The following is a 144,179-nucleotide window of genomic DNA, read 5'->3' as shown; positions in this document are numbered from 1 at the left end:
AAGGTTAAATAGTAAAGTAGGAAAAAATGTAGAACTGAATTTTCGCCTCAAGCTATTGAACAAAATGTATAAATCCCTGACATGAATGAACAGAGAGAAATTTATATTATGAATGAAAAATAGATATAATTATGTAAATATAATATTACCAGTATTATATGAAAATATTTATATGCCTATATCAATAAATTAGAACAGAACAATAACTGTGGAAGAAATTTAAAATGTGGTCAAAGATGTAACACTAAATAAAGTTGCAGTCCAAGATAATATTGTGTGTACGTTATATTTAACCTCTAAGGAACCAGTATATCCCGTGTTGTTTTAACTATTTCTCAGCATAGAAAAAGATGGAGACTTCCCAATTCATTTTATTTTTTAAGATTTTTTTAAAAATATTTATTTATTTTGGCTGCACTGGTCTTAGTTGCAGCATGCAGGGCCTTCACTGCCGTATGCAGAATCTTCTTAGTTGTGGTGTGCGGAATCTTTAGTTGCGGTGTGCAGAATCTTTAGTTGCAGCATGCGAACTCTTAGTTGCGGCATTGCAGGTGAGATCTAGTTCCCTGACCAGGGCTCAAACCCGGGCCCCCTGCATTGGGAGCATGGAGTCTTAGCCACTGGACCACCAGGGGTAGTCCCCCAATTCATTTTAGAAAAAGTAAAGTATCAATAATAATAAAATCTCATACATTTACTTTCCATACAAAACTCTGTAGACCAATCTCATTTGTTCATGTAGAATTAACAATGTAAATTATACAATTGTAATCTGTACTATATTAAAAGTTATTTTAGTAATAATACATAATGATAAGATATCATTTATTCCAGGAATCCAAGGATTGTAAAATTCTAGGAAATAGATCAACATGAGAAAAGAATAATTTATAGTGGTTATGAGTATGGGCTCTGCATCTAGACTGCTGGGTGTGAATCCTGATTATTCCACTCAAAGCTGTGTGACCACTTTATATATCAGCTTCTTCATTTTAAAATTGGGGTAATGATATGACATAATGAGTTCATGATATGACATAATGAGTTCATCAGTATAAAATATTTAATTATGTATGGCATATAGTGAGAACTACATAAGCATTAGCTATTATCATTATTAATAAAATGATGGCAAAAAAAACACATGATTATGTAAAATGATCCTGAAAAGTACTTGACGAAATTCAGTCATTTCCGATAAATTCCATATAGGCCAAATAGAAATAATAGATACACTCTAAATGTTATAAAATATTTATCAGAAACATCAAGCATGTGGAATCATATTAAATGCTGAAATACTAAATACTTTCCTTCCTAAATCTATATCAAGACAGGATATTCACTATTATTTAGCATTCCTGAAGGTTCCAACTAATGCAATGTGAGTAAAACAAAAAAAGTAGAGTAATTGCCAGCAGAAAATAAAATATACTTTTTTTTTCAGTTGACAGAAAGTTACAAAATTTACTTAGAACATGTGACAGACTCTACAAAAGCAAGTTTTATAAAGTCAAAGGATACAAAATATACAAAACTCAATAGCTTTTTTATTCATGCCAGTGAAAACTAGCTAGAAAATAAAGTGTAAGCAAAGGTTCCAATCACACTTGTGTTAAAAACTATAAAATACATAGGAATGAGTTTTGTAAAAATGATATAATACATAAGTATATGTATGCATACACATAATATGTATGTGTGTGTATGTGTAACTCAAAAACCTCACTGAAAGATGTATGAATCTGTCCACTTAAATTAACAGGTAAGTAGGGCTTCAAATATATAGGGAAAGTAAGGCTTTTTCACTAATGGTTTGGGAAAAATTAACAGCCACTTGGAAGAAAATGAATATAGACCCCTGCTTCACTACAAATTTGAATAAAAATTCTGGATGGATTAAATGCTTAAATATGTTTTGTGTATAGTATTTGAAATAACTATACCATTTTTGTTTAAATTACGGAGGCTCAAGGGGAGATTTCAAATTTTTTTCAAGGTGGAGTTTGTTTAATAAATTTATAGGAAGAAGTTCAAAAAAGAAAAGAGGCTTTGGAGTATGGGCATGTAAGAGAATAATAAAAGGAATGAAGTCCCTGAGGAGGCATGCTGGGAGGTGATACTGATCACACCAGTGATGTGTATGGGAGAAAGGATGGTTCTTTGTTAGCAGCCATCGCTGAGCTACCTCATGTGTAGTTGTGTTTTAGGTTGTCGATAAAACAAAAAAGAACCCAATATATATTTTTCTCCATGAAAGCTAGAGATGGGGGATGAGAAATTATTTCTTGTGAGAAGTGGGGAGAATTCCTCCAGAAAGGCATTTGAGAGAATGGTCTTTATCCAGAGGAGGAGTGAGAGATGTCAGAAAAGTCAGAACATCTATGTCTGGGCACTCTGGTTTCAGTGGCCTAAGGTTCTAAGTGCTTTCTTCAGTGGCAGGGTGTGTGTGGGGATGTGGTTCCAGAAAGCAACTAACCAGATGCAACTATAGGGTCTTCTGTTCCTATCTCTCTCTCATCACCCTTTTGAGATTTCTCTAACCATTTATGAAACACTTTCTTCGTTCTCCACTGTAGCCCCGGCGTATATGGACCAAAGAAAACTTGCTAGGCCAGCAGTTACTTTGGAAGGGAATAATTATTGTCCCCCAAATATTTTAGGAGCCTCTCATGGAAACGGGGCTATAGGGGTAAAACTCTCTTAGCACCAATGAGGTTAGATAAAATTCTTGCTGAATTAACTATTAATTTGAAATTTATTTCCTATTATTTATAGCATAAATTCTTTTTCTTCTTTTCTTTACAAACCAAAGAGATGGCCAGCTGACTTCTTTTGGGACAAAATAGCTGGAAGAAAAATAGGAGCTGTTAAGCTGAAACCTGCTATGCCAAGTTGTAAAACTACAGCAAATTTTCATGGTTGAGTGGAAAAAAAATCCTGAAAGACCGGGCTTATAATGGAAGTGCTGACAAAACCAGCTCTAGCAGCACAAACGCAGAACTATTACCAGGCCCTTAGGGTGGACTAGTTGATATCATTTGCACTTTAAGCAGTTTAGGTGTTAAATTGCATGCAATTGCACAGTGTGATAAAACACCCTTCAAAGATATGAAATAATCCCTCTTTTTTTCCTGCGCTATTTTCTTACAGGAAATCTTAACTCATAAATGGTAGTATTGGGTAATTTGTTTCTAGTAAAATGCAGCATAATCCATTTAGTTACAATGCTTATCCCGTTCCAGTGGCAAAATGTAACAGGTGTAGGGTGTATTCAGTAGACAGTGAGCCTAATTTCACAGGTCTGAGTTTAGATTCAGATTTTCCTTCTTATTTTTTCTTTACTGATTTCTAATGGCTATTTAAAACCATTTGACCAAAACAAAACAGGAAAGTAGCCAGAAGTAGATTTTTTAATGTGAAAATTTTAATGTAACGGCTCTTCTCTCACTTCTTTTTCTAAGATTGAGAACACAATGAAAATAATTTCTGTTCCGTTCTGGGATATATATGGTTTGCTTGCTCAGTTTTGTTCACTAGTGTCATTTTGGTTTAATTCAGTGAGCAACAGCTGTCATAGGATGATTAACCTGCAGCTGGGCTGATAATACAGAAAGTAAAAATGTTTTTCGGGTTTTGGCAAAGGCTTCTTGAGAGTGACAGCCTCTAGAGGAGGATTTTCTCTATCACTTTATGGAGGTTGTCAATCCTGAATTGGTCAAATAAAGACACATTATGGCAGGCTCTACCTCTTAATGGAAATATTGGTTAGAGGAGTTTAAAAACATATTTTAGAACACTTTTTTGAAATAAAATCTTAGTATTATTTGATGACCCTTGTTAGAAAAGATTGAGAAATAATCTTTTGGAGAATTGAGAAAAGGGAAATTGTAAGAACCAATGAAAATGTTGACCAGAAAATGGAAATATACTGTATTTTTCATAAATGAAGTTACTTGTTAATCACTTAGATTAACCTTTTGGGAGGGGCAAGAGTTAAAAATTGTGTTCTTATTATAACATATCAACACAGTAAAGTCAGGACAATGCCTAAAGTTTAGTAAGGGCTGTTTACTAACTACCACACTAGAAATCCTTTACACAAAGTTCTTTCTGATGAAATAGAGCTGAAAGTTGTAAGTGAATATAGCCATCCATCCATCCATCCATCCATCCACCCATCCACCTATCCATCCACCCATCCATCCACCCATCCATCATTTCATCCACCCATAGAATATTTATTTTCTATTTCTCTATGCCAGATGTAGGTAGGTAAATGTTAGGTACTGAGGACAGAGCAATGAAAAAAATTTGATCCTTATCGTCAAGGAATTTATAGAACAGTGAGTGAGACATTCAAAAGCAGTAAATGCATTGACAACAAAACTGAAAAACAAAATTGTAAAAGTAGACTTTGTAGCAGGCAAATGCTGTTTTTTTAATGAATGGGTTCAAAGGGAATAAGATGTGAGTGTGAGTGTTTACATGTATTACTTTCTAGGTAGCTATGTGACCTGCAGGAACTCAGAAATAACAACTCTCTCAACTCAGTAGGCTCTCTTAAGGAACCACAGGAAATCACAACAGTTGCTACTGCTGATTGAACCACAAATGTATGGACATGGCAAAAATGTCACAACAAAAGGTTTCAAATTTTAAAGAGGTATTTGTGTATCACTGAAGCTACAACAGTGAACTTCAACTATGAAACTTGGCTGGAGAATGCGGTGATTTTTTAAATAATATTTTCCACTTAATTGGTCTATGCAGTGAAACAGCCTCAGAGACACTTTCCCTGGCTTGAATACAGGTGCTTGTGTATTTGGACTTTTTTTCACTTATGCATAATTATGTTGGCTGATTGCTGAGGATGGGGGACCTGTACCTATTACCCTAGATGAGGCTGGGAATTTTCTTCAGCTCAATAGTTTAGATCTTCACAAAGTTTTGAATATCCTTCAGGTAACTACACTTCACTGTATGTTTGTGTCATTCCAGTGTCATTCTGTTTCTTTACACACACACATAAGCATATGTTTCTTTTCAACATAAACAGAATCATTGTTCAGTAATTTGCTTCCAAAGATAAAATTTCAAAAGAATATCCAAGTCATCAATTGCAGTATCAATGCATTTTGAAAGATACCTAATAAAAATACAGAGGGGGATTGTAATAGACCTCAGATGATTCTGCCTATAGCCCTTGACAGCTGTGTTTGAAAGGGGACCTCAAAAAAGCCACGATCTCAATGCATGGATGGGTTTGCCCAGAAGAGAAAGTACCCAGAAGATGGGTAGAAGGGAACTTTTAAGTTTTCTTTTCAGTTGAAATCTTTCCCATATGTTTAAATATTCAACATATTTATAATTATTATTAGGTTTTCATAGCTTCAAACTTGTGATTAATAAGGTTAGCAACCTTTGAAATAGAAAGAAAACTTCACAAGATGTGTTTAGTCATATTTGTCCTTTCATTTTGCATGGTACCAAGTGGGCTCTTTCAATTTGAACAATCGAATCTTTAGTTTAAAGAAATTTCTTTTCTATTTGGTTCTTCCTGTTTCATTTTTCTGGAAATGTATATACATCTCCACACATATGCATATATATACGTAAATATATATGCATATATAATCTGTATATATTATATGTATATTCTGCTGCTTTTTCCTCCTCATTATCTTTATCACTTCATTCTGCTGTAAGAATATATATAGCTGATACTTGAATGTATTTACTATCTCCACAGTATTTTAAAATTTAGTATGGTTTTCCTTCAGTTTTAGAATTTGTTTTTGAAATGAAGATAATAACATCTCCCTTATAGTAGTATGTGAATTAAATTAGAATGCAAAATTAGTGCTTAGTGAATTTCAGTTATTATTGGATTGTGGTAAGAGAATGTGTTCTATAAATGTATTCTTTTGGAAATTACTGAGGCTTATTTTGTATCTTAGTGGATGATTATTTTTGTGTGTGTGTCTTTAGAAAATGATGTTCTCAGTTAGGTACAAAACTCTCTGTATATGTTTGTTTACTAAGCACGTTTGTCAATCATTCATTCAGTTCTGGTCATGTCAAATTTTAAGATATGTCACTCCACAATCAGAGTTTCATCAGATTATTCTTATATTGTTGATGTTTTTTACCGTATATATTTCAGTGATACGTTTACTGGTGCATAAAAGCTCCTGACTGGGTATCTTTGAAATTTTTAACCTTGTAAAATATCCACCTCCACTTTTCTTCATTTAATGATTTTAAGTTGAATTCTACTTATCTTTTATGACTCTCTGTGCTGGAAATCTTATACTTTCCTCCCAGATCCACTCTCCACCCTTTTCTATTCTGCTCTGCCTCTAGATGCTGACTTGTATGGACCATACACAAGGGCACCACACATCAAGAGGTGCCTTTGCCCCCTGGCTTCTTGTTGGGTTAGGCTAACAGGGACCACTGGCAAGACATCTCAGGGAAGGAGGAGAATGAAGTTGGGATACGTCTTCCACAGGCTCCTTCCTTGTGGAGTTGCCATGTGACTCTAGGTTTTGACCAAAGGTCACAGCTCCTGTCAGATGGCCCTCTCCTTATAGCCCATGAGTTCCTGTCATAGCTCCCTCCCTCTACCCATGCAGACTTAGGTGTGGTAAGAATTTCCTGCTATAAATAGTGCTGGTTTTCCTAAACCCTGCCCATCCTTTGTTTTTATTAAACTCTCTTTAAATTATCCAAGCTGAATGTGCTAAATATTTTCTGCCAGGACACTTACTGATAAATTATTTTCAAACTTGCTTATTTTCATTTCTGATATATTTTTACTTTTCTTTTCTTTTTTTCAATCCTTCTGTGTCATTTTAACTATGTCTCCAAAAAACAGCATTTATAGATTTTCTTTTTTGTTTATTCAAACTGAATGTTTAAAAGGGGCTTTTTTAGTCCGTTCATATTTATTATGACCTCTTCTATATCTTATTTCTAACATCTTATTTTTTGTTTTCTTTTCTTCCTGTTATTTGTATCCACTTAATTTTTGACTTATATGAAATGATCATGTAGACTTTGTTCCTTGAAAAAAATCTGTCTAGTGTTTTGGAAATTTTTACATCCTACTTCTTTTTCCCCCCTGTATCTATAAAATATTTGACCTCATGTTTTAGTATTATCATAAAGAATATTGATAACCTAATCTTCAAACAAGATTTGACTTTGGCATTCTTTTTTTCTCCACCACCCCAGACTCCAAATTTTTCTAAAAATCAGAAATTTCACTTCTAAATTGTCATAAAAGTTTATTTTACAACGAGCAGCAAAGGTGAGAAGAATGTACAGGATAATTATAGTCTTGGAGGTGCTGGGAAAGATGTCCATTCCTCTGGATAAAAAGCTAAATATAATTAATGTTAAACTTACTTGGTGATATTTATTATTGGATTTTTTTCCTGGAAAAAAATAAATTTGTTATTGCTAGTTTGAAATTCTATAGTCCTAGTTCCATTATTTTCTTCATGAAAGTTAGTATTGTCAAGTAATTTTTGACAGTAGCTACTTTCTCATTGATTCCACCATAGTATTACAATATAGACTATTTTAAAAATTATGGACCTGGTTTGAGAACTATTTATTCCTTAATTCACCATATATTATTGAATGCCTACTATGTACATACATCAATGAATAAATTAGACAAAATCCTTGCCCTGGGGAAACTTATATTCATGGGGTAGAAAATAGACAATAATAGTATATATAATGAATAAAACCATTCTTTGGCTTCTCTCCCTATTTGAGCTATTTGTTTCAGGTCATAATTGAGTCTTCTTGCTTTTCTTAGACCTTTGATGTCTTCTGAGGTCTTCCATAGGGCTGACCCCCTCTTCTTTTTTTTTTATAAATTCTTATTCTCTTCCCTCTGAGACTAGATAGCCTGTTTGATTCTTCTTTTCTATTTCTTTTTCTTCTTTTCCTTCATGAGTTTCTCCACCTTTTTCTACCCTTTAGCTGAGATTACTTTTTAAAGGCTGAGATCTTGGCTCGCTTCTTTTTCCACAGTCTCAGAGATTTTATTTATTCTCATATTTAAATGATCATGTCTATGAAAAGTTTTCTAATCTCATGTTGCCAAATCTCTACTAGATATTTCTTTCTTAGCTGATCATTCTTCTTCTTCAAAATTACTGTTTTTTTCCTGTTCCCTCTCCCCCCATTTTGTCAATACCATTGTTATTCTTTTCTTCAGCAAGGCTCAATATAATAATAATGCAATGATAAAAATGATGATAGTAATAAATAATACTTATTGGACTCTTTCTAAATGTCAAGCACTGTTCTAAGAACTTTACATTTAATAACTCACTTATTCCTCACAAAAACCCTATGAGGTAGGTAAACTTAGGTTCAGCATTTTACAGATGTAGAAACAAAGGTACAGAGAGATGAAAATTTTTCTTAAGGGTCTCCCAGAATCTACAGCCTCTATTGCCTTATCCAAAGCCACCTACCACATAGGCACTAAATCAATTTTTCTAAAACTTTCTTTTTATCAGGTACAACTCTTACTTAAACTCTTAAATGTTTGTACATTGTGCATTTACTCATAATAATAATTATAATTTATTGAAGAGTTACTACATGTAAGAACTGATCTAAACATATAGGCTGAAATTTTAAACTTGCATGTACTAACAAGTGCTTTTTTACTTTTTTTTTTTTTTTTTTTGGTTTTAAGGAAACATTTTATTTTAGAATAGTTTTAGATTTACAGAAAAGTTTCAAAGAGAGTACAGAGAGTTCCCATATACTACTCTATTGCTAACACCTTACATCATTATGGTCGGTTTGTCACAGCTAATGAACCAACTTTGATACATTACTATGAGCTAAGCTTCCTATTTTATTATTGTTATTATTAACTAAACTCCATCAGATTTCATTAGTTTTTCTCTAAAGCCCTTTTTCAGTTCCAAATGTCCCATACGGAAAAAATAAATATGGAGAATATACTTTGCTCTAATGTCCAATAACCCACACAAATTTACTGTAGGAAACCCAGTTTTTTTATCAGATTCCCCCCCCCCATATTTTTTGTAATCCCAAGGGAATTTAAAGGCTGCACATTTGTCATCTTGTCACATCTGCCTTCCCTGAACCACCTCATCATGAGCCCTTCTCTAGCTGCCCCATTGTCATCTGAAAGCACAAGCCAAGACTTCCAGAATATCCTCCTCGATTCTGGTTTACCTCCCATTGTAGAAGCCAGCTCATCTGCCCTACTTTGAAATAAAAGAATCCTAGAAACTGCTCCTTGTAAATATCTTGTTTCTCCTTGTGTCTGTGACGAGTAAAACAACTGTTAAATTAATGGAATAAAACTTAAATGATTTTCAGGTCTTCAATATACTTCTGAGATCTTCCTCTTTTTACTTACCCATTTTCCAGATCACCAAATCTTGTTTATTCTTCCTTTGGAATTACTCATACTTTTCTTTTCATTCTGTTGTAACTGTAGACCAAAATTCGTTCTTACTTTTTAAAGCTTGGTGTGGTTCTGCTGTGTGAACAACTCACTGTGAGTCTGTGTATATCTGAATGGTGTTTTGTGTTCTAATCAGATACAACCTTCACATTTAAAGGTGTGCATGCTCACTATTGAGCAGCATTGTTGTTTAGGCATAGATTGTGAGTAGTAGACATAAATGACTGGAATTGGTATTACCTTTTTTTTCTTTTAACAGCTTTCAAGATATAGTCCATTGATTTAGTGAGGACCCTAAATCCCACATTTTCAGGATTTAGCATGGTATTATTTTCTTCATTTATACAATAACTTGTACATATTTGTACATACTTAAAGTATTTATTATCATGGGGTAAGCTGGACGGTACCAGGAAAGTGATGGAACTTCAACTATGAGCAGCATTGCCAATTGTTACACTTGTGGATTTGAGGGAAATAGATACAAAAGACTAGAACAAGTTTAAGTTCACAGTTGAGGAGTAACAGCCGCTAAGAAAGTGGTATGACATAGAGAAATCATCTTTCTATTTAGGTATTATATTTCAGGCCTCTTTCAGTGTATATGAAGCGAGCTTAGAGTAAAATTCTTTGAACATGGTAGTACCCTTCATTTTTTCTTTGCAGCAATATGTCTTGTGTGTCACCCTGAGTAGATCTATGTTGACCTAGATGGAAAAGAATTCCTTAGAAATATATATTTATTATAAGTAGACATGCTAGTAAGAGTGTAAAGTCCTGTCAGTCATCTCTCTGCCCTCCTAGCCTTTAATAAACAAGTTTATTTCCAGTTTAACCAAAATGAAAGGAGTCAGCTTTGGTGTGTTTGTGTGGTTTCAGGGGTCAAGTTGTAGATCTGTCCTAGAGTGTATCTGAGTGCCAGGTTCTGTCCCACAGACATCTGTTGTATTCGTAGTATTTTTCAGAGGGGATGACCTAAGGTCTGGTTAGACATCCCTGGTTATTTTAAAACACAGTGGTTTGGTGGGGAAGAGAGGACAAAAACATCTTCTCTGACCAAATCTGTGTCCGTTTCTTTCTTTATTTCCCCTCTCAGGGGGAAGCATTGCTATGGTTTCTGCCAGCCTGTAGGATTTTGATTGAGACATATTTGCCAGTGAGTGCGGTCACTGAGGGTTAAGAAACATTCCCCCTTTCCTTTCCTTCTTTTCACTTCCCTTCCCTTCTCGTTTCTCTTTTTTTCCTTTCTCTTTCCCCTGTTCTGCTCCCCACTCATGCCAATTTTGTGCACTCACTAAACTGGTTTAGGGCTTTCCCTGGGGCCAGATTGTTCTCCTATCTCTCTCTCTCTTTACCTTAGTTTACTGGTCACTGCTTTGAGTTCTTATAACATTGGGCAAAATGATCCTCCCAAGATTTAGGTGGAGAATGGATAGAGCTGGTTGGAAGTTGGAGGGCTCTTCTTACATGTATTCCTGCCCAAATTTTCCAGAGTTCTGTTCATTGAAGAACTGGGTGCTGGTCCAACTATTACAAACGTGTCCTTTGATTCCCAATTTGAAATTATTTCTTGTTTGTAGCACCACAGGTGGCACACTGTGGGGACAAGAAATGGGTACTTCTGGGTTCTAACTTCCTAAACATAATCTCATCAAATTCCTGCAAAATTTCACCTCAGTTCTGAACAGTGGGATGGTTCAACTTGCTTCCAAGACTCCCAGAGGGAGAATGGGGGTGGGCCAGTCTGAAGGTTTTGAGAGAAGCACTTCACTGTATTCTGATTCCATGTTATCCCTCAAACTTATGCTTAGTATCTTTGCCTTGTGGGGAAAGCCCAGGTGGAGACTCTGAGAACAGACTTGTCATGGCACTTCCCTCCCTTATTTTGTTACCCTGAGAATGCCATTCCTCCCACCAAGGAGAAGTGTGATTGCTTGCATATGCCATCTGCTTACAAACCCCTGTGAGCTGAAATTCTCCCCCAAAAGGTTTATGTAAGCCCCCTGTGAACTCAAACGACTATGTTTTGCTCAGCTCAAATAAACATTGAAAAAGTATCTAAGCATTTGAACTTATAATAAGATATTTATCCCAACACATGAGGCTACTCATCATTGGTATATGTGTAATATATAATTGCAGCGTGTAGAAAACAAACAGCTTTCGATCAAAGAAGTCTCTAGATCCCACGGGGCACTAATCATCTACCAAAAATAGAGATGGTTGGGGAAAATAACTTATAATTGCGATGGCAATCCACTATTAAAGTATAATTTCATGTTGTTTTCATTTCTAGCAAATAAATAATAAAAAACTGATTTGATAAAATTGCTTATTGCATTTACTAGCAGACTCCAACATGAAATCTAGAAATTGAGTTTGTATACATATTTCCTTAAGTGTGCATTTTAAAAATCTAGGAAAAAATATGCACACACATATATATGAACTTGTACTCTTTTAATTTATAAATAAAATTTAGTTTATATTCATAAAATTTAAATTATACCCTTTAAAATATAAATGTATACTCAAGTTATGAATAAAAGTATGAATACATATTTCTCTTTAATGGTTTTAAAATATTTATATTTATAAAGACCTAGTTTTGCTATATCTTCTCAAAATAGGGGAATTGCATTTTAACTATATTTGCACATATGAAGCGTGAAGTTGCCGATCAACCAACAAGCAGAGCCTGAAATTACATGACAGCAATTGAACCTGGAATTATTTGAACCAGAATTTATGTTAATGAAAATCCTATAGGCTTAATTATGGAAGAATAAAAATGATATTATAAGGCAGATAACGTAAAAGAAGCTAAAGATAATGGGTGACCAATGCCCATCAGCAAATGTTTTGCCCGTGTTTCCTTTGTTGCTATTTCACTGAAATTTATACATGAAATGGGTCAGGTCTGTAGCACGGTAGGGGATTACCTCTCATCTCTAAAATATTACCCATGTAAATCTTATTTAAAGCTACCTACTTAATGGCTGGTTGTAAATATGAACAAAAAATATAAAGTAACCCATTTGTTACCACAATAGAATGAAAGGCATCATGCAAAATTAAAATAGTAGCTATAATAATAGATAATTAGGAATAAAACCTTATTTTCCAAGTTATAGGTCAGCGGCAAGAGTGCCCTCCAAGGGCTTTCCCAGAGGTAGGACATTTGGTCTAGACCAAATGGCCAGTAATGTCTCCCCGGTCCAGTAAGTCACCGCAAAGAGTACATTTTGGCGTTAGAATATACTCAGAGTCTTCAAAAATATATAAGGCAGACTTTCCAGTTGCTGAGAAGAACTAGTAGGAAAACACATTTTGCTGAAGCATCCTCCTGTAGCAGGAGGTTGAATACAGTTGACCCATAGGTCAAGGCAGAGATGCACAGGTGACCCTGAGAGTTTCCTATCAGAAAAAAAGCTACATTTTAGGCATAAGCTGCACAGTATATTGGTTTGATTTACTAGTCTATAAAATGTCACCTCTTGAAATTATAGTTTGCTTGTCGACTGGCAGAGGAAGTGACTACTAAGCTGTAGGTTTTTTGATGAACTGAGCAGAAATTCCAATGGTGGTACCTTTGGAAGGTGGGGTATTAAAATGAACATTGCTTTATGGGTGACAATAAATCAGTCAGTCTATAGCTAAAGACGGAAAATATGGAGGAAACCCCTCAGAAGTCCAAGTAGGGGTAGAGAAAAATCTAAGGCAGCTAGTAGTGTGGGTTTTACATAACATATAACCTTTTTAAATAAAGTGATCTGCATTGGCTCATGTAGACTGTGGGAAGGCTTGGCGAGGAACGCTTTGGGGTATATTCAAGTCTGTATAAATGACTCCCAATGTGTCATCTGAAAGCTGTTAGGATTGAAAAAGGCACTGGAACCAATTCTTTCTTTTGTCTCCAGGAGGATTTGAACAGCCCACTCTCCTGGACTCAGAGAGAAGTTTTTTCACACCTCTTCTGAAGACACTGGTGCCGGAAGCATGCTTTGGGCCATATGTAAGAAGCAGCTAGTGCAAAGATAGCCTTGCCCATGTATTCCCAACGGCCTTTAAAGGGCAGAGGTAAGTTGATGCAACACCCTCATACCCGCTCACGCTTTGTAGCCTTTCTGCCGTGTATTGTGCCACCTTTTGGGATTTTGCTCACAGTGGATAAGGAAATCTTATTATTACATAGGGGATGCAGTCTCTGAATCTGAGTTTCTCAACACCTTAAATGGGTATAACATTACTCTAAAGCTCAAATGAAATAATAAAAACATTTCAAACCTTGTCAAGTACTAAAATAAGATATTATGGGCTGGTGTAAAAACTCAGTTTCGAGAAGAAAATATAATGGCACTGCCTTGTGAAATGAGTCCTATCTCTAGGCAGTGAAAGTCTGAATAGTCTAGTTTTATAGGATCAGCAGTGATCCCCATCATGTCAGAATCATCTCATTCCAAGACACTGGACTGGTTTTGTTGTCCTTTGAGGAATTCCACCTTTCACTTAGTGTGCCAGCTATATTCCAGGGCCACCAAATTTTATACAAAGCAAAGTTATTTGGTATGGCTCTCTGAGCCCCACTCAAGTAGCCCAGATTTGAACCGTACTGTTCTAAGAATGCGGTTGCTAAAAGGGAGCCAGGGACTATTGGGGAAAACAGATCCCTAACCATTAAATACTCTGATGAATATGACTATTAACCTGGCACTGATTCCAGAAAATAGGGAAAACAAGCAAAATCAACCCAGAGACTGGCTTTCAGGTATTTGCGCTCTTAGAAGCTCACCCCACTAAGAAGGTGAACATTCTGCCTTCCTGCAGAAAACTCTGGGTGGTCTTGAAGGCTGACATTAAGTATAGAACTTTACAATAATTAGCCTTGAGGTTAAAAAAAAAAAAACTCTGAATGGATGGGTATTTCAGCAAATTTATGCAAACAGTCCCACATCAGATGCTACTTACAGAAAGTGTATATTTTGAGTTTCTTTTTTTTAAATATCTGACTTCTGTGTTTCTTTAACTTTATAATTTCTCTTCCATTAAATATACTCTAATGAGATTCATGGAAAAAACAAACAAAACTAAAAGCAAGCACATTTTAAAGGCTTTTAATACATATGAATTTTCAGAAAGGTTGTATCCCTGTAAATTCAGTTTAAGATTCACTTCCTTGCACTTTTACCAACATTGAATATTATACTTTAAAAAATTGCCAATTTAATAGAAGAAAAATGCTACCTATCTATCTTTATTGCTAATTTGTACTTAATCATTTGTGAATTCAGTCTCTCTGTAATCTGAACTAATTTTAAGACTTACAGTGGAAAATCCATAACTCTCAGGTTTGGTGACAACCTCTTGTCAGTAAACTATTTTTTAATGCAAACTATTGAATTTAAAAATCATTTATCATCAACAATAATGTATAGTGTTTATTGAATGTTAACTATGTGTCATACACTCTGGTAAGGGCTTGCAGACATCACACATAAATCTAACTATTTGTCCTCCTGCCACTTGCCTACTTCTTAACTTCCCTTGACAGTAAAACTTACCAAAGTCCACACTTATTGTCTCCAGTTTGTTACCCTCCCCTCAATTTTTGCCTCAGTCCGCTTAAATACAGAAGCCATCTTCCATTTCACTGAGTCTTAAGGACACAAACAATCTCCTTATCACCTAATTTAAAAATCATTTTCTCTTTCTAATCTTTCTCCACACCTCAGCAGGCATTTACAAAGTTGTACAGTTGTTAACAAAGAATTCAAATGGGTGAGTCACTTTTTCTCTTGGCTTCTGTGACACCACAGTCCTCTGGTTTATCTTCTCCAGGCAGCTTTTCCACTCTATTCTCTGTGGGCTTCTCCTTGTCCTGTCATCCAATCAAGGTGGGATGCCCCAGAGATCAGTCCTGGATTCTCTTCTTGCCTTCTACATTTTCTTTTTAGGGGATCTCTGCATATAGAATGTTAGCCCTGTAAAGGCAAGGATTTTTATCTGAATTTTTTCAGTGTTGTATTCCTAACACTTAGAACAGTACCTGGTTCATCTGAGGTGCTCAGTAAATATTTGTTGGATAGATGAATAAATGAATGACTCTAGGCTCAAAGTGTAAGTATCATCTGTACGTTGATGACTTTCAAATGATAACCTCCTGCTGGGCTTCCTCAGCTTGTGAACTCCAGATCTGCTATTCTGATTGCCTCCTGTGTCTCCACAGGGATGGGTAACAGGTGCCTCTAACTTGTCATGTCTAAAGCGCAACTCTCGGTAAAACCGACCCGTTTGTCCTCAGTCTTCCTTATCTCGTGACATAGTTACTTAAGAGAAAAAACCTAGTATTCATTCTTGATTCCTTAGCTCCACTTTTAATCCATCAAAACGTCCTTTAAAAGTATTTCCAATATGTTCTAACTGTGTCCATCCTGCACCACCTTTGCTGCCACCACCTTTGGTGAAGCCACCCTCATCTCTCACCTGGGCTGCTAACACAGATTCCTCATGCCCCATCCTCACATCTATCTCTCCACACTAATCCATATAGACCCCCGACACAGTGTTTTTAAACTGTCATTTCACTGTCTTCTGCTTAGTACTTTCTAATGATTTTCACTGCCTTGATTACACAATCTAAACTCCTTACTAAGACCTATGAGATCTGAATCATCCTTAGAGTCAAATCAGGATGTGAACTGTATCATAGAGAATGCCAGTGTCTGCAAGATTTGGAAGTTTGCTATGTTTTTAGGTGGAATGTAGTAACCCCCCTCCCCAATAGCCAAAGACTAGCTAATCAGATTTTTAAGTTCCAGATTTTATTTCCTAAAAGGTGGTGCTTTGTGGGGATGAGGATATGAATAGAGGGCATTTCACAGCTATTAGGACAGGTAAACAGAATATTTATTGTAAATGAATACTGCAATACTGTAAGTAATACTTAAAGCAAGTGCTTAAATATTATATTTATACTTAAAGTAAATAAATAGTAAAAGTGCAACATCAGAAATGACCACAGGCTGTTGCTATTTACCCACAATTTGGGGAATAGCATTTCTTATTGTACAGGAATTTTTAAAAAATTTATCATACATAGTATACATTGTATGTACATATATGAATATTGAATGTATGTATAAACACACGATCTCAACACTTTGGTTCTATTTGTTTACCCATGGAAATGAAAATTCTTTATTTTAACGTACAAGTACACTAGAAGAAAATAATGTAGAATATATGATTTTTACTTTTTCCATTGTTTTTAGACTATTTTAAAATATCTAATATTGTCTTCTAAGCTTTCATAATTTGGTATAAAGGTTTTTTATATCTGCAACTATTTTTGAAAAAACATAGGCCTATTGTTTTCACAGGTGTATTTGTTCACAATCATACATATGTCTATGGTAGATTCTTAAAGATATCTGAAATCCTGGCATTTTTAGTTGCATTTCTTCCTGTCATTTGCCTTGTTATTGAGTGATAGACCCTTATTCACATTTAAATTGTCAGTCTCTTCAAACAAGTCTAGCTTATTGTCTCCAGCCTTCTTTTATAACTTTAACATATTTGTGGGAAAGAACTAAAGATTTAGAAAAATTAATCATTTCACTAATCAAGCCTGTCCACTTCACATTTTATAAAGATAAATTAGCACACTATTTTAGAACTCAGTATCATCTGTTTTTTGACCTCTAATATTAGTATTTAAAAAAACTTCCTTTTGTGTTTGTTATTTTTCATTCAGTAGCACCCAGCTATTAACATGGTTTTAAAAGAAAACCTTCTATTTGTTGTTGTTGTTGTTTTAATTTTGATTTTATTGAAGTATAGTTGATTTACAATGTTGTGTTTCACGTGTACAGCAAAGTGATTCAGTTATACATACACATATATTTATTCTTTTTTAGATTCTTTTCTCATATAGGTTATTAGAAAATATTGAGTAGAGTTCCCTGTGCTATACAGTAGATCCTTGTTGGATATCTATCTTATATATAGTAGTGTGTGTATGTTCATCCCAAGCTCCCAATTTATCCCTCCCCACCATATTTCCCCTTTGGTAACCGTAAGCTTGTTGTTGATATCTGTAAGTTTGTTTCTGTTTTGTGAGTAAACTCATTTGTACCATTTTTTAAAATTAGATTCCACATATGAGTGATATTATATGATATTTGTCTTTCTCTGACTTACTTTGCTTAGTATGATAATATCTAGGTCCATTCATATTGCTGCAAATGGTATTATTTCATTCTTTTTTATGGCTGAGTAATATTCCAATGTATATATGTGCCACATCTTTATCCACTCCTCTGTTGATGGTTGCTTCCATGTGTTGGCGATTGTAAATAGTGCTGCAGTGAACATTGGGGTACATGTGTCTTTTCAGATTATGGTTTTCTGTGGATATATGCCCAGGAGTGGGATTGCTGGATCATATGGTAGTTCTATTTTTAGTTTTTTAAGGAACCTCCATACTGTTATCCGTAGTGGTTGTACCAATTTACATTCCCACCAACAGTGTAGGAGGGTTCCCTTTTCTCACATGCTCTCCAGCCTTTATTGTTTGTAGACTTTTTGATGATGGCCATTCTGACTGGTGTGAGGTGATACCTCATTGTAGTTTTCATTTGCATTTCTCTAATAACTAGTGATGTTGAGCATCTTTTCATGTGACTGTTAGCCATCAGTATATATTATTTGGAGAAATGTCTTTTTAGGTCTTCTGCCCATTTTTTGATTGGGTTGTTTGTTTTTTTGATATTGAGCTGCATGAGCTATTTGTATATTTTGGAAACTAATCCTTTGTCTGTTGCTTCATTTGCAAATATTTTCTCCTATTCTGTGGGTTGTCTTTTCATTTTGTTTATGATTTCCTTTGCTGTGCAGAAGCTTTTAAGTTTAATTAAGTCCCATTTCTTTATTTTTATTACTCTGGGTGGTGGATCAAAAAAGATATTGCTGTGATTATGCCAAAGAGTGTTCTGTCTATGTTTGTGTGATTTATGTCAGAGTGATTTATGCTGTGATTTATGTCAAAGAGTGTTCTGCCTATGTTTTCCTCTAAGAATTTTATAGTGTCTGGCCTTACATTTAAGTCTTTGATCCATTTTGAGTTTATTTTTGTGTATGGTGTGAGGGAGTTTCTAACTTCATTGATTTACATGTGGCTGTCAACACCCAACCACTTGCTGAAGAGACTGTCTTTTCTCCATTGTATATTCCTGCCTCCTTTGTTGAAGGTTAATTAACCATAGATGTGTGGGTTTATTTCTGGGCTTTCTCTCCTGTTCCCTTAATCTATGTTTCTGTTTTTGTGCCAGTACCATACTGTTTTGATTACTGTAGCTTTGTAGTATAGTCTGAAGTCAGGGAGTCTGATTCCTCCAGCTGTTTTAACTTCTCAGGATTACTTTGGCTATTTGGGGTCTTTCTATTTGTTGTTAATTTAAGTGACTTTCAAAATCAATCTCTTAAATTCCCTTGATATCTGTTAATCTTCTAGTCCTTTAAAATCCTCAGTTAAAAAGTGCACATGAAGATAGCCTGTCATTAATTCCATACCAACTCACAAAGTAACAATCACTAAGAGAAACTAAAAGAAATCACAACTTTATTCCTGTTATTTTAAAATATGGGAACATCTACTGCCAATGTGTAATGTACAGTCCAAATTTCAAATGCAGACTTGACTGTTGGGATAATGACTGGAGCTCCATATTAAATGTAATAAAATCTGACTGAAGGTTCTATGCAAGGCTCATAAGGTGGTACATTGTGAATGCCAAGGCTTAAACTCCCTAGTATGAAGTAAAACATTATAAGACAAATCTGTCATGGATATGAGTTTTTAAATTGTCATGAGGTTATTTCCCTTTCTGACCATTTCATTTTTAGTGAACAAATATAATGAATAATAATGACATATGCTAAATAAAAAAACCTTACTATATTTAATTGTGTGAGAATTAACTTGCATAGTTTACTATGTTTAAGAATTTCTTAATTATAGTATTAAATTGGCTTTCCCCCAAATTAAAAATTTTAGGTTATGAATAAATATATAGGTTATGAATATATAAGTTATGAAAATATATATATATATACCTTTTGACTGTCTTTATCCAATTCCTCCTCTCCCCACCCCCTGCCTCTGGTAACCACACATCTTATCTCCTTTTTCTATTAGTTTGTTTTTTTATTTTTGAAGTATAATTGACCTATAATACTATGTTAGTTCCTGTTATACAACAATATGATTTGATATTTCTACACATTTCAAAATGATCACCACGATAAGTCTACTTACAGTATGTCAGCACACAAAGGTATTACATAGTTATTGACTATATTCCCCACACTGTACATTTCATACCCACTGCTCATTTACTTTACAACTGGAAGTTTGTACCTCTTAATCTCCATCACCTATTTCTGTCCTCCCCTGCCCCACTTCTGGCAACCACCTGTTTGTTCTCTGTATCTATAACTCTATTTCTGTTTTGTTATGTTTGCTTATTTGTTTTGTTTTATAGATTCCACATATGAGTGAAGTCGTACAATATTTGTTTTTTTCTGTCTGACTTATTTCACTTAGCATAATACTCTCTAGGTCCATTCACATTATCTCAAATGGCAAGATTTCATCTTTTTTTATAGCTCAGTGATATTTCATTGTATGTATATACACCACATCTTCTTTATCCATTCAACCATTGGTGGGCACTTGGGTTGCTTCCATATCTTGGCATATCGAATGTTTTTAAGAAGCACAAAAGTATAAAGGATCGTAAAGCGTTAATTCATGTTTCCACTACCAAGATTTATATTGACTTCTTCAGTTCTTAGAATGAGTAGGTATGGGAGAAAGTAAACATAGAAATTCTTTTTTCATGATAATGGACAATTATTTTTCTTTTACAAAGACTATATTACAAAATCAAAGACACAAAAATGACTTTTTAATTAATATTTATTTAATAATAAAAGTTTGGGTGATTAATAAAGTACAGAATTTATAAATAAGAATCCAAGGAATATTTTGGAGAAGGAATTTTGATAATAAATATTTGCTTATTTGTTCCCAATAAAATTTTGATTTAGGTTTACTTTAAGCTTGAAAATATAAGGATCCAAATACAGATATGAAGACAGAGAGTTACAAGCTTGAATTTTAAGTTATGAGTGCTCTTGACATAGAGTAAAACTTTATTGGTTACAACTTCTAAAGCACCTTGTTCTTCCTTTATGGGAATTATCAGAACACGTACTAGACAGGTGAATGAATGAGTGCTTGTTACGTATGCAACGACTCATTCTTAGCAGTTTCATTTCGTAAATGTGTGTTTCATTTTGTTTTACAAAAGAGAGACAAATATGTTATTCAGTCCTGGACTCTGAAGGCTTAGTGATCTGTTTTAAGATAGTTGATTACCCCAGAATCTAAGTTTTTGCCCAAGTTATGAGAATGAAGTTTTTCTAAAAGGTGTTCTAGAATAAATCTCATAGGAGAGACAAAAATGATGCAAAAGTTATTTTTTCTATATTAGTTACAACACAGTATTTTCCAAAATTGTATAATTAGTAAAATAAGAATAATTCTTCTGACAAAATTATTAGACAAGATTTTTTCAATATTGGTAATGTCTTATATAAGAAAAGTGTTTCTGAAAAGTTATAATATCCGTGTTGATGTATCACAGCAGCTCACTGACCTATAAAGTACTAATGAAATTCCGGATACCAAATTCTAACTTAAAAATTACTTACCCTTTTAACCATGACTTTCTTGATTCCCCAGTCAGAATTTCTAGGTTTTCCTGTTTATTTGCATTGCTAAAGTTTAATTTGTATAAGCACTAATTACTCTGCAATGTATTAACTAATTTATAGTCTTGACACCCTGTGAGGTATGTCCAATTATTATCACCTTTTACAGATGAGGATATTGAGAAGAGGTGAATAGCCAGGATTTCAGATCCACACAATCTAGCTCTAGAGCTGACACTCTTAATTGCTATACTATATGACTGCTAGTACCTTATTTCCTAGTATAAGGATGAGACCAGCCTCACCATTTATATTAAGTAAAGGAAAATTATATTGCATAATCCACTCCACAAAATCCTTCTGCCAGTAGTCCTAATCCAGCAAAAGCTATCTGTATTTACTTAAGAATTACTGTGTACAAGGCTTAGAGTCAGATTGTGGAAAAATACAAAGGTACAAATTTTGGTCTTAAAGAAATCTAGAAACCTAGGTGGGAAAATGGATATGTTCACAAATAGACATACAAGTAAAATATTGTGATAGCATCTAGAGAATCATGAAAATTCCAATCTGAGCTAAGTAAAGGGAATGAGAAAGGAAAGAGAGCAATCAATATTAAGAGCATCTGGCATAGAAATTAAGATAACATGCATGTTTGACACCAATCAGAGTATTTTCTTAAAATAAGAATAAGTACAAGAAGTACAAAGAATTTAAGTTAATTAACTTCTCATTTATTTTCCAAAAGAGAAGAGACCATTAAACAGAAGATAGTTTATATCCCTATCCTTTAATACACCCATATAAATGCACATATTTTATATATATATATATATATAACAAAGAGAAATATAAGTTACCGTTTTCTAGGATAAGCCATGGCCTACACCTTTTTAACTTAATTTATGAGACAGGGACCATCTCCATACCATCGATAGAGTGGTGAGGTATTTCTGGTACAGTTCTGGCATTGGACCCGTTAGCGTGTAACACTCAAATCTGAAACTGTATGGGAGAACATTACCTGAGGTCCAGTGGAAGATGAATATGAAGACGAGGGCATAGCTACTTCTTGCTTTGTGTGCTTGAGGGAAGTGGTTTGCAGAAGTAATAAGTCTAGAATTCATCAGTCCCATTTCCTTCAGCTTTGTTGATATGATGATATTAAATGAGATTTTAAAATTACTGCTAATGATCCTCTTTGAATTAGTGTTTGTGGCTTTTAAAGAACTTCAGAATTAGCTCACAGGGAAACAATGATAACCTTAATTTTGAGAAAGACATTTTCTCAATAAGGTATTAAAAAGAATCACCTGCTTGCTCCTAGGATGGGGTTGGAGAAACTTACAAAAACATGTGTATACAAAAATGCTTTTAGAATAGAGAAAGATTTTTCAAAAGGTAGAAAATATACTATTTCAAGAGCAAATACATTAACTGTGATTAAGTCTTATACTTAGCTCAGAGATCCCTGGCAGCCAATAACAAGGAAAGGAGGATGGATTTCATAAATCTTAATATCTTGTAAAAGATATAGATTGCTTCTTCAAAGGAAGACATTTTTTGTTACTAAATTCTAAAAAAAATTTATAATGGACATTGAACAAAATATGTAGAAGGTATTTCCAATGATAGTTTTATATGGTTTTTCCTCTTAGACTCTTGGTAAAAATCAAGGGCATCACATCAAAATCTTAGTAATATATAAATTATTTTAAATAATTTTATTTGTATTTTTAATAAATAATTTATAAATTACTTAATAAATCTATTATGGTGGGGAGCTTAGATAATGTGGTCTAAGCTTACTGCTTTCTGATTTAATTTGCTATGAGGTGGTTCTCAGTCTATTAGACATATGATCCACACATTCCTTTAAACATTCTCTTTTCTTTGTATATGTACTACTTCTTTGACCTTTTGAATGAAAACTAGATATGGAAATGTGTCCTCTCTACTGAGAATTATGTCATTAACAAAGCACATTTTAAATACAGATTCTGTATTAGGAGTAAGCATGTTTATCTCTCAGATGTTTAATGTAGCAGTATAAAGTACAGATGTAGAAACAAAATGTTAAGGTCCAAATGCAAAATCCACTCTCTTTTTAGTTGCTGCCTTAGCATCTTCTATAAAATGGGATTAACAATAGGGAGTACCTTAGGGTTTAAGGAAGGATTTAATACATATATGACACATAATTAGCACCATGTAATTGAGGGACTCCTATTGTCTCAGATGAGTGCCTGTGAGTTTCACATGTTGTTACACCTTCAGGAAGTCAGACTGATTTCTGTTTGTAGCGAAGAGCTTCCTCCTGCACAGAGGAGTTGAGAGATGCCAACCCTCAGGGCTAGTCTTTTTCTTTAAGAAGCTGCTTGTGAGCTACTCAAATTCCTGAAAAAGTATTAAATGAAAGCTTACAGTTATACATCAAAGTGCATGGCAGAAATCATTTTACCCTGAAACTTTGAGTAAGCCATCTACCTCAGCCATGATGGGGCTACAGTGTTATACCTTTGAAATGTTTGACTTTGAATTATGCCAAAATCATCAACTAAACTAGCAAAAGTTAGTAGTTAAACTCATTTCTAAGAAATTAAATACTTGATTGGATTGTTTAATACTGGCAACACAAATTTCAATTTTAGTAGAGTTGAATGTAGCAGAGTTGAATATCAGGAATGTTATGAGTTAGCAATAACAAGGCAAGAACTTGTAAAATGTAAAGATTTGAAGAGACAGGCAAAGGGTAATTCAGCCTATACCATGACATTTCTGTAGTGCTACTTAAAATATTTCATAATATGACTATGGTTTCATTGTAAACATAGTTTAGGGAAGAAAAGATACCATACTGTTGAACACAAAGTACTCTGCAAGTTTCCTAGCATGTCCACTGGAGAATCCCAGTGACTCAGGTCTTTCTCTTCCTTCTCTCTGACTGAACTGCCCCTAAAGCTCAGGGTCACAATAATTAATTAAGAAGTGCTATCTCTGATGCATTTTTAATTTACCCGATGTAATCTCCTCCCTGAAGTCACCACTGCAACACCTATAGTGACCAGTGCTAATATTAATAATAAAACAAAAGATCATTATTTCTCTGGATCAAATATGCTTCTTTATTAGTCATAGATTATTAATAATTATATTGTTTTATCTCTCTTTAATTTGAGTCAGTCCACTGGACCTAGAGCATATTGCAAAGCTACTCACAAGCCCTAGGACTCAAAGGGCTTCAACAACAATTACTTGAGTTGGTTTAAAAGGAATTAAAGAGGTAAACATTCCAAATCATCTATTGAAATTTTCTTTAAAGGTCATAAGTAGCTTTTTGTTTAAATATCAAGGACTTTGGCTGGACATCAATAGGAATGGCAGAATAGCAACTTCAAAATTTTACTCCTATGTAACTGAATGGGAATATCTGCAAAATAGTCAAAATAACTTTTTCAGGACTCTGGAAAATATCTCAAACCTGCAATCATTCAAGGAGCATTTATTCAAGAAAAATGGTTGAATCTCACTAAGAACAGCAAGGTTTGTGGTATTTTAACATGCCCTGATTCCACCACCTTCTCCCCAGATCTGGCGTAGCCTTGCAAAACAACAGCCCCAAAATCATGAAAGTAAGCAGCTTAGCAGCCACTGGAAGGATCACAATGAGTTGGAGACTTTTTAAAGCCTCATTTTCAGAGAATTGTCGTCAGTTGACTTGTTCAGTAGTTCTCTGGAAATCTCCAGTTGTAGAGCATGCTTTTACTTGACCCAACTCAGAGATCACTCAATGAAAACAGCGTTTTTACCTGAGGGAAAACTATCAATTGAAATTGTTTAACATCACCCCTGTCTAAGGCAGCAATAACAGTTGGAGCAAACAAGAAGATGACCCCAGAATGCTAGGGAATGAGATGTCCATGGGGACTTTGAAAGGCTCCTACATATTCCTGAGAATCTAGAAGGCCATGCATGTTCAGAGGTGTGCACATCCCCAGTATTCTGTGAATACCCAGGAAAGCTCTGAGAAGGCCCTAAGTGCTCACCTGTGGTTGACCTTGATGCCTGTGAAGGCAGGAGATGAAGGCTAAAGCAGAGATGTAAACTGACCACCTGGACATTGAAGGGATGCCTCAATATGTGCATAGAGAACCTCAGCAAAGGCTAAAAACTTAATGTTTTCAAGAATTTAAGAAAATCTCTTTCTAATCATTAGGTAACTACTAAGTTAAGCTGACTAAGCAATAACTTCAGTGATCACACACAACAAAGAATACAGACTTTCCAAAATTACAATTAGTTCAGAAAAGTCACTAAATGAAGAAATATTACCAGCAGCAGCCACAATGAACCCTGGGGTTGGGAACCTGATTTCTAGAGTTGTCACATTATTTTCTTTTAAATGTCTAGTTTTGAACAACAACAACAACAAAAATTTGAGACATGTGAAGAAACAAGAAAATATGGCCTATCACAGGAATAAAAGCAATCCATAAAACTGCCCCTGAAGTAGTTCAGATGGTAGACTTACTATACAAAGCCTTTAAGTCAGTGACTTAAAATATGTCCAAAAGACTAAAGGAAACTATAAAGAACTAAAAAAAAGTGTTATAATGTGTCTCACCAAATAGAGAATGTCAATAAAAATATAGAAATTATATAAAAAAGACACAATTAGAAATTCTGGAATTGAAAAGTATAATAACTGAAATGAAAAATTCACTAAAGGGCTCAGTAGTAGATTTGAGCTAGCAGAAATGAAAGCAAGTGAACTTGAAGATAGGTCAATTGAGGTTATTCAGTCTGAAGAACAGAAAAAAATGAATGAAAGAAATGAACAGAGCCTCAGAGACCTGTGGGACCAACATACACATAATGGGAGTCCCAGAAGGAGAGGAGAGAAAGAAAGAAACAAAAAGACTACTTGAAAATAAACTTTGCCAAAAACTTCCCAAACATCTGCATATCAAAGAAGCTCAATAAATTCCAAGTAAGATAAACTCAGAGGTCCACACCCAGACGCATTATAATCAAACTATCAAAAGCCTAAAACAAAAAATGAATCTTTTTTTTTAATATCTTTATTGGAGTATAATTGCTTTACAATGGTGTGTTAGTTTCTGCTTTATAACAAAGTGAATCAGTTATACATATACATATATCCCCATATCTCTTCCCTCTTGTGTCTCGCTCCCTCCCACCCTCCCTACCCCACCCCTCTGGTTGGTTACAAAACACAGAGCTGATCTCCCTGTGCTATGTGGCTACTTCCCACCAGCTATCTATTTTACATTTGGTAGTGTATATATGTCCATGCCACTCTCTCACTTTGTCCCAGCTTACCCTTCCCCCTCCCCATGTCCCCAAGTCCATTCTCTAGTAGGTCTGCATCTTTATTCCCGTCTTGCCCCTAGGTTCTTCATGACCATTTTTTTTGTTTGTTTTTTAGATTCCATATATATGTGTTAGCATATGGTATTTGTTTTTCTCTTTCTGACTTATTTCACTCTGTATGACAGACTCCAAGTCCATCCACCTCACTACAAATAACTCAATTTCATTTCTTTTTATGGCTGAGTAATATTCCATTGTATATATGTGCCACAACACCATACACAAAAATAAACTCAAAATGGACTAAAGACCTAAATGTAAGGCCAGACACTATCAAAGTCTTAGAGGAAAACATAGGCAGATCACTCTATGACATAAATCACAGCAAGATCCTTTTTGACCCACCTCCTAGAGAAATGGAAATAAAAACAAAAATAAACAAATGGGACCTAATGAAACTTAAAAGCTTTTGCACAGCAAAGGAAACCATAAACAAGATGAAAAGACAACCCTCAGAATGGGAGAAAATATTTGCCAATGAAGAACCTGACAAAGGATTAATCTTCAAAATTTACAAGCAGCTCATACATCTCAATATCAAAAAACAAACAACCCAATCCAAAAATGGGCAGAAGACCTAAATAGACATTTCTCCAAAGAAGATATACAGATTGCCAACAAACACATGAAAGAATGCTCAACATCATTAATCATTAGAGAAATGCAAATCAAAACTACAATGAGGTATCATCTCACGCTGGTCAGAATGGCCATCATCAAAAAATCTACAAACAATAAATTCTGGAGAGGGTGTGGAGAAAAGGAAACCCTCTTACACTGTTGGTGGGAATGTAAATTGATACAGCCACTATGGAGAACAGTATGGAGGTTCCTTAAAAAACTACAAATAGAACTACCATATGACCCAGCAATACAACTACTGGGCATATACCCTGAGAAAAACATAATTCAAAAAGAGTCATGTACCAAAATGTTCATTGCAGCTCTATTTACAATAGCCAGGACATGGAAGCAACCTAAGTGTCCATCAACAGATGAATGGATAAAGAAGATGTGACACAAAGAATGAATCTTGGAAGAAGCAAAGAGAAGTGATTCTTTATGTACAAGGGATCCTCAGTAAGATTAACAGATAAGTTCTCAATAGAGACTACACAGGCCAGAAAGAAGAGGAATGTCCTATTCAAGGTGCTGAAGGGAAAGGACTGTCAACCAAGAAGTTTATATCCACCAAGCTATCCTTAAAAAATTTAGGAGAAATTAACCAAGAGAATTTATTGCTAGCAGACCTGCCCTAAAGGAATACCAAAGAGAGACCTTTAGGCAGAAATGAATGGACACTAGACAGTAACTTAAATCCACAGGAAGAAATAAAGAGCACAAGTAAAGATAGCTACAAAGGTAAATACAAAAGACAATACTATATTAAGGCATTTTTTGTTTGTAGATTTTTTCCCCTCCTACTTGGTTGCATAAAGACAACAGTATATTGCTTAAAGCTTTTGTTTTTATCTTTAAATTTGGGAAAAATGATTTTATTGTAACTACCTTTTTCACTGCCAAAATTTTTTTCCAGGTAAGGGCATATTCAGGGCTACTATAAACTGAATAACAAAAAATAAATATATGTCCATATAAAACAATATTCACCTCATTAAAAAACTCTTAGTTAAATTCAAATGTAGTCTTTCTGATGCCTTAAGTTCATATATTGATAATAATGACACATTGTCTTTTATAGCAATGGATGGGTAGCTATGGACTATTTCATGTCATTAGGGAACTGAACTATTGTAGCCATTTATTTGCCCAGTGTCAGTGACTCTTTTGGATGTATACATTAGGAAGTATCATGATGTCTTTGGAATTGAAATGCCTTTTGCTAGTCAGATGCTAGTACATTGGAGTAAGCATTTATAGACTGCTTTTGTAGATTAATGTGGAATATAGCAATGTAAGATATCTATACGGTAGCACATTTCTAGGTGAGACAAGCCCTTCAGTTGATTTGTGTCAGTGGTAATTTAGAGCTGGTGAATCAAATGAAATGTTCTCTCAATCTAGATAATTTCTAACAATGCTAAATCAAACCAATTGAAATGAATTTTCTAATTGAGTCAAAGCCTTTGATCGACAAACCTGGAGATTCCTTTTGTATGAATTTATGTTTATCTTTGTTTACTTACACAGTGATCCATTAGTAGGTATAGTAGATATTCACAACCATAGTAAACATTAATGTTAATGAATCAGAAAGCACACATTTATTCTTTTGGTTGAAATATATATGTTTAAATACAATTTAAAATAATAATAAAAATAAAAAACATTTGTTGAAGTCCTACTCAGAGTGCTTTACATGTATTGACCTCTTAAAGGTGAAGTAACTAAGTCACAGAGAGGATAAGTAAGTAGCCTGAGGTCATTCAGACCACCCAGCTAGCAAGCTGAACTGAAATGAAAATCTAGGCAGTTTGTTTCCAGAGGCCATTCTTTTAACTACTTTGTAATTCTGCTTCTCAATAAAAAATAATGAAATTAGGACATATTAATAATTACTAGTTAAGCTGGTAAACAAAAAAAGGGGAGGTATTAGGCCAAAAGGATTAGCAAAAGCATAGTTCTGAGATTATTTATTCACAGTTATCAGCAATTAGTATGCCAGCCATTACCAACCTCCAGTAAAAAGACTGAAAGTCATATCAGGTGTGTCACACATTTGGTCAACCATAGACTCAAGTATTAGCTGACATTAACTGCTATGAGTATTAGAACAGATTTTCCACTGCTTCACAAACTCTTCTCCCCAGTCACCTCAACTAAGAAGAGTGAACTGGCACTCCATGGAGACCTAGGGAGGGACCATAATTGGACAGAAATATCATGCTGACACTTTACCTTACAGATATATATGAGAAATTCTTATGCAGAATATATTCATTTTCCCAAAAATCTATTTGTTTTAATAGAAAAATATGTTTTATCCAACACTTTGCAATAATTCGACATTCTGGGAAAATACACTATGTTGAATCTGGAAATGCAAATTGAGTTTTAAAAAACACAGGATTCCACCTCACATCCATCAGGATGGCTACTATCAGAAAATCCCAGAAAACAAGTGTTGTGAATGATGTGAAGAAATTAGAACACTTGTACACTGTTGGTGGAAACAGAATAGTGCAGACTCTGTGGAAAGCAGTATGGTGTTTTCTCAAAATATTAAAAATAAAGTTACTATATGATTCAGCAATTCTATTTCTGCATATATACCCAAAAGAATATTGAAGAAATACTTGTACACCCATATTCATAGCAGCATTATTCACAATAGCCAAAAGGTGGATGCAACCCAAGTGTTCATCAATGGATGAACGGATAAACAAAACGTGGTATATACATACAATGGGATATTATTCAGCCTTAAGAAGGAAGGAAATTCTGACACGTGCTACAACACAAATGAACCTTGAGGGTATTATGCTCAGTGAAATAAGCCAGTCACAAAAAGACAAATACTGTACGATTCCATTTGTATGAGGTACCTAGTGTAGTCAAATTCATAGAACAGAAAGTAGAATGGTGGTTGCCAGGGGCTTGAGGGGAGGGAGAATGGGGAGCTATTGTTTAATGGACACAAAGTTTGAGTTTTACATGATGACAAGAGTTCTGCAGATGGATGGTGGTGATGGTTGCACAACAATGTGAATGTACTTAATGCCACTGAACTGCATCCCTAAAAGTGGTCAAAGTGAAGATTTTTATGTTATGTGTATTTTATCACAATTAAAAATAAAAAGGAGGCATAGGATTATGTAATAAAAATAGCAGTTTCCTGTGCATTATGTGCTTTACTTCACTGATACTTCACTTCATCCTTGTCCAAGCTACCTAGATCAATGTCTTACTGGGTCACCTCCATAGCCTCAGACCATCAGGTGACCATACATTTGTGACCCAAACCTTTGAGAGTGAAACAGGGCACTATTAATAATTATCCCGGGCTTCCCTGGTGGCGCAGTGGTTGAGAGTCCGCCTGCCGATGCAGGGGACACAGGTTCGTGCCCCGGTCCGGGAAGATCCCACATGCCACGGAGCGGCTGGGCCCGTGAGCCATGGCTGCTGAGCCTGTGCGTCAGGAGCCTGTGCTCTGCAACGGGAGAGGCCACAACAGTGAGAGGCCCGCGTACCGCAAAAAAAAAAAAAAAAAATTATCCCAAGACAATTTGCATAAACCAGAATTGTTCTGTTCTCAACAGAGAAGCCATAGTGATCTTTGAAAAAAGTCAGATCATATTCTACTGAAAACCTGCAACAGCTCCCTATTTCCACAGGTGGCTAATGGCTATCATATTGGACAGTGCTGATCTAGATTATATATATCCACCACTCTCTTTTTGTCTGAAAAAAAAATGGCCTTTTCCTCACTTAAAGAAGTTGAATACTTTTCATAATTTTAGCTAGTATGTAAGCTCCATGAGAGCAGGGACTGTATGTTTATTCAGTACTATATCCCCAGGGTTTTGTCTCTCCTGTGAGGTACCTCCAGGATTCAGTTCAGTGTCTGGCTTGAGCGAAGGACTTAATATATGTTGAAATAAACAATGATTATATTAGCAGTATTCAAACAAAATATGATTTTGTTTTCAGGCCAGAAAATATTTTAAAATGCAGCACAACATAATAACATGGAATTATATTTTTTTCTATTTCCAATTTCTCTAATAAATATTGTGATAGATAACATAAAAATGTCTGGACCATAAGATAGATAAGCAGACATTAAAGTGTCAAGATGTCAATGTAACTGGTACATCATGTTGGAAAATTGAACAAAATACTTGAACTTTGCCTTTACTTAGCTACTACTGAGTTTTTTATCTTTTCCTGGTATTTCTTTGACACAAAGAAGATATCCATTATAGTGGCTTCTACTCGAAACATATCAATTGGATCACATTTTACTAATCACCACCCTTTGCAACCTTCACTTCTGGGATGTGAGGGAGGTAGGAATGGGAAATGCAGATGGCGTGTAGAACTCACAAACAGATACAAAGAAAGACCATGTGAAGTTCTGCTTCTTCTCCTTGTCTTTAAGTTGGCTCAGATAAGGAATGTGTAAAGCTTCCTGTGTGTGTGTGTGTGTGTGTGTGTGTGAGAGAGAGAGAGAGAGAGAGAGAGAGAAAAGGGGAGAGAGAGGGAGAGAGAGAGTGCCTGTGCTTACTCGTGAAAATCAGAACTCAGAGCATGAAAACATGGTACAGGGACTTATATGGTCATAGTTCTTAGAAATGAGCCTATCGTAAGTCAATGGAGTTTTCCATTTCATCATATTATACGTAAATTATTAGTAGTGTCTGTATTTTATTTATTTCTGCATCACAGCACCAAACTCTCAGTAGGCTCTCAGAAAATGTTTTTTAAAAATAATAGATTCCCAATTAGCATTTTTATCAACTGGTGGCAACCAAAATTACATGTTAGTAGCAACATGTGTATATTGCCCAAATTTATAAAGATTTATTGGATTAGTATTACTACAACCAGGGAGCATTTAAAAAGCTCATTTCGCATATGCAGTGCAAGTATCTTCTTGATATATTGAATTACTATGATAAAAGTTTTATTATTGCTGAACAGATGACTCATGATGCGAAGAAGAATGTTGAAGAGTATTTTTGTTAATTGCATGGACAATGTGTCCAAAAGCATTTGAGGGAAGTGTTTACTATACATTCACCTACACCTGGCCTCAAGCAATTTAAGAAGAAACTAATGTGTTTGTGTGTGTGTGTGTGCCTGTGTGTGTGTAGGAAGTAAAGACCAATGGCAAAGATATTTTTCTTTTTTTTTTTTAATTCATGGCATTAAATTCATAGTTAGCTCATGGGCACACAGGTCTTAATCTCTTTCCTCTCTGCCATTCTTTTCTTTTGTAATTTGTTTACCATGAAGAGGTTGGAGAAGCCTGTTAAAGTACAATGGCAGGAGAATAGAGGATCACGGAAGAAATCCAATAATGAAACCACTCTGCCTAACAAGCAACCTGTTGGAAGGTAATGTCTGAAGAAGTTGGTAGGGGCACTTAATTATTACAACCTTTAATTCAATGTGAGTTGCCTGAACACCAAGAGTGTGATTTGTATGTGTTACTCTAGTTAAAATAGGCACCTTTTTCTCAAAATAAACTGGGAGTACAATGTATGCATCTCAAATCCTGATTTATAGCTGCCCCAAACTTCAGAGATAAGGGTTTAGGTAATGTTGCATTTAAAACAAACACTTTGCCATTATCTATAAAAATGCCATTATTCTGACTTCAGGATTGTCTTTCCAAAGTCTTTTCCCTTCATATACACATGTACTCACACATATATGTAATGAATGATGATGGCATATAATGAAATAATACTGCCTTCTTAAAGCCACTTACTTTTGTACCCACCCGAAACAATACCCATTTATACTGATTATGTGGCAGTTGGACCAGATGCCTTATGACTTCTTTTCTATTGAAGTTGCGTTCTATAAATGACAGAAGCTTTAACCTTTATTTAGCAGGAGCAGTCATTAATCTGTCTTCAGACTTTCCCCTACCTCCCACAGAAAAAACAATTTGCTCTTCAAAAGTTTGTTTGGAAATGAAACCAAATTCGGTGTTTCCTCTACAGATGGTTGACCTCTTTCAGTTAGTGGCTGCATTACTCATTTAAACAATCATACAGGTCAATATAGTGTAATCTAAATTATTTAGTCTCTTAGTGTTTTTCAGACACTACTGACAGTTGGAGAAACTCCAGCTGCTGGTTGTACCTGGATTTGAACTCCACCCAATGATAACAAGAGTTTTAGTCCGAATTCATGGACAGTGCCTACTGACCCACTTGACAGTCTTGCACATCGGTCCTTAGGGATTCTAACTTAAGAATCAATATGTCGACACATGATGATTAATTATTTTCAGATGAAAAGTTTAAAATATGAATGATTTTCCAAGACTCGTTACTACCTAGACGGTCTTTCTTCTAAAGCCTAACTTCAAAACACCTCTCTTTTTTGTTTGTCCCCCACAGGGAGCAATTCAGATCTACCAAATAGACTAGCAAAATATTATGATAACCTTTTCCATCCTAATTTGTACTGGAGGCTGAGTGTGTACTAGGATCAACATTAATTACTGTATAACATTTCAGCAGTGTGGGTCATGGAAATGTCAGGGAGTTAGCTAAAGGGGACTTGGGGTCTTGGAAACATCAGGGGGGAAATAGCTAAAGAACATGTGCTCCACAGAACAATGAGGATTTACAAACATGAAATTTAGGACTAAGGTGGAAATAAAACCCAGGATTGAGGTGTTAATGCCAAGCAAATCCGATAAAAGTTAGGTTTATCAAGGTAGAGAAAAGGCACAATGCAATGCAATCTGGTGGTCTTTCTACCATCTTTAAATAACTTAAAAATGACTGAAATTTAGGTCCCAACAGTGAACACAACAGCTTGTACAAACCGATTCCGTATAATAAGGGATCTAGTTTGTTAAAGTTAATATATCAGTTTGAATTAATGAATTTTTAATTCATTATTCCTTTTGCAGCTTGATTTCAGACTAATTACAGGTTTTAAATTGTCGCTAGTCAGAGCTCAGCCAAGACATATTTCCTCTCTTCTTTACTTGTACCCTGAGAATTCATGAATCAATTTTTTTCTGGGTCATGACTTTGCCCCACCAGGAGCAGAGAAAACCCTTCAGTGAGAAGAAAATTCAATGGCAGAGATCCCAGTCAGTCAGAATTTATACGCAAAATGCAAGGAAGTAAGTGACAGAGGAAATTTCCCAGCTATGAGGGAAAAAGGCTTAAAAATCACACATATTATCGAAACAGTAATGAATTTAGTAAATACTTTCCAGAACAGCAGTACTCACTTGCATCCTTGTAATTTAGGATTACTGAATATTTTAGGAAAGGGACTGCTTTTTGCAAGCCTTTTTTTTAAACAGCAGAGGTCACCTTAGTACAAACCTCTTCAGGGGGGAAATGCTTTCTGTTCAGTGGTGATAAATTAAGTACTTTTAAACCATCAGCAAGTCTTCTCTTATTTCATTGAAACTCAAAAATCAGACACATATGGTTAGCTGGATTTTTTTTAAACTTAGACAAAATAAAATTGTTTTAAAATTAATTTACTCTCTATATCCTTTAAAAAAATGATTCTTTTCCAAAATGAATGAGTATAATATGAAATAATATAAGTAATCATAGCATCAATTATATTTCCAATTTGCTTAACAATATTCCATTTTGTATTTACTGTTAGAAAAATATCCAATAAACCATTCTGGCCTAGCCACTGTGGCTAATTTTTAAAACTAATTGTATCTATAAAATATATCCATTAACAAAGAATAGCTAATAAACTGCTGACTAAATGTAAAAATTTCCAAAAAGGGGAAAAAGTTATTCAATAAAACTTCATTTAATAAGACATGCATTAACTTAGATAAATTGATAGTAAACTCACTTTTTGTTTTATGACTGTTTTTACTTTAAACTGTAGTTCATCTAATGTTGCATTATAAGCTACTATGGGCATTTGCATTTCAGATATTTAAAGACCAGAAGGTATACAATTGTATACAATACACTTTTAATTAATAATTACATCTGGTTACATTATGTACCTTTAAACATTTAATCCATGTTTTCTAATGAACTCATTACCTACAAGATATAATCAATTTTAAACAAATATTTCTAATATCCTTTTTATTACATGTGCCAACATATCATTTTCATATTATAATGAACAACAATAACTACCTGACAAGGAGAATAAGATTTCTTAACATCCTCTCCTTTCCCTGCCCTTTCCTTTTCCTTCAACAGATGACAAAGTTGCTTTAACTTTCACAATAAGACGGCGAAGACACTTGCCATTTTTCAGGGAATGGGGGGGGGGGGAATTCAAAGAAATAAAAATGCCTAGGAAATTCTTAAATGGTATTTTAGATTTTAATCACTTTATTAGATTTCTTGCTTGAGTGATTTGTGCAGAAAACATTTTATCTATTTTGTTTTCCTCTGATTACCAAACTGTGTTAGACACAAAAGTCTACTTGAAACTAGCTTACAGTTTAAAGACAGGTTTAATAACAGGTGAACACTGGAAAATATGCAAACAAAATGGCAGACATGAATGACTTCCTTTAAGGCATAATTGCTTCTCATCAACCCAAGAAATCATGCAGAAACAGTCTCTGTTTTACCCAGCCAGGAAGAGACCAGAGAAATCACTCAGGCAGAGATACTAAAAGGAAGGTCCATTCTTGGGTCTCAGCCAGACAACCACTCCACACACAGATCCAAGCATAAAGACAATAGTCCTTAGAATCACAGTTCATCATAACAGATAATTATACAGCAAGTAAGACAATAAGGTTTTTTGGCCTCTGACTATATAGACTAATTGCTGGCTATGGAGCTCTGCCTGGAAGGCATACAGCACTGCCTCTGCAATGGCTTCTTATTATGTGAGGACTGGTGTAATTTGGGTGGACAAGAGCTTTAGTATCTAGTGAATTCCATATGGTGGCTCTTTCTCTTTTGTGGATTTTTTTTCCCCTGACAGATATATAGCGGTATTCCAAATGGTTGCTGATATATCTATCTGGAAGGAGTTTTAAAATGAAATAATCCTGCCTAGTATTCCAAAGAAGTTTTAAGTTGATTAAAAAAAAAAAAAGATAAAAAAGGACAAGAAAATCTGGCCATTCAAGTATAGGGTATGCCTTTATACATTGCAAAATATTAAAATTAAGATATGATGTCAGGTTTTATTTAAACGCATATGGTTGTCAGCAGATTTGCTGGGTAATATAGGCAAAATTCAGAGTTAACAAACAAACACTGCTTTCAAATATGCATCTGGAAGGAATAAATTCCCCCTTTCATTTTTGTTTTCTTTTCTCCTTTTACTCTCTAACAGGATCTCTCATGATTGCATTTATTATTTATTTATTTATTATCAGGAAAAGTGTCTGTTTTTAAGGTATTGTTTATGAGAGTGAGTTCCTGCCAAGATAGCAAGGGGATGCAGAGGCTCTGGATTAGCGATCCCTTCTTTCCCCATCAGAAACAAATACGTCTCTCTGCAATTTGCGCAGCCCCCAAAGCCAGCCAATTAACTTGAAGTTGAGTTTTGACTCAAACTCGTGACCCTTCAAGCCATAGAGACTTATTCTACATCTGGCGTCATTGAACCAAGTTAGGGTAAAAATAATCTCTGCTATCGTTTTTGTGTGTGTTGCTTCTTTTTCTTGTACTATAAAAAACAATAATTGATGTTTCTAAGACCTACTGAGGTCTTTAGAATTCCTAAAGCTTTCTACATGATATTTGTATGTTTTCCCCTCTTTGGGAGGAGAAAAGAGCTGGGGCACAATCATTTTTATTGAATAAAGTTTGCAGTTCAGGAAAGGCTTTCTTGCTCCCACGTGCAAGTGCTGACCATTACATCATGCGCCCTGAGGGTTGTGCTAGAAAAGAAAAAAGAAGGCGAAATAAGCAAAAATAAAAGACTCTTCCTGACTTGAATTGAAAAAAGTGCTTGTTTTTTGTTAAACACCACAAATTTACAGGAAGGCTGGCAAGTGTAGTAGCATTCTGAGCATATGCTGCCTCGGAGGCACAAAGCCCTCCTTTAAAGAAATACACACGAAATGTACACTCTGATTCCCAAGATTTGTTCAGATAAAACTGTAGTTTCCAAGCTATGTCATCTATTTTGAAGTTAGTTTAAAAATTCTATTAGGATTGAATATGCACTACCCAAACCAATTTCATTTCATTGACTTTTTATTGTGAATTAATTTGAAATTTTTTTCCAGTGAAAAAAGAAAGAAGGTGGATATCTTGAAACAAGGTGAGCTGAGGATCAAAATAAGCAAAAAAGAGGTCCTGAGCGTACTGAATTTGCTCTTTTTTTTCCTGTTTTACTCCAGTTTTCTAAGAATGCAGCGACATTTGGCTGTTGTAGTTGTTTGTTACTTTATGTATAAAATATATACTTAGATGTTGTAAGTAATATTATAATAGAGGTTCCAGGAGTGTAATGAGGTGCATATGTCCAAAAGGGGCTTTGAGTAGTGTCTGCAATTTAGCCACCATTAAATACTCATCTCATTTCAGCCCCATGCAAGTGTCTATGTTTTACTGGGAATAAAGTGAATTCACTACTTGTGGTTTGATTTGCAGAAAAAAATGAAAACAAAACCAAGCCCAGCAAGGCCAATCATTTTGCTATTGTGGTGGTGTTTTAATGCATTCTCTTATTCTGTGTGAATATTTTTTTTGAAAGTACACAGATCTTAAATATCGTAGCTAGAAAGTTGATATGGTTTGGATTTCAGATGATAAACACTACCAAACGGTGTCATATTAAAATGTAAAAACTCTGCATGCATGCCACAGCCTCTGCCTGCTATGAGTTTGGTTGTAGGAGTGTTTTTTTGACTTCTAAATCACACATTTGCTAAAATGAGCTCTGCTAGATATCAGTTTGCGCTCAGGCACAATGTGTCTCAGTCAGATTCCTAAAACAGATAGCTGAACTAGACTTTGACTTTTGACATCAACAATCTGACTTCAATATTTCTCCACAAAAAAGAGACTCCTGACTCTGTGCTGTTTCCATGTGATGGATAGCTTTTCAGCTGCTGACAGCACTGAACATAATAAATGTATTCATTAGCATTGGGGGCTGCATATCCCCATGTCTTAAGTTTTACAGCTAGTGGCTTTGAAATGCCACCCAGAAACACCTGCAGCACTGCCTTGTCTCTACAGAACTGCAGAGCCACTGTGCAAAAATATTATTATAAAGTTGTCTGTATATCAGCGTTTCTGTGCTAAACAACCTTTTAATTGCCTACCCTCTAATTTTTCTTTGCCTGGAAACACTTGCAGGCACATATTTTAATTTAAGTTGCTCTGTTTGACTCCTCTGATCATCTGGGTTTTCATTGTCATTGCTTCACAATAATTTAATGTCATATATAATGGCATCAAATTGGGGAAAGCCCTAAAAGCTGCCAATCCAAAGTGATCTGAATGTTCCTGCGTACAAGCCTAGATAAGCTTGATTTGTTTGTGCCAACATTATTCATCACATTCTGTGTCTAACTGGGCCAGTGTTCTCTTGCTCTTGCATTTTCAAATCCTCTTTCAACATACACTGAAGCTTCTTAATCAGTGTGTTTTCTATACTATAGTTAACAAAATGGTTGAAAGTGTGCGTTTGAGACAAAAAAAAAAGTATTATGATGATGCTTAGCACACTACTATCTAAACATTTTACCATACTGTTCTTTCACTTGGTTCTTGTTAAACAAATTTCATTTTGTTTGCCGCTAGAAGAGGAGAGTTGGACCACATGTGCAATTCAACATTTGTTTTAGATTTTCATTTAATAATATTAAAGAGAGATAACTACCCTTAATGAAAACTTATTTGTGAGTCTACTCCAAAGCTGATCATATATGTCTTCTTGGGAGGAGAAGAGTTTTATTTTATAGCTAATTAAAAGTTTCTAAAGATGCAGTGGATTTTTTTTTGGTGCAAATTAAAATTAATTAGAGTTATTAAGGAGCCATGAAAAGAAGGATTTGAGAAATAGTGAGAAATATTATTTAAACCCTAATGGAATTCAGTGAAACCCACAGGTCTATTACAGGCCCCTGATTTGCCAGGATCACTGCAGGGAATCTAACATTAATAAGCACACTGGTAATTAAATCATTTGTTACTTTGTCTGTAATGTTGTAATGTTTCACTGATACTCTGTCAGAGCTCTTTGTGCAGATCAGAGCTAATCAAAGGTAATCAATTTTCAGCATTTGAGAAATCTGTAAATGATTATACATTCATCAGATCATTTAGTGGAGTGCAAGGAAAGTGCAATGCAATTAATCTTCCTGCATGAGGAGGAATTACCACCACAGAATTCAACAGTTATAATTAATTTCATTGTCTTGCTGTGAATTTTGATTGCTTTTCTTTGGACTGTATAGTACAAATGATGATTCATTGCAAAGTATTTGCAAAGCAAACACACCAGTGTGCTATGCAAATTAAAGTAGCTGTATAACAGATAGGTTTCAAACTTCCTATTTACTCAGGGTTGTTGAGTACTAATTTGCCAAATAATAATTGCTTGTTAACTTTATACACTCTTCCCTTGAATATCAAGATTGGTAACCAACATAAATAGAAAGCACGTGCTATTTTGCATCATATGGTATGTATGCAAAATACTAGTTAGCACTTAAACTTGTTCGCTTTACCCAATAACTTAATTTAAGCATTAAAAGAGGGTTATTTACCTCTGAAATAATTTGCTATTTATTTTACTTACACAAAATAGATAGTAGCAAATAGATTATGCATAGAAATTATAAGTGTGTTGCTTTTTCCATTATTGTAACTATAAACCTTTAAGAGACTTTCACTTGAAACATTTGATTCCTAGAATCTATTTGTATCTAGAATCCTGCTTGTTTTAAAAATATGTAATTTTTGGTACATAGTAGGGTGTTTCCAAAACAATTTTCCATAATTTACAGATTTCCTATATGATTCCTTTTTAGTTTCCCAATATTCTGTTCATTTAAAAATGTGCCTGTGGGGACAGAAATGATTCAAAACGACCTACAGTTTCATCTCACATTTTGTGATAAATTGAAATGATTTTTAAAAATGAAATCAAGGTTAATGACAAACAATAAAAAAAAGTGTGCATGACTTTAACATTAACTGTTTGCCAAATGACTCCAATTCCTGTGGTAGTTAAAATGCGGAGCACGAAATTTATTTCCTTTAGATCACTTTGCAAGATCCAAGTCTCTGTTTTCCTCCAAATTAAACTCTGTAAGTCTTGAAATCAGCTCTAATTCTTTCAATTCATACAGATCCACGAACATGAAACCCTATTTTAATATTTCTTAATCAAGAAGTTGAACTATGTGAATCCCAATTGAAAACCAAGATGAGACATTACTTTTCCCTCAGATACATACTGTATGTGATGTTACTGAGGCCTCTGTTGAATGCACATTGAAGAATAAGTCACTTTTCCTGTATATTAATTTTAAAATCTGTGAGTCAATTTAAATTCATTCAAACCATTACTTGCTAAAACCAGAAGGGTTAATATAAGTCTTTTCTATTCTGAAAAAAACAAAAAACAAAAAAACCATGAATGGGCTAACTGACTAAATGAACACATTCCAAATCACGTACAATTAAAATGTCAAGGTATCTTTACTTAAAATTCATGGTAAGGTAAGTAATACTAGGAAGTAGACCAAAATAATACAAACAGAATAGTAAACTAATGCTATTTTTTTTTCTGAGAGAATTAAATTATTAAATTGTCTGGAAATCCAAAGAAATAGTCAAATAACAAGTGAGGGCCCCCAAACCACTACTTTGCTGTCAAAATCAATAAAGCAACTATGGAAAAATTCTTTGAGAGCATCAAATCTTTCACATATTTTAAAATACGTGTCTAATGTGAAGATGCAATACACGCCTCATCAAGATTTTGATAAAAGAAAAATAGTATAGCTACATTGTCTGTTTTTTCATGGGAACTGTTTCTCTTTAATTTATTCAAGTTGCTAGTATCTTTTAACAATTTTCTATTGTTGCCGGGATCATAGCATTCCTACTTGTCAGTTCTCTCAAGTTTTCTTACTTGATACACCATGCAATTTCAGGCATTGCAGTTGGTTCAAGCATTATTATGTACTAAATATAGTTCAACTAATTTAAAATTATTTGAACTGCTAAAGTTAGAAAATTCATTAAAGAAAAATTAATCTTCTCAATTGATACCTTCCATTATAATTTCTTAAGGTTGAATCTCCTAATATTAATCTATGTGATGATTTTGACTAAATTTACTGATTAAATCATTTGGAAAAAGATAGTTTATTTGATTTAATAGAGGAACTAGAGATATAAACACAACATAAAACAAGGATGAAAGAAAATTTAAATATATAACGTAACATGCTTTATATGAGGATCATGGATTTGCAGTAAAAAAAAAAAAAAGACCTGATTCAAATCCTGGGTTAACTTCTTTAAGGTGGTGTGATCTTGAGAAACTTTCCTTATGGAAACTTTCTAAGTCTCATCTATAAAATGGGAATAATAATCTATTTTGCAGAAAGTCTTTTATTGAAATGTGCATTGATTGGCACATTATAGGCACTCAAAGAATGAAAGCTGTTGTTATGATCCATGGAATGAAGAAAAGGAAATGTGTGAGGTGGTGGTGGAAATAGTGGAAGAAAGAGTCCTAACCTCTGGGTTTTATATATGAATGTAAAGCAGTTTTCAGTCATATTGGCCTCTTAGTTATAAAAATCAGGCTAGCAAAAATAATGTTACAGATTAAAGAATTTAAAACACATGATTTGGGTTGCAGATAGAGATGTTATGGATTTCTCCATTCACTGTCTCCAAAAAGTTTTTCTTTTCTTTTCTATGAATACCTTTGAACTACTCCAAGCTTCTGTTTTTGAATGTTCATCAACTCAGATGTCTTGCACATCTGTTTTTTAAAAAGTTTCTATAGGTCTCCTGAATTATTACCCTCTCCTTCATTTGCATTGGGACAGAAGTTTGAAATGGTAGAAATATTTGAATAATTTCTACTAGCCTGTTCAGCATTATTTTTATCAACGATAATTCGGAAAATTATTTATTAGATTTATCATTAATTTACTTAAGCAATGATTTTCTAGGTAAGATAGTAAAATCCAATACATACAAAATCTTTGGCTCACCGGAAGTCAATTTGCAAAATTCAGCAAGGGTCAATATCAGGTTGTCAAAAGGCAACCTAAATATATTTTAAAGTAAAAATCTCTTGGAAAGATAGATTTTTTTTTTTTATGGTATAGTCTCTGCATAATTCTTGGCTCTTTACTAAATCTCTTCTAAAATTTTCTAGTTTGAATATACATGAAAAATCTTTGTAAGTGAAAAGTAAATTCAGGGATAGTTTTATAAGATTGGAAAAGTCTGTTTTATTTTGATTTTAATAATTACAAATCCAAAAACGTCCCTTACCTGTCATTTAATTTAAAATTTGATGAGACCAGATGTTTTCTCCCGGTGCAAGATTCAGGGAAACTTTTTATAAGTCAGTAGTTATCTTTATTAACAATATATATTTGATGAATATTTGCTTCCACTGGTAATTTCCATGCTTCATCTACTAAGTAAAAATTCCTTTTTCCTATTTTTTAAATTCAGAAAGTCTGATTTTATTTTGTTGTACATCCAAATGGCTTGGAGGAATCCCTAATTCTAATAATTAATAAAATGCAATTGGGGAATGAGCATATATATTTTTGATAGATTTTTGCAAGTGCTGTTCTGTTCTTTCAAAGCACCAGTCTGAAATTTTTCCTTGATATAAGATGGAGAGCAGTATAAATAATCTATCTGACTTAAAGGATATGATAAAAAAAAAAAAGAAAACTTGAGGTTCTTGCAATATCATAAATTATGTGAAACATGAAAAAAAACCATGCATACATAACACCTTTCCTGTCTGGCTTCATCTGTATTCATTTGTTGTCAAAACAGGTTTCCATATTTAGCTTCTTTTTTTGATTATGCCTTTTCCTTTATTTCATGGAATGATATGTTATTATCTCTGAAGTGTAGATTTCTGCCAAGTTCTGTGCACTTCAGTGTTAAAAGTATGGCCCACAACTCTGGGAATCTTTGTTGAAGCTGTAGAAATAAAATGAATAGTATAAAAGCTTGATGGCATCTGTGGATAGGAAACTCATTAAAGGCCCCAGCCTTCTGTTTTATTTCTAACCACATTTTCCCTGTGGGATTTCAATGTCTTGCAGGATGAAACCAGCAGGACTCATTACTTACAAAACAATGTTTAGAGTCCTTTCGTGGTGCTGGAATGCTTCTGCCAGTCAGGTAAAAAACCTAGGCCTTTATCCTTTTGGGGACAATGCAGGCCAGCTCACAAACTGCTTGGAAAAGTCATGCCTTTGAATGCAACTGCAGGTGTTGCGCCCCAAAGGCTGTTGGTTGGTACCCTCCTATGCAATGTACAATGGGATAATAGAAAATTCACTTTGGAATTCAAACAAAGTCTTAGAGAAATGGAAATAATAGGAACACAATTTTGAGACTTCCTTAGTTTTTCCCACGAACTATGGACCATGACTAATACCCTCAGGGCAAAAAACATCCCTTTGCCCTTCAGGGATGTACACAATTCAGTATTTCAGATAAATAAGTTTCATGACCTCACCAATTTTGTGACTTCATTTACTAGAAAATAAATTTAAGCAAGAAAGGAATGCCATGTTATGGATAGAACTTCAAGACAATCTAATAAAAGATCAATGCATTTGAATATAAAGTATAACAAATAGTATTTTTATTTTCTCTTTTAAAAGAAATCATTGCTCTAACTGGGTTCGCTAAATCAAACTAGTATAGTTCTGACTGAATTGCCTGTCTCTCTTTGGCACTGTGGCTAGTGGCATTTTGGAAATATTCTTAGAACTTGTAAAATTCCTGCAGGAATAATAAGGACCTTGCTATTGTGGAATCAAAGAGATTCAATCACTTAACGTAGTACTATAGGCTTGTCAAGTGCAATTGCTTTTACAGATTTGCTGAATAACTCATCCATAATGGCTGAAAATTTCAGCCATTTTGTTAAAACACCCAAGGCAGAAGAGATTAGTGTGCACCATAGAATAGCATATGTATAATCACGAAGAAGTTTAGACCACGTCTGCACCGTGAAGTACCATTTAAACATCCCAAGCTCCAGTCATTACATTATGGAAAACAATGTGAGCTATCTAAAAAATGAAGTGTGGCTTGCCCTTTGCTAGCTGATGAGACTGCAATAGCATTTAAGCTTGATAAAATGTATTTCTAAACAAAGTTGCTATCTTTACAGCTTACCTTTACAGATGAGAAGGTCATGTAGAATTTGACTGGAGGGAATTTTAAAAACAGTTAAATGTGGCAACTATAGAGAAAAAGTTAAACAGTGAGAAAGTGCTAACCTAGTTGTTGAGGAATTGATATCAATTAGATTCCTATTAATAATAATAGGATAAGCTGACAACAAACATCTGGGTTGCTAAAATGAGACACCGTTAAGCTCTTCCTTTTTAAACACATTTTTGACAATGGAGACGTGTATGTTATTTGTCAATGGGTAAGTTTCAACTTGCAGACTTCCAGTGTTTATTTTCACAATTTTATCTTAATTCTGAAAAAGAGTCAGGAAATAAATCGCCATTTTAAAAAGTGTCCCTCAAGCCTCTTATGCTTTGCAGAAATTTTTGTGAAAATAGTTGGGGGGTGCAGGGGTTAAGATTACTTTTAATTGTCAAATTCACCTCTCATTTTCTATGCAGAAAATTTCATGAATACTATACTTGAATTCGTACAAAGGCTCAACTAGACTTCATGGAGAATAAATATTCTTCTGTCCACTTATACTTTGAATTTGGGGGTTATATTTATCTTGGGTTGTATATGGCAGTCAGTGGAATAAAAACATGTATATAAAAGTTATCTTCAGCTTGAATTTAAATTCATCTGCTTATTACCTTGTTTAAACAATAAAAAGGGAAAATATTCCCCAGGAAACATGTTTAAATACTAGTATGTAAACAATGATGTCACCTTGTAATTTTAATGAAATATTAATAGAAAGAAGAGCAGATGAATATCAGAATATATTATGAATAGAGTAAATGCAACAGAAGGGTATTTTCTATCGAAAGAAAGGTGGTAAGAAATTTAATAGACCTAATTCAGTCTCATTAAAATTAATGCATTTGGAATAGGATATACAGAAGTCATTCAGCTTCTCTGTTCCAAAAATCTCAAAAGTCTATACACATTCAGATTTAAAAAGCGAGTCAGAAGGATGATAACTCAATCAACAATATCTTTTGGTTTTTACTGTTCACGTAGCTCTTGCCAGAGGTCATGCAATAGGTCACTTGCAGTGTCAAAAATCCATCTTTAACTCTAACACTCTTTCTACAACACTCCTTACATCCTCCAAAGCAAAGTTGCCTACATAGAAAGGATTAGAAAATTTATCTTGTACACAAAGCTATCTGAAAAAAAACCCAACTAATTAACCCATCTAATGAGCCATTCAGTAGTAAAAGCAGGATTTATTTGATATGTTCCAAATATGCCAGCAGTTGCTGCCTTTTTTTTTTTTCCAAATCAGATCTAGTCCCTCTCTACCAAGTTTCCCATTCCAGTTAGTTGTGCTTAGGGTTGTAGAGGAGGCCAATAAATAACAACCTCTCCTAAGTTTAGACTCAATTAAAAGATAGGTATTAGAAGCAGGTGGATGGAGTTCAGATGGTCACCTTTACTACTGGTAAATGGTGGGGTGGAGGAGTGCTGGGGCTGCGCGCTTCTGTTCTCGTAGTTGCCAGGAGTGTTTTACTCCAGTAGCTACGACAGTGTGTGCGTGGGGAGGGCCCTGCATGAGAGGTCCAGGACTAGAAGCAGCACCAGGACATTATTCAAACAATATGGACTATGGACTCAGACCTGGGTTTGAGTCCCAGCTTTGCCACTTACCAGGATTGTGAGCTTGGCACGTTACTCAACCTCTCCCAGCCCCATATGCCTGTATGTGGTTGAAAATTGGAAAATGATACTGAGGTTTAGATTTGTTGTGATGTTTACATTAAGAACCACGTGGTAAGTGCATGACATACCGTAGGGGGATAATACATTTTAGATGCTTTCCCCTTAATTTCTAACACGTGAGAGATATCCTTGCTTATTTTAACAGCCTCGGCTTTAGCATCCTGATTCTGCACCAGCCAGTGTGGGACCTTCAAGGAAAGAGGTTTGCTTCTCTCTACATGAGTCCATCATGGCCAAGCAATGATTGCCATATGCTCTTTTGCTGCTGCTATAGCACAAAATACCTCTTGTATACTGATCACTGAGTATTCTCATAACAACCCCGTGAAGGGAAACTATCCCTAGTCCTATTTTCACAGGTGCTAAGGAGGTGTGAGAAAGTTATGGAACTTACCGAAAGTAAGAGTCTCAGAGTTCAAGCTCCTAAGAGTTCAAGTTGAGATTCAAGCCGTGTGCTCTTCTTCTAGAGCCTAAATTAATAACTACATAAGACATGGAATTGGAAAGATTCAGCCACTTTTTTCCGTGGTTTCTGTTATGACCAAGGACATATATTTTCAGGTTAAGAGTAGAGTCCAAAATCTGAGGAAACACAGAAGCACGTGGAGGAGACATCAAGCCTTAGATCTGGACCTCATTTTTCTGGGTAAGGATCACAACCTCCCACCAGCAGTAATGATTCCTTTATACTGCAAAGTTAAGTCACTTCGTCATTCCTATTCTCTTGGGAAATAAACAATTCTGGTTTTGCACAGTCTACTTTAAAGAAGTCTGGCTCAATAATCAATGGTTATGGTGGGGAAGATGGGCCAACTTCCTCCCTGGCTTTCCTTCGTGGTCAACAGGAGGCTGTAACCAACGCCTGTTAATCTCTGTGTAGAGAACAAAAATGAATTTGAGCTCAGCTTTCTTCAAATTTTATTACAGACATTATACTTAAGATTTACAATATACTTTCAATGTCTTGAAAGTTTCAAAACTGTGCTCAAGGTGATATCAATTTAAAGGAAACTTAAAAACTCTGAATACTTTTATTAGTCATTCATTCACTCATTTGTTCATTCCACACTTATTTATTCAACAAATATATATCATGCATCTTCACAGTTATGAGCCTTATCATAGGCACTGAGGACCCAGAACTCAACAAGGCAGACAAGATGCCTGCTTTCACAGAGCCTGTGCTTCACTCAAAGGAGACAGAACTCATCTGTATAGGTAAAGCCTTTGATATCCCATTTCATCAATCTTGATCACTTTGAGCTAATGACTAGAAAAAAAGAGATAGAACATTTCGTTTAGTGAAATGCACCCAATATTTTAAAACCCATGAATAAAAAAATTAGTAATGGTTTTTACTGGGTGAAATCTAGCCTGTTTTGATAGGTACATGTTTTAGCATAATCAGGTTAATTCTCAGAAAACACTGAATAATGGTAATTTAAATTAAGAACATCATTTGCAACTGCATGTACGGTAACTCACTTAATATCTAAATATGTTAAGTTGGGTTTCTCGAAACATATCAAACAATGTCCAGAAAATATGGTATACAACATGAGAACATCTATCTAGCTATCTATAAACATACATAATATCTAATAAATTTACTGTTTTTGATACAATTGCATTTTTCACCAGGTGCTATTACTTAATCAATCAGATGAAAACTTTAATCACCTATACTTCAGTGACAACCCTTTGAAGAGAAATGTACCTTGGAATTTTCCAGGTTTTTATTATTCTGTGGAAAGGTAGTATTGCACTCTGCCTGAAGAAGGTGCTCATAGTTTTACTTCTCTCCCAAGACTCTTACATTTTCTATTTTAAACATTTCTTTTCCTCCATTTCTGACATTTGAATTCATCATTCACGTCTGTGACATGTTTTCATATTATCATTTAATATCGATGTCAGTACCAAACAGTAATAAGGGTGCAAACATCTGTTGTTTCCTCTGAAATGATTAGCTTCCATATATAATAAAAATTTACCCTATTGCAATAACGTTTTAAAAAAACCTTGCAAACATTTTGGACTCTGGTGATACCTTTAAAAAGGCAATGGAAAATCAGCTATGTGAAGTTCACCTGCTAGTTGCTTCATCCCAGTAAAATCTAGGATGAGTGGGACTAAAGTTCATTCAGATACTGTTTACATGAAAGAGAGTCTCTTAGGTATATGCATAGGCCTACTTGGTATTTAACTTCACTGAGGCTCAGAAACAATCCAGCCAAAGTGATAAAATCACCTAGACTTCTGGGGAGGAAGGCCTATCGTTTTACTGTCCTGTACCAAGTTGGCTGGTTGTTTCTTTGGTGACATTTAGGGACAAGACACAGTTGGTTGATAATACTGCTTTAAGCTGAAATGGAAACATTGGGAGGAATACCACTTCTTTGCCAGGCTAACCTTTATTTCTCCTTTGAAATTCTGCTCAGACATTATATTCTATAGCAAGCCTTCCCTAACCCTCTAGGTTAGGCTAAATGTTCCTCTTTGCAACTCACAGCACCCAGTGGATACCCCTAACTCAGAACTCATCATAGGATTGTATTTGAAAAATCTCATATCTGAAAATCTTCCCTATTAGAGTGTAAGCAGAGACCCAGCCTTACTCATCTTTGTATCACTGGTACTTAATATAGCAATATATTGCCTGATCATGGGTAAGCAGCCAAAAGTTGGGCAAAAACGACAAGAACATTGTTACATCAGGCAGTGTGCTAGGTAGGCCAAGGATGAATAAGATATTTCTTTCCTTTAAGACCTAATCATCTAATAATCTAGACGTAAATAAATACTGCCATGAGAGTACACACGAGTTGCAATGGGGAACAAAAACGGAAAATTAATCAGCTCAAGGGAGGAAATGCCGAGGAAGTCTCTTGGAAGAGGTAATGTGGGGATTAAGTATTTAAAATATATAGGTACTCACTGATTTATTGATTACCTCAAGCGTAAGAGAGCAAGACAACTTTGGGAAACAGCAAAGAGTTTCATATGTCTTGAGTTTAGGATTTTAAGGGTATAAAATGGTCTGAAAAATTAGATGGGAGTTAGAACAGGATGGATATAATTTGAAATGCCAAGTACTTAGTTTTTTAACCTGCAAAATGAGAAGCCATTGAAAGATTTTAAACAGAGGAGTGACATAGTAAGTTTTAAATTTGTGGGTGATAATCCACAGTAGAGTGATGGAGGTTGAATTATTGGGGGCACAGGAAACAAGGAACAGTGAAAAGAGAAATAAGGTGGAACTAAGGGATGGGAGTCAAGGACAGATTAGAGATACATTGAAAAAGTCAAATCACAAGGACTTGGTGAATTAAAGGATGAGGTGTCTGGCAAGGTGAACTGAGTTTTCTAGATTGGCCCATTGAGGGTATGAAGGTGGCATTCACTGAGAAAAGCAGTGCATGAGGATAAGGATGTGAGCCCAGTTTTGGACAAGGTGTGTTTGGGAAGCCTGGTTGACAAGGAAGAGGTCCAACAGGTAGTAAGGTGTATAGGTCTGGAGTTCAAGGGTGAGGTCTGCAGTAATGATACAGATTTGGAATTTTTCACACTGGTTGAAGCTGTGGGTGTTATAGTGGACACTGATATTTTGCACACAGATCCTCTGGGATCCCTTTTGCATTTTCTATTTTCTAGCCAGCCTCCCCCCACCCCATCTTCCATATGGTCTTGTATCTGGTGGCTTGTACCTGTGGAGAGCTGCCCTTAGGAACTGTGGCTGCTTTGTCTGCAGGCTCAGAGAGCTGGAAGCCTCTGGTTGTTTCACTGCCAAGGGGCAGACCTTAGCCAATGATCAAGTGGTACTGGAGTACCAAAGCCCAGCTCTCTTGCCTCCAGTTGGGGCAAACTGTGAGATGTAATTTGCCCTCCAGGACTTTGCCCTCAGTTGCACTTTGCTTGATTTGATCCATTTCCTGTCCTGCTTCCCCACTCCCTTACTGGCCTCCCTGGGAAGCATTTCTCTAATGAATCACTTGCACACAAATTCTCATCTCAAGGTTTCTTTCTGGGTGTGTGTACCTAAGACACGTTGTGAATAAGACCACTGAAATAGAGTATTTAAAATGAAAAGGAAAAATATCCAAGACAGGAACTCAAGGGAGTATCACCAGTTAAGAGGTGGGCTGTGAAATCCATTACCTTGAATCCTATAATTATGGGTAGGGCCACCTTAGGTGTTGAAATCTGTCCTCTTAGAACATGTGGTTTCCTCACCCCTGCTCTCTTTCTGGCAGGGCAAAATTCCTGCTGCTGCTAAATGTGAAGAAAGGAGAGATTGTCTGATGAGGCATCGCAATGACACTGTTAGCAAGGATGCTGATAAGCATACCATGACCATAATAGGGAAATGAGCACTGAACTATGGCCAAGTGGATATTGTAGATTTGTTTATTAGGGAAGAATGAAAATGCACTACTTCATATATGGGGAGGAGCTATCAGTTTTCCCCTTTCAATCTACTGATTATGTAGATTTCTATGGGAATAAATATAGATATATATACTTTTAAATTTCTTCATTGCATATTATTGTGTATATGAATTATGGTTAAATACATAACTAACTTCTTATTATGGGTACCTTGGTTTTCTCCATTCCTTTCTTATTGTGACTGATGCCTTTTTAGTTATGAATGCATGATGAACAACCTAGGACACATATCTCTTTTTGTATAGTTGAGTATCTTAGGGAAAATTTCTTCAAGTGGGATTTGTTGTTTCAAGGGTAAATGTGTTGTATATTTTGACATGGGTAATTATATGAATTTTTAAGTTAAATTAGTAAACCACATTCATGCATATAATTTATAACTTTTTTCCTCATGATTGACATTATCTCTATTAAAAGTCCCCATTTCCACTTGATTACGGTAAATGCTGTATAGTCAATTTCAGGTTTAATCAGTTCAGTATAAACTTATATTGATACTTAGTTAATACAGTTAAAAGTTCAGTCATGAAGAGGTTTAAATTTTCTGCTCTGGTTCTCTCTCACCATATCCTCTATGGGGTCAGTTCCAAGTTCTAGGGACCTTATGCAACTACCACCAGTGTTGGGGAGGAAAGGACTACTTCCTGCTCTGGCTCTGAATTGGTTCTGCACTGACACCTTCCCCGGATGTCACTTGTCAAGCCTGTCTTTTGTCACAAACAGTGTCCAGTGTTTCTTCAATGATGACTAGTCTGCAGTTTTAGTGAAACTCTCCTTGGATCTTTGGCTCAAGTGATTTCTCAAAGATGCGGCGTGTTGTCCTCAGGTTTCTGGTTGGAACAGTAACTATCTCTCATCCAGTCCTTATGAGCCCTGTACCCCTGCAGGGTCTCTCAGCCAATCTTCAATCCCTCTTGGCACATGGGAACTTTGGATTTCCTTCCACACCAATTAGGGGACAAAAACAACTGCAGGAAAATTAGGAAGTCTAACAATTTCCCCCTTATAGACATTTTTTCTTAATCTTCATAAGAAAAGAGGTAATTCCCTAGGTAATTCTGAACAGAATGAATTTGAGCTTGGGGAGAGTAGTTAAGTATTAAAAGAACAGCTGAGGACAAAAAGCAGACTATGAGGAAGAAATGTCAGGTAATACTAAAATAGCAATGTAAGTTTCTGACCATAAATTTCTAATGGAAAAAACTGGGCAAATATGTGACATTTTCTCCATCATTGTGACAGCAAGGTGTTGAAGACTGGGAGAAAAATGGAGAGATGTGGACTGGAAGATTGAGGATGTCAACATATTGTGAGAGTAAAACAATAAACGAGCTGGACAGTTTATAGATGTGATCAGAGAGGAAGGTAATGAATTTTCATAGTTTCAAGGTAGAAAATTTGGGGGTGATGAAACATTTTTTGTGGGGAGGTTGGAGTAGAGTAGTGAAACCCACTACATTGAGGAAGCCAAATCACTGTGACACTGGGGTGTTGATGGAAATTGAAGGTAGTTAGAATGAAGGGTAAAACTGGGGTGGGGCTTCCCTGGTGGCGCAGTGGTTGAGAATCTGCCTGCTAATGCAGGGGACACGGGTTCGAGCCCTGGTCTGGGAGGATCCCACATGCTGCAGAGCAACTAGGCCCATGAGCCACAACTACTGAGCCTGCACATCTGGAGCCTGTGCTCCACAATAGGAGAGGCCGCAATAGTGAGAGGCCCGCGCACCACAATGAAGAGTGGACCCCGCTCACCGCAACTAGAGAAAGCCCTCGCACAGAAACGAATACCCAACACAGCAAAACTTAATTAATTAATTAATAAAATCCTACCCCCAACATCTTAAAAAAAAAAAAAAACTGGGGTGAATAGGAAGACAAAAAGCCAGGTTCTAAAGTGTTCAAAACATGTAGAGAAGCGATGGGGAGTTAAATGGAAGGAAATAAAGATACAGTGTGTGACAACAGCAAGGAGGAGTAAAACACGATAGACTAGAAGGCAAAAGCCTGAGAGGAGGAAAGATTTAATATGAGGGAGGAAGATAATGGTCTGGAAGTGAAGACCTGGAAATTTTAATACTAATTAGTCCCTCCATTCTACTTCCCCAACTCCAGACATGTAAGACATACAGAAGGATGAGAAGAGCTATTCTCGGTGGGGAGCCAGATTTCAGTTAAGGCAAAGAGGTGGAGGGAGTTCATTTGACAACTGACTCAGAGAGCAGGAAGGGCATAGTGATAAGGAAGTGAGAGGACAGGAAAGAATGAAAGACTAGTGGGGCTTACATTTTGGATGCTAGGCAAAGCAAACAGGATTGGGAGAGAAATTTAGTTGACTGTTCTTAATGTTCTGAAGAGAAAGAACTTATGTATACAACTGTTTGCTGTCACTGGCTGAGGTCTCAGGAGTTAATAGGCCTCTTTACTTCCTCTCTGTAGCCTTGTCAGCAGGGGGCAACTTGGCTTGAGGTTCCAAACAGAATATTGATTAAAATACAATTAGAGGGTTAAAATCAGAGTGGGGCATTGGGAGCAAGTGTGGTTATGCTTAATATGTCAAATAAAAGTAGAATTCACTTGTGGGATGAAGTGGTTGAAATTCTAATGCGAACCTAGGCAAAACCTAGCCAAAGGTTGTGGAGTTGCTTGGGTTGTATAGTAGAGTTTGCAAAAATATTACTAAAGACTTTGAAAGTCACCTTTCCCAAAGCAGATGCTAATAGCAGCTAAAAGAAGCAGTCTATTTTATCTAGAATCTGAGGCGTATAAGAGAGGGTGAGGTGAACACTTTGCAAAACTCACAGCTGACTTGACTTACTCTATTCAGATTGTCATCCTTAATTCTTGCTTTTTAGTTATAACAAAATTGAACCCCAAATCTCATTTGGGAAAGAATAAGAAAATATAAGTAGAGTAATTACGAGAAAAGAAATGACAGCATGCCTGTTATTTTCTTATTCCAAGAGAGTGGCAAGTGGCAAGTATAGGTGCTGTTACATACTATAGTCCTGTCCTAGGAGGGTACAGCTAAAGATGTAAGACTCAACTTGGGTCCTGGTTTTATATTTCTGTTATATCTTTAATCAGTCATTTCCTGTTTGGTGTGAGTTAACGGTTCCTTTGGTGGATTTTTTTTCCCCCTCTGAGTCATCTTACTTGATAATGTCAGCCATGGGCTCACTGGCACATGTTGTATTGTCAATCTGTGATTCTCACTTTGGGCCATTTCTGTTGCTTGTGTCTCTTCTACTTGCAATTTCCCTTTGGTTGCCATCCCCTATTTTAGGAGAACTCAATCCACGTGCAGAGAAATATTATAGGTTCATCTCAGCAGGATGTGTGAGAAAGAGACCTTGGAAACAGGATGAAACTTGGAGTGTCATAATTCTATTTGCAGAGACTTGATCCTTGCTTACATGGACCGATCACAGTTGCTGAAAAAAAAAAAACTCTGTGATATTTTCATGGATTCAGCCATATGGCACTGCCCTACCTGAACCATCATTCTGTTTTCCCTTACAGACACTGAGGAATGCAATATGGACATCCCGTCTGACTGCACAGTATACAAACTCTTTACCTAATGTTGCAGATGGGTTTCATATATCCAAGGGGCTGTTTATTAATGTGGGTATTTTTTCTCTTGCTTATTTACATATTGCTCAGAAGCCTGCCTACAACATGGAAATGATCTGCATGCATCTCGTTTCTTAGGAGTAAAGCACACTCCTACACAATAGGGCACATCATTTCACGGGAGGCAAGTCATTTTGGGGTCTCCATTTCCATGTCTTGTGGGGGCAGTGCCATAAAAGCACTCTCTACACAAATCACTTTCTTTAATTTATTTGAAGTTTTGAGCAAATATAAAGAGGTTCTTAAATGCTTGGAAATAGTAAGGGGTTGTAGTAATAAGAACCCTGAGGAGTTTGGTAGAAGTGTAGGCCCTTGGAATAGGCTGACTAAAAAAAGATTCCTGGCTTTAGTATTTACCACCTGTGTAGCCTTAGAAAATATTTACTCTGTATCAACCTGGTTCCTCATCTATAAAGCAGGAAAAAATAACATATATCATATAAAGTTGTAAGGATTGGACACTATGAATGTACGATTAAAATGGTGGTGAAAATGGCATTATTAAAAATAGTGTTGTTAAACATTATTTAGAGATTATTATCTCTGTTTTCTTAGGACAAGGATATTAATGCTCCCAGGAAGTGGAGATAATTGTCTGTAATTATTTGTCTTAACTCCATACGAGTTCTTGAAATGTGTATTCCCAGTCCCTGTGGAAGTACCTGGCAAGTAGTAGATGCTCAATCCATGTTTGTTTGTTTGTTTGTTTATTTATTTATATTAGAGTATAATTGCTTTACAGTGTTGTATTCTTTTCTGCTGTACGATGAAGTGAATCAGCTATATGTATACGTATATCCCCTCCCTCTCGGAACCTCCTTCCCATCACCCACCCCCCACACACACATCCCACCCATCTAGGTCATCACAGAGCACCGAGCTGAGCTTCCTGTGCTTTATAGCAGGTTCCCACTAGCTATCTGTTTTACACATGGTAGTGTATTTATGTCAAACCTAATCTCCCAATTCATCCCAACCTCCCTTCCCCCCCACCCATGTCCACACGTCCATTCTCTACTTCTGCATCTCTATTCCTGTGCCAGAAATAGGTTAATCTGTACTATTTTTCTAGATTCCACATATATGCGTTAATATACGATATTTGTTTTTCTCTTTTTGACTTACTTCAGTCTGTATGACAGACTCTAGGTCCCTCCACATCTCTACAAATGACCCAATTTCATTCCTTTTTATGGCTGAGTAATATTCCATTCTGTATATGTACCACATCTTCTTTATCCATTCATCTGTCAATGGACGTTTAGGTTATTTCCATGACCTGGCTATTGTAAATAGTGCTGCAATGGACATTGGGGTACATGTGTCTTTTTGAATTATGGTTTTCTCAGGGTATATGCCCAGTAGTGACATATTTTTTGATGATGGCCATTCTGACCAGTGTGAGGTGACACCTCATTCTAGTTTTGATTTGCATTTCTCTAATGATTAGTGATGTTGAGCATCCTTTCATGTGTTTGTTGGCAATCTGTATATCTTCTTTGGAGAAATGTCTATTTAGGTCTTCTGCCCATTTTTTGATTAGGTTGTTTGTTTTTTTGATATTGAGCTGCATGAGCTTTTTGTATATTTTGGAGATTAATCCTTTGTCCGTTGCTTCATTTGCAAATATTTTCTCCCATTCTGAGGGTTGTCTTTTGGTCTTGTTTATGATTTCCTTTGCTGCGCAAAAGCTTTTAAGTTTAATTAGGTCCCATTTAAAAATTTTTGTTTTTATTTTCATTGCTCTAGGAGGTGGGTCAGAAAAGGTCTTGCTCTGATTTATGTCAAAAAGTGTTCTTCCTATGTTTTCCTCTAAGAGTTTTATAGTGTACGGTCTTACATTTAGGTCTTTAATCAATTTTGAGTTTATTTTTGCGTATGGTGTTATGGAGTATTTTAATTTCACTCCTTTACATGTAGCTGTCCAGTGTTCCCAGCACCACTTATTGAAGAGGCTGTCTTTTCTCCATTGTATATTCTTGCCTCCCTTGTCGTAGATTAGGTGACCATAGGTGTGCATGGGTTAATCTCCAGACTTTCTATCCTGTACCATTGATCTATATTTCTGTTTTTGTGCCAGTACCATAATGTCTTGATTACTGTAGCTTTGTAGTATAGTCTGAAGTTGGGGAGCCTGATTCCTCCAGCTGCATTTTTCTTTCTCAAGATTGCTTTGACTATTCAGGGTCTTTTGTGTTTCCATACAAATTGTAAAATTTTTTGTTCTAGTTCCGTGAAAAATGCCATTGGTAATTTGATAGGGATTTCACTGAATCTGTAGATTGCTTTGAGTAGTATAGTCATTTTCACAATATTGATTCTTCCAATCCAAGAACATGGTATATCTCTCCATCTGTTAGTGTTGTCTTTGATTTCTTTCATTGGTGTCCTACAGTTTTCTGTGTACAGGTCTTTTACCTCCTTAGGTAGGTTTATTTCTAGTATTTTATTCTTTTTGTTGCTATGGTAAATGGGATTGTTTCCTTAATTTCTCTTTCTGATCTTTCACTGTTAATGTATAGGAATGCAAGAGATTTCTGTGTATTAATTTTGTATCCTGAAACTTTACCAAATTCATCGATTAGCTCTAGTAGTTTTCTGGTGGCATCTTTAGGATTATTTATGTATATTATCATGTCATCTACAAACAGTGACAGTTTTACTTCTTCTTTTCCAATTTGTATTCCATTTATTTCTTTTTCTTCTCTGATTGCCGTGGCTAGGACTTCCAAAACTATGTTGAATAATAGTGGCGAGAGTGGACATCCCTGTCTTGTTCCTGACCTTAGAGGAAATGCTTTCAGTTTTTCACTATTGAGAATGAAGTTTGCTGTGGGTTTGTTGTATATGGCCTTTATTATGTTGAGGTAGGATCCCTCTCTGCCCACTTTCTTGAGAGATTTTATCGTAAATGGGTGTTGAATTTTGTCAAAAGTTTTTCTGCATCTATTGAGATAATCAAATGGTTTTTATTCTTTAATTTGTTAATATGGTGTATCACATTGATTGATTTGCCTATATTGAAGAATCCTTGCATTTATGGGATAAATCCCACTTGATCATTGTGTATGATCCTTTTATTGTGTTGATTCTGTTTGCTAGTATTTTGTTCAGGATTTTTGCATCTATGTTCATCAGTGATATTGGTCTGTAATTTCCTTTTTCTCTGATATCTTTGTCTGATTTTGGTATCAGGATGATACTGGCCTTGTAGAATGAGTTTGTGAGTGTTCCTCCCTCTGCAGTTTTTTGGAAGAGGTTGAGAAGGATAGGTGTTAGCTCCTCTCTAAATGTTTGATAGAATTCACCTGTGAAGCCATCTGGTCCTGAACTTTTGTTTATTGGAAGATTTTAAATTATGGTTTCAATTTCATTATTTGTGATAGGTCTGTTTATATTTTCTAATTCATCCTGGTTCAGTCTTAGAAAATTGTACCTTTCCAAGAATTTGTCCATTTCTTTGTGGCTGTCCATTTTATTGGCATAGAGTCGCTTGTAGTAGTCTCTTAGGATGCTTTGTATTTCTGCAGTGTCAATTGTGGTTTCTCCTATTTCATTTCTATTTTTATTGATTTGAGTCCTCTCCCTTTTTTTCTTGACGAGTTTGGCTAAAGGTTTATCAATTTTGTTTATCTTCTCAAAGAACCAACTTTTAGTTTTATTGACCTTTGCTATTGTTTTCTTCATTTCTGTTTCATTTATTTTTGCTCAGACCTTTATGATTTCTTTCCTTCGACTAACTTTGGATTTTATTTGTTCTTCTTTCTCTAGGTGCTTTAGATGTAAGGTTAGATTGTTTATTTGACATGTTTCTTGTTTCTTAAGGTGAGATTGAATTGCTATATATTTCCCTCTTAGAGCTGCTTTTGCTGCATCCCATAGGTTTTGGTTTGTTGTATTTTCATTGTCATTTATTTCTATGTATTTTAAAATTTCCTCTTTGATTTCTTCAGTGATCTGTTGGTTATTTAGCAGCACACTGTTTAGCCTCCATGTGCTTGTGTTTTTTACAGTTTTTTTTTTCCTGTAATTTATTTCTAATCTCATAGAGTTGTGGTCAGAAAAGTTGCTTGATACAATTTCAATTTTCTTAAATTTTCCGAGGCTTGACTTGTGACACAAGATGTGATCTATCTTGGAGAATATTCTGTGTGCACTTGAGAAGAAAGTGTATTCTGCCACTTTCAGGTGGAATGTCCTATAAATAGCAATTAAGTCTATTTGGTCTATTGTGTTATTTAAAGCTTGTGTTTCCTTATTTATTTTATTCCTGGGTGATCTGTCCATTGGTGTAAGTAGGGTGTTAAAATCCCCCACTATTATTGTGTTATTGTCGATTTTCCCTTTTATGGCTGTTAGTATTCGCCTTATGTATTGAGGTGCTTCTATGTTGGGTGTATAAATATTTAAAATTGTTATATCTTCTTCCTGGATTCATCCCTTGATCATTATGTATTGTCCTTCCTTATCTCCTGTAACAGTCTTTATTTTAAAGTCTATTTTATCTGATATGAGTATTGCTACTCCAGCTTATTTTGATTTCCATTTGCATTGAATATCTTTTTTCATCCCTTCACTTTCAGTCTGTATGTGTCCCTAGGTCTGAAATGGTTCTCTTGTGGACAGCATATATACAAGTCTTGTTTTTGTATCCATTCAGCCAGTCTATGTCTTTTGGTTGGAGCATTTAATCTATTTACTTTCAAGGTAATTATCATGTATGTTCCTATTACCATTTTCTTAATTGTTTTGGGTTTGTTTTGCGGGTCTTTTTCTTCTCTGTGTTTCCCACCTAGAGAAATTCCTTTAGCATTTGTTGTAAAGCTGGTTTGGTGTTGCTGAAATCTCTTAGGTTTTGCTTGTCTGTAAAGCTTTTGATTTCTCTGTCAAATCTGAATGAGGTCCTTGCTGGGCAGAGTAATCTTGGTTGTAGGTTTTTCCCTTTCATCCCATTAAATATATCTTGCTACTCCCTTCCAGCCTGCAGAGTTTCTGCTGAAGAAACAGCTGATAACCTTATGGGGATTCCCTTGCATGTTATTTGTTGCTTTTCCCTTGATGCTTTTAATATTTTTTCTTTGAATTTAATTTTTGTAGTTTGAATAATCTGTGTCATGGTGTGTTTCTCCTAGGGTTTATTCTGTATGGGACTCTCTGCACTTCCTGGACTTGGGTAGCTATTTCCTTTTCCATGTTAAGGAATTTTTCGACTATAATCTCTTCACATATTTTCTCAGACCCTTTCTTTTTCTCTTCTTCTTCTGGGACCCCTATAATTTAAATGTTGGTGCATTCAATGTTGTCCCAGAGGTCTCTGAGACTGTCCTCAATTCTTTTCATTCTTTTTTGTTTATTCTGCTCCTCGGCAGTTATTTCCACTATTCTATCTTCCAGGTCACTTATTCCTTCTAGAGCATTTTTCATTTCAGTTATTGTGTTGTTCATCTCTGTTTGTTTGTTCTTTTAGTTCTTCTAGATCTTTGTTAAACATTTCTTGTATTTTCTCGATGTGTGCCTCCATTCTATTTCTGAGATTTTGGATCATCTTTACTACCATTACTCTGAATTCTTTTTCAGGTAGGTTGCCTATTTCCTCTTCATTTATTTGGTCTTACAGGTTTTTACCTTACTCCATCATCTGTAACATATTTTTGTCATCTCATTTTGTTTTTGATGGGTGGCACTGTGTTCCTGTATTACTGGTTGTTTGGCCTGAGGCTTCTAGCACTGGAGTTTGTAGGCAGTAGGGTAAAGCCAGGTCTTGGTGCCGAGATGAGGACTTCTGGGAGACCTCACTCCTATTAATATTCTCTGGGGTCTGAGGTTCTCTGTTAGTCCAGGGGTTGAGACTCAGCGCTCCCACCACAGGAGCTCAGGCCCAACCCCTGCCCTGGGAGCCAAGATTCCACAAGCCACGTGGCATGGGAAAAAAAAAAAAAGGCAGAACAATAACAAAGAATAAAAAATAAATAAAATTAGAAAAATAAAAAATTTGTTAGAAAAATTAAAAATATAAGTGAAAGAAAAGCGAGGTAAAACAGAAAAGCAAGGTAAAAAAAAGGGGGGGGGGAGAACAAACAAAAAGGAGCAAAACAATAACGAAGAATAAAAAATAAAATAAAATTAGAAAAAAATTTATTTGAAAATTTATTTTAAAAAGGTAAAAAGATAAATGATACAACAAAAACAAGGTGACAGGGAACCACAACAGCAAAAAAAAAAAAACCAACAAACAAAAAACTGAAAAAGGCCTTGGCTGTGGGGGCAGTGCTCAGGTGGAGTCGGGGCATAGGCGGGGGTGGGGCCTAGGCTCACGACAGCTGGACGGGGCCTCGGAGTATGGAGTATCAGGCCCGGGACCTCAGCAGGTTCCTGGGGGTCAGAGTGGGCTGGGGAAATGCTGGCTTTTCCTTCTGATCCTTCTATGCTTCAAGGGTCTCTCTGTTCCCATTGATCACCTCACTGTGTGTGGGCCCCTCTGGGCATGGGAACCCCTCTCCTCCCCCAGTTGCCCCTCAGGGGCACTGGTCCCTTTTGGTCTCTGCTTCTCCTTCCCCCTCCCTCCCCCCATGTCCTACCTGGTTGCTTGGGGGTTCCTCCCATCCCCTTAGGTGTCCAAGGTCCCCCACCAGTGCCTGGTAGGTGCCCTAGTTGTGAGGAGATGCAAACTCCACATACTCCTACTCTGCCATCTTGACTCCGCCCCTCCATGTTTGTTTAATTAACTATAAAATTGTTTCATTCATATGAAAAACATTTAATGTGCCTTAATCGGTATTCATATTTAGGGAGATGAAATCAAAATATTATAGACAATCACTGGATAATTTTCTGGCAGGAAAAGAAATCAAATATGGAAAGAGATGTAGATTTTTTTCACTCTTTACTTGTCTCATTCTCTTTTGGTTTAGAAATGGAAACCTGACACTTGGAGAACAAAAGAATAGGAATATCATTCCATGAATTTCTTCACTTTTATATGCTGCCTTCCTTTAATAGAATGCTAACCTGCCTGAGAACAGGGATCTTGCCTTTTATTTTCTGCCAAAACCCTGCTCATTGCCTAAAACAGTGTCTTGAACCTAGTAGTTGCTCTATAGTTACTGAATAGATTTCTACCTCTTTGTAATCTAATATGTGGAGAAAAATTTATAATAACACATATTTCTTCCTCTTCTGAGTAGAAATCTGAAGTTCACAGTCTCATATTAAGGATGTTTGTTTTATTGCTTATCCATGATATTTTATTTAGCATATTAATCTGAAAGTGAATTACTTGGATAAAAAAAATCATTTTAAATGCTCATAAGTAATATTTCCAAATTCAATTCTGTGATGATTGCTCCAATTTTTTTTTTACTTTATTTTATTTTTTTGGAGTATAGATGATTTACAATGCTTTGTTAGTTTCAGGTGTACAGCAAAGTGATTCAGTTATACATGTACATATATTCACTCTCTTTCATATTCTTTTCTCAAATAGGTTATCACAGAATACTGAGTAGAGTTCCCTGTGCTATGCAGGAGGTCCTTGTTGGTTATCTACCTTACCTAATACATATAGTGGTATGTGTGTATGTGTTCATCCCAGGCTTCTGATTTATCCCTCCCTACCACATTTCCCCTTTGGTAACCATAAGTTTGTTTTCAATATCTGTAAGTCCATTTCTGTTTTGCAAATAAGTTCATTTGTTTCTTTTCTTTTTTTTTAAAATTTAGATTCCACATATGGGTGATATCATTTGATATTTGTCTTTCTCTGTTTGACTTACTTTACTTAGTATGATGATCTCTAGGTCCATCCATATTGGTGCAAATGGCATTATTTCATTCTTTTTTATGGCTGAGCAATATTCCATTGTATATATGTGCCACATCTTTATCCATTCCTCTGTCGATGAACATTTAGGTTGCTTCCATATATTGGCTATTGTAAATAGTGCTGCAATGAACGTTGGGGAAGGATGTTTCTTTTTTAATTCCAGTATTTATTTTTAACAAAACATTTCTTCTTTTACCATTAATTTCTGCTTCTGTCACTTGGTTAAATGGTTATCCAAATAGTTTACCCTGCATACCTAACTTTCTTTCAGTCAACATTCTTAAATGTGGCTATCCACAGCCATTAAATTAATGTTTCTTTTTTGTTTAGTCTGTGTAGACTCAGTCATGGTTTTCAGGTGTTTCTGTTTGGAGCAGACCTTAGCTAACACAGCAAGCTTTGTGGGAAAAAATGTATATTAATTATTTTCTCAGGAATAACTTTATGTTTCTATCAGATACAACTTCCAGATGGATGGCAGATCATAGGATCACATTTTCCTGCTATCTTATGGCACATGGAAACACTTGATTTAAAAGCTGGACCACAATGATCTGACCATGTAACTGTCAACAGCATAACCAGGTATACACCTTATGCCTGGATCCTCTAATTTGCACGTTTTTTTCTGACACATTTAGAAAGTCTACAGTCTGAATCCTTCCATTCGTGTTCACTTAGTGAAATTTTAAAATATACAAATTCTAATAGGACTTTAATGAGAGCCAATAAAACAAACCATAGATTATATCCAAAGCCAATTAATATTTTCTATTGAAACTAGAGTAAGGATCAGCATTGAGTTTCTTGCTCTTCTTATAGTAAATTTTCTAATAAGTATAGCTGGTCAGAAAATGAGATGTCACACACAGTAGAAGGAACTTAGGAATGGAGCAAAAAGGCAGATTCTAGGTCCCCCAGCCTGTTTTTTGGTTGCGTGACCTTGGGCAAACCTTTTAAACTTTGGGCCAAACTGGTTCCTCATAGAAAATAGGAAGGGTTTCAATAAGATAATTTTGAGATTCTTTATATCTCTAAACTTTTTATGATCTACAAACTAGGTAGGTCAATGCTAAATTATTGAAAAATTGATGCATAGTTTTGTGAAATGAAGCTGGTATTTCTATCACAATGAGCCCTTTAAATAATAGCAAAGATCCTTAACCTTGCTCACATTTATATGACAAAATACCATGTCAGTGACAGCCCCTGTCCTCGACAGTATAATTCATCAGCATGCATTTTGAAACATTTGAGGGGTTCAAAGGATCACTCAGAATTTGTCTCTTACAAGTTGAAGAAAAATGAATTCTGTCAAAAATAGGATCCAAGGTCTGTGTTATTGTGCACCGGAAAATATTAAACAATAAAAAAAACAGCAATAGCAAATATAACAGTAATTTATGGATCATGACAGAGCTTAGGCATGTGTGTGGCTTATCTCTATATTCTAACATGCTGACAACAGAGCAATAATGATGTTTAATTCAAACAATCTTTTTAATTCAAACAATCTTTTTATGGCAGGCCGTATGTGAGAAATATTTTTGATATATTCATCATGTTTTTGTGTTCCAGGATCATCTTGCAAAAGCAGTCTTGAATCCTTCCTAAATGCATGGTCCATTGATTTGAACTGATAGAATATTATGACTTCCTTTGTCTTCTGTTTTGTGATTTTGCCAGTAGTTGAAACAAGGCGAACAATAGAGTGTACGTGAATAGAACTGAGCATTACGGAAGGTGTAAAGATACTGAAAGCTGACAAAAAAAGAACACTAATGAACAAAAAAAAAAAATTGGTTTACGTTCTTGAATTAGGGATTCCTATATCTACATCTCTGCATCTTTTGTTTTCCTTTAAAAAAGGACAAATAGTTTATTCAAAGGGAATTAAGTCCTTCATGAACAGCTATATACAATTTATTTCGACCTAAATGGAATTTATATAATATACCTAAAAGACAAAGATAAAATGATGCTGGTCTTGGGCTTCCCTGGTGGCGCAGTGGTTGAGAGTCCGCCTGCTGATGCAGGGGACACGGGTTCGTGCCCCGGTCTGGGAAGATCCCACATGCCGCGGAGCGGCTGGGCCTGTGAGCCATGGCCACTGAGCCTGCGCGTCTGGAGCCTGTGCTCCGCAACGGGAGAGGCCACAACAGTAAGAGGCCCGCGTACCGCAAAGAATAAAAAATGATACTGGTCTTTGTGGGGAAAAGGCCCCATATAAAAATAATGGGACCTCGAATACATGTGTTAAAATTGTTTGTTGATTTATTTATACAGACTATATCTGTCTAATGTGATTCTTGCTCTAATTCTTATCATTAGCGACCCTTAGCAGAAAGTCAATTGCTACATCAAAATGATCTTTCATAGAAGCAGTTTTCTATAGAAATCCAGGCACTGTAGTTTATGGGGGCTTTTAAGTTTGCTTTAGAAGCCTTCCCCGAAAATCTTTATTTATCTTTCTTCAAGTGCCATGTTGCCTCTGTTCTGTCAACTGGGAATGTATTACCTCTCCATTGACCTCTGTGTGCTGCCAATTTCCTCAAATGATGGACTCCTTTCTCCAGGATTAACACTTCAGACTCTTCTTCCTCCATCCTCTATCAGTTTGGATAATTTAATGTTTACTGAAGTGTGAATAGATCTAGTTCGCGTGTAATTTGCACTTTTGAATGCTACTTTTCAATGGAAAGAGATCTGGGATTGGTGTGTTTACCTGATGCCCACCCTCACTCCCTGTTCATTCTCGACCTTAAACTTCTCATCCTGCCAATAAAAGCCGTCATTTGATTTCTTTGAATTTTCACGTTTGTTGAAAAATAGTTTACTTCTTTCCAAAACAGTATTTTGTGGGGCAAACATTTTGCTTTTCTCTAGTCTATGTGGCCCCTTGATTTGCACTTAGCTATTACATCTTGCCATTACCCTAAATCCCCCAGTTAAGGGATCCTCAGTAAGAGCCCTTTAGTTACTGATTCCTGGGCACAGTGGGTCAACAGACTTCACCTCCCAGATAGAACAGTGCTTCCCCACTCTCCTGCGTGCGGGATCTGCAGGTGCTTCCAAAGGAGGCGAGTGCACTCAAAACTACAGCCCCAGTTTCTGCGTCTGCTTCTGTCTACTGCAGCTGCACCTTTGTTTTTGTTCCTAATGTGCCTCCAGGTCCCTGTCCCTTTGGTAGGGATGACACACGTGTGCTCATCCACTACATTTCACAGTGACTCAGAGGCCTCTTGGGATAGTTTCTAACAGTCTCCACTTGGGGAGTACAATTTCTTTCCATCCAGCGAGGAAATACCTTCCTTTCTAGTGTCCAGGTTGTTAGTGGCGGTGGTCCCATGGAAATGAGACCATGCCCTGAGTGACACTGAGTTTTCAGCTTTCCTGAACCAACACTCTGTTTCTGGAACTCCGTCCCCTGGATGGGGTGCTTGTATTTGCTTGGCAAAGCTAGGTTTAAACCTGACTCCTGATGCTTCTCTTAGGTGTTCTCTTAGGAGAACGTTTGTTTCTCTGTGTAGTCTGGCTTCTATTTTTACTCCCTTTTTGTCTATAAGACATATTAGTATATGTTTGGACTCCTATTGAAGACCGGGTTCAAGTTCTTCCCCATGGTGTTCATGCGTGGCATACGAATCAGAGGATGTGGCTGTTGACCTCTGCTTCAGTTTCTATAAGCAGATAAGGAGGCTTTGTCTTACCAGTGTCAGCTCTGACCCAAATAAATCATGTTACACCACATTTCTTCATTTGGTCAGACTAATTTATTTATTCAGAGTACAAGAGGGAGAAAGATCTCTCTTTTCACTGCTAGTCTAAATATTACATTAACTAAGCTGCCTGCTTTGTTATTGGCTTGGGAAGAGTGACTAGCAGGCATATGGGAGTTATTATGACTCCATGTTTTTTATTATATACTATTAGTTGCACATTCTAGACCAACAGATAAGAATGGGGTGAGTGCAACTCTCCTGTATGGCTAGAGTCAGATGAGAAAAAAATGGGGAGAAACATGGTCAGTGCTAAATGAGCATGAGTTTAGAAATAGAGGGCTTCCCTGGTGGCACAGTGGTTAAGAATCCGCCTGCCAATGCAGGGGACACAGGTTCGAGCCCTGTTCCAGGAAGATCCCACATGCCGCGGAATGGCTAAGCCTGTGCACCACAACTACTGAGCCTGTGCCCTAGAGCCCACGCGCTACAACTACTGAGCCCGTGCGCCACAACTACTGAAGCCTGCGTGCCTAGAGCCCATGCTCCGCAGCAAGAGAAGCCACCACAATGAGCAGCCTGAGCACCGCAAAGAAGAATAGTCCCCGTTTGCCGCAACTAGAGAAAGCCCATGCGCAGCAACGAAGACCCAATGCAGCCAAAAATAAATTAATTACTTTTTTAGAAAAAGAAAGAAATAGAGAAAGCAGGACCCACAGATTTTGTAAGCAGAGTAGAATTTTGCAGCACTCTGAAGATGGAAGACAGAGTTTAAAAATTCAGAAAGGAACTGTAAGATAGAGAAATGATTTTGTGTCAAGAGGTGGGTCCTGAGGAAGAAAATTGTAACATCAGGTCTTAGACACGGGGATGGGATCTCAGATATTTGGGTAAGATGAGAGATTCCAGAGCAGAAAGTATGTGATGTGTACAAAGTCTTCGGTGTACATTACAAAAATTTTCTTATTAATCTCCTACAAAATGTCTGGGAATTAATACTTTGTCTTTATAAAATTTTTATGTGTTATGAAAATGTTCATTTTAAATTTAGAAAATTTCTTTATACCCTATGATTAAATGTTGTAAGTATGGTTAGAAGGTAATAGTGACTGCTCCCAACTAAGAATAGGAAATTTCAAGATTTTAATTTACTGAACCAGAGGTTACCAGGTCACAGAATGTATTTCTTTACAAATGGTTTCTTTTCTTTGGGCTACAAATCTAGAGAGGTTATGATATATATGTGTTGCCAGGGAACAGTGTCATTAATAATTAAAAATTCTTAGGTCAGTATCAATAGAAGTTTCAAAGAATAATGCTGTTTCAAAACAGTCTTTGGGGGCTTCCCTGGTGGCACAGTGGTTGGGAGTCCGCCTGCTCATGCAGGGGACGCGGGTTCGTGCCCCGGTCCGGGAGGATCCCACATGCCGCGGAGCGGCTGCGCCCGTGGGCCGTGGCCGCTGGGCCTGCGCGTCCGGAGCCTGTTGCTCCGCGGCGGCAGAGACCGCAGCAGTGGGAGGCCCGCGTACCGCAAAAAACAAACAAACAAAACAAAACAAAAAACAGTCTCTAGGGAATTCCCTGGTGGTCCAGTGGTTAGGACTCTTGTGCTTTCACTGCCGAGCGTCCTGGGTTCAGTACCTAGCCCAGGAACTAAGATCCCACAGCTGTGTGGTGTAGCCAAAAACAGAACAAAACAAAACAAAACAAACAAAACAGTCCTTAATTGGTAAGTTACTTTCACGCAACTTGTTCAGAAGACAAAGTCTTGCGTGCTCATGAATGTTTAGTGGAGTGTGTCTCTGATTTTATCCTGGTATGATTTCTCTGGTGTTTCAAACTGAGGATCACAATGGTGGGAGAACTGCTAAAATTGTGTTCAAATTGATGTAGGCATTTTCATTCTCCTGGAAGGTTGCATCTTAGTGTTTCTATGATATGAAAGCCCCCACATCACACTGATGGGGAAACCAGAGCTGTAGCCTGTTTATCTTCTACCTCAGAGTGGGCATAATGTATTACTACATAGAATGTGCTAGTTTTGCCTGTAAATTCAATGGATTCAACTAATAGAACTTTAAGGTCATTTCCAGTTCTGACTGTATGATTTTTTTTTGTTTATTTTAATAAATTTATTTATTTATTTTTGGCTGTGTTGGGTCTTCATTTCTGTGTGAGGGCTTTCTCTAGTTGTGGCGAGCGGGGGCCACTCTTCATCGCGGTGCATGGGTCTCTCACTGTCGTGGCTTCTCTTGTTGCGGAGCACAGGCTCCAGACACGCAGGCTCAGTAGTTGTGGCTCACAGGCCCAGTTGCTCCACGGCATGTGGGATCCTCCCAGACCAGGGCTCGAACCCGTGTCCCCTCAATTGGCAGGCAGATTCTCAACCACTGCGCCACCAGGGAAGCCCCTGACTGTATGATTCTTAACCTGATTATCAGTTAATTCAAGATGGAGAGATTTCGATTTTAAAATATGGAATCTTCCCATCCTATATACTCATTCATTTCATTTTATGTCATTTAATTGTTTTATAGTTTAGTGTTTATTAATTTTTTTTTGGTATTTTAGAGTTTTATCATTCCTAGGGTGGGAAAGCTAATATTGTCCCACATTACCAAATCTCATAATTTGAGACAGTTTTCTATTGACAGTGTTATATTTTCTAGGTAGACATAGTAGCGTGCCTCATGTATTTGACATCTAGACTAGATCATTTTTTTTTGGTACTCTGTCCTCTATATGACAAAATTATTTTCAGTAATAATCATGAAAAGAAACAAGTAATAATAATAGCCAGACTAGAAATGCAGACAGATTAGAGATTTTTAAATTAAAATTTTATATACATGCCAGTTAAAGTTAATATTAAAAAGAATACGGGGGGCTTCCCTGGTGGCGCAGCGGTTGAGAGTCCGCCTGCCGATGCAGGGGACACGGGTTCGTGCCCCGGTCCGGGAGGATCCCACATGCCGCGGAGCAGCGCGTCCGGAGCCTGTGCTCCACAACGGGAGAGGCCACAGCAGTGGGAGGCCCGCGTGCCGCAAAGGGGAAAAAAAAATAAAAAAGAATACGGGTATTACAGTACCTAAAAAGAAAAAAGCTATGGGTTAATACTTTTCAATTACATTAATGTATTTTTTGAAAAGAGAGGAATTTATATCTGTATATAATAACCTTACAATTTTTCTTTTCAAGCCTTAACTTCTGCAAATTTGTCAAACTTTGGAAAAATTAATCTTGGTTGTTCATGTTTAATAGTATAGCTAGGTTTGTTAATCCATCTTTGCTCATACTAGACAGAATATTTCTATTAGTTTTAATTTTAGAGTTTTTTTTCATATGAAGCAGCAGATATACAAATAGGAAAAGTCTTAAACATAAAGATAAAATTTTCAGTGATTCATAAAGATTCCATTTCTTAATACAGTCCAGAAATTATAATACTGTCCATGTCTATGTTTCTTGGGGATCAATACTATCAGCTTCCAAATATTGTTGTGTATAAAAATTTTCCATTAAAATATCTTCATCAGAAAGTCATCATAAATTTCTATTGCATTTGGTTGAAAGAAATATTTTTTTCTTCTGCAAAAATCAGAGGCAATGGCTGAATAGTAGCAAACATTGCCGCTATTTGACCCATTGCTTTAGAATGAGCGTCTGGTTCTTGGGGAAAATGATGGAGGCAGTCAAGCCCAATGTCTTTTGTCTTTCTCCTGGCATTTCATACAGTGGCAGAACTGAAGTGAATCCAGTTCAGTTTCTTCATCTTTATAATCACTTTGATATCATTTTTTGGTTTTAAACCTACTGTTTCAAGGCAGGAATATGTAGTGCCATAGGGATACAAGATACAAACAGTGCCTGAAGCAACCTTGAATAGTTCTGAACTCTTAGGAACTTTCTCTCAATACAAATCCATGTAACTTAGCCCTGTGTCATGCTGACTGTATAACTAGGAATTTTCCATATTGACTTTCAGATATATTACAAGTTATTAAAGGACAAATAATAAAATCTAATTCGTGTATACACACACACACACACACACACACACATGCATGGTAATGCATATATATACATACATACGTATGTTAACAAACAATAGTCACTGAGGCTATAGTTTTAGACCTTAGACTAACAATATTTTTTTTTTCAGAGAGAACTATTTTATTATTGACATTGCTTAGAATTGCTGGCACATGATGGTAATAAAAACAAACTGTAGTAGTTGGTTTTGCTACTGTTTTACAGTTCTCTATAGACAACACATACCTCTTTGTAGCTGAAGTTGACCATTCCTATCACTACATTGTAGCAGTGATAATGAGCATTTTTGACTAGTTCCTGACTGAAATGAAGTTATCTTTAATTTTTCCATTATGTTTAAGTTTTCGATAGCTATTTTGTAAACAACCCATTACCAAGGAAGTTTCCTTCTATTTCCAATTTATTAATTTTCAAATCAGAAGTTAGTGCTGAATTTAATGAACTAACTTTCTATATCTATTATGATGATTATGTGGTTTTTATTCTCCAACTTGTAAATACTACATTAATAGTTTTCCAGAGATTGAAGCATTCTTGAGTTTGGGTGATAAAACCTACTTCATAACGTATTATTCTTTTATATAATGTTTTTGTAATTTGCCAGTACTTTGTTTATAAATGTTTGTAACAACAAAGGCCTAGAGATTGTCTTTTTTGTGTTTACCTTTTTTAGTTTTGATATTAAGGTCACAGCATCTCATTGAATGAGTTTGGAAGGTTTATATGTTTTTTGGTATTCTGTGAGAATTCATGCAACATAGTAATAGTCTGTTCCTTAAAGGCTTGGTCCTTTTATTTTTTTAGGAGTAGTTTTTGTATTTTGTTATCTTCTGTCTACCACTCCCAGAATTGTTTGTAATATTGTGAAAGCAATTACATCTTGATTTAAAACATAAATGTGTTATCCTCTTCAATCTCTCTCAGAAACATTACTTAGATTATTTTAGAGTTACCCGTTGTTTCCTCTAATAGCCCTGTTTCACTTGGTGTAGGGTTTAGTTCTTTTCTGTGTTGACTGTGTTGACTTTAGTTTCTCTCTTGCTGGTGGTTTTCCTCAAATATCTGCCAATTCTTGGTTATCTCTTTTCATGTGTAAATGAGGTTCTAGGTTGAACAGTATTGGTATCTGAAATAGAGTTTCAAGATATCTGCAGACAGCCAAAAGTTGCTAATGGAAATTGAAAGCCCTTCTCATCACTTCACACTTTTCACTCCCCAGCCATGAGAACAAACAGGCCCTAGGACAGTTATAGGGAAGATTAGAGTGGATAAAAAATGATCCTGAAAATGACTTCTTTCCCAGTAAGTTCCTAGGTCCTTTATGCAAATAAACCATTGATGGGTCTATCAGGGGTGTTCCCAGACACAAAAATTTTTCTCATCCATAGAGTGCCACCAGTTTAGTTTGCCAAGCTTGGAATCAGATGAAAGGATAAATAATGAATACATAGGAGTGAATAAATAATGTTCTGTTTTTAAAATCTGGGACCTGGGTTGTGAACACAGATGTTTATTTGCTGTTATCTTTTAGAATTTACATAAAAGTACACTCATATTATGTATGAAACATTTAAAACATAAAAATGAAGAAAGGCTAAATGAACAAAATTAATATATGATTTCAGGATCTTTTCTGAACCAAGAATTAATTTTTGAAATTATGTGTGTACAGACTAAGACTCTACAGATAAATTTATAAAAATGATGGTTAATTTGCGTGGTATAAGCTGATCATTCTGTTAAATTCTACCTATTCTTCAGATTACCAACTCTTGTTTTATATCTGAGTTCAGAGTTATTCTACCTTAAACTCACCTCTCATAGGCATTGCTATTTGGAGAGGGAATTGGGGCTGAAGTTGCTCCCTTTAGGTTAACTAATGTGTTAACATGTATTAAAGTAACAGATTCTTTAGCTGCCATCTTGAATGGTACAAAGGGTCTGAGCCCAGAAGCGGGGGGTGTTGAAAGAAGTGACACAGCCAGTATTTTTCAGTAGGGGAGACAGGCATAGCCATCAAAATTCTGGTTGACTGAGATGGGGGCGAGGGTGCCTGGGGAGGAAGCTGGGACAGCCTGTGAATTCCATCTCTGAAAAGGTCCTTGTATCCCTGATGTCATTGCCCTGGTTCACTCTCTCATTTTCTATCTGGATTTTCACTATTGTCTTCTGATCATTCCCCTTGACTAAAGTCACACTATTCTCCCATGCATCCTCCATGTCATCTTTTTAAAACACAAACTCGAGCAGTCGTTCTCTTCTTAAAAACCTTCAATGACTCCCTATTACTACAGAATAAAGTACTAATTCCTTGGAGAGATTCAAAGCCATTCCCTCTCCCTCATCCTACCTTTATTGCACATGTATTGTGTTTGGGAACTCACACTCTGGACTGTTTGTCTTCAAATCTTGACTCTACCGCTTACCTGTTGCATGACTTTGGGTGAGATACCAAACCTTTCTCTTTCTCAGTTTCCTCTTCCAAAATAAGGACCTACTGTATAGCACAGGGAACTCTGCTCAATATTCTGTAATAACCTCAACAGGATAAGAATTTGAAAAAGAATAGATACATGTATATGTATAACTGAATCACTTTGCTGTACACCTGAAACTAACATAACATTGTTATTCAACTATACTCCAATATAAGATAAAAAATTAAAACAAAACAAAACAATGATAATAATCCTAGCTTTGCATAGGTTTGTTGTAAAGAGCAATGGAATGCATACATGTTATGTACTTGGAAGTAGTACATGGTAACCACTCAATAAATGTTAGCAATTAACATCATATTATACCAATCTACTCTATGTAATTGATGCTATACTATATTAAAGTAATTACAGTTTCCAGAAAGTGCTAGGTAGGCACTCTCCATCCTCCCAGTGCCACAATTTTGCTTATTCTATCTTGGAAGTTGCAAATTTAAGTATTTTTAGGCATCTGGCAAAGCAGGGAAGGAAATTGTGTGAATTGGAGAACATATGCCCTTTCCTTGCAAAAGCATGCAAATTAAAATTTATATTTTAATACTGTCCTGACCAAAGGAATCATATCTGTGGTTCCTCCTCTACTTTTATGGAAAATTACAACCCATCACTCAAGGCCAACAGCAAATATTTCTTCCATCAACTTTTTGGACTTCCTTCCTCCTTTGTACTCCCATAGTGTCGACTGTATTCATGTTCCCATTGTAATGTTTATTGTACTATAATTTTAGTTACCTACATAATTGTCTGCCCACTTAAATTTTTTAGTTATCTGAGAGCAAGCAAAATGGCTTCTCTAGTTTTGCTTTTCCAATATCCAGCCGGTGCTTATTACATTTTTTGAATGAATGTGATAGTATCTGGAATACATGCAAATATGGAAAACCAATATGAGTAGGGATGAAAAGGTTAAGAAGCCAAACTGGTGGGGCAGTGAATGCAAACATAAACTGCTTTTCATGTTTGTATTGATTTTGACTAGAATCTCACTCATGGATTGTTGCCCTATACCGTCTTTGGTCAAAGGTTATTAAGGACAGCACTTTTAAGCCTCTGCCACTTCAACAAAGCAAGCAATTAAAAGGTGATTTGATAGAGTAATAGACATTTCCCAATGGAGGTTGGCTGGTTTTTTACATAAAAATTACTAAGAATCATCAAAGTCATTGATAGAAGATACTCAATAAAAGATTAGTTGTTTTTCAGATGTGTTAAAGATTATGATTTTCTTCTCTATTTCATCAAGATAGTTTTGCAAAGCAAAATGGCTGAAATGTCAATAATTTATCCAACTGAAGTGCTTCTGTTTTTATATACAACAAACAAATAAATGAAAACCAAACAAATAACTCTCTCCTCCTCACAAACACGTAAGAAAACAAAACAAAACAAAAGAAACAAAACCAAACAAACAAAATCCAAAACTGTCAATGGGAATGGACATGGCAAGCGTCAGGGGTTTGTGGCAACCTCTGCTGGACGGTTCAGGCCCCATTGCCAGTTCAGGAGCACGTAGAAGCAGTTCTCACCTACTCATTTCCCAGTCCTTGTACTCACCAGTAGATTTGCAGGGACCTATCACTTCTTTCTGGGTATATTAATCAGCTTTGGTTGCCATAGCAGATTATCATAGCCTGGGAGGCTTAAGCAATAGAAATTCATTTTCTCACAGTCTGAATGCTGGGAAGTCCATGATCAAGGTCTGGCAGGGTTCAATTCCCTGTGAGATCTCCCTTTCTGACTTGTAGGTGGCAGCCACCTCCTTCTGTACTCATATGACCTCTTCTTTGTGTGCCCACTGAAAGAGGGGGAGTGATCCCTCTATTCCTCCTCTTATCAGGCAACCAGTCTTACTGGATTAGGTCCCCACTCTTATGACCTCATTTAATCTTAAGCACTTCCTAAAGGCTGTACCTCCAAATACAGTCACACTGAGGGTTAGGATTTCAACATATGAATTTGGGGGGGACACAATTCAGTCCAGAGCACTGAGGTAAAGTCCTCTCAATGTGCTTTGAGTACTAGTTCACAACATCATTCTCTTCCCTTTTGGTTAAAACACTTTTTTGACTAATTATATCATAGGTACTGACTTTTTATCTTTTTTTTTTTTTTTTTGGCGGTACGCGGGCCTCTCACTGCTGTGGCCTCTCCCGTTGCAGAGCACAGGCTCCGGATGCGCAGGCTCAGCAGCCGTGGCTCACGGGCCCAGCTGCTCCGCGGCACGTGGGATCTTCCCGGTCCAGGGCATGAACCCGTGTCCCCTGCATCGGCAGGTGGACTCTCAACCACTGCGCCACCAGGGAATCCTACTTTTTATCTTTTAAACCTCTTTAAACAGGTTACTTCTCACTTTAATGAATTCAACCAGTTTCAGTTATTACTGAGGGAGGGTCTCAACAAATATAATGTCTTTCAAACTCTTAAATATAAACATCAATGAAGGAAAAGAAGTTAATATTGTAAAGACCTTCCTTCTCAAACAGTTTTTAACAATGCATTTGCCCATACTGATATGATCTCAATGAAGAAAACAAAATCCCAAGGTTTATTTGTGATCACATTCAACATTAACAATAGCACCAAGTTCGTGATGCTCCTCCCCAGCCCAAATTCTTAAGAACCCCAAATCTGATGGTATAAATATAGTTACAACTAAATAATTCAATTGATACACATAATGCAATAGATGAAGCCAAGGAGGGGGGAGAGGATATTTTTAAATATGGTTTTTGGTGTTTCCCATAAAGCTTAATTATTTTTTTTCATCTCCCTGAGCCGCCTAGTCCTTCCTAGAAACTTTACTGTCATGATAGTACCTGCAGAGTGATACCACTCCCAGACCTGGCTGTTTGTTTCTGAGTAAGAACAGCTGTGCGACAGACTGTTTGAACAGTCCCCGTTTCAGGATGCAGCATCGATCTCTGACACCGAGGCAGTACTGCACCAGCTGTCTCTGTGTTCGGTACTTTGCTATTCCTGGATGATCTACCTGTTCTCAGCCCTGTCACCTTACTGTTTCTGCCATCTAATTAAAAACCCATGCTACTGGATTCACTCTGCTACAAATTAGCAATGCTTTCTGTGTTCTTTCAGAGCCTAAACTGGCCATTTTTACTTTATGATACATGATTTATTTTTAAATTCATACAAGATGCTTGATTATTTATTTGTGGTATATTTGAGCTCTCTTGTGGAGCCTCGATCAGAGTAATCCTCTTCTAATGTATTCATATAGAGTGAAGATCTAAATTTCCTAATCAAAATCATGTCAGCAAAAGTAGAGCTGCTCTTATGATAACATTTTAGTCTAGAAAATGATTTTCCTTTAAAAGGGATTCAATGGACATGATGACATAAAAAGAAGCGGCAAAATTACACACAATCAGTTCACATAATCAAAACAGCAATGTTTTATATTCAGCAAGGATTCCTTTTTTTACTATAATAAATGGGAACAAAATAGTCCTTTTGGAATTCTGCAACTGTGTTATGGCTACAAATGCAATACTACTAGCATTCTACAGATAGGGACAAGCATTTTCAAAACTTTAGAGGAAAGGATCCCATTGAGACATAGTCCCTAAATATACATTCGGATAATATTTCATCACTAACACTGATGTTCTGTCTTCACTTTAACTTCATTAGGAACTCACTATTAAACCAAGATTAATCTATTTTTAAAACAGCCTAATTCATGCAAATAGTCAATGGTTGCTTTTTTTTTTTTTTTTTTTTTTTTTGGCTGCATTGGGTCTTTGTTGCTGCACACGGGCTTTAGTTGCCGCAAGTGGGGGCTACTCTTCGATGTGGTGCGCGGGCTTCTCATTGCGGTGGCTTCTCTTACTGCAGAGCACGGGCTTACGCGCTCGGGCTTCAGTAGTTTTGGCTGGTGAGCTCTAGAGTGCAGGCTTAGTAGTTGTGGTGCGTGGGCTTAGTTGCTCTGTGGCATGTGGGATCTTCCCGGACCAGGGCTCGAACCCGTGTCCCCTGCATTGGCAGGCGGATTCTTAACAACTGCACCACCGGGGAAGTCCCCAAATGGTTGCATTTTAATCACAACTGCTAGGGAAAAAATTATTTTCCTAACATATACATTGGAAGTGTACAACATCTATGGAACTTTTCTATATTCATTAGGGAAATCTGGTCCTGTCTTGTGGGATGCTCCAATGGTCTTCGTGCATACTTCTATCAGTATAGTATTCCAGAAGTGTGTGTTGTAAGGCGTATCCAGTTTCTCAGAAAGACTGAAGTTCTGTGAAACAGGTATCATGTATTGCACATCTTCATAATCCTAGAACCTAGCCTGGGCCTGAAATATGGCAGGTGTTCCAAAAATGATTGTTGGTTGACTTCATGAAAACTAAAGAAACAGGGACTAATGTTTATATGAGTAAGGTGAAGTTCATTGCCTTCACAAGATGTAAAATTATAGTATACCTACAAGACAGTATCCAGAGCAATTGCATGAATTATTGTGCATAATCATAGTCAAAGCTCTGCGTCTTTTTTATTAAAGGCTCTTTGATTCATAAACACACACACAGGCACACACATATACACACATCCTTTATGAATTTGACCTGGTTAGATAACCACTTCCTACTCAGTGATCACATGATCGTTTTGTCTTTTCTAGATTTTTGACTTTAAGGGTTTTATTTATAGAGTGCATTTCTTTACTTTTTACTGTGAACTGTAACAAACTTTGTGTGAATTTTGGAGCCATCAGTTTACATACTGCAGTGGCTACATTTGGGAAGTAAAGATGGAGTGACAGAGGAACTGGAAAATTTTAAAGGTATTGAACATATCTCTCAGTAGTTAGGCTGCCTTTAACGTGCAGGCAGTCACAACCTCAATCCAGGACAGACGCATACTACCACAGTGGTTACAGAAGACTGTTATGAGCCTGGAAGTCACCAAGATATTGTAAAAGGGATAGAGGAAAATATCATTCAGAAAGAGGACTTAATTCCCCAAGGGCAATCTGCCTAGCTCCCTTTCTCCCAGAAGCTATCTATTCCTGCTTCAAACTACAAGGGTATCAAGAAAAGAGAATTTTCCCTTTTCAGGGAAGCAAATCATAAAGATTCACAGATCAGAACAGAGCAGGCTGTGACTTAGAACAAGCATCATAACTGGCTGGAGTGAAACTAATAAGCTTATAGCAAACGAAAATCTACCAGGGTGGCCAACAAGACAAAAACGTCAGTGGGCAATAAAGTCATTGATGAAAGCATGGCCAGGAAGATCATTGCTTTTGTAGCCATTTGGCATAATGCTGAGGAAACAGTCTAAAAGGTAGCCAAAGAGGAAGTATAACATTCAGGGTCTGTGTTGACAGCAGCAGAAAATGGGTGCAAGAGGGAAAGCATAGAGACAGGAAATGCACAAGGAGAAGAGGATAAAGAACAATAGTACTAGTAATAAAATTTTCACGTTGTAGTGAAAAACCACTGAACATAGAAGGAACCTGAGGTTCTTTATTGCTTACAGGGAATGTTGTTGTAGAGCCCAAGAACTGGACAAGCTGATTAGGGAATAAAAAGAAAGGAGGCAAAAAACAAGAAAAAAAGGTCAAAGACAATACTTTTGTATATAATTTATTTTTACGAGTGTATAATTCTTTGTATGGACCACACATTCTTTTTTTGTGTTTTATAGTAGGAACCTGTGGCTTCCATTTATGTACTTTTTTCTTATTTTTTTTCTGAGCTTAAAAAAATCTAATTTGTATTTTTCCTGATCTTCATTTTAATTTTTTTTTTTTTTTTTTTTGCGGTACGCGGGCTTCTCACTGTTGTGGCCTCTCCCGTTGTGGAGCACAGGCTCTGGACGTGCAGGCTCAGCGGCCGTGTCTCATGGGCCCAGCCGCTCCACGGCATGTGGGATCTTCCCAGACCGTGGCACGAACCCGTGTCCCCTGCATCGGCAGGCGGACTCTCAACAACTGCGCCACCAGGGAAGCCCTTCATTTTAATTTAACAGTTGTATTTAATTATGTATCTATTTGCTTAAATATCTTTATTTGTAGATTAAGGCAGATAATTTGAAAATAAAAAAATAAATACCTGTGTTTATGCTAATTATAGACATATGACAATTACCTTAAACACAACTGTAATTATTTATACAATATATTTTATATATAAATTTATAATTAGGTATATAGTTGCCTACATTAATTATGTACACATATTTACTTAAGTGTTAATTTAGGCATTTCTAGAACTAATTCTAAAAAGTTAGAAAATATATTTTTTCACGAAGTGTTAACTTGGGTCCTCTGAACTGATTAGCTTTTTTCTCCTCTAGACCCTAAAGAACCCCTTCAAACATTATAAACCATACACAGCTAAGGAGACCCAACCAACATTAGGCATTATCTTGGAACTTTTGTCCAAAATAGAGGATAAATCATTACACCTCACATCACCTATCACAAAAAAGGAAGCACCAGTGCCCTGTGACCCTCACTGGGTTTTGGAAGCCACATATTTGCATGCACTTCTGACCTAGATAAGTGACATAAAAGGCTGCTGTTTTGACTGGGCCCAGTAAAGGGCTTTGCATCAGGTCTAAGTTGCAGTAAAAGTAGCTTTGCTGGACTTCCCTGGTGGCACAGTGGTTAAGAATCCGCCTACCAATACAGGGGACACGGGTTACGAGCCCTGGTCCAGGAAGATCCCACATGCCGCAGAGCAACCAAGCCCGTGAGCCAGAACTACTGAGCCCACGCACCTAGAGCCTGTGCTCCACAATAAGAGATGCCACTGCAATATGCCCACGCACCTCAATGAAGAGTAGGCTTTCTCTCTGCAATTAGAGAAAGCCCGCGTGCAGCAATGAAGACCCAACACAGCCAAAAATAAATAAATAAAATAAATACATTTATTTAAAAAAAAATTAGCTTTGCTACCTGGCCTATGTGATCTGGTAAACCCCACGGTATTAGATGTATTAGTGGTGGGGAGAATGGCATGTAGATTTTATGGCAAGTCCTGATTGGGCAAATCACAACACAGACGGCAAGGATTCTGAAACAAAAGCATTCCTTTGCAGTGAAGAATTAAACACCTTGTGGAAAACAGCTACTTGTAGGCTTCTGGTTCCCAGTAGAGAAGAGGCTCTAGTTGTGCAGACTGAACCTGACAGACCTGGCCATCTAAGAAGACCAGTCCAGATGGGAGTGCCTTGCCACATTATTCATTCACCACTAGTCCGATACAAAGACAAATTTTGAAAAATAACCTTGAACATACTAGGGTTGAACTATACGAAAATTATGTTTTTTTAGATAAAAATGATATCAGTAATTTCATGTGATTTAACCTAATAGAAAAATAATATAGAATTTATTCAGTGTGTAGTATATGCCCAAGACAGGACTCTTTCGTCCTTCCCTCTCTTCCTTCTTCCCTCTCTCCTACCTTCCTTTCTTTCTTCTTTCCTTCTTTACAATGTACTTTCCATCCCATTGTATGATTTGCACCATTATTCCTTTCTAAGCTACTAAATGCACTTGTATTTTTGAAGCATTTACTGCCTTGATTTTTTTGATTATGGTTCTTGGTTGCAATAAGCAACTGTGGAAATCATAACCAGCCCCAGTTCCCAATGATCAGCTTACAAATGGATAGAAATCCTTCTTTTAAGATGCCCTTAAGATGTAGAAGCATACTTTTGCTTAGTATACTTATCAAGTGTAAAGCAATAGGTACACCATGTACTAAATGTACATGATAATTATGGCTTGACTGATAATTATTTTCTGACTGGTTTGTGATTAAATTTTTCACACGGTAAGCAGACTGGTTAGATATTATTATCTTTAAAGCAAATACGAAATTAATTTCATACTAAAGAGTATCTTAAATGCAAAGAATAGCAGGAAAGAGGGAGGAAGGATTTTTAGAACAATGAACTTAGAAGATATGATTAATTTTTGACATGTTTCCATGTTCCTTCACCTACAAGTCACTGGATAAAAATGACCGAAAAATTTTTTCTCTGATGCTATCTCCTGCTATCTCCTCAGCTCTGAACCTTGTCATTTTAACTAGCAGAAAAGCAGCCTATTTGTACTTTCTTCCTTCTGCATCAGTTTCGATTCCTTTTTATGTACTTGCTTTTATCTAGGTGTCAGATTCTCTCTAAATGATAGATTGTAATCTCAGCTATAGAAAAAAAAAAGAAACTTACAAAATGGATGGATTTGATTTTAAGCAATATGGTCTAGTCAGTTGGCAGCCACAGAGAGATGAGCCTCTAGTGAGTTTTATCATTACGTGTGTTTTACATTAACTCTTGGTCTCACGTGTATGAAAATATTTTATAAGAATTTTCTTTTTTGTATTTTGTAAAATTATTTAAAAACTCTTTCCTCCTCAGGACTTTGAGGGTAATCCAAAACCTCTGGCAGTTTTAAAATCAGAATATAAATTATATTCTGAAAAACAGTCCATTTCTTTCACTTTAAGTACATGTAAATTAGTCATTTATTCAATCTTTTTATATAATGAGAATATACTAATTGGAAACATTTAGCAATGTAATGAAGATTGAATAAAATGTTCATGGAACCTATAGTTTAATGGAGGAAGCAAAGAAATAAAGAGATAATTATAACAGTGTGACAGACCTTATCATAGGGGTAAGAAACATGCTAGAGGGAATAAAGTTGTGGCTTCTGTAAAGCAGGGACTGTGCTGAAAACATACTTAGGTTTTATTAAAAAAGGATGGTGGTGCAGTGGATAAGAATCCGCCTGTCAATGCAGGGGACATGGGTTCGAGCCCTGGCCCAGGAAGATCCCACATACCACGGAGCAACTAAGCCCATGCATCACAAGTACTAAGCCTGTGCTCTAGAGCCCACAAGCCACAACTACTGAGCCCACGAGCCACAACTACTGAAGCCTGTGTGCCTAGAGCCCATGCTCCACAACAAAGAGAAGTAACCACAACGAGAAGCCCGCGCACCGCAAAGAGTAGTTCCCACTCGCCACAACTAGAGAAAGCCCGTGTGCAGAAATGAAGACCCAGTGCAGCCAAAAATAAATAACTTTATATATATTAAAAAAAAGGATGTATCGTTTGCCAATATTTTCTCCCAGACCATAGGTAGTCTTTTCATTTTGTTTATGGTTTCCTTTGCTGTGCAAAACTTATAAGTTTGATTAGGTCCCATTTGTTTATTTTTGCTTTTATTTCTATTGCTTTGGGAGACCAACCTAAGAAAACATTGATACGATTTATGTCAGAGAATGTTTTGCCTGTGCTTTCTTCTATGAGTTTTGTGGTGTCATGTCTTATATTTAAGTCTTTAAGCCATTTTTAGTTTATTTTTTGTATGGTGTGAGGGAGTGTTCTAACTTCATTGATTTACATGTGGCTGCTCAGCTTTCCCAACACCACTTGCTGAAGAGACTGTCTTTTCTCCATTGTATATTCTTGCCTCTTTTGTCGAAGATTAATTGACAATAGGTGGTGGGTTTATTTCTGGGCTCTCTATTCTGGTCCATTGATCCATATGTCTGTTTTTGTGTCAATACCATGCTGTTTTGATTACTGTAGCTTTTTTGTATTGTCTGAAGTCTGGGAGGGTTATGACTCTACTTTGTTCTTTTTCCTCATGATTGCTTTGGCAGTGCTCAGTCTTTTATGGTTCCAGATAAATTTTGGGATTATTTGTTCTAGTTCTGTGAAAAATGTCAGGGGTAGTTTGATAGGGTCACATTAAATCTGTAGATTGCTTTGGGTAGTATGGCCATTTTAACAATATTAATTCTTCCAGTCCAGGAGCATGAGATATCTTTCCATTTCTTTGAATCATCTTCACTTTCTTTTATCAAAGTTTTATAGTTTTCAGATATAAGTCTTTTACCTCCTTGGTCATATTTATTCCTAAATATATTTTTTTTTCTGATGGGATTTTAAAAGGGATGATATCACTTATATGTGGAATCTAAAATATGATACAAATGAACTTATTTACGAAACAGAAAGAGACTCACAGACATAAAAAACAACCTTATGGTTGCACAAGGGGAAAGGGAGTGGGGGAGGGATAAATTAGGAGTTTGGGATTAGCAGATACAAAACTACTATATATAAAATAGATAAACAGCACAGTCCTACTGTATAGCACAGGGAACTATGTTCAATATCCTGTAATAAACCATAATGGAAAACAATATGAAAAAATATATATGTGTGTATAACTGAATCACTTTGCTGTACACCAGAAACTAACAGAACATTGTAAATCAAATATACTTCAGTCAAGGAAAAACAAAAAAGTTGTACCTGTGGCATTGAGTTGAAGGTCTGTGCAGATCTTATGATCCCATTCAATAGATAAAACTGGCTTTAAGCCTTCAAGTTCTTATTGACGATATGTAAAATGGGTCATAAAAACAGCTGAATCTAGAAGGGAAATGCAGGATAAACCAAATTATTTAAATGATTTCTCCACCCCAATGAAGTTTAAAGAACCATATTTAAAGATATCTAGTTTCACATGTGACTGATTATGTTTTACATGAGTTTGAAAGGGAAGTGTTTTGGGGCACTAGAGAGGTTGGGGGAGGTGTCCCAATGGTTGAACCAGATTTCCCAGTGTGGTTTCATTTTAAGTTTTGTAATGGAGTCTCTGAATATCATACTCAAAATTTAAGTATAAATATTATATAAGAACCTATTTCATATTCAGAAACACATTTAGTAAATGGTGGAAATCTAGATAATCTTCCTAAGGAATCACTTTTCAATTTCAAATTCAAGAAATTAACACCAGTCAGAATGGCCATCATCAAAAAGTCTACAAACAATAAAGGCTGGAGAGCATGTGGAGAAAAGGGAACCCTCCTACACTGTTGGTGGGAATATAAACTGGTAAAACCACTATGGAGAACAGTATGGAGGTTCCTTAAAAAACTAAAAATAGAGCTACCATATGATCCAGCAATCCCACTCCTGGGCATATATCTGGAGAAAACCATAATTCAAAAATATACATGCATCTCCCAATGTTCATTGTAGCACTATTTACAATAGCCAAGACATGAAATCAACCGAAGTGTCCATCAACAGAGGAATGGATAAAGAAGATGTGGTACATATATGCAATAGAATATTACTCAGCCATAAAAAAGTGAAATAATGCCATTTGCAGCAACATGGATGGACCTATAGAGATTATCATACTAGTGAAGTAAGTCAGACAGAGAAAGATAAATATCATATGACTTCACTCATATGTGGAATCTAATTTTTAAAAAATGATATAAATGAACTTACTTACAAAACAGAAACAGACTCACAGATTTAGAAAATAAACTTATGGTTAGCAAAGGGGAAATATAGGGGGGAGGGATAAATTAGGAGCTTGGAATTAACATACACATACTACTATGTATAAAATAGATAACCAACAAGGACCTACTGTATAGCACAGGGAACTCTACTCAATATTCTGTAATAACCTATATGGAAAAAGAATCAGAAAAAGAATGAATATATATATATATATATATATATATATATACATATATATAATTTAAATATTGTATTCAGGCTTTCACAGATCTATTTTTAACAACAGGCATATACATTCAGGGAATATTTTTAAATATCCTGTTTTCTGTAGTCTATGTAAAAATTTTTGGATTTAATTATCTGAATTCCTGTGACCCTATTTTTACATTTGATTTTATTGAAACAACAGCAATGAGACATGCACAATGAAGTATATCATGAAAATAATCATTAGATGAAAAGCTGACATATACTTTTCTTCTAAAATTTACCTCACATTTATTTAGTATTTTACAGTTTAGAAATAGTTGTTTGTTTGTTGTAATCTTATAGTCTTTCCTATTACAAAATTTTTATTTGCTCCAATATCTTGTTTTATGTTTCATTTTACCCTCTTTCCATCTCTTTCCTCCAAACACTCCTTTCTCTTTTCTATTCCTTGGACTCTTTTTTTTTGTGTGTGGTGAAAATTTAGTATAAGTATTTCACATGAGTAGTTTCTTCAGTATACTCTTCATTCTGGACCCCATATTGCTTGTGGCTGAAGGTTTGCCTACGAGCCTGGAGTAGAGATAGGTAAGGAGAAGGCAGAATGACATTTCATACATGGAAGCATATTACCCAGGTTGCTGTGGACCGGCGCTCTAGCCACGCTCTTTTCTCCACATTCCTGGCTTCTAGGAGCAATGTAGTGTTTAACTTGTGCCCTCAAAGCAATTTTGTTTTAAATTCTGCCTCCCACACAATGACACCCAACCTTCTGATGTTATTTCTTTTTTAATTAATTTATTTATTTATCTATTTATTTTTGTCTGCGTTGGGTCTTCGTTTCTGCACGTGGGCTTTCTCTAGTTGTGGCGAGCAGGGGCTACTCTTCATTGTGGTGTGTGGACTTCTCATTGCGGTGGCTTCTCTTGTGGAGCACAGGCTCTAGGCACGCAGGCTTCAGTAGTTGTGGCACATGGACTCAGTAGTTGTGGCTCGTGGGCTCTAGAGCACAGGCTCAGTAGTTGTGACGCACGGGCTTAGTTGCTCTGTGGCATGTGGGATCTTCCTGGCCCAGGGCTCGAACCCGTGTCCCCTGCATTGGCAGGCAGATTCTTAACCACTGCAATGCCAGGGAAGCCACTCTGATGTCATTTCTGTTTTCTCGTCATCTGGCCGGCAGAAGGGTGACAAGTGTATCTTTGATAATCAGGTGAGACACATTAGAGGACTTCTCATTAAGATTTTATCCCAACAATTAGATCCAGAATCTTATTTGAGGGAAAAACAGTAACAACAAACCTATCACATAGGAACATTAGATCAAAATCGTCCAAAATGCCTTCAAAGAAGACGTGCATCCCAACATCCCAATCTTTTTTCCCTTCGTCTTCCTTTTCTTCTCTCCCTCCCTCCTTTCCTCCCTCCCTTTCTTTTTGTAGATGTTTTTGGTAAAACGTAACCGGTTGTGATTTGGCTAGGAGGAGTAATCTGTGGGAGACTGGCAAATGTCTTCTGAATCAGGTTGCCACAGTTCCTGCAGTGGTTGTGTTCCTTTATAGCTTTCACTTTCTCTTTGCTCCAGTAAAACTGTTTCTTTCCCTTAGCCCTATGGGCCCAAGGATGCTAATGGCTTCCTAGTATCATCAACATGTAGGTGCCTCAGATTCCAAGTTGGTTCCATTAATTCTGTTTACACCTGTATAAAATGTCTCTTCATTAAGTTCCCCAAATTGCAGCTGAGTGTGCTTTCTGCTTCTTACTGAGTCTCTCACTTATATACCGCATAATTTAAAATACCGAAGTTTCCCTAGTAAGTATCCTAGAGCTAAAGCCTCAGTGGACTCATGGTTTGAGCCCCTAGATAGAGATGGGCAACATTTGAAGCAGCTGTTGCCCTAGCACATGATGAGCATAGCCAACTTCACAGCCTGGGGTGTAGGTGTCATCACTGTACTAACTTCATTCTATGTTTTAGGGTCTATTGCTTCTAAGACCCCACTTTTAGGACCAGATTCTATATCAAGTATGATGTTTTTATTTGTAAGTGGCAGGAAAATCTAACTTAAGCCTAAATATTAAAGAAGATATATTATCTCATGTAGCATACAAAGCAGAAGTAGGGAAGGCTTTAGTTGGAGCAAAACTTCTCTGTTATTTTTTGTGTTTTCCCTCTCTTCAGGCCTCCTGCGGACTTCATTCCCTTGTTTATTTGCTTGCTGATTTCATTCTTACAGTGATTTCCCTCATGTTTCCAAGATGGTTGCCCAGTGCAACCAGAACTACAGGTGTCCTGGTTTACGTTGAGCAAGAACCACCACAATGGTCATTCCCATGTCCTAGGTTTTAGTGTATAGGATAAACAACAACAACTATTTTAAAAATTAGGCAGGTGACAATTATCTGATGTGACTCAGCAGAAAAATACCTGAACTCTGAATAACTGAATATAGGAAGGATGCTTTTATTTTTCCTGAAATACAAGACAACAGATAAATACATTCAGGGACTTGTCTATATTTTATTGCAGCAAAATGGCTTTAAACATTTCCAACCTGTGCCAGCCTACACTTAATTTTTTTTTTAACTTATAATTTGCCCTCAAGTTAGAGTTAGTTTTCTTGTTCGCTACATCATTATTAAATGTTTGGAGTATATGCTTTAATGAGAATAGCAGTGTGCCGAACTTTTAGTATTTAACAAGTAGCTGTGAAATTCACTCTGTTGGTCAAGGAACCATAGAAAGATGCCGAGAAGATGACGATGTGGTCCTGTGCGAGAAATGCCTCCACAGCTTCACCTGAGCAGCATCCCACCTACCACTCCCTTCTGGTGAAGATGGGTGGGTTAGATGCTGTTCAAAAGGTGCATTTCCATTTGTTTCTCAAAGTGTGTTCCACAAAACAGCAATTTTAAACTATGTAAGGTTACATGGTCCAACAAGTTTAGGGAATGAAGGGTTAAAGGTTGAGTTCAAAATGTATCTTTACTCCTGGATTTCTCAGAACTTTTAATAGAAAGTGTGGGTTGCAGATGGTCAAGAGGGTGGTATAGTACGTTGTGTTCCTCAGATATGTTTATACAACAAAAAGTCTTCTGAGACTGCTGTTTGAAGGAGTGTACCTAGATAAATGACAGCCTGAGCCTGGTTATCTTGTACTTATGTTTAGAAGTTATGTATATCTACATGGTTTGAAAAATTATTTATTCATTCAGCAGAAACTTAGCATTGCTTGCTTTCTCCCTGTCTTAGTCCGACTGGACTGCCATAACAAAATACCATAGACAAGTGCGTGGCTTATAAACCATGGAAATTTATTTCTCACAGTTATGGAGGTTGGTTTCTCTCCTTTCCAGCAGCAATCAAAGTGCTGGCAGATTTGGTGTCTGCTGAGGGCCCTTTTCCTGGTTCACAGTTAACTGTCTTTCCCCGTGTCCTCACATAGTGGAAGGGGCACCATTATAAGAGCACTAATCCCATTATGGGGGTTCCAACCTCATGACCTAATCACCTACCAAAAGCCCCACCTCCTAACACCAGCACATGGAGGGTTAGGTTTCAACATATGGTGGGGGTGGGGTGGGGGGGTGGGGAAAAACATTCATTCTATGGCACTCTCCTTGCTTGATACAATGAAAGGGACCAAACAGGAGCTCCATAAATTTGAGGCAAAATCATCTCTATTAAAACCACATACATCCATTGACAGTGCCCCACTATGCTTGGGACTCTGTAATAAGAGACCCTGACATTAAGGGCCTTGTTATAATTTGAAAGACAAGAGCAACATAAAACTTAATTAAATCTACCAGGTACTGTGTGCCAAGTGACAAATATATAACAGGTGTTCAAGATAGGGGGTTATCACCAAGGACTGAAAGGGGAGAAAAGGCTTTTTGAAGAATGTGAGCGCTAAATTGAACTTTGAAGGAAGGACAGGGCTTGTAGGAGGTTCAGGTGAAGAGGGCATTTTGAGACCCTAACAGAGTTTTACAGAGATTTGCTTTCTCTACCAGATTAATAATCAGTGTTGTTCTTTGTTAATGCAGAGTGAATATTTTTGTCGTTAAAAAAAGATGTGAAGAAAAGGATTCACCTGAGGAATTACAGATATCACAGCCCCCCCCATTTAAAGAGCTCATAATATCAGGAATGGTTTTAAAACATCTTTAAAACTTTGAAAATAAGAGAAGCTATAGCATTTTAAGGCATTTTTTGGGCCATGGCAAATCTAAATGATATTGGAAATCTCATAAGAACTGAAGTACTTGCCATAAGCACCTCTTATTGTCATCCAATTTCAAGGTTATCTCTCAGGAATAGTGGAAAATCATGAACACCAAAAATTGTAGACTCTGTAATTTCCCTACCTTTGGCAATTTTTCTCTTTTTTCCACAGGTAAGTTTTCATTTTAAAGAAATACATTTCTCTCCTTTCCAGTAGCAAAGATAAAAACCTTTAACAAGTTTCCCAAATTGACACTGTATCTCAGCTATGCTAGTTTCAACTAAATCAGAAAAAGCCTATAAAGTAAGCTATAATTATTTCTTTTCCATTGTAAGAATTATATAGAAGCTTGTGTTGGGTTCTTTAAATCCTAGTTGTTGTTTCTGAGAATTGGTTTCACAAGCACTCAGCTGGAGTTAAGGCACTTGAAATTACCAAGCCACTTGCAGTCTTTTTTTCCTAATTGGCCATTTTGATTATTTATTAATAAAAGCTGTTGACCCAATCATTGAAGTCATGTTCCAGTGGTTCATTTACTCCATTTTGGCGAATGACAAGCCTGACAACATAGGAATGTGAAAAGAGTTCTTACCCAAAGTCTGTCATTAATTGGAAACCACAAAACTCTGGGCTGAATGATACTACTAGACAAATCTTTATGAAACACAGAGTCTGAGGAACTAATAAAATTATAGCAGGGGCCCAAAGATGGATGAGTAAATCATAGACCATATTTTCAAAGGTTTTATTGTCTCCTGGGAGGACCACAAGCAACTAGATATTGATGAGTCAATGCAAATATGTTAAATAACATTAAGGAATAAGGTGAAAAATCAAAGTAGGGAGTAAGAACAACTGAGTCTACCAATCAGGAAATAATCTATATGGTACAGAGGAATTTAAGTTATGCCTTTAAAAGAAAGTGAGAATTTTTACAAGAAAAAGTGGGATCTGGGGAGGAAGATGAAAGTGTGGACCGTGTCAAGAACAAAACAGAGAGAGAGGAAGGTAAAGGGCTTCGGCAATGAGTCATTTCGATTGGATTGTCTCATGGGTTGCCATTGGGGAAACAGCCAGAGAAAAGGTTAGAAGAGAGGTTGGGATCACACTGAAGTGCCCCATGAAAGACAGGGTGGGGATTTGGTCTTGATTTGGTTTTGACAATGAGAAGAGGATTACCTAAGGAAACTATCACTGGCATGCAGTTTGTAGCTAAGTATAGATAATACTGAAGTTTGATTACCAGGTAGGATTGCACTGACTTAATCCAGTGATATACCCTTGGATCAGTGTTATAAGAAGACTCCCTAAGGAAAATAAAAGAATTCAGGTCAAACATTAGAAGGCATTTGAATCCAACAAAAATCTTTACTAACCTTTGATTAATTTTTCCTTATTCCAGACATAAAATATTGAATGAAAGGATGAAAGCTTTCCCAGTCTAGTTTTATACTAGCTTACTATTCCAAAGATAATGATTAATGGCAATAATAATTTCTTGTAGGTTAGAATACTTAATGCTTAAAAGTGTTTCCATATGAGTAGGCTAAAGATAAAAAAATAAAATAGTATTTGGCCCCTAAATTGTAATCATTCCTCAACCCAGCCCTGCCCTGCATTTAGCATTGTTCCCCATCTACACCTCCTTCTCATTTAGCAAATCTCTGTTTGGGGATTCAAAGGCATTTATTTTTCTCAGCAAAAGCACTAATATAGTCTGTTTTCCAATGTAAAAACAGATTTTTTTGGATTTTTCACCACTTTTTACCACCCCTTCAATCAAGTCAATCTGTCATCTTTCCTTTCCTTCCTTCCTTCCTTCCTCCTCTCTCTCTCTCTTTCACACACACACACACACACACACACACACACACAGAAAGAAAGGGTAAAATATATTTATTTTATACTTCCTAACCAATTAACCAATCATTTTCATTCTGCTTTAGTATTTTATTGGGTCATAATTCTTTGCTTTTGTGTTAACTTTTATGACAGATCTACTAAGAGCAATTTCTGAAATAGAAGCATTTTACTTGATCCTTTAAAACATTTCGTATATGTCTATGTCTGTCTATCTATATCTAGCTCCTGTATAGTGAGCTATATTTTTCCTTTGACATTTTAAAATATAGGGTTTTCAGATAAAATATAGGACACTCAGTTGAATCTGAATTTCAGATACACAACAAATAATTATTTCATCTAAGTATACAATAAATATTGCATGGGGCATAGTTATACAGTACTAACGATTATTTGCTATTTATCTGAAATTCAAATTTAACTGGTGTCCTGTATGTTTTTCTGTTTTATTTTGTTTTTGCTAGATCTGACAACCCTTTATATTATTTATTTATTACTATTATTTTTTTTTATTTATTTATTTATTTTTGCGGTACACGGGCCACTCACTGTTGTGGCCTCTCCCGTTGTGGAGCACAGCCTCCGGACACGCAGGCTCAGCGGCCATGGCTCACGGGCCTAGCTGCTCCGCGTCATGTGGAATCTTCCCGGACCGGGGCACGAACCTGTGTCCCCTGCAACGGCAGGCGGACGCTCAACCACTGCGCCACCAGGGAAGCCCTGTATTATTTAAATACAAAATAATTACTCTTCTTTCACTGAGCTATTTTTTAGGTCTAAGCATCAGAGCTCACTGAGACATAACTCAGGTATTTGCAGAACTCTGCCAATTGGAAAGAGCACATGGAAACACTTTTTCAAACAGCTTAGCCAATGTAAACAGTTCTTGATGTTACTGAACAATAAAAGAATTGTAGTATTTTTAATAAAATAAACCAAATCTCACTAAATAATAGTAAATATTTCTTGAGTTAGAATACAAAGATTTTGGCAATTCTATCTACTTCCTAAAATTCTTTAGAGAATTTTACTCTTTTCCCCTAAACTCTGGGAATCAGTAATTCAAAATATTTCATTGCTTTTAGGTAGTTCAGATATGGAACTGTGTACTGGTACATTTTCTAGCTTTCAGAAAGTCCATAAAAATGATATTAAGGTAGTTTTTATCAACATGGCTTTATCTTTGCTTACCCAATGACTCCCAAGGTGAGTTGGTCTAAATTTTCTATTGAGAAAGAAGTTCTACTATATACTAAATGGACCATCACCAAAATAATGTATGCTATGTTATAAAAATAATTTTAAATTATAAATATAAAGTGGATTGACTTCCACTTAGGGAAAGATAAACTAGACAAACTTTTCCCTGAGTAAAATGAAAACCCCTGGACATACATATAAAACAAACATAAGGAGATTTCGAAAAGTGAAGAGAAAAAGACTCACTGGCTAGGAGTGAGTTCCCTAGGTTTCCTTTTGCTTCACGTATTCCAAACTTGGAGGTGAAGAATTTGGTAGCCTGGCAATGCCAACTGGTAGAGACACAGTAAGCCCCAACAAAGGCCTGCTTTCCAGACAAAGGACAGGAAAGGGGCAGTCTAGCAAAACAGATAATTTTTAGACAGTAACCGCTTTACTTTAGCCAAAACATTGCAGAAAAAATTATGGCCCAGCCCCTACTTACACCAGTAAAGGCTAAGTGGGGAGCCTGGAATTCCACCCTCTCTAAGCTTTAATGAGGCTCCTCAGATCTCTCGATGGGGTGCTTTCAGAGGTGGCTGAGTAGAGAGCTGAAACTTTTATCCCCCCCACCAAGAAGTAATGAGCCCTCCCACCACCTCCCCACCTGCCCACTACCCCTGCCCCATGATGGCAGTAGGGAACACCTGGAGAGCCTGAACTTAAACCCTCACCTAGCTATAATGAGGTGCCAGTCCCCTTCCCAGCTAGGGTGGTGTCTTCCCACCCTCTTCCCCACTCCCCCGTGGTGTCAATAATGAAGAACTCCCACCCTCCCAGTCAGGGACTCATCAGTGGAGGCAAAATCAATCCAAAGCAAGCAGAAGGAAGGAAATAATAAAAAGCAGAAATCAGTGAAATTGAGAGAAAAACAGTAGAGGAAATATCCGTGAAATAAAGAGATGGCTCTTTGCAAAGATTAATGAAATGGAAACCTCTAGCCTTTTAAGTTAAGCAAGACTTACAAGAAAAAAAGACAACACACATTAGCGACATCGGAAATGAAATGGGGATATCACTACAGACCCTGCAGTCATCGACTGGATAATAAGGGAATACTATACAGCAGACATAAAAACTGGGGTGGGTATAAAGCTCCACTCCAAGAGATGCTGGCACAGGAACAAGACAGAGGGACAGCATGAAATAGCGCCCACCCTTTGAGGTCTCAGGAAAGGGTTACAGTCAGCCCTTAGGTGTTTAATTAGAGAAGCCTGCCCCTCAGGCTGCAGCTATAGTGATAAGCTAACAGTCCTCTTTCACAGAAAGACTGAGCTCTGGGATGTGTTGCCTCTTGCTGTGCCTTAGAGCTGGTAGCAGTTTAAGAACTCTTTCTTCATTGGCTACAGTCTTGTGGGACCTAGGATCATAAGCGCCACTGGTCACCAGAGCCACGTGATATAGACTGTCTCCTGGCAGCAGCCACAAAAATCAGGGCCCCAGACAAGCTCCTTTCTGGGAGACACCATTGAGATGAAGCAAGGTGGAGAGAAAGCAAATAGACTCCATCCCCCAGCCTCAGTTCCCTGAGAGCACCTCTGTAGGTCCCTGTAAGTGTGCCAAGCCAAAAGCCTATCGCTCAGGCCAGAGCTCCTGGAAAAGCAAATAGGCCTCTTTCTCAGAAAGACTGGGGGGGTGTTTCAGTCTGCTAACCCTGCAGTGCCCTGGGAGTGGTCATCTGATGAGAACTTTCTCTCTGATTGTTACAGTCCAGGAATGCAAGCCCACCTGGCCTCCAGAGCCAGGTGGTCCAGGGGCATCCCTGAGTGGCAGCCACAAAAACTGGGTTACCAGACCTATGTAGAGGTGTAACCAAGCAAGGGTTCATGTGCCTGTGGTACAAACAGCCAAACTCTGGCAGCAAGTGCTTGCAGCAAAGTAAGGGTCTATTTGCAGGGTGTCAAGCAAGGAAAACGGGCAGCTCATGCTCAAAAGATCCAGTAAGGGAACTCGATTTTAGGGGGACTCATTTTCCGAGGCTCCCCTCTGGGAGATACTAACACTCTGGAATGTGTCAGAGGAAGAGCACAAAGATAGTGCCCACTGGCTGGAGTGAGGCAGCTAGGTAGTGCAAAGATGACGCCCACCAAAAATAAGAAGAAAAAGAGCACAAAAAAAGAAAGAAAGAAAAAAAAAAGATGGCAACTTTTGGCCTCAGCAAGGCAGAGGGAGAGAAGGAAGATGGCACCCACCAGCTTCCATCCCTGGAGAGTATCTGGAAGACTACTATCTCTCAGACCAAAGCTTAAAAGTTAACACATGAGTCTTTTCCACGGTAAGTCTGGGCGTTTTTCAATGGGCTGCTTCTGTGCTGAGCCCTGGAGTAGGTGAGTCTGTGTGCTGGCCCTTTAAGAGCCATTCCTCAGTTTGCCACACCCCCTGGGTCTCCAGTGAGTGAGTCCCTGGAGTGAACCCTGCTGGTCTACGAAGCCAGGTGTATTGAGGGCTTGTCTCTCTAGTACCAGTCTTAAAAGTTGGCGTGTCCCGTGTGAGGTACAAACCCTTCACTCCTCAGGGAGAAGCTCCAGGTTTTGAGTTCCCTCCCAGTTATGGGTGGCTTTGCTGAGGGTGCAGTTTATGGCGAGATGGCGTCTCAGCCTTTACTGCCTGCTTCGAGGTGGTTTCCCTCTTGTTGCCTGATGTGAAGCGGTCGCTCCACCAGTTTTTAGTTTTTTTTTTTTTCCTGAGGACATTGTTCCATACATAGCTGTAGACTTGGTGTGTTCGTGGGATGAGGTCAGTTCAGGATCTTCCCCCGCACCGACATCTTGACCAGGAACCTCTGAAAATCTTTAAAGTAAAAGGAACCAGAGCTTCTGAATCAACAAACCTACAGGAGCCAAGAGGAGGTGAGAGATGACACCAAACTCCTTTTTTCAGATACTTATTTTCCTCTACTTGAATACTTTTTAATTCTTTTAAAACCATCATGTTTCTACTTTGGTGACTTTCATGCTCAGCTGAATAGATTTTGAGGCTGATGGCCATGTATTTAACTGAGGCCTTTTGGGTGGATTTTCATAGTTTGCATTGAGGGAAGAGGGCTCATTACATGTTTAATGTAGAGAAGTAGAACATTCTTTATGGATCATTGCAAGGAATAAACTTGCCTTTCACAAAAATCATTCAGGTCCTTATGTTTTGAAAAGATTTCAAGTTTCCTTTCCCTGAAGGTGTATTACTCATGCATAGAAACAGACACTTCTTTTTGTTGTTATTAGCTTTTCTAACTTTTTGGAAACAGCTGAACTGAGGTTTGATTACAGGCGACCATAGAGAGATGCTAAAAAAAATTGAGAAATCAAGGAAGTGTCGTATTATTTTGACTTGTCTATCTTTGCTCACTCTCAACTAATACTATTTTCAAGCTGAAACAAGGTTAAAGATGTAATTATCTTAAAGACTTAGAAAATATTAAAATGTATAGGGCCATTCTGACTTTTGCCTTGAAACTTCGTGAGTGATAAGCCTATTAAGAGCAATTCCATGGTTTGCTGACTCAGCTGGTGGCTGGGCAGAAGCGATTGCCAAGACTCACCTGTAAGTTTCCCTCTATTTTTACTTAGACATGATATGAAGAATATAAAGCAATAGAACTAAAATTAAATGGAAGGCAGCCAGCCTCTTCTAGTATAAGAATCAGCTCATTGACTCTGAAGAGTATCTGAGGACATTTGCTTACATATTACTTTAAAAGATAAAACTGAGTTATGTATTTAATACATGGGACTAGTAACGGTGGTGTAAGTTCTTAAAGAGCCTACAATAAGTCTCCATATTTCAGTTGGAAAAATACATTGAAAATGTTATTTTAAGCTAAAAGTTCTGTCTTACAAAACCCACATTTTTCTCTATTTTTGTTTTCATATCAGTCTTTGACATATCAGCATATAGAATGTTTGAAGGCATCAGTGAAAAACATGTCCAGGCTGGGCAAAGAGGTGGTTGAGTTTGGGAGTGGTTTCTTAGGAAAATCATTTTTTTCTTTCTGGAATCAGCAATGGTCATGTTTCTAATATATTGCTATACTCAGACACAGACCAAGTATACCAACTTTTGAACCATGTGCTTCATATTTCAAGATGTCATTTGTTATGATAATTATTATTGTAACAACAAAACTATTATCTCATCCTCACTCTTTCAAGTGGGTCCTGTCTACAGAACTAGTGTTTTCCAAGACAAGGCCTACTGGAATGTACTGTTTATTTCTGCTTGTTAGTAGAGGGTTATTTTTTCCAAAACCTGTAATAATACAGAGTTTTATGTATAGCCATGACAAATAAGACAGAGAGCTGGTTACCTAAAATGATAATCAGTAAAATGTGAGATCTTTAGGTACAATTTAGGAGACTCATCAAGGACAGGACTATATTTATTAGAATCCTATAACCATATAATTGTAAGGAACTCCAGCGTTGCCTTTGGACCGGGATGATTTAAATATTGGATGACAGTAAATGTAGAAGTCCAAATCTGTGCTTCAACTGTTCACTAAAATAATCTCCAAACTTTAAAACAGACAATAAAGAAAGGCAAAAGAACTGGAGTTATTTTGTGAAGAAAAGGGAAATGCGAGCGAGTATTAATATATCTCAAGTAAACTAGTGATATAAGTAGTTTCCATATAGTGATATAAGAAGTATCCATTAAGGAGATAATAAATACCATATAATTGTCATCCAAACTTGGATAATTTTGAAAGTGAATGGGGCCTATTAATAATTAAACATGAAAAAATAGGCAAAAAATAAGATGTATAGTCACCTTAAGAATGATTCCTTCATTCATTAATTCTTCAGGCACTCTGCTAAATACTTGTGGGATAAAATGAAAACAAACACCATCCCTGCCTCAGAAAGATCAAGGCTGTGAGGGTGGAATATATATGTTTTTATTAGGAATTAAGATAAAACTCTTTTTAGGGAGCACAGAGGAGAGGTTTCTGTCTGTAGTGAGGATGCAGAAAGATGCTGTTAAACCTTTAAAAATCCATAGGGTTGGGAATAATGAGCTCTCACTCCCATTTGACAGCTAGGGAAACTGAGATTCAAGCTATTTAACTAGCCAGTAGCAGATTTGAGGAAAGTATATGATCCCTGATTTCCATTCTAAAACTTTCCATCCCACTATGTTATTCTTATAGGAGTTATCAGGAAGAAAGGGACATGAAAATGCTTGAGATTGACTTTACATTTCTCTGGAGACAGAGGATAGCATGAAGCTTCTTTGTGACTGAGTATCCTTGCATTGAAAGAGAAGGTCTAAGCAACCCAACTTAGTCATTTTTAACCTTATGACTCAAACTAATTCTGCTCTTTTAATGCTTTGAGATACCTAGTAGTTTTTTGTTTTGTTTTTAAGGAAGTTTATTTGAGGTAAAGTTTTCCTTACAAGTTGAATCTCATGACAGGAGGAGTTGCAGTTTGCATACTGTACTACTAGGATGGCTGAGCCTATACCACATTCTAAATGAAATTTAATTATATCCAAGTATAGCATAAGCAGATCATACCATGTATATATATCAACTCAACCAAAGTCCATTATGAAAATATTTCTCAGATGATGCTGTATTATATTCCAGAAACATACTTGTTAGCTGGGTGTGGTACCAGTCCATAATATCTGGGGTGAGCCTGCCCACACGTAGACACACATTTAGGCACACGTTACGTTGTCAAGCTGTTCTGCCATTTGTTATTTCTCCAAATGCTACTCATTTAATTACTCATTTGGTTGAGACTTTTGACTTAATTCACAATATATGACCATAAAATCGAACAAATGTGAATGCCTGAAACTTGTTTTTAATATCGCTCCTTATTTTTATTTTAGTCTGAAAATAATATTTATTAGTTCAGTGTGTTTATTTTGAAGGTGACATTTTAAAGCTAGAAGATGGTAATTATAAGAAAAGTAATAAAATGTGCTCTCTTTGAGGCAGAAAGTGCAGCACTTAGAACAAGACAATGGCCTACATTCTCTGACTGACAGGTGGATATCACATTAGATGAAAATGATAAGAGATTTAGTGGACTGAAGAATAACTTCCTCTTGACAGTGCCCTGACCCTTGACCTATGGCCTAACTCTTGTTAGCTTCACTAACACAGGGTAATTGTCACAGGTGCAGGATAAAAGACATCTCTACAGAAGCTACCAACAGTCTGAGATTTATTTCTTTCAATGACCACACATGTGCTGTTGAGATAAAACTGTAAGTTCTGACCTTCTCTGACCTATAAAGACAAGAAAATTCACCCATGAGAAAGCAAAATTCCAAATACAAAGAGCTTTTTTGACTGTCGGGCTGGAAGATCACTGTTGTAACAGGGAGGGTACATGCATCAGGGCAAAGTGATGGTAAATATGTTATTGTCATTACCCTGAAAGCATGTTTCATATATAATTGTGACACAGATCTAATAAAGAATGCTCTATCCACAATAGACTCCCTGAATTTTTAGAATTATTAGTAAACTCTTACTATGTCATATACTGGAAGTGTGTCCTATTCTGAAATGACTCTTTTGTATTTATATGCTAATCAGCTTCTTCAAAAGAGATCAGTTCTTTGAGTTTTATTTAAATGTTCTGAAGGTAGTAGCTTTAAGAGTACTTATGGATGATATGGTAACAATTGTGATTTTTCATGAAAGTTAATGCCTCCTCCTGTAAGAAAATACGCTGTGTCCTCCCTTTTTAGCCATACAAGTAAGAAATTCAGAAAATACAGTGAAGCACAATGAGTTATGCAAATCCATGTTATAATAGGAGAGTATTACCAGGGAAAACCAAATGACTGTTACATCCATTAAAGTGAAGTCAATATACTCATGTACCCATGATTTCAAAAACTGCTGAAGAATGAATATTGCTGGTAAAATGAAAATGACTTCACATTTCATTAAGTTGAAGTCAAAGCAGTAACCTGACAGTGTTTTCAAAATGTTTTATCATGAAGGAAACAGTCAACTTTTCAAACACTTAGCACAATAAAGTGGTGTATTTCATTATTCTGCTTTTTTAGGGGTGTAATACTAGAATCATCCCAATATTTTGTTACCCAGTATAAAGAAACCATAACAGTTTCCTTACCATAATAGATTTCCGGGACTCAATTTCTATTCAAAACTATGTAAAAGGTATAAATTACTTTTAAATTTATTGAGGGTTCTTATTCAGGTCATAGGTCTTGCCCTTCAGCAATTTTCTTTTTATCCACAGCATGCTTTGATGACACAAAATTAGTATATATAAGCTTTAGAATAATCAGTTGAGGAGAACATAAAGATTGTTTATCTTAAAGTGATACTATAGGTAAACTTACTTCAGTTGGTGCAGTAAAGATATAGCCAGAACCATCTGTTTCCAAAATATCACACTTTCTTTTTATTACATCATGATAAGGGATTATAATCATGTAACTTATTGTCATGCATACTTGCTATAATAATGCCTTCTTCCCAGACTACCATCTTTTCAAATGTGATGAGATCATCAGGTAACAGTGTAGGATATGAAGGCTTAGCACGCTGTGTTGTTCATTAAAAAAAGAAATTGCTGGGATAATTAACAACTACCTATTTGTCTGTGGGATGCATTCATTATGGCTCTACAAATTGGAGGTCTCCAAAATCTGTGCAATAAAATTTACTCTTTGTTCAGGAAGTTCCCCTTGGATTTGGGGAAAATTCTGGTTTGCTGTGTCTATTGTAATTGTGACAGGCAGTTGACATGTCTCATAGTCTAAATGTAGTGGCAAGCAGGGGGTGGTACAATGATGAAAAAACTGCCATTCATTCTTGTGCAAAGGAAAGGTGTTTCTTAGCATATTCCAACCTATGTTCAGACTAGAGTTGGGTCTCTGGGGTTGAAGGTCAAATCTGTGAGGTCAAAGCTATTTCTTGTCAATCTTCGTTCACTAATGACACATGAATTGGAAATTAGAACAAAGTAAGTAAAACGAATAGCCAGAAGGTGAGTGTCTGTTTTATTACTCAGAAGAGCTGGGAAATCTGGCCAATTGTTGCCCTATGTGGCTTGAATGACAGTTGTTAAGTTGAAAAAGGGACAGTGTGATGGGAATGCCACTTTAAATCTCAATTACCTCCTCCACTCCAATCAGCTTGGTGGAGCTTTAATGAAGTGCAATTCTCTGTCCTTTTCCTCATACTTCTATCTCTAGAATAAGCCTCACATTCAAGTTTGACAGCAGTACAATCAGTTTTCCATTCATCACTGGCCCTGTTTTAACCCTGCTGAAAAAGGGCCTAATGTACGTGGCAGTGATGGCAATTAGGCAGAAAAGTAATATTAGAAACAGACAAAAGCCTGAGTCTTTTAGCATTACAGGTGTTTTTTTTTCTTTTTTTTTTTTAGCCTGTTCTAGACATAAAGGAATAGGCAGTGTTGTTAAGTTCCCTTCTTCAGTCTTCTCTTAAGCTGAAAGTCCAACGATTTCAAGATTCAATTAATTAGAGACATGGAGAGCCAAAGAACAAGGTAAAAGCTAAGTTCTTTCTAACTGAAGACACACTTAGTAATTGGCCCCTTATTAAAATGGATATCTTCTGGGTGTATGTTTAATAAGGTTGATAAAAACTCGTCATTTCCTCATTAGGATAGCACATGAATACACTCTGTATGTAGAAAAGAAATCTTAAAGAGAACAAACAGGAAAATATCAATCTGTTCAATATAGGAATGTAAAACATAAAAATTGAAAAGCTTGAGAACTAGAACTTTTCAGAGATGGGGGATATTAAATGCATTGTGTGTGTGTGTGTGTATGTGTGAAAGAATGAGTGTGTAAGCTGAGATTTTTTTTTTTAAGGCAAGTCTTGGCTCTTCAGTCAGTTTACCTTGGGATGCAAAATATTTAAGCATTTGAGTTTATAACCTGGATCAATGATAGTTTTTTAAACCATAAAGATGGGTGACACATTTAAATGGCTTTCTCATATGAAAACAAATGCAAGCTTTGAAAATCTATACATTTGTGTCTGTATACATGAGAATCCATGTAATAATCATGCCTGTATCTTTGCACAGAAAAGTCACATATACGTGTTTAGGTACACACGTGTATTGTTTTATCTAATTATATTTGTAAATATGTCCATACTAGAGTATGAATTCTTAGAAAAGATAAAACTTCGTAGATTTTTGTGCATGCATTTAATTGTTATATTAGTTTTCATAACGGTTCTTTCTATGCCAATTTTTAAAAACGTCAGCCGGGTTGGGGTGTTTTTTTGTTTTGTTTTGTTTGATAGATTCCACAGGAACATGTGGCATCGGTGTAAGGATCTTGTTTAAGAGAATGGAGGGTTGGAGGGAAAAAAAAAAAACAGATGCAGCAATTAGGCGGCTCTTGCTGCTCATTGGGGAGGTGACACAAGTGGGTGATAGTGGCTTTCACCTCTCACACTCCCTTCTCTCCTGCCTGATTCCTAGAACAATCCCTGTCAGAAACACTCTTTGAAAAAGGCTGCATTAGACAATGGCTCTTCACCCTTATTTTACGCTTTAAGTAGTGGAGCAGAATGCTGTAAGGGGCTGAAAACAAGGCGTAATCTGAGAAAGACGCGCAGGCATTGTTATAACTGTGAAAACCAGAAGAGCCCCTTTCAGAGCCGTGACTGAAAGTGCTCGGAAGACCTTTAGTCCTTTGCACTCTCCCAATCACCAATTAGACAAACATTAACATCAATTAAGCTGTTATACGGCACAGGTTCCATATAATTACCTTAATGGGTTGACGCTTTCTTTAGCAGCAATTTCTTAAACAAACTTCATCTTTTGTGCAACAGGCTAAGAAAATTTTCAGCAGGGAGCATTTCCTTTTGTCAAGTTTTCTAAAGAGACAGCTGAATTGTTCTATTTAACAACAAACACCTTCACTAAGGACCCTCGTCTTGTCCCCGTTCCCACCACATTTGACTACTAGGCTCAAAGCTTATTAACCATCAGAGACAAAAAACGGACTGGCCAGGGGAGCCCAGACACATGCAGGGCGGGCAGTACACAAAGGACCAGTGAGTCTGGCACCGGTTTGCAAGCAGACCCTTGGAGAAAGCACCAATTGAATTAGTTGCCTATTTAGTATCCAAAGCGCCAGATCCGTCCTTACCAAAAGCACAAAGAAAATGAAATAGAAAAACAGGATCTTGCTCATAAAACAAGACAAATCTGTCTAATTTATTTTGTACCAGTAAGTGCTAATTAAATGCAAGCTACTCAGATTCTTCCTGTTCCTGCCTCACCTAATTCGCTTAGAATCACGACAATGCCAGTCTGATTTTTCCCCCTGTTTAACAAACATTCATTTGAAATGTACTCAAATACAGCTATAAAAATACAACCCTTATATCACTTCTATTTTTATTTTATATAAAGTCCATGTGTTTTTACTCTGTTGTGAAATTATTTGGGGGGAGGGAAAAAGCTCTTGGCAGAAACAAGTCCTTAAACTATCCTTGTGCATCATAAGGAATAAACAACTTGAGATGCATATAATGAACTATAATTGTTTCTCCCCCCACCCCCCAGGGTTGGAATAATGTATGTAACCAAATTTCACAGCAATTCATGAAAAGTCAGAAGCGTATCTCTTCTATCTACAGTTTTAAAAGCAGACCATGGTAAAAAAACAAAAACATAAACTATCTATCTATCTATCTATCTATCTATATATATATACATACATACATACACACTAAATACTTAAACCAAAATCTTTAAAATGCTTTTCCTTACCCCCATCCTCCCCCCACCCCCATCTCTCTCTTTTTTTCCTGTCTTTCTTTCACATTCCTACTGCTCATTTTCACATACCTGACTATAACAATATCCTCCAGAGTAGGCAGTTCATTTTACATCTTTAAGGTCAGGGCTTGGGCTCCAAAGACAAGTGTTTGTTCCTTTTAGTCCTGCCCTTGTAAACTCCCAACACCTCTTTGGGTCAAAAGCTCAAGGCCACAAAATTAGAAGATGAAGATGAATTTATGTTTAGATTTTTAACCTCAGGCCACTATTGCCCATGACCAGAGGATTTTACAGGGAAAGAGTTCTAGAACAGAAACATGTACAGTTACAAAATAATTGTTCTCTATAGTATTGCCAAGAATTAACATTTGAAAAAAACATGCATATGCCAGAGATCAATTTATCTACAATATCTAATCTGTAATATATCTACTGAAGAGCTTTATAATCATAAAATTAAGTTTACCCTTTCTTAAACTTCTGCCTTTGTAAACTTAATATATATGGTGATGTTCTCCATTCCAATGTTTGTCTATAAGTTATTAGAAATGATTCTTTTCGACTCAGTTTCTAATTTTCGTTCACATTGATCTGGTTAAAAAATGTATTTTGAGGCTTCCTGGATTGCTACGTTGGTGCCTTACGACATCACTTTAAATACGAAATTGTTTTACTCTTATTTTCTTCATTGGTTATTGCTGTCTGCTGTAGCACAAATACAGCTACAAACTGGGGATGTCGCAAATAAATGTGGAAGCCCAAGTAAAAAGTTTCCATGACTGAATTTTCTCAGACTGGAGTTCAGCCACTGATGATACAGTAGGAACATGTAAGATTATATTAGGAGAGGCCTGAAAAGAGATCATGGTAGATATCCTTATAACATTTACTTTATAATTAAAGAAGCATTAATCTTTAAAAAAAATCTATTTCTTTGTAAAGCACCACCTGAGAATTATACAAATTTGTATCCTTCTTAGAACGTTTACATATGACAGATATAATTGGGTGTAATAAGGAGGGACAGGATGCCAGGTGGCAAAGTCACCTCTGTAACCACAAAGAAAATGTATGCAGAATCTGAGGTACCTTCTCCTAATTTCTAGTATTAGAGATGAATCTGTGATGTATAAATGGATTTTTTTCCATTCAACATATGAGGCAAAGATCTGAATAAAGTAAATTTTCACTTTTTTGACACCCGTATCAAGCTGAAAACACCTCAATCAACTGTTGGCTGGATTTGGCATAATTATTGATACACTTTGCAGGATTTTAAGAGTGAGGGTTCAGTGCTCACATACTGCATTTGAAACTAACACAACTTATCAAGTAGAGTTCTGACATGTGTGACTCTTAGTATCATTTTGGAAGTAAAATAACCTGTCAGATTTTAAATGTGTTAACAACTGGATGGTTAAGTGGCAGGGACACGAAGAGAGGACGTGGGCTTGGTTTGAGATTTTGTTCTGCAGTCACTGACTGCCAGCCTGGAAGTCATCACAAAAGTTTTCCCCCAAGGGTTCTGAACAAAAATTCTATAGCAGAATAAATAAACTACTACACAGATTATCTTAACTAGCATCTGCAATCTTCCTTACAATAGCCATTTATTGATGTCTTTCCAAATACATTAGAAGTGGCAGAGGATTTATTTCGCCTTTGAAAAGTACGTATAACCATTCACTCATTCAACAAATATTTAAGTTTCTCTTATGTGCCAGGCATTCTTTTCTAAGTACATTATCAAAGTCAAATAGACAAAATGCCTAACATCGTATTATTGGAGATGTCTTAACTTTAAATGGATTAAAGCAACTTATATAGAACATGTAGACCAAAAAAGTCTACTTCTCTCAGACTTTGTACAACTTTCTATCCTGATTAATTGATGTCTGGGGCCTGACACACAGTAGATGCTTCAAATATGGTGCTCTGCTAATCTCTCCACGCTCCAACTCCAGTTGATGTTTTGTGTGTGCGAAACTATCTAGCAGAAAGAAATCCTCTGACCACGGCCATCATTCATTTGCATTAGTCTCATTGCCATCTATGACAGTGATTTATTTTAAGGGGCCGTAATACATTTTTTTGTTTGATTTCAAAATATGTTTTCCTTATTCTTTCCATCACTCACAGTCCTTCTGGAAAAAAGTAGGAGGGCAGTGTATATGGGGTAGGGTAGGTGGGCGGTATTGAGAGATGGCTCAGCATTTATTTTTGAAGTTAGAGCTTAAATGATTTGCGTATGTGTGTGTATGTTATACTTCAGAATGAATTGGAGTCTCCCAAAATGACAGTTAGAGATTGTGGCTCTTCAAGGAAAAAATAATAACCTAGGCTAAAAATGATTTCCCCTTTAAGAACAGGGAGTCAGTCAGCACCCATATTGCTGAGCGTCTATGGTGCTGAGCAATGCTCTGGTACCACTGGAACTAGGGCAGAAATAGGGAAGTACTCAAAAGAGATACAAGTGAGATTGAAAATTTCTTCTGAAGGAATTCAGAACCCAGGGTCTGGACTGCCATTGCATGTTTATTTCCTATCTCTTGACAATTTCCTGCTTCTTGAGGAAATTTTGGCCATCCATTTATGCTGAAAGTTGGTGTTTTAAGTCCCTTTTCAACCATGAAGAACCATGATATCTATGGTTCATAATTACTTAAAAAAATAGATGACAATCATTACATGAAGTTTATCAAAAGGGAAATAAGGCCTGGAAACATTCACGTAAGGGCAGAAAATAATTTCATGCCAAAATTGATGCCCTTGACTTCTACTAAATTTCAATCAATGTATCTGTATCTATGTGACTTCTACTAAATTTCAATCAATATATCTGTATCTATGTTTAGATCTATATCCATTTAGATGATCTCTCTTTTGTCTACCTATCTATCCTGGATTATTATAATAAAAAGATACCTTCTATTAAAGTTAATACATGAAAAATGTGCTCTTGATTAAACATAATGGTAGATTGTAATCATTAAGTAAGTGGTATATCCACACACATACACTGACAAATACAAAGAAGTAGTCTTACTGCTGAGATATTTGGAAATGCTAATATATTTCTAGTACTTCAAATATTCTAAATATACATAGATATAAAGGGGCAAGCCCTTAGAACCCCAGGGAGGGAGGTAAGCATTTTTATTCAAAATGTTGAGGATAAAATGAGAAGGCAAAGCCTGCAGTAAACACACAAATAAATATCTCATTTGAAATTCCTTCCCCACAGTATTTCATAGTTTCCATTAGTGAAAGGAAGGTTCTTATTGCAAAGGGTATTTTTTAAAGCTACTTACACTTGCACCTTATTTTTATGATCCCTGAATCAGATACATTTTATAAACCTTTCACCTTTACCCAAGCTCTTCTGTAAGAGCTATACTGTGTAAAGAGGAACCCTCAGTATATTAGATTTGGAACATACTTTGTGTTTAACCTAATTCTTCCATGTTTCCAATTGTGTTCCTCTTTCTATCTGGAGTAAGAATGCAATGAAAACCTGGGGAATCATTTTTTTTAATACATCAAAATTGTGCTTCATCTTTCTAATGTAATATTTAAAACCCAAATACTATTGAAATCAATTTATCAACAATCAATCCTGGATGTTTTTGTGCTTTCTTTCCAAAATGCAAACATGTTTCTGCTCTCAGATGGAGTATTGCGAATGTGCCAAGTACTCTTTCATCCTCATGAAACTAAAAAAAAAAAAAAGTCTTCATGGCCCAGTTCTTAAAGATCCTATATAATGTTGGGCTTTTGGATGTTGGCGGGGGCAGGTGGTCAGGAAAGTTCACCTGATTTATTGGCTTCCCATTTAGTTAACTTGGTATGGCCTAAATTCCTCAGAGTTTCTAAAGCTACCCTGTCGTGTGTGATCTTTTTAATGGTTCAGCCTGGTTAACAAACACTGTTTCCGTATTGTGCATCCCTGTCTATAGCAGAGGCCAAAGGCTTTCATTCAAACTCTGGAAAGTTTCCTCCTCATTTGCAGGTGGTGGTGTAAACAGGGGGAAGAATATTAGGGGTGTGTTATGGGCCATGTCATGCCCCAGTGCCCCCTCGTTCTCTCTTTATGGCAAAGGAGTGACAAGAGAAGACTAGGAGACTTGAGGGTTCATGCAAGAGAATGTGGACCAGGGTGGTACGAGTAGGGAAGATGAAACAGTAACGGTCAAAGTGAAATGAGGGAATATTGGAAAATTAGGTAAGAAAAATAGGCACAACCAAAAGGGCCCCTGGAGCCTCTGTATACACAGCTTGTTTGTTTTGCTTTTTACAAGGCGTTATGAAAAATGTGCATTAGGTCAATTAGAGGCATACCAAATTTTAAAAAGGAAAGAAAGAGGGTGAATACTCTTCTCCTTTATAACCCCCTGCCCTTATTATTTTGGTACAATGCCTCAGGAAAGGATTATGACACAGTGGCCTTGCTTTTTATAAAGGTATCATCTTTTCTTACATAAATATTAACTACATTTGGCTTTTTGGGTGTCACACAATTAGCAAATTAGTCGGTCACTAAGAGTATTCATCTAGGTTTTGTAACACTTTCCCCACCTTAATTTTAGAATATTACATGCCAAGGGGAAAAATTGCCTTCTTTCTTATTGCACTCATTGAAATCCCTTCTCTTAATGCTAGGCTCTGGAGTTATAGTGGCAGTCAGTTCTGTCATCAGAATATCAGCACTTTGAATGGAATTTTGAAAATTACAAAGACTGCATGCGAGGGCATTATAGCAGAATCGATCATTCTCTCCATACGATAAATGCACTCTCACTTTGAAGCCTATGCATTTCCTTTAATATAGTCCCCCTTTCAGTTCAATTGATTGCATTTATTACAAGTGGGAGACAAATTAGAAACTTCCTTGAAGGTTTCAGATCTTTTGTGCACGATATCTGTGAGAAAGAGAAGGATATTTTTTTCTGTTAAAGGACCTCATAAATATATGAGATTTAGTGAATTGAGCTTATATTCTAAGAAGTAAAACAAACAGTTCATCTGCACTTGCGTGGACAAGTATGAAATACAATATCCATGTCCAAGAGAATCCAGAAGTATAATTGAGGGCTTTTAATTCCATGTTCAAAGTATCCTAATTCTAATATGGTATACTTCCAAAATGCAGTATTCCAAGTATGACATTCAGATAGGCCCAGATGCGGTATTATAATTCTCTGGAACAGTCGTGTTGAAGATTTGCCGAAGGACTATCTGTAGACTTTGACCAATGAATCTTGGGTTTTTTGAAGTTGAGGTAGAGGCCATTTTATTTTAGTCCATTTCTTCTAGACTTTCATGATTTGCCTATTGGGAAAAAGTATCAATTCTTCAGCAAATCCAAGAGCTCCGCCAGAGGGAATCAATTTTCTATTACTAGTGGCTAGGGGGTGCTCAAGAGAAGCCCTGTATGCCATTCCTGGAGAGCTGTAGGATGACTTGAACACAGTCTGTAGTGTTTTGTTCGTTGCATCTGTTAATAGAGTTGTACAATGTAATGTCATTTTTTTGAGTTGAGTATTCAGCACCTGGAATCACCCTGCATTGGTAATGAGACCTTGCATAAGGACCTTCTCTTAGAGAGGAGCTGGCACTGTAGAAAATAGTCTTAGAAGTTCATGCATTTCTATCTGTTTCTCCAAACATGGGTGGTTCTTTACTTGTCAGGTTATTAATCCTCTACTTAATATCACACTCAAACCGAAACCTAATTATATGAGTCCAGAACCACAGCATAATATTATGAAGACAAGTGCATGTAATATTTAAAGTCCCAGTGGTAGTTTTAAAGGTTTATGTAACTTGGAATCACCATTTTGAATATTATTGGTAAAATTATGAAAAGCAGTTCTAGGATCAAAACACAATGGCATGTTAATTTCATAGTGAAATGTGATCCTGCAACTGTAATTAATATTATCCATCTCAATAGCTGTGGGTCATTATATAGTTTAATTCAATTATTCTTGATTAAATAGAGTTAAGCTATTGTAGGTATCGGTTAACATGATTTATGGCAATTTACAGTGGATAGATTTATTAAAGATATATACTGAGAAATATTTCACGTATATTTACACTAGCTCAGTTTTAGAATTTAAAGATCATAATCTGCTCTGCTCTGGCAGCACATACACATACACACGCACGCACCCTGTGGTTAGTTTATTTCTTGCTACTTTTACAATCAGTTACTGCTTTGGTGAAAGCTTAAAGCTTAATCCATTAAGAGCCATTCATAACAAAACAAACAAACAAAGCTTTAACCACTTCAGTGACAACAGTGCAGAACCAACAAGCAGCCTTCTTAGAAAAACCCTTGCCATTTTAGGATCAATAGCCTCACACAGGATGCTCCTAAGTGATGAAAGCTAGAACATTTGTGCTGCCAGGTTTTGGAGAATAAAACAAAACACAAAAGTGTCTGGGAAAGATAATTTGATAAGTTTAGTTTGGAAATACCCAGGTAGTCCAGAGGGCTGACTTAAGTCCTAGCAGCACTCAGGAAACAAACTAAACCTCACTTTGGGCTGAAATCTTTACCTTTGTGTCTTGAGAGTAGAAACAGTTAAAATATCTTTTAGTCTTTCTCCAAGTTCTGCTACTTACAGCTTTATTATTACTACTTCTAATTAGTGTAAGTGAATATCCATCTATCCATCCATCCATCTATTTCTTTGAAAACAAATCTGATCTAATATCTTTACATTAACATATTTAGAAGAATGTTACAGTCCACTAAATTCAAGGCTATAATTTAACAATAAAACTAACATACATTCATATATGAGAGGAGCAAAAACAAACATTTTTTCCCCCACAAGATTAAAAGCCTGATCATTTCCTTTTAGAATTATTCCATTGTATATTATCCTTTGTGAAAAACCCATTAGCTTCTTTTATACATCCTTGAGTCTTAAATAATACACCAGTGCTGCAGAATATGTTTCATGGAAAAAAAAAATCTACTGTCATTCCATAGAATAAAAAAAGGCCTCCTACATCTTTTGTATTCATCACATTATCCTTTTCAGTTTCACAAAACAATCTTAAGTACTGTATCTCCAGTAGTTATAGTTTTTAAGATACCTTTACGTTTATAGTTAATTATAAACTCAGTAATGAAATAGGAGTATTATTTATTATTTATCTCAAAATGTCAGCTGGTTAGACTTTACCCACACATTATCTGGAGGCATTAAATTATATACCTTCATAGGTAGTCAACAGACACTGTTGGGATTTCCTGCAGTATGTTTACAAGCTAATTTGTTTACCGAATATTGTCTACTCGTTTACATTGCTGCCTTTTTTTTTTAAAGCAGATCCTCACTGAAGAAATAGACTTAATATTAGAAACTTATAAAAGAAATCTAAAAAGATTTTTAAAAATAAGCATCAGATCAAAAGCAGAATGATCTCTTTGCTGAAATGTTATCAAATGACATTGACCGTCAACATTTCATAGACTAAAGAAATAAATTACCCTGCAATACCATTAAAATGCATGATTTTCCTGTGTGTCAGGAATACTGTGCAGTTTTGTCTGGATTCATTAAGGCTCTCGCTGCCTAAGTGCGTTGCCAACCGGGATGTGGGTGGCTGTAATGGCAGCCTGTAGGTTTGTATGGAAAACAAGTATGGCACTGTGAAAAAAAAAAATCCTTCTCTCACCCTCAGATACCTGTATGGAGAGCTCCGGAGGCATTTCCATAGGCTCATTGTCAAGTAAATGTTAAAGCCCCCATTCACTGGGAAGCAAAGGTAAGTCTGAAAAATGCATTGAGGGAAGTGGAAAGGGGGTGTCGGTGGGGGTGAAATCACCTAGCATTGAAGCAGCCTAACCAAGTGACAGACACGTAGACAACTCTGATGCTGCCAGAACAACACTCTGCACAGCCCACCAGCAAGCAATTTGTCACTGCGACAAGAATATCCTCCGCAATTTGGCATCAGGGTCCTTGGACAGCCAACTGTGCCTGTACAGCACGAGACGTGCTATTCGGCAACAGGGAAGATGGGAACCAAGGTTCTCGTTATTATGTCCTAATGTGTTATTTTATGAAAAACATATCTTTTGTCATGATCAACATAGAGATAGAACAGTAGTAATTGATAATAACTGGGGGCAATTAAGACAACAAATTGGGAAAAGTATGTTCTGGTATGTTTTTGAGGTACCCTGTGTAGTGAGAAGATTTCAGGATGTTTGCTTGATTGGTCTGGTATTTTATGGCATACTCCCACAATGTTTCATAGAAATAATGAGTCCATAGGTGCAAGAATGAACTGGCAAGATTTTTGGTAGTAAACCATTTGCTTTTAGCAGAACATACTCTTTGCTTTTAGCCTTTATGTGTTTGTATATGGCGTGTTGATTAATATGTCGCTGAGTGCAAATCCTTTCTTGCTGGTATGATTTGAAATAGGACAAAGAATTCAAGGTAAGTTGGGTTATAAATGTGCAAAGGAAAGACCCTTTACTCTTTACATTGCTACCCTGGTAATCTATTATAAAAGTGCAGTAAAGGAGAGAAGCCAGGGGCATAGGATAAAGGTATCTGATAAATAAGCAAGTAGTGTTCCCCTTGCCAATTACTTGGCATCTTGCTTTGTAATTAATGCCACAGTAATGAAAAAAAGTGGTAGGCACGAAGATTGGGCCTTTTGTGCATTCTATACAGAACCAAACACTCATAAAAATCTAGCTCAAAGCTAGCCTAGTTTGGCTCTCTCCACAATCAAAACTTACTAGAGAATTAGAACAGTCTCATAGGGTGTGTGTGTGTGTATGTGTTGTGATGTATTATATAAGAGTGACATCAGGCAATTGTGGTATTGCTGTCTCCATTACACAGACAAGGGTGTCCTTCATTCCCTAGACATGATGGAAACTTGTACCCATTCTGCCAGGATCTAACATCATGGTATCTATTATGTTGTTCACTAGTTGTCCTGTGAAACACTTAACTGCTGCTTAAGTGGCTATGATAACTGCCTTGCAATGCCTGGTGAATTTCCCAGTGGCTTGTACATTTGTGCTCTATGGGAACCAGGAAATTCTAAAACTACTAAAAGTTATATAATAGTGAAAGTGATAACACTAACAGTCATTTTTAAGAAGTAGGAGAGAATATTATTTAGGCAATTTTGATATCATTTGAAATACAGTACAAGTTTCAAAACTATCCAGCTAATATTATAGCAATATTCCTTAAACATGTATTTCCTCTAGCTATCCACATAAACTGGATAGTAAAGGATGGTTTGTGGTTGTGGAGGTTGAAGAAAGAGATGTTTAATTGTGAGACTTGGAAATGGTGTTAGGGGTGGAGTATGTTGACTAGCTGCGTTTGCCCATGGTTAAATGAAAAGGCCCAAGATTTATATCCTTTTAGGGGTAAGGTACAAAGAAAAGGGAGAACAGAGAGGCATGTGAAGAGAGAATGTTCGAGGCTGGAGGGTACAAAATACAGTGGAGACCATAAAGAAAACTAACCCCTACTTTTCTAAGCTTTGCGTGGGGTGTTTTCTTTGCAACTCCCATTAACGTCAATGGGAACCACGCAGCTAAAACCCTGTGTAACTCTTTGACAATTTACTTCCTAGTGTCTGAAAAAGAGTACTACCTACTAAGGGCAATTTACTCATTTTAGTTTGTGCCTCTCATACAAAGATGAACTTGATGGCACATAGCAGGAGGAAAAGAGAGACTGCATTTAAGATTTTGTTATTGCAAAAGAAATCATCATTGAAAAATGTCGCCTAAACTCTCACCTTGTTTAGCAACAACAATAAACAGAGAAAAGCAATCCAGTGAAAGAATATGAAAAGAAGTATGAACTTGATTACAGGAAAAATGGTGATCGTTAGTATGAGTTGTTTTTTTTTTTTTTTCTCCTTTTAAACTCTCAAACTCTGAACACAATCGCAGGATAATAAGAATAGAGGACAATTCTTAAGACACCAAATTGAACCTCTTGATTACTTGCTTTTTCCCATGCACCTCAAATTGTACATATGTAAATATAGCTATGATATCCTTCCAAAATCTTTAATAAAACAAATATAGTGAAGGGGGGTTACATAGGGTTCTTGTTGTAAGTAGTAGAAATATAGAAAAAAAAGACAGTATTTATCCTGCTGTAAGCAATAACTGAATAAATACACTGTACACTCTATATAATATTTTTAAGAGCCATAGAATGTGCATGTTAAAAAAGTGCATGTTATTTGTAATCTCTTTCATGAACTTTGAAGTCAGAAAACTAACATTAGCTTTAAAAGTATTTTTATTATAGGCTGTATATTTCTTTACCCCGAAATGAAGTGTCTATTTAGGTTACGGCTTTCCTGATATAATTCTTATAACTGCACAACCATATAATAAGCTTATCAGGGCTGAAGATACGGCTCCTGTGTTTTTCTGAGTCCCTTCTCTGTGATTTGTTTTGTAACTTATCCTTTGGAGGGTGAAGAAGTAAGACCCTACCTGGCTCTGCTTTTTAGTGCATGGAGCAGAGACACATCTATTAACAACTGCCTAGGCAGGTTGATTACTGGGCAATATAATTTCTCAGTTTTTACATGTAAATGAGTGCTTCTCGCCATGGACCTAGCTTGTGCTTCAATTTAGGTAAGCATACTGCTGCAGCAGCTTTGAAACCATTTCTCTCTGATTGTACCAATTATCAGATCCTGAACTTTACCATCAGGAAGAGTCATAGCTCCCCATTTATGAATGCCTGGCTTTTGAGAATTAGAATAATTATGTCACCAAACCTAACGTTGATTTTCAGATAGACATCTCAATAATTTTGTAAAAGTAAAAACCTTTCTGAAAGCACACTGATAATTTTTATGGCAGAAATAATACATAGGGATGAATACATAGGGTGATTCGATAGGTGAGAACATTTGAGATATTTTACTTGAACTGAATTTAGATGTGTTTCTGAGCTTAGTCTTTGATTATAAATTTCATGTTGGAGGGTTTTGACTGTGTGAGAACTTCTGAAATCTGATTTTTTGGAGGAGGGGGTTGAGAATTCACAAAATAATGAAAATCATGTGCTGTTATTAAAGTAGATTATAGTAGTAGTATAAAATCATAAACAGTGATAAATTTAAGACCTTAAAATTCTCTACGTTTTATTCTAAGGCTCACAGCTGTTTCTTACCTCCCAGGCCATTCATTGTTTGTGACCAGATCACATATCCTTAACCCAATACACATTAAAAGATTTCTGTTCACAAATTAAACCCGAATTGAATTTAGCACATAAAGCTCTTCAGTTATCTACTGGGTGTTTTCAATTTTTTCTTCTTACAGTATTTTTATAACCAGCAAGAATAAGTTAATATCTGTATTTACAGCAAAAAAAAAAAGTTAGATATGGCAGTGGCAGTGTCATTCACAATGTTACAGAAACTTGTTTTCCTCTGTTACAGTGCCATTGTTTCATTTTGAGCAAGAAACTGAATAATCTTAACACATATCATGGAATCAAAGATTTACAGGATTATATATTCTAGATCTCTTATTTTAGGAATTATCTTTGCCATGATCTGAATGAATTAGATATTTTAACTAATTAAATTCTAAAATTAATCTCTGTTTATTTCAGACTTGTTTTGCTGGGAATTTACTATAAATCAATGTTTTCTAGCACTGACGTTTATGACATCTTTCAATATCCACTTTTTTTCTCTCCCTCCACATGGTTAAGAAATTATTATGACTTTGACATGACATCTATGCAGTCATTTTGTAGTATATGCAGTTGGGGAAGACATACAGAAATAATATATTTTCCCTTGCAAGATCTCAAAATCACATATTTAGTTTGCAGTGCACGTGAGCGCGCGCGCACACACACACACACACACACACACACACACACACACTGCATTTCTTTTAGCTCCATGAGCACATTTTGAATATATTTGCTCTGCAACATTTTCCCATTCCCAAGAATGGTGTTTCACGAACTGACTTTATCACCTATACAAGAGAATTGTACAAAGGTTCTCACTAAGAAACCAAATAAATATATAGTCAAATTAATGAATAATTATATTCTTAAGGACCAGTTCATATATACATTCTTTTCTTTATTGTGACCGCATTTTTTTCCTGTATCTCTGTTTATCTACATTTCTTCAAATATGACACTTGAATAGCCTTCTACAACTAAAATCTATTTGGAAACCTGAAGTGTGGAGGAAGGTAATTTGTGGGTGAAAGCTTGGTACTGTTAACGATGTGATTCTCTGGCTCCAGAGATCTTTGGGATTTTCAAAATGGTAAATTTCTGATGCTCCACTTCAAAGATTTGAGGCCTGAATTCTTTGCTACCTCTAAGAAAAGGAAGCCAGTGTACAATAGCCTGAGCAGTCTGGAGCAGAAGGTCACCCAACATTATATGTTCTTATTTGGGATGAAAACATGGAAAGGAAATCCTCCCAAGCAATGTTAAGTTGTCTGCTCTCTCCTTGGTGTGTGTGTGTGCACAACTTCTTTAACATTAAGCTGGTTCAAGCACAGGTACTGAAAAAGAAAGACATCTTTTAAGATGAAATGGGATCTGGAAATATTTTGTAGATACCCTAAGACAGATCGGGGAAAATCTGTATCAAATAGTGGGAACTTCTAAGCTTAAAAATGATAGCACAGAATGAAAATCATTTTTTTTCCCTAAAACTAAGGCAATGGTTCAGTTGAAATGTAACGTAATTTTCATAATTATTTAAGTGCAAAAGCACATAATTGGAAGGTTCATTCATGGTCTTTCAAGTGGCAATGTTGGACAATGGAAAAACCAAGACGATATTTCTCTGGTTTTTCAGTATGATGCCATATAAATTTGAGCAAGTCATTTCACTGTTCAGGGCTTACACGGGTACAAAGCAAACAAGATTCAAACACTGGTAGTATAGGAAGGAATGCGTGATTTTTTTAGATTATTTCTGATACCTGAAGTTTCTATTGTTGTCTGAGCTCTTATGCTATAAAGAATATATTTACTATAATAGTTTCATATACTCATTTGTTCATTCAAAGATATTTACTGAGTATTGACTAAAGGGCAGGACCATACTTGCTATCAGTTATTCAGAGACCACTAAGACAAAGTTCCAAACCTTCACAGTACTCGTAGTCTGATGAATGAAGCAATAAACCAAAATTAACAGCACAGTATAACAAGGGATATGATAAATGCATGGCAGTGCTCCTTTGGGAAGTCAGAGGAGGCACTCCTAACTTTGCCTCAGAGAGAGAAGAAAACTACTTAGAGGAGGAGAACACTGAACTAGATTGATGGTGAAAATAGAACTTCTTGCTGATAGACCAAAGATTGCACAGGAGGGCCGAGTTAATTTGTGCTCTTCAGGAGACCCTTGGCTTTAAAGCGTTCTTTTTTTCTTGGCTTTAAAACTATACACTATTGTGAAGTCCTGCTACCACCAATTTGTTTTGATACTAGGTTTTCTTTCTTGTCTTCTCTTCTATTACATAGGAAGGAAAGGAGAAAACAGTAACTACTAAATATAAATGTGTGATTAATTTCATGACTACTTCCTACCCATTCATTACCTCTATTTTTTGAGTGGTGTGTGTGTGTACACATGAAAAAGTAAACATGAATAAAGGTTATTATGAGAATTTTATGATATCTTTTGAGATAACAAGAGTGATGTTGGTGTAACAAACCCAAACAGGGAAACCTACACTCAAATTGTTTTAAATATTTGAGAGGATTCTAGGGCTTTCCAAGAACAGCTAAATATACAGACTTTTTTTTTTTCTTTTACTTCCCATTATACAGTGTGTCAGAAGGATTCTCTTTTTAGCAGGTGTGAACAAGGAACAGGTAGCAGGAGAGGTTGGTACATAGAAAGTATTTGAAACAAAATCAGAATGTAATGAGCTAGGCCAGTGATTCTCAAAGTATAATGCGCATAAGAACAACCTGGAGAACTAGTTTAAAAACTGTAGTAGGCCTGGGGCTGGGCTGATGAATTTTCATGTTTTACAAACCCACAGATGACGCTGATGCTACTGGTTGAGGATCACACTTTGAGAACAGCTAATGTAGACCAGTGCTTCTCAGATTTAATCTGCATATGAATTACCTGGGGATCTTGTTAAATTGAAGATACTGATTTAGTAGGCCTGGGGTGGGCGGGAGAATTTGCATTTTGAACAAACTCACCGCTTGGTCTGTAGACGGCACTGTTAAGAAGCAAGGCCTTAGATGATTTCCTGCCTTCAGAGTCCAAGTCATATGACATGGCTTGGTGATTTTCAGAAAATAATAGGATCAAGAAATGATTTCAAGTTTATTTCCAGACCAAATAAGATTGTCTCCTTACCAACAAAGGCTAATAGAGAATTAATGTTAGTTCTTGTTTATTGTGTGAGTAAATATTACAACCCTACTGAGAGAAACATTTACCAAGCTTCTGTTCCCTGTTTAAAATGCCTGCCCTAGTTAACTGTGAAAGATTAGGTCCAACGCAGGTTTCTTCTTTTAAGTAGCTTCTATCGCTACCTTGAAACCTTAGAAATTAAATGTTACCCTGAATGGCCGTGTATTAAATGCATTATATTTCTCTGATTCTGATAATTTGTTAAGTACAGAAGGTAAAAAAAGAATTGGTCTAACATTTCTCCCCCGCAAAAAAAAAAAAAACCTTAGAAATAGCACATTATTCATGTTGTGTTATCTAACCTCCCCCTGCCCCTGTTTAAAATTTTTATTTTGTTAGACAAGTTCTGTTCATATAAAGGAAAAGGTTGAACTAAATTTAGTGAAAGGAATTGGAAAATAGGCTTAATTTTGATCAGGTAACAGTCCCTGGTGGATTATATGGGTCCGGGTATGAAGGAGCTTACTGAGAAATGTGCTGGCTGTCTTCAACCTACATTTTCTTGGTAATTGATAATTCTCCATTCCCTCTGTTCCGTGTAGACCTTTTAAAAAACAGAGAAATGAAATAAAGGTGATGGTATTTGAAGTAGAAATTTCTAATAGAACATTCAAATAAAAATACAAGGAATGGGGGCTTCCCTGGTGGCGCAGTGGTTGGGGGTCCGCCTGCCGATGCAGGGGACGCGGGTTCGTGCCCCGGTCCAGGAGGATCCCACGTGCCGCGGAGCGGCTGGGCCCGTGAGCCATGGCCGCTGAGCCTGCGCGTCCGGAGCCTGTGCTCCGCAACGGGAGAGGCCAAGCAGTGAGAGGCCCGCGTACCGCAAAAAAAAAAAAAAGACAAGGAATGGGATCTGTAGTACTTACTTCGGCCAACTTTGGATGATTTTAAGGACTGTGGGATGCATACATTTCTGTTCTTCTTATGCCCCTCCCATTCACAAATTTTCAAGTGATATGATACTGTTAAATTCAGTGACTCAACATGGTTTTTATATAGTTAACAGTAAATTTCTCAATTCTCAGTTTGTTTATTTTCTTGGTGAACTGGATCAAATATAGACAACTGATCATGTTACTACAGATACCCAAGCCCTCAGCCAAATAAATGCAAAAATATTTAAAGTATTAATATAATTTTAACATTTCTTTTGCCTGGCGTGTGTGACTTTTTTTTTTTTTTTTTTTCCTGGTACCCGGGCCCCTTCCTTTTTTGGCCCCTCCCCGTAGCACGGGCTCCGGACGCGCAGGCTCAGCGGCCATGGCTCACGGGCCCAGCCGCTCCGCGGCATGTGGGATCTTCCCGGACCCGGGCACGAACCCGCGTCCCCTGCATCGGCAGGCGGACGCTCAACCACTGTGCCACCAGGGAGGCCCCATGACTTTTAATATTATCATTTCTGAGGATAAATGATTATATTTCCAGTAATAATTTATGATTAAGTGCTTTTGTCATTTCTACTCCATCCCATTTCTCAAGGATGTTAATTTCTAATGCACTTACCAAATTGGACTACTTTAAGCAAAAATTTTATTTGCAGGATTTTGACTTTCTTAACACATCATACTTGAATCTTTTGTTAATTATCTAAAGGAAGTTGCGAGCAATATGGTTTTAAAATGTAGATGTTTGGGCTGGAAGAGCAGTGCTTCTTAACCTTTTTGGAAATTCAACCCTTTTTAAAAGTGTGGCTCCTATTCACAGAGAATGCTTATGAAGCACATTCAAGAAAATTTTGCGTACAACTTAGTGCATATTCATTGACCTTTTGAAGGAAGATTAACAACTCTGATCTTGATAATTGAGGTGAAGTTAACCAAAATGCCATCTTTTTTTCTTCTTTTCTTACATAGACATTGAAACCAGATGGATCAATAGACTGTTTTTCTAAAAACATCATTTTGTTTTTATGGTGTAAACCTTGTCTTACAAATAAGCCTTTATCCTGATTTGTAACATAGAAGCAAGTGGACATCTGGCTTCTGTGGAAAATATGATTCACTCATTTGCATTTTAAAATTCCATTCATTCCATTTTTAAATTGTTCACTTGTCCTCTTTGCTCTTTCTAAAAGCAACACTTCTCAACTCTCTTCAATTTCAAATACCCACAGAGTTTATGTTATTTATAATTCAGAATGTTATCCCTTTAACATTTTTAAATGAAAATCAGTATTCAAGGTCCACAGTATGAGGAAACACACAATATCTAGGTAAGTGAGAAGTCATTTGAAAACCAACAAGGAATTTGGGTGTCAACAATCAATTTATTCCTATTCCTTTATATCGGTCTTGAATGACTTTGAAATAACTTTTCAAATGAAAAAAATTCAGGATCAAAATACTAATAATAGTTTATTCTTCATGTCAGTTATAATAGCTCTTCAAAAAATATTTTGCTATGTAGAGCTGTTTCTATCACTAATGAGATGTTGTAAAAACAATTCTGAGATGAAAGACTATAGTGCTGTTTGGTTGCTCATGAATATTATTTGCAGCAGTAGTTTTTATGAGTAAAGACTGAAAGTATAAGAACTTGAAACCTGGAAGATTTCTTCATTCTTAGTCCTAGTCCTTTCTCTTTATAGTGGCAAATCCAGAATCTAATCATTTTCACAAAATTGAACTCTCATGATAACCAAGAGCAGAATAATTTGATGTTCCATTCCAATTTTAGGTAAGACTTCTCATGAGCATTTTATTCCTCATCTTAAAATAATAGGCCTGTGTGGAATGCCAATATTTCCAAAGGATAGTTCTGAATATATAGTTAAATTTAATCTCTTTTAATATTTCCTTATAACCAACTAGTTACATCCTGGAAAATTCTGAGTGTGTGTGTGTGTGTGTGTGTGTGTGTGTGTGTGTATGTGTGTGTACATAGAAAGATTTTCCTTCAGTTGAGTGGAATAGCTGATAGGTCTAAAACTAGATGCGAGAAATAGGGATAACAATGATAGGCAAAAGTCAAAGGAGGACAGAAATCAGTTCATCGTCTTCAACTGAATTTTGGACCTGATTCTCAAAGTATGACAGAAGATACTGCTTTTCCAAGAATATAATCACATGAGGTTTAAAGAGGTTTACTTAGGGAACATATATCATGGACAGTAGAGAGTTACACATGGGAAACTGGAACCAAGAAGACCAGGTGGTAGAAGTTCACAAGCCCTGAGCTTGCATGCTCTCATAATTCATGTCTTACTACTGATGTTCTTTGCTAATATCTTACAATTTAGAAAATACCTGGAAGAACGAAATGGACTAGAAATTAGGAGAAGTGAATTTGCTTAAATTTTCCAACCTAGATTTCATGACAGCTATGATCTTGAACTAAATTACATTTCCATTCAGGGTTTGGTGTCTATAATTGGGGGCAATGAATGATCGTTTTAATGATTTGGTCTGTAGACCAAATGAGAGCCCCCTTTTTGAGGTCAAGGCATTATAAACTGTTTTGGGACTAGCTAGAGATTTTTAGAAGCTAGAATCGTGTAGATCACTCCTAACCCTAACTACACGCTGGAGACATCAATTCCTAAAGTAACCTGAAGCAATCAGATAGACTAAAGTGATCTTAGTGAGGTAAGGCAGATTGGTCCCATTCCAGAAATGTCTCAACTCTCATTCTGAGCAGGATGAGATGTACTATCATCAGGACACCCACCCGATATTTTGAGGCATTGATAGTACTTTCAAATACACACACTGCATGGATGGTTCAATATGGATATAATAATTCTTCAGTTCCTTTAGGAACAAGAAGCAGTCTACCTCTCTCTCCCACTGATGCAGCTGTCAGAATTCTGGGCCAGGGGTTACATCCTCTCTCTTTAAAGGAAACTTAGCTGCCCTTCTGGTGGGAGAGAGTAAAGCAGTCTAAGGTGTTGAATGCTGATTAGCACATCAGTCAGACTCTCGATCTGATGTAATTAAAGGAGCCTTGAAAAAATAGTTCTGAAGAGAAATGTGGACAGCTATCCAAAGCGTTTTGTCTGGAACAAATATTCATGGGCTTTTCCATTGAAGGAGAGGCTGAAAACTAGTCTCTGAAAATGACTAGAGGAGTCTGTGTTTGGTAGATTAGGTCAAAGGAGAAATTCGATGTTTGAGTTGGCAGGTCTCAAAACAAGTACTGAATCAATCAGTCCCCCTCTTTTAGGAAAAATCCAAATGGGTTTGGCTGTGTTTTTGGTTCATTCTGCCTCACCTGTGAGATGGAGTGGTAATATCACCCCCTACTCACTTCAAAAGTATGTAGCTAGGACCCAAAAAGATAATTACTTCTCAATATAATAACTTTTGAGATTTTAGGGGAAAAAAGTGCAAGCACATAAAAATCTAAGACATAAACATTCTGTTGTGCTTTTTAGTGACTTTCATTTGGAGTTGTTATTGTAGAAGTATTTATAAGCTGAATTTCTTAACTTCCCTTTGCCATTAGTGAAATTGAAGACCCAAGTCTCCGGGATGTCAATATTATAAACCCAAAGCTATGGAACAATATTGGTATAGCAAGTCAGTAATGAACATGAAAAGACAAAGCTGAAACTTTTCTTCTGAAGCTTATTTTCATTACCATGTAATTTTAAAATATTCATTGAAGCAAAAAACATGTGAAAATGCACAACTGTAAGTGTACAAATTATTGAATATTTGAACAAAGTGAGCACATCCATGTAATCTTCAATGATTTCAAGGAAAAGAACATTATTACCATATGAGAAATTCACCTTTGTCCCATCTTGTTACTACCCGCCAAAAGAAATCACTATCTTGATTCCTATTACCTCCAATGAATTTTATGTTGTTGACTTTTATATAAGTAGTTACGTATGGTATGTGTTTTGTTGTACCCATGCTATGGCACAGTGGTGGTGTAATTGCAGTTCATTTATTTTCATTGCTGTAGAGTATTTCATCACATGAATATACCAAAGTTCATTTATCCCTACTTTTGATGGACAAGGGTTGCTTCCAATTTTTGGCTTCTATTCATCTTGTATGTATTTTGGGCAAATAAGTATACTTTTCTACCTGGGGTTAAATAAATACCTGGGAATGGATATGCTGGGTTAAATATATACCTGGGAATGGAAACAAGGTATGTTCAGCTGTGGTAGATGTGACAAAACAATTTTCTGAAGTGGTTGTGCCATTTCATGCTTGCACCAGCAACGTCTGATGTTGCTTCATATCCTCACCAGGGTTTGATGGTATCATTCTATTTACTATCAGCCATTTTGGTGGGTATGTAGTGATATCTCATTGTAATTTTAATTTACACTCCTTTGGAAACTAACAAAGTTTGGGCACTTTTCTTGTGTTTATTGGCTATTGTGAAGTATCTGTTGCCCAGTTTTCCTTTGGATGGTTTGTCTTTTTTTTTTTTATGGTTTTGTAGTACTTGGTATAGTCTACATATGTCCTTTGTGAGATCAATGCTTTACAAACAACTTTTTCCAGTTTATAGTTTGCCTTTTTCACTTTCTTAATGGTGTCTTTGGATGAACATAATTTCTTAATTTTAATGTGGTCGTTTCCTTTATGGTTAGTGCATTTTGTTTCTTGTTATCTTTACCTACCCCCAAAGTGTGGCAATATACTCCTATTTTGGAGGGAAGATTATTTTTTAACCTTTTATTTTTAGATCTATGAACCACCTGAATTTTGCATCCAGTAGAGTAGGAATCACTTATAATTTTTTCCTTATATATATTTGGTTGGCCTAACACCATTTATTGAAAAGACAGTTCTTTCAATATTGCAGTGCCGTGTCACCTTTGTCATAAATCAGCTGACTATGTATATGCGTAGATCTGTCTTTTGATTCTCCTTTAGTTTCCTTATGCACTATACTGTCTGAATTACTATACTTTGTACTAAGTCTTGATTTCTAGTAATGTATAGCCTTTGATTTTGTTCTTTTTCAAGATGATCTTGGCTATTCTTATCCTTTTGCATTTAAAATTATCTTGCTGATTTCCACATTTAAAAATATCTGGTAGAATTTTGATTGGGAATGCATTGAATCTATATATCATTTTGGGGAGAAATGCTATGTTTTCAACATTGTATTCTGTTCATAAAAATGGTAAATCCTTTCATCTATAGTTTTTATAGCCTTATTTAATTTCTCTCAATAATGTTTTATAGATCTATGGTACAGGTATTATACATACTAAAATTATTTTCTTTGGTGTTTGCTTTTTTGGGATACTATTGCAAATTGTATGTATATGTTTAAAATTTCATTTTCTAATTGTTAATGGTATATAGAAATATAATTTATTATTTTTTTATATTGACCATTTATCCAGTTTCTTTGCTAAACTCTTTTACAAATCCTTTTTTAAGCCTTTGGAAAAAAGCCTTTGGATTTTATAAATATACAGTTATATCACTGGCAAATAATGTCATATTTCTCTCTCTTTTTTCTTCTTTCAAATCCTTATATCTCTTATTTCTTTTACTTGCTTATTACTCTGACTAGTTGTTGAACAGAAGAGTGCTAATGGACATCTTTGTTTCTTTTCCAGTCTCGTGGGGGAAAAGTTATTATGTTTCCCTATTACATATACTACTTGCTGTAGGTTTTATATAGATACATATTAACAGATTAAGAAAGTTTAATTTATTCCTAAAAGTATATGGATTAATTTTCAAGCATCTTTATACTTTCTACTTATCTTTTTAAAAAATTGGTTTCTAATCTAATAGCAATGAGGTCAGAGAATACACCGTGATTTTAATTCTCTGAAATTTGTTTAACATATATCAATATAGATAAAGTGTGTTCTATTTTGGTATACATTTCATGTACACTTGAAAGAATGTATATTCTATCACACTTAAAGACAGTGTTCAATGTATAGTCTATCACATTTGAAGTCAGTTAGATCAAGAGTGTTTATTTTCATGCTAAAATTTTCTATATCCTTACTGATATTTTATCTATTTGTTGTATTATTACTAAAAGAACTATGCTAAAATCTTGCAATATGATTTTTGATTTGTGAATTTTCCTTATATTTCTGTCAATTTTATTTTGCTTCATATATTCTGAAGCAATGTTATGAGATGTATATACATTTTAAATTGCTCTTTTCCTGATGTATTAACTCTTTTATCATTAGAAAATGCCCCTGTTTTATATGACTTTCCTTTTCTCCCTTTCCTCATTTTCCACTGATCAAATGTTTTTAGCAATGCATGTCCCCCACATAAAACTCTGGCTTATTTGTTAATTATACTTCACTAGTTTTTTTTTTATTGATTACCTTAGGGATTATAACTCAGATCCTTATTTTATGACCATTTATTTTAAATTTGTACTTTTATCTACTTTCCAGACAATGCGAGGTACATAGAACACTTTATGTCCATCTACCTACTTCTTGACTTTTGTATTATTGTTGTCACACATTTAATTCTAACTATATTTTAAACCACAAAATATATTATTTCTTTTTATGGATTTACTATTTTGATGTATAAACATATTTCATTCCTCTCTACATTTCTCTGCTTGCTTCTGGATTTCATTTTCATTCTGCTCAAAGAAATACTTTACTACTTTCTTTAGTATGAGTCTACTGCTATGAATAATCTTTGTTTTTGTATTTCTTTCTTAGCTTCACTTTTTTGAAGGATATCTCATCTGGGTATAAAATTTTAATTTAATAGGTTCTTTTCTCCTTTCAGCACTTTAAAGATATTTCATTATCTTCTGGCTTTCATTGCTTTTTTTTCACTTCTTCGAAAGTAATGACTTTTTCATCCTTCGAGTACTCTTAAGATTAAACTCTATGTTTTTTTTGCTTGCTTTATGCTGAAGAAACTCAGTGTGATTTTCCTTGCTTTGTAGAATTTTCTTTTTATTTACTTTCTTTGAGTTCATAAGACATCCTGGATTTGTCCTTGCAGTTTTTTTTCCAGCATTGAAAAATTCCTGGTAACAATCTCTGCAATATTGTAGTTGCCCCATTGTGCCTCTGCTCTCTTTCAAGGACTCAAATTGCATGTATATTAGAACTATTTTTTTTTAACCACAACCCACCTATATCTTCTGTATTTTTCATTCATTTTATTCTCCATGCTTTAGTCTGGATATTTTCTACTGACCTATCTTCCAGATCTGTAAACCCTTCTTGAGCTCTTTCCAAACTACAGTTAAGCCTACCTTTTGAAATCTGAATTTAAGTTGCTATAATTTTTGGATGTAGAATTTTTATTTGATTCTTTTTATATATTCCAGTTCTATGGTAGGATTATCTGGCTTGTTTAATTTCTTGAACATATTGATTAACTTATCTTTAATTTCAAGTCTGGAAATTCTAATATTTGTGTCACCTATGGGTCTGTTTCTATTATTTACTTGTTCTTTTGACACTTTTTCTTCACTAGGACTGCACTTTTTTATTGAGTCCTAGACATTGTGTTTGTAGAAACTGATTTCTGTTTCTTATTCCAAAGAGGATTTATCCCACCCTCTGGCAGGCAGCAAAAAGATAGAACATATCTAATTATGGACTGAGCTGACTGGAAGCTGATTTTCTGTAGGGCTTGGTCTTCCTCTTAATCATCCCTTTCCAAGGTACAGCTTTCCAGGTTTCCCAACTGAGACTCTTCCCAGGGCCATGAGAATGCCAATACTCTGTCCTACTTTATATTTACTTTCTGCTTGGCTGCTGCTGCTTCTTTTTTTTTTTTTTTTTTGTAAGATCTTTTTATTTGATGTGGACCATTTTTAAAGCCTTTATTGAACTTTTTACAATATTGCTTCTGTTTTATGTTTTGGTTTTTTGGCTGAGAGCCATGTGGGATCTTAGCTCCCTGACCAGAGATTCAACCCACACCCCCTGCATTGAAAGGCGAAGTCTTAACCCCTGGACCACCAGGGAAGTCCCCTCTGCTTGGCTTCTTAGCCTAATCATCAATACAGCTTTATTGGTAACTCCTGTGAAGGTAAGAGATTCTTCTTTTTTGTGTAGTTTTAGGCCCCTCAAATTCCTACCTGCCATGATAGCACAAAACTCTGATTTTTGCCTTCTCAGTAGGTAGCAGCTGACCTTTACCTGCCTTCTCATCTTCTTTCCCTAAGCCAGGAATTGGTATATGCCATTACAGGAAAAGTGTTTAAAAAAAAAAAAAAAATTGAGCTTGTCCTTGTAAGCTCCTTTTTCTCCAGAAGCTTGCCCCTCATATCCTGGCTGTCTCAGCAATTCTCTAATGCCTTCAAGCTTATGTCTTTGTATGTTATCTAGCTTTTCCTAACTGTTCTCAGTAAGAGCTTTGATCTACACCAAGCTACTACATGGTATTTGGAAGTGAAAGTAATTTCTTTTTTTCCCCCCCAAAAATGATGAGATTAGCCAATATTGAGTGATATTTTACATATTAACAATTTGTTTTAAAGTAAATAATTCAAAAGTCTTTCTTCCTTTGTATTACAAAGAGCTCCAATAACTTTTTGAGTATTTTTGGAGTATGTATATTATGAATTTGATTTAGGTAACTTTCCATTATCAGTTAAAAATGTATTATATCTTTAGAAGCACAGTTATGTTTTGAGATATTAATAAACCAGAATTTTGGTATGTGGTACTTTAGTTATGAAGTGATAACAAAATAGGAGGAAAAACATCCCTCGGGGCATCACAATATTTGGTTCTTGGGGTACATGCTTATATAGGTGTTTTAAAATAGAGTCTCAATAATTAGACTGTCTTGGATGAAGTTCAAGAAATCCATTTAGAATGAGATTTTAGAATCATAGCTTTCAATTAGTTAAGAATTGATCTAAGCACTAGTCTAAAACATTTCACAAATAGGGTGAACCTTGTCATCCCTTACTCAAGAGTCAGATGTTAGGAAAACCCTGTGTTACAGGAAATACTTTTGGAACTGCTATGCTCAGTACCTATTTCCTTTTGACATTGCACAATCATTGTATGCATAAAGGCCCATCTTATATACTCCATCAAAATCATGGATAGTCTTTCCTCTATACCTTAGTATCTTCATTCTAAGGGAGGATTAATTCCATGTTTTCCTCTCCATCCCATTCTCCTATGTAATTTTATCTGATCTGTATATCTCATCTTCTTAAAATGAAATTATTATTATCAAATATTTGTATTTTCAAATACAAGTTTATCAAATATTTGATCTGAGAAACTGATACATAATAAGATATATGTTTCAAGTGAAAGCTTTAAACACATCTGAATCAAAATACTTCATTATAACAACTCTTGAATAAAATAATCTTAATAGTGTTCTGTTATACATACATGTTCAAAGAAAAAAAACATTGCTTTTTTTTCTTCATTAAGTATTTGCATGAGTCTTTAAGTTACAGCTTTCTGGTTATAAATGTATAGATTTGAATAAGTTCTAAAGATTTTTTTCCCCCTCAAACCAATTCAAACCTGGAGGATACGGTATAACAACTGTCATCGTAATTAAGATAATCTTGTGCTTTGAAACTTTTGTTTTAACCAAGGTAGCATCTGGTTTTCTTTATTTTGACAATTGTAGTTACCCAGTTTCAGGATTTTTTACATTATAATTCAAATTAATGTTGCATAGTGTCTGCCAGTTTTCATGGTTTGCAAGTATAATACCCATTGGTTGTTTCTATTGGAAATTACAGATTTTTATTTTATATAATAAGTTTTTAGGAGGGATGTAATTTTTTAATCCATGAAAGAATGAATCCATTTTCATTCAGATATCTGAATTATTTTATTGCCTCTGTTTTACAAAGATACATTTGTCTCAAGGGCATTCAAGTTTGCATTAGAAAACAAATAGCTTGGTATTGCCACTTGCCACAGTTTTGAAGATACGTTACATGATCCAGAAAACACCATAAAAAGAAAAATGGAAATATTATTATATTGCTTATGGCCTACTTTACTGTCCTAATATTATCAAAAGCCCTATTTTCAGATTATTTCTTTTATGTAAATTATCAGCAAAAGACCAGTATATTGCTGTGGTTAGATTACTGTTCTCTTGTATATATCGTTAAACACCTTACTACTTAATTATGATCTCCAAATGGTGTTAATATAAAAATGTTGTGACTTCAAAACATTGAAAATCCTTGGTCTAGCTGTTATAACACCATGTCCACAAGATATAGCTATATGCCTGATTTATACTGCACTTATGTTTAAATTTAATGCCAACATTTTATTGCTAAGAAACATGTTAAATGAGGATGGAGATGCCATATTTATTGAAGGGCACATCTACATTGGCAGGTGTTTTCTGAATTAAACATTTGTTTCAGATAATATTTTATTCAGGAGCATCTTATCAGCCAAAATGTTTTCTCTCTTTTTTTCAAGTTTTGAAAATTCCAGTTTCCTTACCACATATCCTAAGCTGGAAATGTTTGGGAAGAAATATTCTTTTCCTTTGGTCCCAAATGCTTCAGAACTCTCATTTCCTTATTGAAAATCTTCTGTCCAGGGCTGGTATTCACACAGAATATTTCAGCTCTTTAGGCATTGAACTTTATTTTCCAAATGTTTTTCTTTAAAAATAGGCTTTTAGATTGGAGCTTCTCATTTGGAAATAGCTGAAAGTCTGTAAGTATACAGGTCAAAGTGGAGGGACTGGAAAAGCACCGTTTAGAATATGACACTTGTCTAAGACAATTTTCAAAGTAATCTCAGAAAGATGAGTGATTGAGGTTTCCAAAGAAACTGCTGACAGTGTCTGAAATTAACACACTTAGTTCTAAATCTGTGCAATTTGACCTTAATTTTTTCCTGAACAAAAGTTACACTTTGCACTAATTTGCATTGCTGCTACTTTCATTTTAAATTGGAATTTTTTATCACCATCCATCTGTAAGATACCTCCTGTTACTAATTTCTGATGTGGATTCCCTCATTAATATGAGCTCCACAACTGCATCGATTAAAAGTTATCTAATCATATCTGGCTTATCCCATGTTGTATCATTCTGTTCCTGTATTTGATAGAGAGTGATTTAACTGACAATGTTAGTATATAAAGATAATGAATCAGATAGTAATATTGGAAGAGTACAATTTTAATATATCTATTGATGTTTTATAGGATTTAAAATTTTAGGTGCAGTTTTCTTTTTTAGCCATTTTAGTAGAGTAGAAAACAAATTTTGTATTTTGTAGTCTTGTAAAGATATGTAAAGAGTGTTCAAATGAGAATTTAAATGGATTCCTAATTAAATATTATGCACATCTTTGTAAAACAATTTTCTTTCTTTTCTTTTTATGATTAATCATTTTGAAAGCTCTTAAGTGAAAGAAAATTCTGTTTCTGATAACAACCTTCACAAGTATGAAACCAATATAGAAAACACTGTCTTTAAGAGCATTTGAAAATCAAAAGGTTGAGTTACTGAGAGAGTAAGACACCTCTGGAATATACTGGCCACAGAAACTCCTAATGCTCTTAATTAGTTGTTTAGGTCAGGGGCAAAGAAACAAAACTTCTCAACAAAACATACAAGTGCAGTGAGCTGAGGATCCTTTTAAGAGCTAGATTTGATAGCTGTGTTAAAGCATCAATAGACATGTGAAGAATTAGGGGTAGGGGATTAAGAGGTACAAACTATTCTGTACAAAATAAGCTACAAGGGTATGTTGTACAACATGGGGAATATAGCCAATTTTTATAGTTACTATAAATGGAGTACTACCTTTAAAAATTGTGACTCACTATATTGTACACCTATAAATTATATAATATTGTACATCAGCTCTACTTCAATTAGAAAAGAAGAATTCTCTTTATAATCTCAGACTTAACTCTACCTGAGTTGGCCAGTGCTGAGACTTGAGGCCACTTGGAAACTCTCAGCATCTGTTCCTTTATTTGCTGAAGAATTGAGCATCTCTAATTATTAAAATTCTACCTTTAATATCAATGAGAATTTACTGAAGGATTAAAGGACTCTTGCTGCCCTCTGGTTTCAGTAATTATAATAAGCTCTCTGTAAGTTTGTGCATTTTAATATCTATCCTTCCCCTCTATACCTGGTCCTTAGTGCCTATTATTTGTGGGGCTGCTCTTTCCCAACCTGTCCAGTGTGTTAACCCCAAGGAGAAACATGCACTTTGATTAGTGCTTTCTTAAAACTATGCATCTGTTTTCTCTTCTGGAAAATAAGGATGACATTACCCATCATCCAGTGTGGTGAGACAATAGAGGAAATGATCTTTGTGAAGGTGTACCTTGTACATAGAAAGTGCTGTTTTGGCTCTTCTACCATCTATTCTCTTCTCTCTAAACCCCTCCCCATGTGATGAGAATTGCTGGTGCCCTGGGGAAAGGGAGCTTTTGGAGCTAGTGACTATTTAATGCTCATGCTATGGGGAGGACTGCCTTTCTCTGATAGATTCTTCCCTGGTGTACATTGGACCTTAAATTTCTCTAGCTTCTATATAATTCTTGCTATTTGACTTAATTGAGACCTGAAGCCTCAACTATTAGAAGCTATAAACTATTTCTAACAGCACACCAAATGAAGAGAAGAATTTTAAAAATCAATAAAAAGTCTTAATGTAGGAACCATGATGACCACTGAGCTTATCATAGAAGAATGAAAAGAACTCTTGCCTGTGTGGTCAAAGCTCTTTGCTCTTTCCTAATTTTGAGTCTGACATGCTAGTAGGCTGCTGTAACTTTTTATTATTCTATTATAATATCTGAGTGTTAAACTAGATCAGGTGCAAAGATTTTGTCCAGAACCCTAGTACAATGAGATACTCTAAGAAAACATACCTCAAATACATTTGAAAGCTGCTGTACTGTGCCCTGCCCCTCACACCCCCAATCTTGTAGAGTCACAAAATGGCGTGGAGTGTCTGTGAGTTCCTAGAAAATGAAATTTTCTTAAGATTATCTAATCCAGTCTCCCCCACAAACCATTATTTCCTAAAATTCATTCTGGAAGACACTGGCCAGCTTCAGGGAGAAAGCTAAATTTAAGAACGTGGCAATCCTTATATCTTAACTAGCCATTGTTCTTAGTGTAAGAGGAATACATGTCACCAAACCATCAAGTTTTCTGTTCAATCTATTTTCCCAACAAAGGTGTAACTGTCAGGACTTTTTGGCTTATTTAGAATCACAACATGACATGAATGATCGTCTGCTGTTAAAAACAGCTCTAGAGGGCTTCCCTGGTAGCGCAGTGGTTGAGAGTCCGCCTGCCGATGCAGGGGACACAGGTTCGTGCCCCGGTCCGGGAAGATCCTACATGCCACGGAGCGGCTGGGCCCGTGAGCCATGGCCGCTGAGCCTGTGTGTCTGGAGCCTGTGCTCCGTAATGGGAGAGGCCACAGCAGTGAGAGGCCCGCGTACCACAAAAAAATAAAAACAAACAAAAAATAAACAGCTCCAGAAGAGTGAAGGCAAACTGTCATCATAGAACACCTATTTCTTTTGACCTAATCCTAAAATGTGAGACACAGTATTACAAAAGGTTATTACTAATTTCCTCATTGTAACAAAGTTTTTTCTCCTCTTTGTGGATTAAATGCAATTTCTTATCAGCCAATATTATTAATTCAGCTCAATGCTAATAAACTCCTATCCCATGTCTTCCATTTGTAATGCACTGTGAGGGAATGCCCACTGTGTCTCTCCCACTTCTGTGGCTAGCTTGGGACACTTGGGATGGCAAACAGAAGTTCAGAAAGGGTAGGTGCTATACCCTTTGGCCCATGATGCATTGAAGAACCTGGGGGATAAATTCATGCTCTGGCTCATGGGTGGAGGCAGACTGACTGAAGGATTCTTGATCTTTCCCTGCCAAACACAGCACAGGCCCCTTTGCCCGCTCAGGGTCCTACTTCCTTACGTGACAAATGAGGTATAACTAAATCCCAGCATTTCTCAGGTCCTTTCACATTCTAATCATCCAAAGAACTCTTCAACTAGTTAATAATTCCTTTTTATCATAATAGAGCCTTAGAGCATAATTTCGATCATGGTTAAGCATAGTTAAGTGAGGCAGAGTTAATTAATAGGCATTTCATATGTCAAGTAGTTTTGTAGGTGAAGATGAGCCCTAGAATAGGTGTCATGGACATATTAGTGTGAGGGTGTACGTGTGCACCCATATTAGGAAGGAGAAAACAAGGACAGAGACAAGTAAAAAAGTAAAAAGAAAATTTGGGAAAGAATGTGAAGGAAGGTGACTGTGGCTTGACCTAGCGTTCTTTAGAAGGAAAACTACAATTTATGTTTGTGACAGAAAGAGGTTATGCAAAGTGCTGAACTGAAGGAATGTGTAAAGTGTGCACAGTGATGGAAGGTGGGAGCTTGGTATTGAAAGTATCTGGTGGGGATGCAGTAATGGCTGGGGCATGTTTTCAGTCTAAGTGACAGATAAGTAGGTAAGTGTAGTTTTTGCTATTTCTGATCTGCAAGGATGAATGTGTGCCAACTATAGAAAAGGAGATTCAGGTTCAATTTTGAATTTCAAAATAAATACTGCATTATTCCACCAGAAAGCTTCAGTAAACAAAGAGTGCTTTATTCCTTTTTAAAAATTATTATTAAAGGCTTGACTTAAATATTAAACTTGACATTTTGATTAGCATGACTGTCAATATGTTCTCTGTCTTAAGGGTAATTAAGCATTATCTGAGAGCATATCCCGTTTTCAAGGGTAGCTTTTTGATCAATACCACAGAAACACTAAACATATAGGAGAAACATATATAATTTGTTGATATACAAGTCAGAAAATTACACTAATGGTTTTAATTTACATTCCACCCTAGCCTTCTATTTTACAGGCAGAAAATTTGTGCTTCCTTTAATTGCACAAGCAATTAGGCATTTACACTCTCAAAAGTAAGAGATAACGGCTAATTGTGTATGCAATATCTGTGCCCACCAGTATCAGTGGCTACAAACAATCCTGCTACCAAAATGAAAGCCAGGGAGAAAAGCCGGTCCCGAGTCATTGCCCTTTTTGAAGCTTGGAAATATGCTTTGCTCATAACTTAAGTGGCTTTGAAAGTTCTATGTTTTTGACAGATGTAAGCATTAGCCTGCAGTGCTCTTTACGATCTGAAGTACAAATTATTCTCATTTAAATAAAGTGGAAATGGTGACAAATTCTGAACAATTTTGTTATGAGATATATTATATTTGAAAATTTTCTCTGGAGTATTTTAGACCAATCATGTTGGAAATTTAATATGAGTGCCTGATTTTTAAAGTTATATTTCCTGCTCTTAAAGCTCACCCAGAATTTGTCTCTAGTGATTTTATACCTCTTCAAATGACACCCAAATATTTACAGCCCCCAAAGCACCACAGGAGTTCCACTAAATATGATACATTCACAGAAATTGCTGTAGAAGTGAACAAAAGATGAGTCTGTGTCTTTCCACCTAAAATGTCTATTTCATTTGTATACCACTGAATTTACCTTGCTTTTTCCTCACTAAAATGTGTAAAATATGCTTTCTGTGTTCCTTGTCTGTCTTTCACAGTAAGTTTGGAAGAAAACAGTGTCCGTTTGCTACTGAATATTTTCATTCAGTGTCTCCAAATAAGAGATCAAGACTTTTTAAGACCCTTAACCCAAGTTGCACACCCTCTGTGCAGTAATCAAATTCAGCTATTTTTTAAAAATCATTAATAACAGCTGTGAAACACAAAAATCCATGAGGTTGAATTTTGCTGTAACCACATACTGAAAAATCCCTGCTTTTGCTAAATCTACTTAGAAGCCCATAAGAGTAGCTGAGCACAGCCAACTAACTCTTAATTCTACTTGACTCCCTCAGTGTGATATTCTAGCCATTATTTTTGTTGTTTTTCAAAAAATCTAACTACCCTTGCACTTATGTCATAAAAAATTCTGCCTTTTTTCCCTTTTTTAATATTTGTATTCAAGACAAACAACAGGAGGTTGAAATCAGGCCATTTAAAAGAAACATCTGCTGACATTTATTCATATGCTACATGTTCCACTTTCATCATTGAATGTAATGATAAACACACATTCCAGTCAATAATGGCAATTCCCAGCCAAGCTTTACAAATGGTCTCTTTAACACCTAAATTGACAGCTCGGGAGATTTTGAGATAGAAGCTAAATATGGTACATTTGGACACTGTTTGCCTAAGTCTAGGATGTCTTGAAGACTTTAATAAGCAGACATACATTATAAAATAGAAGAAAGTCTTGACTGTTCAGGTATTGGAGCAGTTGAGTTTGACACTTTTTGAGCACAGATTAAAAGCAGAAAAAAAGAAAAACCTTCAAAAGCAAATGGCCTCTTGGAAGAGTAAAGTGAAATACAGCTCTGGCCCACACTACGTGGAGCATAGTTTCATTTAAGAGAGAAAACTAATTGCATCTCATTTAAATTATAGATCTTAATTGTGGAATGCTACATCAGTTAAATATTTATTTTGCCTCCCAAGTTAATTGAAATAAACCCTGCTCCCAGTTTCAATTATTATAAGAACATTTTTAATAAAATATTAAATTTGTTGCATTTATTGCTTGCAATGAATAATTACGTCAGCTTTTAATATGCAAAGGATTTCTTTCAAGCTTATGCCATAGGTTATGATACACATTTCTAACTCTTCCTCAGGAAGGGACATCTCACAGAAAAGCGAATTAACAACACTGAAGATAACCATTAGAGATCTCATGATAGGATTGAAATTAGCCTGAGTCACCACTGTGAGGACATATAAATACATGCTCCTCCGAGACATTATGGATCCCATTTTATGTGTATCTTTTATGCATATCCCTTTACATTTTAGTTCAGATTGATTAACCTTATAACTGAATCATAGACTGTGTTCCAGCCAAGCAGAAAATCACAGCTTTACCCAACTCCATCATGTGTGAAGAGTTTTTCTTTTCAAAACTCTGCTGTTACTGTGGTTTAAAACAGGTCATTCGCTACTTAACTAAAAAGAATCTAGATATTTAACACACTTTCAAACAGAATGAGAGGTTTGTAAAATTATCTCATACAATGTAATCCAAAGAACACGTCACACCAATCTGTAGTGCTTCGATTAATGGTATTTTTCTCTGAAATCAGCTCTATTTAGGAGACAGCTTGAAATTGTTTTTTGTTTTTTGATTTTGTTTTTCTATGCAGGACAAATGGAGATAAATTTGGAATATCATATTATAGTATTTTCATCTGCTTCCAAGGCATGTTGAGCAAGGTAGCCAGACAAATCTTAACACCTTATTATTGTTCCATGTGGGAAAATAAAAAATCCAGAAGACGGATTTACAGTACTGTGTGGCATTAGCTACAGCAATATAAAGCATGGCAGGTAGATAACAGGTCACAAGGACTTCTGAGGCGTGTGATAGAGGTCTGGGTAGAAACTGCTGTTTTCAGAGTCAGCATTTAGATTAACAGTGAGTGCATTATAGAAAAACCTGGACACCATGATTTTCTTTTTCATAATGTCACCTCTCCTATGAATCTGTTGAAACCGGTTCAATGAAATTTTCCTCTAGCCACCCACTTTCACATATTCACATCATTACTGTGCAGTAAAATTATGGCGGGTAAACCAGTTTGTTAAAGCTTTGGGGCAGAATTTAGAGGAATCAATTGGTTTCTACTGATACTCCATCCTAAAAGTTTTTTAACCATGGATGTTTGGCAGGAATGTAACCCAGACCTGCAGCAACTACACATGAGCAGAGTGTACTTAATGGGAAAAGGGAGAGAAAGTATGTGCTCTCTCCCAGGCCCCCAAAGCCAGAGCAGAGCAAAGATGGGACGCCAAATAAATCTGCCAGTGATTACGCTAAAGGAAATTATGATCTTGTTATAGAAACCATTAAAGGAAAACCAGAGTTGGTATGTAAATATTGTTGCATCATTATACCACTGAAAAAAACAACCTAGTGCAACATTAGTATGTTATGCAATTAACAAAATGAAAAATGAGCTGCTTGAATTTAAAGCTTTTAATGTTTTTCAAACAGATAATGAGCATTTTCAACACCACTGTAAAGCATAATAGAAAAGATCTTCCTCAAAGAGTAAGTGACATATCAATACTTACAATGCATTAAGGGCTTGATGTACGTTCACATATCTTTGTTATTTGTTATTTCCTAACTCATCAAACAGAAACCCTGTATAAACTAAGGCAGAATGAATACAGAAGACTTGCGAGAAGAAGGAAGTGATTTTTGCGATTTTTTTCAGAGATTGTTGACCTGCATGTGTTTTACTGATTTTGAGACAAAATGGCTTGGATAGTCAAATTTGTATAGGCAAAAGCGCCATTATTAAGCACTGTATGTAATATTTTAAGTCTAGAAGTATTTAAAAAATATTAATATAATTCTTCAATGCCTTAGAATAATAATATATAATTAACATTTAATCTGTTATTAAGTATTCTTTTTGACACCCTAAAACCAGCAATTAATTTATATATTCAATTACTCTAGTAGAATCTAAAAAATACTTTAGCAGAGTTACTTCAGTGGAAATGGGAAAACAAAAACTTCTTTAAAATATTCTATAAAACATTCTCATGCACTATAGTATATAGATGTTACACAAATAATATAATATTCATAATATACAAATTATAACTATACTATTCATCTTACTGTGCTACTTTTTCTAGTTGAACAAAAAAATCACAATTATTTACTGTTCAAAAGTCAAAGAATTGCTCAATCAAAAAATTTTATAAAAATGAACTTACATTACCAACAATGGAGCTATTTTACTTTGCAGATGATGAGTGATTTCAGTATCAAATTCAGAATAGTAAGGAAAAATTCATATGGGGACAATGCAACTTTCATAATTTCTAAATGGATGTAATTTACTGTAGGCACTAGAAAGTTAATATGTTCTCTAAAGATTTCTTTAATTTAGTTGTTGCTAATTTATTCACACTAATACAGAAAAAAATACTGCAAAATTTTTCATAACAAAAAAACTGTGCATATCTCTGTGTTTTAGCTGGCATGTGGCTCTACACAGATGGTTTGGGGCTTTCTTTGCTGCAAAACAGATGGGCCTGCACTGTCCCTTACCAATCAAAAGAGAACTTGAAAATATAGGAATATCTTTACCTACATTGCGTCCTTTAATTCAAGAAATTAAAATGCCTAAAAGTATAAATAACTGCCTATGGAAAATAATTTTTGAAGTGGGATGTCATATGTTGAAATTATACAGTAACCCAGTTCATGTTTAATGCAAAAAATATAAAAAGTTTGGCTTGTACTTGATACTGTTTGTAACATACAACTATTAACTTAAGAAATTTACAACTATGAAATGACTGTTATCATGTGTTCACCTTGCCTAAAAAACACTGCTGTTTTAAAACTTGAAGTGCAGTTAAGCATATTTCAATTCAAAGTGATCATTCTAGGCAGCAGCATCCAATGAACCAAGTTAGCAAACACATATGAGTTTGGTACTCTTATAACTGACATACTTTTACAACCAAAATAGAAGTGCAAACAAAGCTCTGAATTAACCTGAATGCTTTAAGTATTACTTTAATTATTCACAACAGAAATTATAAAGTCTTTTGTGCATTGAATTAGAATTGTGGCCTGCCTTCAGTGTTAAGATTTCTGTTGAAATGTGGAAGTATGGTATTCAGAACTATTAAAAGCACTCTTTGTTTTGTACATATCAGTAAGTTGTACCAAGTAACATGGCAGCACACTCTCATATCATCACCAAGTGAGAAACAGACATCGTAGACTCATGAGCTTAGAATATAGCATTGCTTATAGGGAGAGCTCTTACTGCTTTTATCGCTAGTATACAAGTAACATTGTCAACATGTGATGTAGCAACCAGTTTTTGATATTTTGTAGATATACATTCTACCAGTGAGTAACTTTGCTGAGCACAGTCAAGGGTAAGGTTAGCTTTTAGAGGCTGGTGTTCCTTTGTGGCATTATCTGCAAAGACTAGTTGAGCTGTCTACCTTTAGTTACCCAGGATAAGTGGTTTCAGAGCACTGTGTACCCTGTATTTTATATCCCTCCCAAACTGTGCATTTACATATTGTACAACCTTTCCAGAAAAGGAAAACTGATGAAGCTCTAATGCTTAACTATAAGAAAAAATCTAAAATCACTTCATATCTATAACCATATCTATATCATCTATATCTATATTTATATAAGCACATATACATACATATATATATTTGCAACTATACATATAACTGTATAACTGCATCTCTGTCTCTTTATCTCTATATGTCTGTCTCTCTCTCTCTATATATATATATACATATATATATATATATATGTTTACATAGATCTTCATTCCTTGCAAATATTTTACCAAGGAACATAGAAAGAAAGACTTCTTCTACATATAAGCAGTGTATCTTAAATTGGTTTCATATTTAAATGTTCAGATTCTGAAAGAAACTGAGTGTTTTTTCTTTTGTCTGTGTGATGCAAAATAACAGCTTTGCTGGTATTTTTTCAATTACATGAAAACCAGTGTCTTTCATAGATGAAAGGTTTTGCCAGGCTAGTAAATGTAAATAAAACTGTAAAATAAATATATTTAAGAAAAGAAACTCTTCTCAAGCACTCCTAATACTTTGGCAGCATCTATATAAACAAACAATTGATATGGTAATTACAAACAATCTTTATCCGTTCTTTAAAACTAGTTTCTAAAGATGTCTTCTAGCCTAAACCTAGATCAAATTACTGCAGTTGAATGAAGATTGTATTCTTAAAAATGTTCCGTGACTTTACTTTTTTTAATAATTGAAAATCTTCTATTTTTTTCTTTTTTTAACATTAGTAAAGTTTGCTGGAATGGTTTTCCAGTGAAGTATGAGTTATGAAATTCTCTGGCATAACATTCAGTCAATAGACCTTAAGCTCTCTAGAGAATCAAGGAGCATAATTAGCAAAATGTAAGTTTTACAGCATTTTTAAGAAAAATGTCTGAATTGTTGGGAATATTCTGGCTCTTGAGGGGAACTGATACAGCCCAAGTAAAAAAGCCTAAGTCACTAGGCTGAACATTTTACGGATTATTCCTGGACTCTGTTGAGAGAAAGAATACACCTACACAGTCCTTGGTATTGGAAAATGTATGTTGTGCCATCAGCCCTTACTGACTTACCTGGCTCTTTTAGAATTGGGTCTGCTGTACCCAAAACATAAGATATATTCGTACCTATTTCGTGGACAGATAGATGCTTCCAAGCTTTTTGTCAATTTTTAAAATAGTCTCCTGCTAATTATGTGGCCCAGGTTCAATTTTGTTAAGCCACATTGACCTGAACGGAAGCTTAAGATCTTTTACTTGACTTTTGTCAAAACTAAACTGTAAAATTGTGTTCATTTTCTTGCAAACAAATACTCATTATATTAGGAAGTAAGAGTTAGAAACTCCTACTCATTATTCCTTATTTCAACTATTAATACCTGTGAAAACTGTATGAAAGTGCAAAGAGAAGGCATTGCTGTTACTTGTCCTGGTGGCAGATAGTATTATTGTTTCTAATTATTTGCAGTCCCTTCCTGTGACAGCATTACATTAGTCACTGCACCACTGCCATCACTCTTGGCCACAGAACTTTCTTTTACAATGGTCTGTGAGCCAAAGTGACTTACATCACATCTAAGCAGAAACCTTAAGAGCTATTGCATGATTCTGCCATTACTTTTCCCCCAATGTAATAGAGAACAGTTGCTCTTCCCATAAGAATCCTGGAATAAAAAAGACATGGGGGGCCAGAGTCATAACTGTTCCCCAGCTGACTTGAACAGGAGGAAAAAATGATCCTTTGGTTTTGTGAGCCCCTGAGATTTAGTGGTTATCTATTACTAAAGCAAAACCTAGAATAAGCTAACTAATAAGGAAATAAAGAATTTTCAAAATAATCACTTCAATTTTTATTACGTCAAAGGAACTCTGTCTGCACTGTGGAGGACAGATGGCTATGGAGAAGTCTGGAGTCAGGAATATTAGCTGGAGGATAACAGGAGGAAGAAGCCTGCATCCCTGCTACCAAGTAGCTGACAGTTTAGTGGGAGAAAAAAGAGTGAAAATTATTTCCATACTGGTGTGGAGCTCTGAGTTAGTAGGAGTTGGGGGATTATGTAAGCCTTTGTACAGAAGATGAGTCTAAGGGGGGGAGTAAAATGTGAATTGAATATTGAGTGGAAAGTGGTCAAGAATGATTAAGAAAAGATCACTAATTGTTTCTTGACTGCTTTGGCAGATTATCAAGTTATCTGAATTTAGTTCTTTGATATTTTGTGAATAAAGACAGTTTTATTTAGTGCATACTGGACTTCACATTCATGCTTTTAAAGTTTATTCTTTTTTTTTTTTTTTTTTTTTCGCGGTATGTGGGCCTCTCACTATTGTGGCCTCTCCTGTTGTGGAGCACAGGCTCCGGACGTGCAGGCTCAACGGCCATGGCTCATGGGCCCAGCCGCTCCGCGGCATGTGGGAATCTTCCCGGACCAGGGCACGAATCCGTGTCCCCTGCTTCGGCAGGCGGACTCTCAACAACTGCGCCACCAGGGAAGCCCTAAAATTTATCCTTTTAATTAATATTTGTGTATTAATTTATTTTAAAATGTATTAAGTATTATCTTATATGAAGAGATCATACAATATTATTTTTTAAATATTTATTTATTGGTTGCACCAGGTCTTAGTTGTGGCAGGTGGGCTCCTTAGTTGTGGCTCGCAGGCTCCTTAGTTGTGGCATGCAAACTCTTAGTTGCGGCATGCATGTGGGATCTAGTTCCCTGACCAGGGATTGAACCCGCGCCCCCTGCATTGGGACCACGGCATCTTAACCTCTGTGCCACCAGGGAAGTCCCCATACAATATTATTTTATAACCTGATTTTTCTACTATATCACTAATAGTTTCTGTACCATTATATTTTGATCATTTTACTTTGCTGAATTCCATTTATATAGACAATGTAATTAATTTAACCCATTTTATATTGTTGGATAGTTAAGTTGTTTCCCTTTTTTTTTTCTTCCTATTCTAAACAATGCAGTAGATATCTATCCACTTACCAGCAGGATCTGACAATATCTACTTTCCTCACTCAATATGTTCTTATAAATACAAGTCCCCTTTCCCCAGGAAAAGAAATTCTTAAGCTCTAAATTGTGGACCTCATATACTAGTGAATAATGTTATATTACCCCATCAGATTGTTTTTGTTTCTTTATTCCTGAAAGCTGCTCTATTAACTTGTGGTAATCTAAAAGCTGAGGTTGTCTGAAGAGCCACAAGTCAGGAAAACACAGTAGTATCCTATCATTTTATGCATGTTTATGCACATCCTGGCAGTACTGTACCAGGTATCAGGTCAACTGTTCCCCAAATAGTCAGATTTCTGTCTCTGTGGAGTCAATCACCAAGAAAGGATTATTTATCCTCACCTGGCGGGACTCAGGAGTGGCCATATAACCTTCAGGCAGAAGTTTAAAAGCCAGTACATGATTGTCTATGCCTTTTTTTTTTGCCCCTTTGCCGTGAGACCAGGTGTGGATAGTGGCTGCCCTGTTACCTGGATCCTATTACACACATTCAGTAACAGAGCCACAGCTACAGTGGACAGAAAGTATGAGTGAGAAATAACTATCTGTTTTTGTAAGGCACTGAAATTCTGGATTCATTTGTTATGACACATTGGTTTTCCTCTCCTGACTAATGCACCTAGAGAACAGCTCTGTATTCCTGCAGATCAGGAGATCATGAGAGGCAGTATAGAGTAATGCGTGAAGACAGTCTTCCTAGGCTGACAACCTGCTTTTGCCTCTTCCTAACCAAGTCATCTTGAGGACATTGTATGACTTTGCAAAATTTTCTATCCTCACAGGAAAATGGACATAATACCTACTCTCAAATAGTTGTTATGAAGGTTAAATGAGATATCAAATGTAATGTTTAATATCTCATAATACATGAACATTTTTCAATATATATCAGCTATTATTTTTAAAATTTTAGTATTAGTTTTAGAACTTTTAAGCAGTAAAAAACTTGAGCTTTAAGTAAAAAAAACACCTGGACCTCAAATCTCAAATGTATGATTTGGATTTGTTATGTGAGTTCTCTGAGCTTCTGTTTATTCATCTATAAAATGAGAATAAGAATGCCTAGCATTGTGTCATTGAGGTAATGAAATAAGTTTGTGTAAGGAGCACGATGTATGGCATATTGGAAACACCCAATAAACGGTAGCTGCTATTATGACTAAAAATTAATAGTCTTCATCACTTGAAAGCCTCTGGATGATGGAAAGGCATTTTGGTGACCCTATTTCATCTTCTCTGTATACTGGATTCTCGGTTTGTTACTTTGAATCTGATGCTACATTCCAAAATCAACTCGATGGATCAACTGATTTTTATATACATATTTCGTGTACATGGCTGCAGGAACCATCTTCGATCTGACCAAAAATCTTTTTGGAAAACTAAACCATGTTGAACTACATTTAAAAAATGTATTATGCAAAATCCAGTCATCCATCTGGTCTAGTCAAAGAGGACTTCAAATATACTTTGAGATAAAGAGATCAGGCAAGGAGTGGAACTACCTGAATTACAGTCTTGATTTACCAAAAACAGACTCTGTTAACTTGGGCAAGGCTTTTGGGTGCACGTTTCCTCATCTCTAAGGTTACTTTGTTAAGACTGAAGTAGGAGACACTGTACATTTGGTTCTCAGAGCCCTGAAAGGATAAACAGATATGTTTTATCGTATTACTTTAGCATAATTTTCTCTTCAAATGCAAAACCGGGCAGAAACTATCAAGTGTAAGTAAGCGTTGAAAGTACTAATAAGCTAGGATTTTATCCCTTACGGTTCCATGGTTCTTGAAGTCTTAAATCTGGAGCGAAAAAAACAGTATTATTATCCACAACAACCAAACTATCCCACCTGCCAGCCCCATGCCCCGGTCTTCCTTGTCACAGTGAATATTGTCCTATGAGTGTGAAAGTAAGAAAAACAATTACTTTCCTACAGCTGTATTCATTTATTCAAATCTTTTCTTTCTCTTTTCCGTCTAATAGCTGCTCATTTTTAAAATTTCATTCACATTAATAGTGTTTTTCTAAAGTTTTCAAATTAAAGGTTACTTTCCCAGGATTAGAGTCCAACTTAAATACAGAATATTCAAAATATAATTTGAGGAAGACATACAAAAGTGGTAGGTGTTCATAAAAGTGTTAGAAATTGATAGATTTTAGTTTAGCTTCTGTCTTATAATACCATCAAACCACAGGATTCTATTTTCATGACCTCAAAATCAGGATGAATATGTGGAAAATAAATCTAGTTTCATATCTCAGTGTTTGCAAATATCCAGATGTTTATTTTTGTATAACTACTGCACACTTAGAATTTTTCCACATCAATTACATTTGTAAAAATCATTAACATTTTTATTTCTGTCTTGAACTAGCAAGGGTAAGTGGAAAACACTAAAAACATTCCAGAGCCACTGAGCAAGCAGACGCAAACATGCCTTAAAATGACTCAAACTTTCCATGCAGGCAAGGAGCATTACATCAGAATGTCTTCCTATTATGCACCAACACAGTGGTATTTATCAGAAACAGACCAACAAATATTTATTGCCCTAAGGTACCCACAGGTGAAAGGTGAAATAGTCAAAGTGAAAACTCAAAGGATGGATAGGGAGCAAGCAGGGATGCTATGAAAGCCCCAAAGCATGTGATACATCTAAGAACTTGCTAAGGGTACAGTGTGGAGGGAGTCTAGGTAGGGGTTGTCAATGAGCCTGGTACACAATTAACTCAGAAATGTGGTGATGGGAAGTTTAGAGAAGGATTGTGCAGGGCTTTGAACATCAAGCCAAAGAGTCTGGATTTTGTTCTGGAGACAGTGGGAAACCACAAATAGTTTGTAGTAGGGCCTGACATAAGCAGAGCTGTGCCATGGGGAGATTGATAACCTGGCAGCAATGTGAAAAAGAAAAAGTGTATGCAGAAGGTTTCCTGGTTTTCACATGACAAGGTGCCATGCACCTTGGGATGCAAAGGGATTTTGTTTCTTAAGTTTTGTTAGCAGAAATCTTATATTCCCAATTCTTTTCTCTCGTAAGTTTTAAAATCTGTACGTATGGCAAAAACATAATCTTTAGCCTTAAATTGAGATTTTTAAACTTATAACAAAAATTGTGGGTCCTAGCTGCAAATCTTTCCTTTTTATTGTAACAAAAGTTTTCCGTGTGGCTAGTAGATAAACGGTCAAAAGAGAAGAAACTACAGTAGCCTAGGAAGGCTTTACTCAGTCTCTGCCCTACCATGTAAAATAAAATTTAAAAAAACCCAACACAGATACTTTATCATGCAATCGCATAGTAACTTTACCAGTAATTAGGAAAGGTCTGTAACCTCAAAATTATTTAACTAAAGACATAGTATATTATTACAGGCTATTTTTGTTCTTTCCGAAGAAAATCTGTCTTGCTATTTCTCTTGGAAACTTGAGAATAATAAATATGAATA

This window comes from Aethalodelphis obliquidens, unplaced genomic scaffold (assembly GCF_003676395.1).
Source record: "Aethalodelphis obliquidens isolate GAN/ISIS:26980383/991018 unplaced genomic scaffold, ASM367639v1 scaffold10, whole genome shotgun sequence".
Classification (NCBI taxonomy): domain Eukaryota; kingdom Metazoa; phylum Chordata; class Mammalia; order Artiodactyla; family Delphinidae; genus Aethalodelphis; species Aethalodelphis obliquidens.
Note: the sequence above shows the minus strand (reverse complement) of the source record.